We start from the raw sequence: 144179 nt of genomic DNA on the forward strand, positions 1-144179 counted from the left end.
TTGCAATTCAAATACACAAATATCTCACCCTCTCATCTCACTATTCTCTCCTCTCTCTCTGAGCACACCGGCCGCATTCACACCTCCTGCAGAACACCCACTTGCCCCTCTCCTCTGCTCTCTCTGTGATCATCGGCCAACACCCATGCCGTGCTCCCATACCAGCCTGCTCCCTGATCTCCACCAAGCAAGCCAAAACCGAATTCCCCTCCTCCTCTCCTTGCTTCACCTGCAAGCAATCGCACCTCCATACATACACACATGCAGCGGCTCAAACACACAAGCATACGCATAGCGCAGCAGCAGCAGCTCGTCGTGCGCGTCGTTCTGGCCGCCGCCGCGCCACTGCCGCTGAGCACGCAGTAGCGCCGCGCCACCTGCGTGCGCACCACCCTGGCCAGCATCCACTTCTGCTCGGCCACCGTTCAGACCGCCGACCGCTCGGTCGCGCCCCTCGGCACCGTCCTGGCACGCTGAGCAGCCCAGCCTCCGCCCGTACGCCGCACCGCGTCGCGCTGCGCCGCTGGTGTGCGCGCGTTCTCCAGCCGCCGCGTCGTCCCGCGCCCCGCCGGCCCTGCTCGCGTGCTGCCTCGGCTTCTACCGTCGTCGCCCTGCCTCCCTTGCGCCGACGCGCCACCACCGGTGAGCCTCCGGCTTCCACTCTTCTCCCTCTTCGGCGCCACCATCTCCGCCGGCGCGTGCCGCGCAGCTCCGCCGTGAGCCGTCGCCGGCGAGTTCCGCTGCCGCCTCTCCTGCTCGGCCGAGAAGCCCCGACCAGCCATCCTCCGTCCGCCTGGCCGCCGTGCTGTCCCCGCCGGCCACCGCCTCCCTCTGGCGAGCTCCGGATCCTCCTCTCTCTCCTCTCCGGCCGGCTTCTCCTCTCTCCCCGGCCGCTCCCCTTCTCCCTCCGGCGCTGCCCGCTTCCCTCCAGCGCCGCCACCGCCCCTCCCTCCGGTCTCTCTCTCTTCTCTGTGCCGCTCCGGAAAAGCCAAAGGCCCAGCCGGCCTTATCCATTGCTCAGGCCGGCGTGTCCACCGGCCACGGTCCGCGGTGGACCGCACACCCGCAGCCCACACCGGTCCACGAACCATGAACCGAGTCCATTCAAGTCCGGTCCACGGTGCACCCACCTCACAACCTCCCTCCGGTCCACAGTCCCGCGGACCGAGTTCGCGAAACAGTAGTCCTTTTTAATTTTCAGATTTATCTTTTCGGTAAATCTTCCGATAGCCATATCTCCTCCAATTCAACTCCGATTTCGGCGATTCTTTCGCCGATATTCCTCTAAAATCACAATCTATCTCCATGTCAAATCTTGTAAATTTTGGAGTTCGTTTAATTTTCTCGTTTGGTAATTATTTGTATTGCAGCGTTTAATCTAGATTTAGATCTCGTCTTTTAATAGATAAAGTTAAAGTTAAATAATTCGATAATGATGTTTAGGTTGTAATCATAATATTGTCGCATGTGATAACCTAGCTTAAGTAGGTTAATTCCATTTCTTAATAAGAATAACTAAATGTAGTTCAATTAAGTGTTTAAGAATAAATTGATATTTTATGTGATAGTTTATAGATTTAATCTTAGTTCAATTAAGGTAATAAATTAGCTCGCGTAGCCATTAAATAAATAAATATCAATCATTAGAAGATGATAGAATAATCTATTAGTAATTAATTAATTAGATTCAAAGAATAGATTAACCTAATTAATTAATTGCATGTATGCTTTTATGATAACAATAAAATATACCCTATTTAGTGTGGCAATTAAACAACACTAGGTAATTAAGGTTAGTTGCTAAACGACCATGTTTTAGTGCTATAGATTAGAGTATTTAATCTCCACACTTAAGCACATATAATTGTCTAGAGTTATACTTACGTATATATGTATACATGCTCACATACATATAGACGTAAGTATTACACATATATTTATATCTGTACACGTGCACTCACCTACGCGTAGAATTTCTAGCTGTCGTCTTTCGGCAGTTACTCTAATAAACATTCACCTAGTTAATCGTGATTTGTTCAGGTTTTCTCTTAAGTTGATAAAACAACTAGGTTAATAGCTTAGCCTAGCTTCGCTAGATTATTCCGTTATTCTCTGTGTACTAGCTTCGTGTTGCTTAGAGTTATCGATCATCTTCCGCTGGGTTTAGCTTTCCTCATTTTCTTCGTCGTTCTTCTTCTGCTTTGGTATTTCATTTGGTTTTATTATGGTGTTCATTTGCTTAGTCGTTGTGCGCTTTTTGTCGTTAATATGCGTAGAGTCGAAGTCAAGGTTCAAAGCAAGAACGCGAGGAAGGAACTGAAGGCAAGGTTCAACGATGAAGAAGAACCCCAGGAAACTCAAGAGACAAGACCAATCGTGAATTAACCCTTCAAGAAGGCATGTCCTATTTCCTTGATCATATTGAACCTATGTTTTCGAATAATATATATGATCAACTAAAATCGGACTTATTATTGCATGTGCTATATATTGCATTTTCTTTCAAACCACTTGTAATAGTTAATCCTATCAACACTGTCATGCCATACATGTCATCATCCAGAATACATATCACCCTAGGAATACCTATTGTTAAATATATTAACGATAGACGACATCTTGATATCTAGCATGCTTAGGATGGAATACATCTCCTCGGAGATGTCGTTTTTAAAACACTTCTCTTCGGAGATAAATTTACTGTTATCAATGATAACTCAATTACCATGATTCCTTGATGGTTGTGAATTCCGTGATTGTGGAAAAATACTTGATGTCATGTGGGACATGAAAGGTGATGTGTAAAAATGGGTGAAAACTGTTTTGGCGCGGGCAGGTAGAGTAGTCCTCCGGGGAGGATGCTCTTGGGGGCTTGAGTTACATGATGGTATTCATTGCCCATGAAGATGCCTAGCCCGGCCGCTTAAGGACCGAGTCTTGCGCCGTCATGCTTAGCCATCCCGTGCAACCATGCGTTCTGTATGGGCAGGACTTGATTTTCCTTCACTGGACTGAGTTGGGCATCATACCAGGAGGCTGAGAGCAACGAGCAGCCAGGGGTCTATCTATCCCGCTGTTTGGAGGTTCAGGGACCGACTTAGGCTTAAAAATGGAGGCTGGCCTTCGGAACATGCAGCTCTGGAACTTGGCGTGTCTCGTGGAAAAGCCCGGCAGGAAAGGTGTTTGGAGAGTCTCGGTATGATTCGCTCCTCCGCTTGCAACGGTTGGAGGCTGAGCATATCGTATGGGTAAAGCTGTACAACCTATGCAGAGTGTAAACCTATTCGAATAGCCGTGTCCACGGTCATGGACATGCAAAGCATTGACCTCACTTGAATAGACTCAGGGTGCGTGTGTCTTGATGCGTGAGTGTGTGGACTAGATGTCCGTGTGATGTGGTTCCTGGCGCACTCCGCCAGAAGCTGTGTGGTACTAGAGGTACACCAGATGTGATAAAAGGGACTGCGGAGTGAGGTATAGCCCCTCCCAGGACTGAAAACCCCCAGATACAACTTGTTACCCTGGTTTTGGTTTTAAAACTATTTCAACAGCTTTGCTACCAGGTCACCTTCTAATACGTTGGGGACTTGAGGTGATACTCAGTACCAACAGAAGATGCCTGCAGTTTGTTTTCAAGATCTTTGTTACATTTATTTCAAAAGGTTAATAGTAGAGAATATAACTGGATACCTGCATGAAACCTGCTTTACGCTTAAAACTATGCCGTAAAGCCTTATCCTTGAAATATCCATTATGCATCTATCAACCCCCTTGAAGTAGTATAGGACTTGTTGAGTACCTTCCGTACTCAGTCTTGTTGCTTTCAGATTATTGAGTTGGAGATCAACCTCAACCCAGATGAATTCGAAGAGAAGAAGTCTAAGGTCGTGTCCGCACCTGAGTTGCCTGTGGCATTGGGTTGCATCGTCGTTTCGCTCCGCTGCGCTGTAGGCTCTTCTGCCTGGCTGGTCTGCTGTGGATTCTTGTCCACCAGACCATATTTTCTCTTTTCAGGTATTTATTTTACTTATTTGTATTCGAAGTATGTATTTGATATCATTCTGTTGAATTCTGTGCGTATCAGCTACTTGATCCAGGGACTGATACAGGAGGCACAGGGGAACCCGGGTTCGGGGTCCTGACACTATAAGAGCCATATCATGGCATAAGAAGTCTCAAGTAGGAGATGGCAAGGTAGCCATGTTATATATGAGTGTCACGGTGAGTCTTAGTAACAGAGAGGTAGAATAGCCATATATATAAGTGTAAGAATCTTGTGTTATATTAAGGTGTTAGTAATAAAATATTGGGTTCCTTGTGTAAGAGTTGATCTTTAGAAAATGCAGCTTACCGGGAAGTGAGAAGATGGCTCTACCATTGAAAGGACCCAATGTTTCTCATGCTCTTTTGGTCATCATCCCGAGAGTCATTCATTCTAACCCCTATAATACTTGTTGTGCTCATGGAGAAGCTCAACCAAAGCCTTTTCGACTCTGGCATTCCAAGATGCTCTAGAACGGTCCACTATACGCAAAATTATATCAAATTTAGAAAGATTCAGATAGTTATTGTGACAAAAAACTTTAGTATTACCAAGCAAAAAACAAAAGCAATACATTTTGGTGAAAGTGCTCTTTTTCTATGAGCTTGCTACTTTTGGTGATGCACCCGTCTTCTGTGTACCATCACACCTTGGTGAGGGATTCTTTTTCATAAATGCAGCTTGCATCAAGTTGATCTTTGAAGAACCTCTTCCAAACATCATTGTTGTACTACTTCTGAGAATGTATTCAAATGGAAGAAAATTACAATAATTTTTTGTTATAATTATATAGGATGATAAGCATGTAAAACTTAACTTAAATTTGTACATTCAAAATAGGTGGAACTATACAATCATCCATAAATATTACATATGATTGAAAATAAAAGTGCAAAAAGATCCATGATTATTACATCTGCTTAGAAAATGAAGTGCAAATAAGGAAATACATACATCTATCATGACTGGTTACGAGTATATTCCTCCCACATCTTCAGTGCAATTATATCTGATGTGGAATTTCCATTATCTACCTAACTGCTAGGAGACATCAATCATTGTTGTAGTTGTTGTCTCCTCCGGAAAGATCAACAAATATCTCGGGAGATATGTTATTTGGTTGGTTATCCAACCACACATCATCCCCATTATGTATCCGAATAATATTGTGGAAGACTGCAGCGGCTTCTAGTATCTACACTTGGTTATCAATAAGATGTAATGTTCCTATTTTCATAATAGGTAAATGCTTCTTCAAAACTCTAATCACTCTCTCTATATGATTCCACAATACAACATGGCGATGGTTGAATAGTTCCTTATAGTTGCTTGTCGTTGGTGACCATGTCAAAACTCCTTCAAATAGTGTCATACACTATGATAAGGAGCAAGGAAAGATGGCGTGTTAGCGAAGTCAATGTCAACGAGAAAAAAAATTCCCTTGTGTACACGAAAACCTCCATGCATATCAGACCTAAGCACCCTAGCGTCAGTGGTAGACCCTTCCCAATCACAGGAGATGAAAGTAAATTTTGAGTCAAATCACAGGCCAAGATAACATTTTGGCTCAATAGGCCCCTTCTGTTCCTATAAGGAGCTTGCTTTTCTTCAGAGATAGTAATATAAATGTGGGTGCCGTCAGTAGCTCCAATGCAGTTCTGAAATAGTGAAATGTGCACATGAGTTATACAACTTTTAGGTAAAATAAATAAATAATAGCTAATATAAGATTCGAACACTACCTCAGAAAGGGTTATTACATACGGATTAAATCCTATTACAGATGGTTATAGGTTTCGTCTCTGCAAAAGTGTCTGTGATGTCGAACTTGTTACAAACGGTTTTATAATCTGCAATATACTTACACATAGATGGAATTTATAGATAATCGTTTGTATCTAGTAATAGTCACAGATAGTGTTTGTTTAAACTCATCTGTAAGTACTAAGAGACACAACTCTATGGTTAAACTCGTCTGTGAGTGCTAAGAGACACAGATGGTCTTTGGTTAAACCCGTTTGTGACTACTAAGAGTCACAGATGTATTCTTATAAAAAACTTTTTGTGTCTCCCTTTCCTCCCATAAGCAAATTTGATTCTTGGCTAGCCATGAAGCAAATTTGGTTGCCAGGAGGCAAATTTGGTTATAGGGGAAAGATTCACACAGATACACACTTTATGATTCACAAAATAAACATATTGACACATTGTTCAGAATGCCGATCACATATTGTTCAAAAAACAAAAGACATGCATTTGCATATCACAAAGGTTAGAAACATCACACATTGTTCAGAACACATAAACCTAGCTAGTGATACATCATTATTGGTTGATGCCGTATTCCAAAAGGATGAAATGATAGACATATTCGCGATGCCATCTTCCAAGAAGACGAAAAGTCATCGACAAACTTGGATCGGTCGACGTCGTCTTTCAAAAAGATGAGATGATATACATCATATCACCCTCCTACGTTTCAACAAAATATCAACCCAAGAATCATTTCCAATTAGCATATCGCAGTCATCCGGATCTAGTTGCACCTTGACAATCTCAAGCATCAGCCAGAACCAAACTGTGTTGCTGTCAAACCACCAACCATGGTTCAGCAAGACATGGGCATTCAAACCTGTATGACAGTTGACAAAAATATCTCCATTCTGATGAACAGCAATGAAGAAATTTCTATCTGGTAGAACCAAATAGAGAACATGGTTGACGGCGTAAACAGGATTGATGGAGGGGGCCTTCACAGCAGCAAAAAAGATGAACACCACCGGGCTGAAGTTGATGCCAAGCATCCTCGCCGTTGAAACCGCCATAGGGACAACCCCGTTGTGCCACCTCCTGATTGTCATGAATTGTGCTATTGCAGATCTACGACGAAAACAAGGTTGTGCATCAGTTGCATAGATTGAACCAATGAAAACTGAACAAACTCTAACTAAATTGTGAATGGAACCATATGATACTCACCTCGGTGCAGAGAAAGTGATTCAGCCCCCGCCAAGATCTCGCTTCTCCGATGCTGATGACGAGTGATGATACAGAACACTCCTCGCTTCACAATGAAACTCGCCATTTGGACATGGCAAGTAAGGAAGCATAGCACTCCTCATCGCTCTATATTGAGGGGAGACAAGGGGTTGTGTGTGTGAGAATCCAAAAGAGCCTTTGGAGACGAGCGGTCAAATTTGAAAACATTGGTGGATCTTTAAATACAAACAGGTGATTACAAAATCCGTCTAAGTGTACCGAATAGACACAGTCGGTTGATAACAAAATCCATGTATGTATACCAAATAGACACATTACAGAACACATTCTATCTTTAGAATTGCTATCTGTCCAGAATTGCTCTTCACAATTTCAACACATACATGGTATATATTTGAACCCTAGAAACATCATAGAAAAATATGCATCACACACATAAGAACATCACACAGATATATATAACACATAATAACACATTGTCTCAACGTGAAGTAGCACATTGTTCAGAACCAAAAGTAATTAGACCCCATCAGTACCACATTGTTCAGAATTTACACCATCACCAAAAGTAAATTAAACCCCATCAACAGCACATTGTACACAATCTACTTAGATCCTTTGGCTGCCTTCAAGGATGACTGGAAAATATCACAAAAATAACAACACTTGTGTTTTCGCACCCTCAAAGCATCAGCAAAAGAATTGTCTTCATAAAACACCTCCCTGTCATTCGGATCAGGCTCCATCCTATCTAACTCTTTGATGTACCAGAACCAAACAATATTGGTTCTAAATCTCTTGTATGTAAGGGATGACAGTTCATCGGAGTCTTGCGGTTCACGAAAAGATCTACATTGTGATGAACACCAGTAGTGAATCTCTATCAGGAATAAAAGACAAAAGAACGCAATTCAGAACATTAACTGGGTCTAAGGTGTCACCCTTCACAGCAGCGAAGAACATATGCTCCATAGGACCAAATCAATACCAAGCATCTAGACCGTCGAAGCAGGCATAGGAACGACCCTATCATCCCAGTGCATGATAGCATTGAAAAGTGATCCAGACATTGTATGTAGATCTGTGACGCACACAACAACATTACACACAGATTGAAGCAAACCACGAATCAAACCCTACAAGTTAACTATGTGCTACACTACACTACACACAAATCAAATCAAACCCTTACCCTACACTACACAGATTGAATCACACCGGCACTCGGAGACTAGATGTCAAATGTACCTTTGTCGAAGGGGTCGATCTCGGATGGCAACGAGGAGCGTGAGAGCGAAAGAGACGATCGGTTTCATGAGGAGAGTGAGGGAGATGAGCGGTCTCTTGAACTTATCGTCACTTTAGTGGGGGTAGTGAGACGCGAGGGGTCACATTTGAACAGTTACCTGGGTCTTTAACTATTCGTTTTCCTCAACACCGTTTGTGTCTTGTGCCCGAACACAAAGACGGTTTAGATAAAACCCATATGTGATAGTTTCACAGACGGGTTTATCTCAACACCGACTGTGTCTTGTGCTCGAACACACATACGGTTTTAGATAAAACCCTCTATGACACTTGCACATACGGGTTTTACTCAAAACCATCTGTGCGTTTGTCATATACACAGACGGATTTCTAAAAGCCGTCTTTGAGTTCTAGCACACCTAGACAGGAGGTTATGCTATAGACACGTCTTCTAATAGCCGTCTCTATGTATTTTTATTAGTGACGGGTCATAGGAAACCGTCTGTGATACTATATCTGCTATTGTTGTTTCTGTGATAGTGGAACATGTTCACCTTAAAGTAAGGGAAGAAATGTTGATTTGTCCTAATCTTCCAATGAGTTTCAATAGCAAGGGTAGGCTTCACGAACCTATAGGCTAGACCTGGGAACGCAACACAACAATTTTTCTCATGTCCTTTGAGGATTTCTTTGACGCGCTCCATGCCGGGCAGCCGAGATGTATGTTTTGATCTTTTTTTCTCTCCCTCCATTACTACCCAAAAGATATAAAGCGGGTAAATGGAAGAGCATTATCTCATCATCCTTTTCCTCCATTTTCCTAATTAGATGCTCCATTCTCGAACCCATTTTGCTACACAACAACTAATATTTATTTTCTACCTGAAATAATTTAACTAAATAGAGCAAGAAAATTATTTCAAATAGGAAAACATCAAATCAGCATGAATAAAGACCATTTGGCCTATATGTTTAATTACCACACCCTATTGAAACCTATCCTAAAAATCTGAGAACTTTGTCATTGACTTGTCAGAAAGCATCAAAACATAGCATACAGAGATATTACTTGTGCAAACTCTATTCAAGATTTAGCAAATAAAGAACTCCAAAACCAGGATGGTGTACTGTCGGTGACCTTGCGATTGAGCACCTTACTGCAATTATAAAATCTACGAGGTTTCAATTATGAAATCTATGAGGTTTCAATTTGGAACCCTCCAGAACCACTTAAACTAAGCCCGAATCAATCACTCCGATCCCTTTTTTGCCCACCAAACATCATGACTGGCAATCTTCCTTGATTGCAAGAACAACCATCTAGATAGACTTCGAATTCCCACTAACAACTTTGTTCTTCCTCTCCTTCCATATCATCAAATTTGCACCCTCAAGAAGCTATGCTGAACTTGTCTTTTGCCAAATTACATATGACAATTGTTACAATCCTAGAAAAAATGCATACAAATGTTTATCTTGTTTGTACTTGCCATCTTAAACACTGTTGCACTCGCGAATATACAGCTTATATGGCTGTTGCATTTTGAAATTACATATAGCATTTATAAAAGCACCACTAGTACATTGTCTCGGCAATTCCTTCAACGATGGACAAACATGTATTATACACATGTCAAGAGAACTTATGCCCGCAAGGTTTGATGAAGTAAATAACAGGTTATTCAAGAATTCATGTGAGCCATAAAGGGTTACCATATAGAAAGTAATTTGGAAGTATATACATACATTGGCAATATACAGAATACCGGGAAAGAATTTTTTATTAGGTTCTTCTAGTGGTGATGAACTCTTTGTTGTGGTTCGTCTTTCAATGGAAATCAAGCTGTCAGGGCTTTATCTTGGACTGGTAGTCTGGCTTGAATCATGCCACTAGGTCAACCACTATTGGTAATTTTTTTAGAAGAGTTGTGTATCTCTGTATTAAACAAAAAATCAAAACGAGTCCAATACAAAACACGGGAAAAAAAAGACACGCCACAGGAATCAGAACAAATGCTACAGCCCATGCAACAGGAAACCGCCTAGCCAAGAGAAAATTTCCAATCATATCTGATTCCCTGCAGCGCGTCTGACAAGAGCTCATTGCTTCTTCCTGATTCAGCATGCATGTCACAGCTCACAATTATTAATTGTTCTCTTATGAGATGAATTATCAAAAGGTTTGGAGCAATAAACTGTATGAGCTTTGCATCCAGCCAAGGATCAGTTGAGTTCGCCTGGAGCTGTTGCACTTTCATGTCAAAAGCATTGTTGATGTTGAGTAAGAACAACAAATGTGAAGTGCAGTGAATTACTAATCATTTCGCTTACCTGTAGAAGAAGTCAACAGAGAGGAGTTCCAGCAGTGTGAAATTCTGAATGCACGAAGTAAGAAAGTTCAGATGATCCCAGCTTGAAACAAGTGCAAATCAGACAAGCGTTGCATGTTGCTATTGGGAGCACATGGCATGGTCATCCAAGACTAGTTTAGTCAGGCTCTATAAGTGGTGGCAATGCACTTCTAGACGTGGTCTCCGTCAACTATGGCCCAGCCGCCACGGGAGGGGTCGGCGGCAAGTGGTTGCCACCATCCGTCCGTCACATGGGCAGGAAGCGGCGGCGAAAAGTGGTTGTCTACTAGTGCCTAAGTAGGTTAGCACTTTTTTTTTTTTCAGAAACAGATCCACACTTATCTATTTTTCAGAGAAAATAGACGAACGCCCTGAAAGCGAGCGCCGGAATTGATCCATCTATTCTTTTGAGCGTGGATCAAAGGCATATCGGTTCAACCGCGAATCGTGTTCATGTGACGCAGAACGGCGTGTTAGATGAACTGACGCAGAAGGGTCTTCTGTTCCTCTTTGTTTTTTTGTCCCTCTATTAAACTGTGACAATTTTATTGATTATCTATTCTATTTCAAAAGAATAGATGGTTATATAATATTTTATGGTTGTTAAACTGAGAGTCGGACGCCAAGACTTCCTGTTGTTGCCAATCAGGATATATTTCTATTCGATTGTGACAACGGCGTGTCAGACATTGCGACTGGGAACTCCCATTCCGGCGCCAGCAGTGAAGATCGAATATCCGAATAGCCTGCAGACCGTCATCTCAGCACGCTGATGTATCTATGCATACGAGCCATATGACGTGTGTACCTTTATTTATTTATTTATAGGGAGGTGTGGTTGTTTTTGACCGTACGTATATATAGATGAAAACTAATCTATACTCTTGGTTTAATTAATAGTTAATTTTATTATAACTAAATAAACTAAATATTAGAATACCACATAAATAAATTAGATATACTCTTTTATCACTCTGAATATACTTATATACTCATTCTAAGGTACTCCAATGTGAATTATATAAAAAAAATTGAAAAAAGTTCATCAATTTAATGGATTTTGATAATACCTTTATATTGTATATAAAATGTAATATACTTAAAAAATATACAAACCATCTAAAACAGTATACATACCATTTGGATAATCTTATATACTCAAATGCTCTATATACATAACTTTAATCATATGAGATATTCTCTATGTTATAATATATATATATATAGTCACGGTTTGATCCATAGTTGATTTCATTATAACTAAAATATATAATACTTTTTGATATGTATACACTAATTTATGAGATGTATATACTTCTCTATAAGTGAATTATAGACTTTTTCCTGAGATATATACTACTTTTTATTATGTATATACTTCTTTTTAAACATCTATTGAAGGAGAGTATGTATACCCAGAGTGCATATGATCCAAGCGTTCTTGCTGAAATCAGGCATAGTTGTGCGATAGCCGGGGTTGAAAAATGCGTCGGTTACCACTCGAAATGCGTGGTAACCGATCGTCTCGGTCCGGCTCGGTTTGTAATGCGACGGGTAACCAAATTTGAATTCAAAAAAATTCAAATTGATTTTGAAAAAACTCAAAAAAAATCATAAAAATTCCATAGAAACTAGATGTAATTCTAAGAGTATCTGTGCAAAGAATTTTCAAAAATCATGTCGTTTGCATCACCAAATAGCTGATCAAAGTGCGGTGGTCGGTTAAAAGGACTGAAAGGGATAAGGTTAGCCGACGTTCTAGTCGGCTCTGTGCACAGAGAACTTTCCCCACGTTTCTCTCCACAGCCAAAAGCGAAGCAACATCGCTCGGCCAGCCAAATCCACAGCACTCCGGCGAAAATCCGGTGATCGAGCGGCGATTCTCGAGCAAATAGGGTCAGTAACCGATCCCATCACAGTGGTTACCGTCCGATTTCGAAGAGCAGCGCGAACTCCCTGACATAGAGCAATTATCGATGAATCATGTTCGGTAACTGCGCTTTTCCTTACAGTTTCTCGTGTTATTCGATCGGTAATCGTGGCGAGGTGGACGGTAGTTACTTGTGCGGTCGATTCTGACGGTGTAGTGCTTGATTCGCTCGGTTATCGACCATTTACTAGCGATTTTTCATGTAATATGTTCGGTAATCACTATTAGTAGGGCAGCAGTTCGTTGTGTGGTTAATTAGGAAGATTTAGTAGTTGATTCGCTCGGTTATCGACCCTATTGCGTCGGTTACCTTATACTGGCAATTGTTGTTAATATTCGTTCAAGTTAATCGACCATTTACTAGTCATTTTTCATGTAATATGTTCGGTATTCGTTATTAGTAGGGCGGCAGTTCGTTCTGTGGTCGATTAGGACGATTTAGTGGTTGATTCGCTCGGTTATTGACCTTATTGCGTCAATTACCTTGTACTGGCAAATGTTGTTAATATTCGTTCAAGTTAATCGTTTCTTGAGATATTTATGCATGACTAGCAACATGACAACACATGTTTATTAATTTAACATGTATGGACATAATTATTAGTAGATTAACCATTGAGTTTTCTTCTTCCAACAGAGATAATACAAACTAATCGATGGCGGATAGAGATGTGGTGTGGCAGCACGGGGACAATTTGGCCCCGGGGTTTAGGTGCAATTACTGCAATACGGAAAAAAAGGCGGTGGTGCCACAAGGTTGAAAGAATATTTGGTAGGCCGCGGATCGAATGTTATACATTGTGATAGAGTGCCTCCAGATATGCGTGATTATTTCAGATGTGAGCTGGATAGGGCAAGAGATAAGAGGAAGGGAAAGGCTGAGGAGAGGTTTTGGAAGCAAGAGTCAGCAAGAGTTCAGGTAGAATTGACAAGCGATAATGAGGACATGGAAGAGGAATAGGTGCAGCGTGTCATGGCTCAGTCGAGGGATGAGGAAGAGTTTAGGAGGAGGGCAGGTGAGTCCTACGAGCATGGATGTGGTAGTGGTAATGATAAAGGAGGCACTGTGTTAAAGAGGATGCTTAAGAGAGCATCTTCAACAAGAGAGCCACCACCAAGTGTCAGAAATTACAATATTGTTGTAGCAAAAGCCCCTGTGCAGCCGAGGATTGACACCAGGTCATGGAGTGCGAAGGGAAAGAAAGCAAAGGAAGCTATTGGTTTGGCATGGTCCAAAATTTTCCACACTTCAGGCATTCCTGGTAGAAGGGCGAATGATGCATTCTTTGTTGCTGCAGTGAAAGAAACACAGAAATGGGGTGAGTGATTAATTTGTAATGAATTTATTGTTGTCATATTTTTTCTTTTTGACATATGCCCATGTGTTCTGTAACAGGCGATGGTGTACCATCTCCAACTGACTGGGATATAGATGGTAAGTATCTAGACAAGAACGAGAGTACATTGAAGAAAATATTTGATAAGTGGAAGCTAGAATGGTCAGAGTATGGTGTGACCATCATGTGTGATTCGTGGACTGGACCGACGCACATGAGTATTATTAATTTTCTCTTATATTGCAATGGTCGTATGTTTTTTCACAAGTCCGTAGATGCGACTAGCTACAATCAAGATGCAAGGTATTTGAACAAGGTACATTATTTTGCTAAGTTGGTAACATAGTATTTCAATTGTTGCATATTTATTTGGTTGATTCTTTTATCCAGGAGATAAGAGCAGTGGTCAATGATTTGGGGCCACAAAATATTGTGCAAATCGTAACTGATAACGGGTCCAACTATAAAAAGGCATGTCAAGTTCTCAAAAGGGAATATCCTGCTATCACGTGACAGCTTTGTGTGGCTCATACTGATAACGGGTCCAAACTTGTTCGAAGATCTCCGAGCCGCATTCGAGAGGATGACCGATGTTAGTACTGTCGCGAAAGCACTTATTGTGGTTGAAATATATCGGACAAAGTCTTTATCGTTCACTGGTCCGCTCGCTTCACGGATGGCTTATGACAGTAGGACTCTACCTGGTACAAATTGCGTTGACATATCTAACCGTTGCATCACTTTATCTACTTTTCCAACCCTTATATCACTTTACCTACTTGCAGTGTAATGGTGGTCTATGTTTGGTTCGTCTATACCTACACTAACAATGCTTGACTGGCGCCTAGTATCTCAGTGTGCTTCATCTAGTGGGTGTGAGAGGAACTGGAGTATATTTGCATTTATCCACACGAAAGTTCGCAACCGCTTAAGCTACAAGAAGTTTCATAAGTTGGTATATGCCAACAACAACCTAAGAATACATAACAATTTGGATGCAGGCATCAGGTCGACTATTTATGATGATCCATTTCAGCGTCTTATGGAGCTCACATTGAACGAGGAGAACAATCTGCTCCGGGACTGGATGGAGACTGGTAGATCAAATGCTGCCCCTGAGCTTGATGAGGAGGACACAGATAGTGATATACCCCTACCAATGATGCAACTTACCAAGAATTGAATGACAGCAGCTCAAAAACAGATAGCAGTGATGATGATGGTCAGGGCGGTGATGTTCCTCCATGCCCATCCTCTGTCGTCCCTCCCATGCAATTCACTGGTGAGAGTCAGTTTTGGCATGCCACATAGGACCAGGACTATGATGCCCCATCCTCACAAAGGCATATCATACAGAGTGGCCACAATGGACCACAAGATAGTGGGAGCTATTCCATCAACTATGGCATAGAGAGTAGTTCTAGATCGTATCCGTACCACTATCCTATCCCTGATGCTCAGTCAGAGCCTCCTATTCAGTGGGTCTATGAGTGGCAAGACACTGAGTTTTATGCCATATTGTAAGGACAATGGTCAACTACTTCTGCATGGACAGGGCAAACTTGGGCAGAGTTTAAGGCAGAGTTGCTATCTATACGACGGATAATGCTCATGTCCACCAAGGAGTACAATATAGCCGAATGTAATCACCCCCCAAACCGATGGTTCTAAAGTGATGAAAATTTACCTTTTGTAACTACTTTATTTCCATATCATGGTATTATACTATTTTTTTCATCTCATAGGTTGCACGTGGCGTGGATACTATGCAAACTATATTTTAAGCATCGATCATCACTTTAGTAAATACTGATGGATGTCATGTGATTGTATTTTTAGCTTTAGTACAGATAATTCAACATATATTTATTAATTTGAGGCGCTACATATGTAACGTATGCATATATTTAATGAAACAATTATATGTTCATGCTCGTATTGCTATTAGTATCTATTTATTGTCTTGAAAACTTCCAAAATATTGCAAAGGTCATGCCAAAAAATTTTCTGATTAAACACAACATAGCAAATCTCATGCCATATTTGTTACCATTTTTTCCTGATTTTTTGGTGATTTTTTGTGTTTTTTTATTTTCCTACAAAATCATTGATTACGAGTTCATCCGGTCGGTTACCACTTTAAATCGCTCAATTTTTTATCAAATTCGCTCGGTAAATTAGTCTTCGGTTATCGTGTAAACAGCTCAGTTAGTCGCCCAAACCACTCGGTAACCGGTCCGATTCGACAAAGGTATATCATACCGAGAAGCGATTTTGACAAATTTTTGACCAAATTTCAAATTTTAGCAAATAAATTTTGTACGAATTTGTGCCGGATTTCAAGTGGTTATCGCGATAACCATGCATTTTTTTACCAGCCAGGCTCAGTAACCGAGCCACAAACGGTAAGTCAAAACTTGGCGACAGCCAAATCCAGTGTCATCTTGTCATAGCCTCATAAGCAAAAAATAAAAATAGACATAATGAAAGCGTTGGAAATTCTCAGTCTTGAATGGATCACTGAGCTCATTCTAAGACTTCATTGTTTCATCAGGCAGGATATTATTCAGTTTGGGGTAGAGTAGCATTCAAAAGTAGACCAAAAGTAAGAGCCTCGGCAAAATTGACTTTGCGTCAGGCTTTTCCCCTCCCTTGCTATAGCAGAGTTCGGACAAAACAGAGGCAATCGCCTTCCAGGGTTGATTCGTCCGTCCCTCTCACCTTCGACGGCCTCACTGGTATCGAAGAAGGAAGGGAGCCTGGCCAGTGCCGTCTGACGGTGTAGGTTACTAGGTTACCTAGGTGTATCTTAGTAGTTTTGGGGTTGTTTTGACGGTTTCGTCGATTCTTTTGGTCCTCTGCCTCAACTCTGGTGAAATTGACATCTTTGACTTTCTTGGGGCTATCTGGCTGAGGACGTTAGGCTGCGTCCTTGCGATGCGACTATAGGGCGGTTTTGCTTCTCTCAACCCCTTCTTCGGTGAAGGCATCAGCGGCGTTGATTCAAGCAGGGTGCATGTGGGTTTGTGGTTTACTTTCTTTCCTGATCTCTCTGATGGTAGAGATCGTGGAAGGTCAGTTCTGGTTTGCTTTGCTGTGGAAGAGATGGAATTTTTAGGTCTCCCCATGGCTGGTTTTTGTTTCCTTGCTGGAGAGTTTATCGCCAGTGGTGGAGATATTTTCTGGGTGGCGTGCACTAGGTTATCCATGATGCATCATCGCAGATTTGTCTCTGGCTGCTACTTTTGCTCGAAGGTAGCAGCGCAAGTTCATATTCCCTATGGTGTCCAACGAAACAGCAGCCGTTGCTCCTTTAGTGGACTAGATGCGTCTTGGTTGGTCTAGGGTGTTGGATGCTGCGATGATTTCCAATGTTTCGAGGCCCTCACCAGTGCGGCAATGGAGCTGGTTTCGGTTCCGGTGAACTTCTACGGCGGTGGCAACCCAAGAGCTGTCGTCTAATGCTGTACACAACCCAAAAGGGCTTTGTTGTAATTTTTCTTTTTCCTAGGATACTTCTACAACATGGGGATGTACTGTACTTCTTTTTAAAATAAATCTATCCGTTTCGCAAAGAAAAAGTAGAACAAAAGAATTCTAATTAAGGCAGGTACTCTACATTAATTAGCTAGTTGCTGGTAAGATGGTGTACTTTTAAGCTTAGCTTCTTGGCTGGTGGGCCCAAAGATTCACAAGTGGATGCTGCAGAAGCTAGACACGTGTCCTTTGACTATATATACGGCTAACACAACGGAATGCAGAAAAGTCTGCAGCTTCACACACGACACGTGCAATCATCAATCTCCCGTACAAATTCGTATATGCCTGTGAGTTTGTGACGGAGCATGATGATATGTGTTCATCTTTTCTAACCAAAAACGATTATATGTATATCTTCATCATGATCCCTACCTCTACCGATCTCGATCGTACTTCATGGAACAACAGAGAATGAAGTGAAATGTGTGAGATGGTCCCAAATGGTCCGTTCGGCGTGAAGGATCTCGCCGTTCCTAAATTAAGCACTCTTAAGCCTTGTCTAAAGAACAGGCTAATTTGATTTGACCTTTTAACGGGCAAGCCATGGAACATTGAGTTGAGTGGGTGCTCATGCAGTTTCCCCCTCCAGGGATAAGTAGCAGGCAGCCGATGATCTAAGATCAGCAGTATGTGAATGCAGGAAAAATCAGACTGCTCGTCAGAGTTCAGCATAAAGTCTATCAGCTAGAGTCAGTGATCAAGTAAAATGACCGCCTCCAAAAAGGGTTGGATCCTGCCGGTAGTTCCGTGGCGGTCCGCGGTCGCCGGGCGATGGTCACAGCTGCTATGCTAGTAGAGCAACGACCGAGGCCGAGTCGGCTCTAGTACCGAGACCGCCACATCCACATGGTCGGAGCTCGGAGGCCAGGCAAGGCGCCGTCCTCGCGCACAACGTGCCAAAGGCGGTCGCATCGCCCGTATGTGCCGTGGCGAAGCTGCTCGCCCAATGCTACGTACGCTGCCGCCGCCCATTTCGTAGTAGTTCCAAACGCCGCCACGCTCGCCGAGGTCCCAGTTTCCTCCCGGTCGCACATCCAGCGCGCCCCCGACAACTCCAGGGCTGCCACCGAATCGAATCCCATCAGACCAATACAAACACACTGCCACGATCGCCAAGGCAAAGCTTCCACACACGCTGGCCTCCCGCTCCATAGCGATCATCGCCTCCACAACCCGTCCTCTTCCTCTCCCAGCGATCAACACCTCCACAACCGGTCATCCGACAAATCCGTCCCTAGCTGCTGTAGCCTTCCTCCTGCGTCTTCCCTCCTCCTCCTCCTCTGCGGCCGTCCTAGTCTCCGGTGGTACGCCACCCCCTACTAATTCTCACCCCAAAACCACCACTCCCGCCGACCTCCACCGCCTCCGCCACCCACCTCCAAACCCCCAATCCTAAAAGGTTGCCGGAGCATCGCCAGAGTCGGAGAAGACGGTGGCGGCACACACATCTCCATGCAAACCCACGGTTAGAAGCTCAGTTATTCTCCTCACACAAAAACATTTGAATGCTGTACATAAACTCCGCAACGAAAAATAGCAATGAAAATCTGAGCTTGAGCTCCCATCAAAACCACATCCATTAAAGCCACAGAAGACTCTCTTCTTTTTCTTCAAGACAAAAGGCAACAGCTCCGTTTTTATTGAAAGCGACACAGAATACATCCGACAGTATTAACTGGGGAAACCAGTTTAACATATAGCAACACAGACAGACAAAAGAGAAAAACTACAGGTACCCAACATCCGAAAGATTACATTCAGACGCTTTGAAGTTCTTAGCCCATAACAGCACCTTTACCGTCAATCTGTCCAGCTTCACCTTGTCCGTCGTCTTTAGAAGAAGGATGCTCCACTACAGAAGACTCTCTTCTCATTATTTCATTGCATTATTGCAGCAAAATCAACAATGTCTCTTACCCAACCGGCGGCTGTGAGCTCGGAGCATTAGCAATTTAGCATGTACTAGTAGAAGTGTCGGGCAGTTCACTTGGTGTCGAAGGCGAGGGTGATGATGCCCAAACTAAGCATGACCGTGACAAGTGTCGCGCTAAGCGTCATCATGGTGAGGAGCTCCACGACCGCCGGGTTCTGCTCGTTCACAGCTGTGGCGCTGTCGCTGCCGGCGGTGAGGACGTTCACATAGATGAGCGCCATGGCTAGGAAGAAAGTCGCCGTAGCAGCAGGTGGCAACACATGGACCGCGGCCATGCCGAACAATAGTTGAGCTTGAGCGACGCCGTCCATTGCTCCTGGTTGTAGGAACAAGAAAATATCTAGGAGACGCATCGACGCGCATAGGATGAAGAACATCACCTCCGGGAACCGCCGGTCGCCGACACCGGCGCCTCGGCCGCCACCGCCGCCGTTGTTGAGGTGGACGTAGATGAACGTGACGGCAGTGAAGAAGGTGGCGACCGCAGCCACCAGTAGCATCACTTGAGCAGCGGCGTCGAGGTCGAGCCGTGCAACTGGAGCACCGTCGATGGCATCCGGCGCCGATTGGCTGAGGAAGAAGGAGAATAATGCAGCGACGCTGATCCCGACGCACAGTCCGTTGAAGGCGATGGACGCCGAAGCTGCACGGGCCATGGTGCTTGTTTGCTTACTTGGGAGGACGGGGTGAGCTTGATCGAGAGGGGGATGGTGGTAGGGGTTTTATTGGATATTGATGCAGTTATTTTACGGGTTTGGCTGCTGAATTTCTAGGCCCAACTGATGGTCTCTGTGTTGAACTTAAACTTGTCAGTATGCGTGAAAGCTCTCTCTCTCCGATCGTACTCGGACCTTTTGGCTCTGGCACATGATATATGTAGATAAGTATAGCACATTTTCTTGAGAAAATATACCTACATCTGTATCAAACTTTTTATTTTTCTTACGAAACGGATAGCACACGAATGACGCCTCAAGATATCCTAGAGCTTTGTTGGACTCTAGTAGGAACCCAGGACGAATCCATCTCGCAATAAAGCAAGCATGCAAATGAGGAGAATATGCGCGGCAAAAAGCAGCATTGAAATCGAGCGACCAAGAGGGCAAGAAGACAAACCTGCCGCGGCCCGCACGCACGTACGGCAGCCGGGGACGCGCGGTCGGCGAATCGCTTGCGCCTCTGAGCGTACGCCATGGTAGCGATGGAGCTTGCAGACCGGCCGACGGCCGCAGAGCGGGGAGGCGAGAGGGGAAGCTGCTCGTTTGTGCCGGAGCCTACCAGGGAGCCATCGCCTCGGGCAACTAAGGTCGGTTATTTGTACTTGTGTTTCTCTTTTTTGTTGTTAGAAGTAGAAATTAGAAGTTTAAATAAACGAAATTATTGGAAACTGATTTTTAATAAGTTAGAAGACTGCTCACGAGAAAATAAACAAGCTGAAAGTAGTTTTTCTGAGAAATGGTATACCGAGAAATTAAAAATTTATTAAAAAATCAACAACTAAAATCAAACTCAGCTTTAAAAAAACAAAACTCAGTTTTTCAGGAAAAATTTAACAGCAGAAATCTTAACAATCCGATCCTAAATTATGGAGCCCTCCGGCAGGTGGGCGGAGCACCACCACTCGGCACCAGACACATCAGTGTGCGCCTGAACTGCATCACCACCTACCAGAGGGAGAAAACGAATGGCGCATGTTTCACGGGAACCCAACCGGAAATCCACTGGACCATTGCTACGCTCCATGATTGAGTGGTATACTGGTTTTGTTGCTAAACAAGATACCGAATTGGTGCAGGCAAATGCTTGCTTTGCAATTTGTGGAGAACCTCAATCCTCAAATGTACTTTCCTTTTTCTTGAAAAAGATAGCAAGATGGACGAACGTTGTCAAGGTACTTGCTACAGGATCAATCAGATTCAGATAGCGTGTACCATGAATCATATGTTACGTACGTGCTGATGGGTTGGAGAAGAAACGACCAGAATAGCACGCTAGAGGAGTTCAATCCGAGGAAATCGTCATAACGAAACGAGAAAAGAGGAATGAAGTGCGTCAGAAAGCCACTTTCAACCAACCAAACACAAGCCCAACACAGACTGCATCAACCAAAAAACGAACCAAACAACCATATTGCCGGGCCCAGGGTGATGCACCCTACCAATCATAACCATATTACCAGAGTTCGAATCTAATTTTGGAATGAATCTCAAAAAAAAAAAAAAAGCAACGAACTACCAATATGATAAATTGCCGACTGAACCAATATTGTGCCGGTCTGTGCGATCACCGGCCAGATGGTGATGGCCCTTGCTTTGTAGCAGCAGCCTTGTTGCTAAGCCCGTCAGGGTACGTAACTGTCAAGCCGAAACGTGGAAACATCGGAATCTTGTCAGGACCACAAGGATCACATAAAAAGTTGCAAATAGGATTGACGAAAGAAGAAAGGACAAAACGAACGCCACAAAAAAGGGGCAGGCCAGCTTTCTATCGTCAGGGGAACGAGTCTGGACCGAAGAGCAACTAAGAACAAATACCACGAGTACAAAAAAGATGTAATCAAATCCAATGCTAATGGAGTACTTCACTTTGGAGAAGAAATAATGCTTGCTTAGCTTGACTTAGTGGCTATGTAGAGTCTCTAAGGTAAAGAGTGAGTTTTTTGGGCATGTACTTCTACTGTAGAAGCTTAAGCCTGTTTTTAAGTACTGCAAGCTTCAAATAAGGCAGAGAAAGTGGAAAGACTAGCTAAGATTGGCCAAACGCACTCCCTCCCTGCACAGTCATTTTGCATCACTCTTTTTAGGCGTTTTCTTATAATTGTGTACAGGGAACTGGTGATGGGGACATCAAGGAGGGCCGGACGATCTTATGTATGGAGCAATCAACCAAAAACAACGTTAACATATTGTAAGCTCCTAGAGGTTGTTGCTGGATCATGCCATGCTAAGCAAACATCCGTCGGACAAAAGTAGAACTGAACCATATTCATATTCAGCTAAGTATTTTAGGCATAACAAACATTTCCTTCTCCTGGATTAGCCAATTGAGTTGGATCGATGACATTGGCAGTTGGACGTGATGTGACAAGTGTTGTACGCAAAGCTTCAGTCACTTCCGTCAAAGAAAGATGAAGCCTCGGCCATAATGATATCCGAAAGCTTTTTTCTTTTTGCATGTATCTCTTGACGCTTTGATTTCAGGGCCTCCGATTGTGACCTGAATCGTTCAACAACAAAAAAAGATTGTGTCTCGAATAAATAAATGTGGCGAGAGATTATTCATGGCTTGTAATTTCTTGCAATATCATGATGAGATGTCATTCCCGTTGAACAAATCATGGCTTACAATGTTTGTACCTTGCTACCTCCTCATCTCTTCCTGTTGTTTTGCTGCTTGCGGCGGCATCGGTACATAGAGGTTGCTTGCGGCCAGCAATCAACCAAAAGCGACGTTAACATACTGTAAGCTCCTAGAGGTTGTTGCTGGATCATGCCATGTGTTTCGCTGATTCGAAACTTCTCGCGTTTGAATTTGTATTTGAAACTGTGTATGTAATATTACGGGCGTGCCAGTATACAGAGTATACAAGAGACATGATACAATGTAATGGAATTGTAACTTTATTCATTCATATTAAATTCATAAAGTACATCTTTCGATTACAATTGTTTTACTCCTCAAACGCACACGCTATCTGACTATCTTCATGATTTAGCGATTGCTTTGTCTTGGTTCCCGTGGCCTCGTGAGGCTCTCCGGTTAATTACGCCCGTCTTCGGGCTACCTCCGATTAAGTGCGCTGGCGGTCGTCATACCGAGGTCGTCTCCGAGTCTGCAAGGCTGTAGTCACACGCAACAAAGACCAAGCAAAGTAAGCGTTAGCAATCAAAAGCAGTAAATAACGGGATCACAGTCTAGCATGAGCTTTTTGGACCGTTTTATATATCCCGGGTCATCATCGGCCACATAGGCCTCAGAATTGTGTTTTTATGAAGAGGTGGGCTAAGAGCGCGGCACGACGCGTAGCTTCGACCGAAAGCAGCAGCGAGGCCACAATCGGGAGCTCCGACGTTGTGCTTGACTCACTAACTCACTCTTCGGGCCTCGGACTTGTCCTCATCGGCCGACCGAAGGCGACGTGCCACAAAGACGAATGCCACAAAGGCGAACGCCACAAAGGCTGGGTAATAACATGTGAGCCACGAAGGCATCAGCCATAGCACCGGACATCCTTGAAAAGGATTAGGTATCTGGCAATAATTCGATACTGGGGCAACCAAAAAGAGACCCACCCTCTGCAGTTTACAACATATGATCACCAACAAGCAGCCGGCCATAACACAGAGCTGCCAGTAAAGATATCGTGCAACCAGAGACACTGACCACCATATGAAACATCCTGCCAAAGCCTTAGGCATCCGACAATAGCACAAGACCGACAACAGGACAATAATCATGTATACAGCAGCATCCGATAGCCATCGAGCCAACCAAGTATCTCAGGAGTAATATGTTTAACAAGTAACAGCAGCAGCAGTATAAGCAGCCAGGCATCAGAGAGTAATATAAGCAGCCAATAGCAGAGACAGGGCTTTGTTTAGCATTATGAATATCATAAGCATTTAGCCACTGACCTATATTAACCTAGTACCAGGATCAAGCACCACGGCATGCAAAGACAAAGCACACGCGGAAATCGGCCTCAGTTTTAACATCACAGGCCCACGGCGAGGAAGTCAGCAGCACAACAGCAAGGCACCACAGACCGACGACAACATCTCACCAGCGAAGAGCACCGCAGCATGAAGGCCGGGGACAAGCGCAGCACAGCAACCATACGTGCATAGGCAAGATGACAAACAAGATAGCAGCCGGGCTCAAAACTCGAGCACCACGGCGCTCACAGGTCATGAAACGATAGCCGGGCCTCAGTTTTAACATCACCGGCCACGGCAAAAGCACGACGGCACGAAGGCCGGGCTATCACAGAGCAGAGGGGGAGAAGAGCAACAGCACAGCCGGAGCACCGGCTACGACGGCAAGGCCGTGCATCACAGAGAAAAGTCACGGCCAGGGCTCACCTTGGGTCGACGTCATGGTGGCGATGGAGACGGATCAACAGCGCGCTCTGATCAGTTATGGGGAGCAGCAGGGCGGCACCCTTCAAGGCTTCGACAGAGCACAAAGGCGACGACGCGAGGTAGCGGCGAGGTGGCGGCGCAGAGTGGCAGGGCTCCCGCGTGCTCTCCCCAAAAAAAAAACTCCCCCCCCGGGCACCCCCTCCCTGCACCTTATATAGGCACGGCACGGGGCTCCCCTGCGAGGAGATAATCATGAAGCCCACCTCAAATCCGTTGGGATTTCCTGAGTGTTACAACCGGACTCCACGAATCCACGAGGAACCCGATTGGGGAAGAGGAGATTCCGCCCAAATCCGGTAGAGATAGGAAGGGATTCCGTTTGTTGGAGATAAAGGGGAAGGGGAGAGAGGGCGCCGGCATGGCTCGGGCGACGCGAGCGGCGCGGCCCGTGGACCAGGGGGCAAGGCGGTGAGGTGTAATAGCTCGGTGCGAGGCGGCTTGGCTGCGTGGGAGAGCGGCGTAGGCCCAAGGAGCAGGGAGGGGAAAAGGGGCGAGCCGGCTTGGCCGGCGGGACGTGGGAGCGCCAGCGTGGCTCGAGCGAGGCGGCGGCGCGCGTGAGGGAGAGAGGCGGCCGCTCGGGTGTGTGAGGAAGAGGAACAGCGCCCCGGCGCCCTAGGGCAGCCGGCGCATGAGGATAAGGTGGCCCGGGATGGGCCGGGCCGGCCTGATGAAGAAAGGAGGAGGGGGAAAGAGCCGGGCTGGGCCGGCCGAAAGAATGGGCCGGCTGAGGACCCATTTCCTTTTTTTTTTGTCTCTCTCTTTTTTTTCTTTTTTTTCTTTTCTTTTTCTTTTTCTTTTTATGTATATGAGTATGTATATTCGTATGAGGGTGCAAGTGTACGTCAAAATGGCGTCATACACCATGCTAAGCAAACATCCGTCGGACAAAAGTAGAACTGAACCATATTCATATTCAGCTAAGTATTTTAGGCATAACAAACATTTCCTTCTCGTTGATTAGCCAATTGAATTGGATCGATGACATTGGCAGTTGGACGTGATGTGACAAGTGTTGTACGCAAAGCTTCAGTCACTTCCGTCAAAGAAAGATGAAGCCTCAGCCACAATGATATCCGAAAGCTTTTTTCTTTTTGCATGTATCTCTTGACGCTTTGATTTCAGGGTCTCTGATTGTGACCTGAATCGTTCAACAACAAAAAAAGATTGTGTCTCGAATAAATAAATGTGGCGAGAGATTATTCATGGCTTGTAATTTCTTGCAATATCGTGATGAGATGTCATTCCCGCTGAACAAATCATGGCGTTACAATGTTTGTACCTTGCTACCTCCTCATCTCTTCCTGTTGTTCTGCTGCTTGCGGCGGCATCGGTACATAGAGGTTGCTTGCGGCCAGCAATCAACCAAAAGCGACGTTAACATACTGTAAGCTCCTAGAGGTTGTTGCTGGATCATGCCATGCTAAGCAAACATCCGTCGGACAAAAGTAGAACTGAACCATATTCATGTTCAGCTAGGTACTTTAGGCATAACAAACATTTCCTTCTCATGGGTTAGCCAATTCAATTGGATCGATGACATTGGCAGCACAAATACTAAGTGGTGGGCTCACACCATGTAGGACGCGATGTGACAAGTACTGTACGCAAAGCTTCAGTCACTTCCGTCAAACAAAGATATCCGAAAGATTCTTTTTTTTGTCTTTTTGTATCTCCTTGAAGCTTTGGTTTCAGAGCCTCTGATTGTGACCTGACTCGCTGAATAAACAAAGATTATGTCTCGAATAAAAAAATGTGACGAGATAGATTTCATGGCATGTAATTTCTTGCAAGGTAGTGATGAGATGTCGTTCCCGTTGAACAAATCATGGCGTTACAATATTTTCACCTTGCTACCTTCTCATCTCTTCCTACTGTTCTGCTGCGGCGGCGGCATCAGTCTTCAGCTTTTCCGTCAGCCTCGATTCTCAGACTTGCGCACGCGTAGGCCTGTTATTGGGTTGGTTTATTTGGGTTCAACGGGTTGGATTCTTGCCTGGGTTCCTTTTGGATTGGTTTATATATCAGCATCCGAAACGGGTGGAACCCATGGGTTGAAATCGGGTTGAACTCATCCCAATACTAGCTCTCGACGGTGGTTGCACCGAGGCGGAGCCTGCGGCACGCGTCACATAGCCATGACGCATCGTCCATGTACTCGTCCAGCCACGCAGCGCCACCAGGGAGGTGGAACGACACGACGAGGCCCGCGCGGGCGGCACGGAGGGACGACAGCGACATGAACGCCGCCACCGGCGACGACGACCGGTTCAGGATGTCGTGCCCCCACACGAGCGTGCACAGTGCAGCGACAATACACGCATGATAGCTTGCCTCCGCCAAATCTGCGCCTCCTCGAGCTCGCCACCACCGGGATGCAATTTTCCCACTCCAAGCCCTACAACGCCGGATTCACTTGCCCCTAATTCATCCCGTGCGGTATTGGTCTGTCTATTTATTCGCTTGTTCGATGTTGCACGTCGGTCGAGGGACGCGAGCAAGAACCGACGGGAGTCGATGGCGGTGGACAGGCCTCTCGCGTCGTCCTCGGCCTTAGCGTCGTGAAGTAGAGCGGCAGCGGTGCGTCGTCGTAGAGGAAGGCCTGGGAGGATGTCAATGCCAAGGACGACAATGAGCCCATGTCCGCCGTCGTGATGCCATCGAGTATTGTTGTGCTTTGTGAGGAATAGGTTTGAAATGGGTTTAGAAATAGGCTCAACCCGTGCTGATGGAAATGGATTGGTTTGGTTTGAGTTCAAATTGTGTGCGGGTTTGGTTGGTTTGGGTTTTGGAGGTGGAGTGACGGATTGGGTTGGATTTTACTGAAATGCTTGACTGAAATAGATTGGGATGGGTTGGCCTGGGTTTGAGGGATCCGGGTCCTCTGCCTTTACTTGTAAAGGCAGATAGGAACAGCAGGTTGTTAGGTGTGCTACAACAATCTCATCGCTTAATCGACATCAGAATAACTACCCTAAACCTGCACAAGTACGGTGAAAGTACACGACTCACATTCACGCATCTGCATGAGCTACATATATAGGAAGAGCCAAATTATCACGATTCACATTTTTATTCTAGTACGGTAATACTAGTACCGTACCGAGATAGAAATAGAACTAGTACCAGTATCTATCCTTGTAGTAGAGAGTGCAAAGCAGAGTAGTCGCCAGTCGCCGCCACGTACACGACGCCGGCGCGGGAACCTTGACAGCCACATGCGGCCGCCTCATGGAGCCGGCGCACGCACGACACAGGAATCAAGCACAGCACGGGTACTTCGCGCCTTCCGGCTCGCGCTCGGGCGGGGCATACGTGGTGACGAGGAGGCACGCGGCGAGGGCGGAGGAGACGACGGCCAAGGACGTCGCCTGCGTCAGCTTGCCGAAGCGCCGCGTGTCCGTTGCAGGCGTAGGAGCAGCGCCGCCACCGGCATTACGCGCCATGCGGGAGAAGAGGACGACAAGCACGCTGCCAACGACCGTGGCGACGGCGACGAACATGTTGGTGAAGCCGGGAAAGAGGCGCAGTGCGTCGTGGCCACCGTGCGCGATGAAAGGCATGACGAGTAGGAGGCCACCGGCGACGAGGGACAAGCCGGTGAGGTACACCGTCTGGCTCGTCGTGGCGAAGCGCTCCGTGGCGCGCTCGGCATGGGCGGCGCCGCCTTCATTATCCGTCTCGCGGATGAAACGGAGCAGAGGCATGGTGCAGGAGAGGACAGCAGCGGCGCCGATGATGAGGACGGCAACGATGGGCCTCTTCCCAGCGAAGTTGGCCAGCAGGCGGAGCGAGTCGAGGCCGCCGGACGCGACGAGGAGGCACGCGGTGACGAGGAAGGCGACGGCGAGGGACACCAACAGGGTCATCTTGGCGAAGCAGTCCGTCGCCGACGCTCCCGGTTCGCCACGGCCCGCCCCGGCTTGATGGCGCGCCTTGCGGACGAAGCGCGCCAGCAGCATGGTGCCGAGAACAGGGGAGATGACCATACCGATGACGAAGATGCAGACGGCGATGTCGAGGAGGGGACTCCGCCCCGCGATGTCGATCAGGAGGCGCAGCGCGTCGGCCCCGCCCAACGCCCCGGCGCCAAGTGCCAGGGCAATGATCCTTGGAACAAGGCTCTCCATCTCGTTTGCTCTCTCTGCCTCTCTAGTTCCCGGCTTCCTTCCCGCTGCCGGCTGCCCTGTCACTCTTCTTCCGCGCTGAAACTTTATAGGAAGCGGCACCAGCATGGATCGGATCGGTGCGCCCGCCGTACTATTTGCAGACGTGGATGTGGCATGCAACCACAAAATCGCTCACCCGTTCATCTTGTTGTCTTCCCTGCATTTCTCCACGCGGCTAGTATATCTTTGTATATTTTATTATATTATTCCTTCCATTTGATATGAACTTAAATATTCATATAATTACTTACTATGTATTACGAACCACTTGCTGGCTAGCCACTGATTCTCGAAGCTCGAAAAAGAAGAAAAAAAATCCTTGCCCGTTTTCCGCACGGGCGCGGGACTGCTCGAACGGTCGCCGGTAGTGACAGGTTTGCATACTTGTCAATTTGTCTCGCTTTCTGTGCTCTCGCGATTGCCGCCACATGACCAATGGCCGGCCGGCGCGCCAGCGCACCAGGTTGCGCCGTTGCGGTCCGTGCGGTGCGGGTGGCGGCGCGCTGCCCGCGACGGCCGAGGAGGCGTGCGTGCCTCTATTGGTACCTGGGACTGGACAGGGGTACTGCCTTTTCCACTTGACGGTTGAGTGCTTGACGGAAAAGAATAAAAAAAATGAAAATAACGGACTGATTAGTTGTCTGGTGACAGATATTTTGCTCTTAAATTTATCGAAGAATAAAAAAGAAAAAAAAACGGACTGATTAGTTGTCTAGTGACAGATATTTTACCCTTAAATTTATCAAATTTTTAATCTTTAGATGAGAATCTAAAGATGTGAATCCCTATCACCTCTACTCCTCTCGAACGTCTGACTCTCCGACATCATCTACTCCTTGTCGTCGCTTCTGCCGCTTCGCCCCGCCCCGCGTGCCGCCACCCCGCAACCTCGCTGGCGCCATCCCCGACACCAGCGCGGCCACCCACCTTCGCCGCACCTCCCTCTTCCGTCGCTGTCCCTCTCATTCTTTCTCCGAGCCGGTTGCCAATCGCCCCCGTCTCCACCACCGCCTGATCGACTCTGGCGACACCACCGTCGCTGGAGTCGCTGCCCGCGCGACCACTCCCTCGCCCCAGTCGCCACCGCAGCCCAGCCGACAGTCCACCACAACCCACGACGGGCGGTGCCCCGCCACCTGCCACCATCACCGGCCACCAACCTCCTCGGGCCTCCCTGTACCGTGGGCAGCCATGAAATCCTCACCTAAAAATCTGAACCCTAACCTAACCTCTAACTCTAAATTTGCCGAATTTTATGGAGTTCGCTAGAGTTTATGATTCGTCGGAGATAGAGGTCCAGCACGAATCACTGAGCATAATCGTGAGGTCAGTAATTCGATAGATTTTCTCTCTCTAAATTTGTCTACAGTTAAATAGTATTTTTCAAGAAAATAATCGTCGGAGGATGGTAGACGTTTGCACGAGGGGTGTTCACACTTGGTCAGTGCCTCGGTGGGGCCACCCCTTTCCTTGTCGGTCCTGATGCTTCAAGAGAGAGCGAATTTTGGGAATTCTAGATGGCACATGCGGAAGTGAGGAGAACCGACGCACAAGCAATTTTTTTTGGGTGTTGTCATCTAACTTTGCCACAATTAAAATTAGATAAAATGTAACGTTCATAAGAAACGTGATAAAAAAAAATAGTCATCACACTTATGAAAAAATTTGGCACCAACCAAAAGCAGTAAGAATCCAGAGGCTCTAACATTGGGCATGTTTGTTTCAACCGTATAGGGTGAAAAACGGTTTGTATAGTTTAAATTATAAGAAATTGGATTGTAAAAGTTGAATTGTACAATTATATAGTTCGGTGAAATTTAGATTGCTGAATTGTTATAATCTGAAGGCTAAATTGTTACGATCTAAAATTGTGATCTGAAACATTTGTTTTAGCTCATAGATTATAAATCACAATTTAATAACTGATAAGACTATTTTGTTTTAACTTACAAATTGAATCATACTTCATAATATCTAAGTTAAAACAAACAGATTCTAACACACAAAGATTCGAGTGAAGGAAGGAAAGATCATCTCGCAGTACGGACTGGCCGTCCATCATTTCAACCCTTCAAACTCAACGCTACTTATCTCAATGCGCATGCACGACGACACAGGCATCACGGCGGGGCATTCGCATATGGGATGACGAGGAGGCCCACAAGGGTGAAAAAGACGACGCCCAGGGACGTCACCTGCGGGAGACGTGGACGAGATGACCGGTGGCGACGACCGTGGCGTTGGCCACGCCACCAGCATGTTGGTAAAGCCGGGAAAGAGACGCAGTTCGTCGAGGCCACCAGGCGCGACGAAAGGAGCAGCGAGGACGCCAACGGCGACGAGCGACAAACCGGTCAGGGGTACGGTTTGCGTCCTCGTGGCGAAGCGCTCGATGACGAGTCCACGCAAGGCACGCCCGGTCGCATCGATGGCTCAAATTTTCATGACCAATACGCCGTGACAGGACCAGGCACGTCATGTCGCCCCGTTGAAAACTTGCCTGGCCGCCGCCCTCTGTTTTAGAAACGCGGTCGTCATACAGTAGTACGTACGATCTCAGTCTCTCGTAAATTAACGCACTCACGCGTATGGTTGTTACTCCTGTCTTGAGGGTGTTTAGCCCGTTATGCATGGATACGTGGACAGTGGGTCATTAGTTATGGTTGTGTCAACACTGGTGAGGTCATGTGATATAGGTTTGAGCTGTTGTGAATCATGATCACTAGGCACACTAGCTAAATATTTGTACGTTGTAACAAACATTGAAAGCAATATCATCAAGCATAAATTCAAGATACAGAGATGTGGATACGTCATTAGAGCGTCGCTAAATAAATGCGTCGGGAGCGATGCTATAGTTTGATTTCAGATAGGAGATTATCCGCTAATTTCTCTCCTATTTTTTTTTAATTATTTTTATTAGTAAAACATAGCCCATATCCGTACTCAGTAACGAGATGGGAAACTAAAAGACCTGAGTAAATAGTAAAAGTAGGTAAATTATTAAATTTTAGAGATTTTTATTAGATATAAGGAGAGTACAGGTAAGATGTAATACGAAGACTAACTCGTATTTTGTATAGTTGATATTGAGAAAAAATTAACATAAACTTTCAAATATATGTATATACACCTTTGTCCCTGTAAGTAGACCCGCTAATGCTGCCGTGCCGGTTGTACGTACCGGGCTGCAGCGAAAGTCAATGCAGACTCTATGTGAGCTGCGCGCTAGTCGGGCCTGAAATCTGAACGGCTGTTTTTCTGGCACATCCTGCTTGATGATAGTTTGTTGGAGGGATTGGTCCCTGCTGAAGCGCGTTTGTAAAAGAACCAAAAAAAAAAAACTGCCAAGGCACTCAAGCTAAAATCTGAAAAGATTACTACAAGTGCGCATGGAGCCTCAAATTTGAACCAGCTTCAACAATTCAAAGTCCAAACCGAGTCTCAAATTTGGACGAGTGTCACAATTCCAACATCCGAGGAAGAGAAAGAGCAGTCTAACAAGGTACCATCCAACGTCCACGCCACAGGTCTGGATGACCTTACAATTTCTAGTGTATAAAACGCTAGTTGATTCTCGCATTATTTATTCTCCTTCTTTTATCTCATCTAATAAAATTCTTTAAATTAAATAATTAGTAAGGTGACCTACGCTAATAACGTGACTAGCCTTGTTATAATATTTTATCACGATAATCTTTAATTTAAAATTAGTCATTTTTATTATTTATTTTATTTTATTTAGACTCTTTGTTCAGATATTTTGCTTTCCAATATGTATGAAAATCGAACCGCTAATCTTCCATATCTTTTAATTCCGAAATTACCTAATTATTAATTGTATTTTATATAGACTCTTTGATTAAATCTAGACCATTAGATGTTCATAACAATGAGAGGTCTAGAATTTTTTCTTTTTTCAAATTAACGTGTTAATTTTGTGATCTTGAGAGTGAATATGTTGGTTTATTTTTCTTCTTAAATATTAAGATAATAGATTTACCTATTTTTACCATCCACTTTTGTCGTCTAGTCTCTCCGTCTCATTCTCGGCTATAGAGATAGGACCCGTTTTACTAATAAAAATAAATGAAAAGATTATGACAAAAATTAGCAAATAATCTTTTTTATCTTATCTGAAATTAAATTACGACAGGGCTTCCAACGTATTAATTTGTGGTACTTCTATTTCACATCTTTATATCTTAAATTTTATGATTGATATTACTATATTTAATATTTATATTTTTATTATAATGTAGAGACACTTACAAGTTTTAGTTTATGCGCAAGCATGGCTTCAGTTCCCACCCCTGGGCTCTCTCACGTCACCACCATCGACCATCTATGCAGACGGGCATGTCGCCATGCCCTCGAAAGGCACAAGCGTTCACCCCAGCCACAGCTTCCACGAAACTTCCCGGTGGGCCCTCTGCTCAACGTTCCTGTCGATCCTCCGCCGTAGGCAGCTTCCAGGATATTTCTTCCTCGAGACAAAAAATTAGAGCACTTTCACGGTGGATAATAATTAATATGGACCGATTATTTTTTTTATCAGATGGTTTATATCAATCTAATGATACTTTTAAATATCTCCTGTATTATGGTAATATCTATATATATCATAAGTATCATAAATGCACTATTGAAAATAGAATAAGTGGTAAACTTATAAATAATTAGATTAAATAGGATAAAGTAGTAATCATAATTTTGAATCACTTTTTACGGATTCATACTGATTGGTTTATTATGCGCTAGGGTTCTTCATCATACTAGGGCTCTTAATTGTGCGCTGCGAAGCGGTTCATGTCGTTTCAAGTGATGGCAGAGGCGAGCCTCATGGTTGACGTCGACGACTTCGATGGGGGCATCCTTTGATGATCTCAAACTCCTTCTATTGCTCCCTCTCCTCCTCCGCCTCCTCCACCGCCACTATGCTCCCGCCCTTCTGCCCTCGTGTGGCTGCCACGCTGTGCCTCCGCTCGGCCCGTGCGGTCTCCATCGCCTACGCCGCGTCCTTCTACGGTGGCGACGTCTGCGGCCAGCGACGTCTGCGGCCAGCGACGCTGACAACGAGGAGGTCGGTGACGAGGGGGGCTCCGTCGCGGGGTTCAGCGTCAGGCTGGGACTCGGCGGTGGTGGGCTCGGGATGTAGGCCGCGGAGGCGGTGCTGGCGCTGGAGGAGCACGCGAGATGCCACCCTGCCCGCTGGGGCTGCCAGTACGAGACCACGGTGGTGCTCCGCCCTAACATGTCCGAGGATGAGCTCCTCGTCCTCATCCAGCGCTACTGTGACGCTCATTTTTCTCCTCCCCTCTGATCTCTCTCTGTCGTGTGGGCCGCTCCATCATCCTCAACCTCCCACCCTGCTCCCGCTCGCCCACTCTGCTCGAAACCACCACCACAATTTCCCCCGTCTCCACAAACGCCTACCTCCCAAGCGTCTATAAAACCCAAATCAAAGAATTGGCCGGGCCTCCCTCTGCCTCACCACGCCAAGCCCCCAAGTTTCATTGAATTTCCCCACCAAAGAGTTTATGCGCCTTTGCCGAACCTTCATTGCAATCCTCCACTGTCGCCAAGTCTCTCCGCGCAATCTCGACGCCATCTGAGCTTGCGACGGTATTCGCCGGCAATATCTCGTCGCCATCCGTCGCTTCTTGCTGAGTTTCCATCACCGCATCAAGCTCTCATCACCGCTGAACTTTCATCGAGATGCATCATCGTCGTCGAGCTTCTCCGAGTTGTCCTGAAGCCCGGCGATACGTTAAACGAGCTCACCGCGGCCCCAGGATCTCGTTTTGCCGCTCGCTGTCAACTCCTGAGCTGCGCAGTACTATTTTCCCCTTCTTTGGTGATCTTCTGTCATCCCTGAGCCACTGTTGTCGTCGATCCCAGCCGGAGCCCAAGTGAGCCCCCCCCACCATCCGATCATAGATGAACGAGCACGATTAGATCTGGGCATACCCCTTTGTGAGCCACTAGAAAGCCACCACGTATCACATAATCCTAGTCAGCACACATAGTCCACATCAGCACCACGTGCCTTCCATGTGTCGGTCCACGTCGGCATGTGTCGGAGGATTAACTCCAGTCGCAGGGATCCCGAGAGATCCTTTTTTAGAGAGATTCGGCCAGGGGGATGATCCTGAATACGTTCGTTGGAGAAATAAATGGGAATGAATGCAACGGCCGGTGGGGGGGGGGGTGATGACCTAGTGCAAGAAGAAGTAAATGCACCAGAATTTAGACAGGTTCGGGCCACACTGGGGCGTAATACCCTACTCCTGTATGGATACTATAACTGTCCTGAGGAAGTCCCTCAAGGATGTTGCTGGTTACAAGGATGTTGGTCTATCTAAGAGCTTGGGGCTCCTTGTTCTTCGGCTGGGACTGGGCTCAGCCTTCCTCACAGTGTTCTCTTGCGCTGTGTTCTTGTCTATTCGTTTTTGTATCCTATCCTTTGTTATCATCTATGCTCTTTTTTTGTGTCTCTTTTCCCTTGGTCTTTCCTTTTGTGTCGCCGGCTGCTTTAAGTACCCGCCGGCCGCAACATGCCCCGAACGGAAGGAAGGGGCACGAGTTCCAAGACACCATAAATGGAAAGGGCGTCATCATTTCCTCTGGGCGAAGTGACCGGGGGTGGAAAATGCGTTGCACGCTCGGTCATCCGTCACAATAAATGCCCTACCAACGGGCGCCGTGGAGAGGGCCCACTGGGCAGCCGCAGAGTAGCTCGGCGTGCCCGCCCTGTCTTGTTCCCCTGCCACAGCAGCGCGGCAGACGGAACACCTTGGTCCTTACGACGTTATCTGAGACAGGCCGGATGGCACGGGACGGGACCTGTGCAATTAATAACCCCATGCCTCTCTGCCAGAACATGGCAGGAACTGACGCTGAGCGCGGCGGGAGCAGTTGGAGGTGACAGGCCACACACGCTCATTAAATGCGGCCTCGGGCCTTTGACTGGTTGACACCTCATCGGTGGGCCCCTCGGGGGCCTTTCTGGGTCGTCGGGGTACCGAGTGCTCGGGGGTACCGATCACCTCCCTGAGCACTCTCTCCCGAGAATGCCTTTCCTTGTCCTCGGGGTACCGAGTGCTCGGGGGTACTGTTCACCTCCCCGAGCACTCTCTCCCGAGCACTCTTGTACGGGTCCTCGGGGAACCGAGTGCTCGGGGGCTGCTGCACGCAGCCCCGAGCACTCTCTCCTGAGCACCCTTGTACGCATCCTCGGGGAACCGAGTGCTCGGGGGCTGCCGCACGCAGCCCGAGCACTCTCTCTCGGAACTTAGCTCTCCGGGTCGTCGGGGGACTAGGGTGCTCGGGGGTGACCGTACACCTCCCCGAGCACTTTCTTCCTGGTACTTGGATTCCGTGGATCATCGGGGAACTGGGGTACTCGGGAGCCACCGACTGTGGCCCCGAGTGCCTTCTCCCGTGACTTGATCTTTTCTCATCCTACAGGAGAGACCCCGCGGGATGGCGCCATGTGGCGGATGGCTGGCCTGGCCTCGGGATTCGGGGACCCCCGGTTCCTGATACACCGACAGTAGCCCCCGAGCTCGTTGGTAGGCAATGGCCCAGAGACTGCGGATGGGCCCTTCGTCGCAAACGAGGCCGAAGCCAGCGCGGACGCCATGTGGCGAGCTTTCAAAAGGTGGTCCCTTCGGTCCGGGCCTTCGGTACGGCCTAACGGGGAGCCGAATGGACGCGCGTCCACACAACTCCCGAAGGGTATGACAACGGGACGGGCGGTGCGTGATGACGGAGCTGGCGGCACGCGCGGCAGCCGCGCAAATCGAGGAAAATACGCCGGGCAACCGCTGACACCGTACGACCTGTGGGAGACTCGCCTGGCGGTTGCGTCGATCGAGGAAACTGTCCCGCTGAGTGTGCTGTGGCAGGAGACGTTTGAATTCCCTAGGGTATAAAAGGAGGAGGGGAGCGAACCGCCCTCCTCTTTACGCCATCTCGTGATCCAGCCCCTGCTTTCCTTGTGCTCTTGAGCCCTTAGACTCTCCCTAGGCGATCAGAGCACCTCCCCTTCTCCACTGTCCAGATTATCTCCCGCCCCGATGAAATGCCGAGAGCAGGAGGAAGCCGCCGCGATAGGACTCCCGACGGCGTGCTGCCGGAGTCTCGCCTGTCGAACGAATAGGCGGCGGGGAAGATTCGGAAGTTGTTGGTCCCCGAGGGCCAGCAGGGGGCCCTGTTGGTGACGCCGGCGAGCTTCCCGCCGGCGAAGACCCACCCGGGGCGCATCGTCCTCTTCACCTCTTTTGTGGCGACCGGGCTGGTGCCGCCATTCTCCACGTTCTTCCTTCAAATCCTCAACACCTACAGGATCCAACTGGTGCACCTGAGCCCCAACTCGGTCGTCATCCTGGCGGTCTTCGCCCACTTCTACGAGATTTTCGTGGGGGTGCCGCCATCGGTGACACTATTCTAGCATTTCTTCGCGCTGCGATCTGCCAGGAAGAAGAGGGGTTTCTCCACCGCGGACGTCGCGGGCTGCTGCAGCTTCCGGCTGCGGGACGGCCTGGTGGAGCGATACATCCCCCAGGTGCTGCGAAGCAAGTGGGAGGAATGACGGCGTGATTGGTTCTACATCGACGTCGACCCCTATGACCGTCTTACCCTGCCGGAGGTGGCGGCGGAGCCCCAGAAGGCGACCTGGGAGGTACCGCCGCCGACGAACGCGCGGCTGGAGCAGGTCTTGGAGCGCATCGGGTTTCTGTGCGACACCGGGCTCACCTCGGTGATGGTGGTGGCGGACTTCCTGCGCCGCCGCTTGGCACCCCTGCGGGAGCGGGCCCAGCCTTGCTGGCTCTACACCAGACCTGAGGACATCACCCGGACCCAGATCGGCGGGGACTGGGACCTGGGCACGCCGGAGTTGAGGGGCATGCTCCGGGTGGTGACCGGGGTGGATGAGCTGAGCCGGGCGGAGCTCCCATGGAAAGAGATGGCGCTCTGCGCCAATCCTGAGCGGGTGGCGATCCAGGCAAAGCTGCCGGAGTTCGATGCCCAGGGGTTGGTTGACCGGCCGAGGCGCCGGAGTCCCGAGACCACCGAGATCCCTGGGGTGGATGAGGCGGCCGGCGAGGAGGCCGCAAGTGGTCCGGCGAAGGCTGGTGGCCCAGGCGCCACTAGCGGCGAGCCGCAGACCAGCAGTAGGGCTGCTGCGGGCAGCAGCCGCCGCACTGGAGGAGGAGGCACCGTCGGCAGCGGGGCGGCGACGGCGCCGGAGGACCGGGGGAAGCGCCCCCGGCTCTTTATTCCTGTGCCGGAGTCCCCGCCGTCGCCGTTGCCAGGCGAGGGGGGAAGCCGGGATGGCCAGTCGTCCAGCGCGGGGCCGTCGGCGGGTGTGGCATCTGCGGTTCTGGAACCGCACTTTGGTCTGCTTGGGCCCGATTCGGCGCTCGGAGACCAAGCGGCGGCCCCGTAGAACCCCCGGCAGAAGAGAAGGAGGGAGGACTCCGGGCCAACGCCATCGAGCCCGGAGTTCAGGATTCCGGCAGCAAGGTGGCAGTACCGAAGACCCACAACCACGTAAGTTTCGTCCTCCATTCTTTCTTGGGCGTGCTTTGCCCGGACTAAGTTCCAAATTTTGATCTCATTCTTCTTCTACAGGCCGCCTACGTGCGCTGCCGAGAGCCAGGGGCGGCCGGAGGCGCCGAGGCCGACGCCAGCCCCCTAGCCGAGCGCGCCCGAGCCGAGTGCACAGGCGGAGCAAGGGCTGGCAAGCGCGGCGGCGGAGCCGTGGCCAGTGGACGCAGCGGCGGAGCTGGGGCCGGTGGACACGGCGGCCGAGACGGGGCCGGCGGATGCGGCAGCCGAGACAGAGACGCAGCCGCCGCCCGAGCGTCCGGCGTCGTCCAAGCCCGCCCCAAGCGTGCCGAGCGCGGGGCGGGTGACCGTGTGGCAGTTTTTGGGGACCCCGAGCCCCCCGGGGGAGGCTCGCAGGGGACCCAGCGCTCAGCCGCCGCCCAGCCAACCCGCCGAACCTCTCCTAATCGTGCTTGGGAGCACCCGGGAGGTGATCGGGTGGTTGGAGGTGGCCGTAGCGGAGGAGATGGCGCAGCGAGAGGCAGAGCGCTCCGCTCTAGCCTCGGAAAGAGCGCAGCTCACCGTGGCTTGGCGGGTTTTTGACTCCCGCCTTGCCGCGGCGCGCGCTGCCAACGAGGACGAGCAGTGCGCCATGGAGGAGGGCCGAAAGGCCTTGGAGGAGGCCCGCGCGGAGGTCGCGCGGGAGCGGAAGGCTCTGGAGGACACCCGCGCTGAGGTCACGCGGGAGCGGGAAGACGCCGCCCGCCTGGCCGAGGCATCGTGGCAGCAGGCTGCCGAGGCCCTTTCCAGGGAGAGGCAGGCGCAGGAGCGGGAGGAGGCGGTGGTGAACTGCGAGAGGGCAGCAGAGGCCTTCCAGGCCGACCTAGCTTGCTAGAAAGGCGAAGTCGACCGGACCCGCGCCGAGCTCTAGTACTGGGCGGAGGAACTCCAGCACGTCGAGGGGGAGTTCCAACACCGGGAGGAGGACGTCGCGATCCGGGAGACCGACGCTGAGATAACGGCGGCGGACTTGGGCGCCCGGGAGGATCTGCTGGCCCACCGGGAGGCGGAGGCTGCCGAGGCGGTGGTGGCCGCTGCTGCTAGGGAGGAGCGGATCACCAAATCCGAGGCGGAGCTGGCCGCCCGCAAGCAGTCCCTGTCCGTCCTGGCGGGGTAGGTGAAGCTGGCCGCGGGCCAGGCACCCGGCGCTGGCTCTGCTGGTGCGGAAGGGGGCCAGGGGCTCGAGGAGCGGCTGCGGATCGCGAAGGAGGAGCTCGAGGCCGCCTCGGTCGAACGGGCCAACCTGCAGCTGATGCTAGAGGACACCCTCCGGCGAATGCAGCGGTCCGTGATGGAGGCCGGACTCGGGCAACTTCTCGTGGAAAAGAAGGGGGGAGGCCTTGGCCGGCACGCCCTAGGCTTCCAGAAGGTCTGCGAGCGCCTCGAGGCGCTACCCTGGGCCATCCAGGAACTCACCGCCTGGGAGGGGCGTGGCTTGGCCCAAGCAGTGGCCGAACACGTCCTGGCTTGCTACTGGAGCCGAGACCCGAACTTCCCGCTGGAGCCAGCTCAGGAAGGGGTGGTTGAAGCCGAGGAGGAGGCCGCCCGAGAGGCGGTTCGGAGCACTGCCGTTGCGGTGGCGGCCGATTTCAAGCGGGAGGTGCCGCCGCCCCCAGTCCCGAGGAGCGACAATGAAGGCTCCGACTCCGACTCCGACTAGGCTTTTGTAGTAGTTTTTTCTTCTTCTTTTCTTTTTGACTTGATGTAAATATGGGAGTGATCCCTCAGAACAGCTATCCTTTTTGTGAATATAATGGAAGCCTTTCTTTGGGGTCGCAACTCCAGTATTCTTCTGAGTGCTTAGTGTAGTTTCTGCTATTTTCACTTGATGCCCCGAGGAGTACTCAGTCGGACCGACCCCAACCTTTCCTTCCCTGAGAACAAAGTCGCCCCGACCGTCCTTCTCGGTGCGTTCAGCCCCCGAGCCCTCGTGAGTCCGCAACGGCTAAGTCAAAAGACAAAGGCACGAACTTCCTTGCTCGGGAGATAGATCGATCCAACACGGACCACGCCATGACCGGTGAACACTTTTCCACCTTGCGACCACTCAGTCAGCAGACTGGAGACACGCGCGGGTGGGAATGCGACCAAAAGTCCCCATGGTTCGGTGGTGCCTGGGCTTAGGATGGACCGGACCGAGCACCAACAGCCCGCCCCTGAGGCCTAGGCTCCAGACTACTTGAGCGGCTCGAGCGATAGGATTACCCAGGGCGCCCAGGGACTCGGTAGTGGTCGGGGCCCTAAAAGCGGACCAAACACCACGACCACCATGAAAGACTTCGGTCGGACATTATCGCACGTACGGTACACTTTTCTACGGACCGTTCTGTCGTTCTAGGAAAAAGTGGACACGCGGTAGGGTTTTGTGCCCGAGGAGACCATCTGACCGGGCAGATTAGAATACGAGGGCCCCCGAGGACGACTCGGGAACAAAATATTATTGAATATAAATTCGTCTGAATTTATCCACTCACCGGACAGCAATCAGCCTTTTGGCCAACCGATCCAGGAGGGGCATGCGCTCTGAGCTCGGGGTGCCCGGGACTTGGTTCCCAAGGCCGGGGCGCCCGAGCACCAGGGGGCGCGTGAGGAGCCCGGGGTCGAGCGATCAACCACTCACGCTTGAGTGGTAGGACCACCCAAGGACCCTTGGGGCCGAGCAGCGACCTGGGCACTGAGGCCCTCGCGGTCGAGCTGCTTTTGCTTTTGATTGTCGATCTGTGACTTGAGAAAAAATGGAGAAATTCTTTGCTTGGTGCGCTCTGTTAGTGTGGTACTCACTATAGACTGCTCTCGTTTTCGACCCGAGACCTCTCGAATACGCAGATCGGCGGACAAGAGCAGACAGAGGCATAACCCAGAGGTCCTATGGTTCGGTGATGCCCGGGTATGACAGACCAGACCGAGCACCGATAGCCCGCCCCTGGGGCCTAGGCTTCGGACTACTCGAGCGGCTCGAGCGATAAGATCACCCGAGAACCCCAGGGACTCGGTAGTGCCCGGGAGCCTGCCACGACACCGAACACCACAGCCTACCACAATAGACGTAAGCCAGCGGCAACTACCCGCACGCATACCGATCGGGATTCTTTTATCAGCGGGAAAAAAGAGAGAGCGAACTTTTCTCGCACAATCGAGCATCTCACCAGACAGATTAAACATTTAGAATCCAGAAAAACGAAATTGACATATGATTGCACATTGATACACATACTGTATTGACAATTTTTTTACAAGGTTGGGTGACTTACCTAGTTAGTGGTAGCCCCCGGTCAACTTGAGCGGGGGGGGGGGGGGGGGAATCTCCCGGCCTGGTTGACCTGAGCCGCGAGCATGGCCATCTACGGGTAGAACTTGCGCAGGTTCTCGATGTTCCACGGGTTGGGGAGCGGTTGCCCGTCTTCTGCAGCCAGCCGGAAGGAGCCTTCTCGCGGGACACCAATCACGGTAAAGGGGCCTTCCCACATAGGGGACAACTTATTCCTTCCTTCGCGCGACTGGACGCGTCGGAGCACTAGATCCCCCACCTCGAGAGATCGGGCCCGGACGTGGCGCTGATGGTAGCGCCGCAGGCTTTGTTGGTAGCGGGCTGCTCGGACGGTGGCACGCCGTCGGCGCTCCTCCAAGTAGTCGACGTCGTCGCGCCTCTGCTGCTCCTGTTCGCCTTCAGAGTAGGCATGCACCCGAGGGGAGCCTAGAGTGAGCTCGGAGGGGAGGACCACCTCAGCGCCGTACACGAGGAAGAAAGGAGTCTCCCCAGTAGCGCGACTTGGCGTGGTCTGGTTGGCCCATAGCACGGCAGGCAGCTCGTCGACCCACCCCTTTCTGTGCTTTGCGAGCACGTCGTAGGTCCGGGTTTTTAGCCCCTTCAGTATCTCCGCGTTGGCGCGCTCGACCTGCCCATTGCTCCGAGGATGAGCGACGGAGGCGAAGCAGAGCTTGATGCCGAGATGTTCGTAGTAGTCCCCGAACAGGGCACTTGTGAACTGAGTGCCGTTGTCGGTGATGATCCGGTTCGGGACACCAAAGCGACTGGTGATGTCGTGGATGAACTGGAGCGCTGTGTTCTTGGTCACCTTGATGACCGGGACCGCCTCCGGCCAGTTGGTGAACTTGTCGATGGCGACATAGAGGTACTCATAGCCCCCGATTGCTCAGGGGAATGGACCAAGAATGTCCAGCCCCCAGACCGCGAAAGGCCATGACAGGGGGATGGTGTGAAGAGCCTGAGCTGGCTGGTGAATCTGCTTTGCATGAAACTGGCACGCTCTGCAGCGCCGAACCAGCTCGGAAGCATCCTGGAGAGCTGTAGGCCAGTAGAAACCTTGCCGGAAGGCCTTCCCGACCAGCGTGCGGAACGATGCATGGCCACCGCACTCGCCCTCGTGGATCTCAGCGAGAAGCTCGCCGCCTTCTGCCCGGGTGATGCATTTCAGGAGAATGCCGCCTGCGCCACGCCGGTAGAGATCCCCATCTACTATGGCATAGCGTTTGGACTGCCGAGCAACTCTTTCGGCAGACGCGTCATCCCCGGGGAGCAACTTTTCCTTCAAGTACCCTCAGATGTCGTCCATCCACGAGGCATCTTGTGAACTTTCAGCAAGCGCAGCGCACTCGCCGGACGGCGGCAACCTGACGGGGCTTCCCACTGAGGGCGCCGCCGGGGTCCCTTGAATTGAGTTCGAGGTTTCCTCTTCGCCCTGTTCGGCAGGCAGGACGGAAGGCCGTGTGAGTCTTTCTTCAAAGACTCCGGTAGGGACGCGCGCACGAGAGGAGGCTAGGCGGGAGAGGTCGTCGGCCAGAGCGTTGTCGCGGTGAGGGATGTACCGCAACTCCAGGCCGTCGAAGCGCTTCTCCAGCTTCCTGACTGCCGCCACGTACGCCGCCATTTGAGGATCCGTGCACTGGTACTCTTTGGATACCTGGTTGACCACCAGCTGGGAATCTTCCTTGACCAGGAGGCGATGAATCCCGAGGCCCACCGCGGCTCGGAGGCCAGCGATGAGACCTTCATATTCCGCCATGTTGTTGGATGCACGGAACTGCTGCTGCACGACGTACCGAAGTTCTTCACCCATTGGGGAGGTGAGAACCACTCTGGCCCCCGCGCCTTTCAGCGAGAGGGAACCGTCGAAATGCATGATCTAGTACCCGGGCGCATTGTGCCCAGGATATGCAGAGATCTCTTCTGGGACGACCTCAGGGACGGGCGTCCACTCTGCCACGAAGTCAGAGAGTGCCTGGCTTTTGATCGCCTGGCGACTGACAAAGTGCAGGTCAAACTCCGCCAGCTCCACCGCCCATTTGACTACACGCCCAGTGCCTTCTCGGTTCCGGAGGATGGGCCCCAGTGGGTACGTGGTAACCACCAAGACCTTGTGCGCTTGGAAGTAGTGGCGCAGCTTCCGGGAAGCGATGAGCACGGCGTAGAGCAGCTTCTGAGCCTGGGGGTACCTTGTTTTGGCCTTCCGGAGGACTTCACTGATGAAGTACACCGGTCGCTGTACCCGGCGGGCCCGGACCGCGGCCTCACCCGAGGGGCTGTTACAGCCCCCAGGCTTGGCGACGTGGTCGGGGTTGACCGGGTGCTCGGGCTCTACTCCCTGGTCGGGAGGAGCCGAGTGCTCGGGCTCGACCCCCTGCTCGGGAGGAGCCGAGTGCTAAGGCTCGACCCCCTGCTCGGGGGGAGCCGCGAGGACGGGGGAGTGCCCGGGGGCGGCCGGGAGCTGGGACCCAGCACCTGGCCCCGCGCACTCGTCGCGCTCCACCACCAGCACCATGCTTACGACCTGAGGAGTGGCCAATACGTAGAGTAGCAGTGGCTCGCCTTCGGACGGAGCCACCAGCACGGGTGGTGAGGTGAGATACTTCTTCAGATCGCGGAAGACCTACTCGGCCTCCGGCGTCCAGTTGAAACGACCGGTCTTCTTCAGAAGTTTGAAGAGGGGGAGCCCCCGCTCCCCAAGTTTGGAGATGAAGCACCCGAGGGCCACCATGCAGCCGGTGAGACGCTGAACCTCCTTGAGTCGAGCTGGGGGTCGCATCTGTTCGATGGCCCGGATCTTCTCTGGATTGGCCTCGATCCCTCGGTTGGAAACCAAGAAACCGAGGAGCTTGCCCGTAGGTACCCCAAAGACACACTTCTCGGGGTTGAGCTTCAGGCGGGTAGTGCAGAGACTATTGAAAGTCTCAGCAAGGTCTTCGAGCAGGGTGGCGCGGTCTCGGGATTTGACCATGAGATCATCGATGTAGGCCTCGACGTTGCGGCCAACCTGCGAATAAAGGGTGATACGAATAGCGCGCTGGAAAGAAGACCCAGCGTTGTGCAAACCAAAAGGCATCGACATATAGCAATAAGTCCCCACCGGGGTGGTGAAAGCAGTTTTTTCTTCATCCTCTACGGCCATGAAACCAGAGTTTGCATCTAAAAAACACAAAAGATCACATCCCGCGGTTGCATCTACGATCTGATCTATGCGGGGCAAAGGAAAAGGATCTTTAGGGCAAGCCTTGTTTAGATCGGTGTAGTCCACGCACATGCGGAGCTTGCCGTTGGCCTTCGGGACGATAACTGGGTTCGCCAGCCACTCGGGGTGGAGGACTTCTCGGATAAATCCGGCGTCAAGGAGCTTGCCGACTTGCTCCCGGATGAATTCCTGGTGCTCAGGCGCCTGCCGCCGGACCTTCTGCTTCACCGGGCGTGCGTCCGGACGCACAGCCAAGTGGTGCTCGATCACCTCCCTAGGGATCCCGGGCATGTCAGATGGCTGCCATGCAAACATGTCAGCGTTAGCCCGGAGGAAGGTGATGAGCGCGCTTTCCTATTTACCGTCCAGGTCACCGCCGATTCGGATGACCTGGGAGGCGTCTTCGCCCACCACGACCTCCTTTGTAGGAACGGAGGCGTCGGCGGCGAGTCGGGGTTTGGATGAAGAGGGTCCCGGGCCCCCTGGACAGCCTTCGACCTCGGCCTAAGCTGAGACCAAGGCCAGGTATGACTGCTCGGCGCAGGAGACGGCACCGCCGGAGTCGGCGGTCACGGAGATGGGGCCTGCTGGGCCCGACATCTTGACCGTGAGATACGCATAGTGCGCAGCCATCATGAACTTAGCGAGCGCCGGACGCCTGAGGATGGTGTTGTAGGGGAGGGGGAGCTCCACGACTTCGAAGAGCACGTTCTCCGTGCGGAAGTTATCCCAACTCTCGAAGGTCACGGGCAGCTCGACCTGCCCGAGGGGCAGGGAGTGCCCGGGTGTCACCCCACAGAACGGAAGCGATGGCTTTAGGCGCCTGGAGGGCACCTGCAGCTTCTCGAAGGCCTCCTTGGAGAGCAGGTTGAGGCCTGCGCCCCCGTCGATCAGCACCCTACCGACCCTTACATTGCAGATGGTGGGGGACACTACCAAGGGTAGTCGCCCCACGCCTGCAGTACTGGCAGGGTGATCGGCTATACTGAACGTGATCGGGGCATCCGACCATCTCAGGGGCCTGGTGGCCTCCTCGCTAGGGGTTGCCGAGCATACCTCGCGCCGCATGGTCTTGATGCCGCGCCGTGAGGATGGCGTATAGGCGCCTCCGTCGATGAAGGCGACGGTGTGCTCGGGCTCCTGGAAGCCGAGCTCTGTGTTGCTGGGGGTGGCCTCAGCGTCGCCTCCCTCGCGGGACTCGTTGCGCTCCCTTTGGCGCTGTTCGACGAGGCCCTTGACCGTACGGCACTCTGTGAGGTCATGCCATCTGGTCTGGTGGATTGTTCACCATTTGCCTGGCTCGGGCCCCGCAGGAGGGGGGGCCCTTGCTGGAGCGGGAGCCCGGGTGGGGGCCAGAGCCCTTGCGGGAGCCGGAGCCCTCGCGGGAGCCGGAGCCCTAGGAGGGGCCCGGGTCGGGGCTCTTGCGGGCGCATGCCGTCTGTCGGCGGCCGCCTGGTGTTCTTGCCGGCGGTCGGGCTCTTGGGCCGGCCTATGGGCAGGGCCCTGGGTCAGCTTGACGGGGACAGCCTCGCGCCTCCTTCTCTTTTTCTTTTCCCGTCTGTCGGAGCGGGAAGAACTTGGTTGATCGACGGCGGGGCGCTCGGGGCGCGGAGCGTGCCAAGCCCGCGCCTCCGCCGCCTTGGCGCACTTGTCGGCCAGCGCGAAAAGTTGCACAGTGGTCTCGATCTCGTGCGTACCTAGCTTCTTGAGCATCCGATCGTCGTGGATGCCCTGCCGGAAAGCAACGATAACAGCGTGAGGGGTTATCCGCGGGATAGTGTTGCGGACCTGGCTGAAACGCTAAATAAAGCGCTGCAGCGTCTCCCCCTCCTGCTGCTTGATGGCGTGGAGGTCGCACTCCAATCCAGGGCGCGTGAACGTGCCCTGAAAATTAGCCACGAACTGGTGGCAAAGATCATCCCAGGAGCTAATAGGCCCTGGGGGTAAGTTCATGAGCCAAGAACGGGCAGAGCCCCTCAAGGCCACATGGAAATAATTAGCCATCACCTTTTCGCTGCCCCCGGCCGCTTGGACGGCCGTAGTGTATATCTGAAGGAACTCAACGGGGTCGATGGACCCGTCGTACTTCTCCGGTAGCTCGGGGCGGAACTTGGAGGGCCATTTGACCCGGCGGAGCTCGCTAGTGAAGGCACGGCAGCCGGTGCCGTACCCTGTGGCGCGGGTGGCGTTCCTGGGCGGTGAATGCCGGCGAGCCGGGGAGCCCTGGCGATCAAAGGCCGGCAAAGATGTCACGGCCCAGAGTTTCTAAACATGTAATTAAGTGCTAATGGGCATCATTAGCATCATTTGTTTTGAACAGTATAGACGTGCAATGTGGATTAAACCGAATTTGGTTAAACCAGGTTTAACTGATGCGTTGTAAAGCATCTCCCAAAACTTCTATGGAACATAGGGCTGGTGATAATTTTAGAAATTAGTACATGCCAGGAGAATAATATAAATGAATTTTCCCAAATTTTTGGAAAATATTTAGAAGGCATAAAAATTATCACAAGTTGGAAAAGATAGCATCTTTGAATAATTTTTATTCAAAATTGGCTCAAGCATTCTGGGTCAAACAAGTTCAAATGGGTTCCTTATGAATTTTAGTTTCAAACAAAATTTGTTTTACCAATTTTGGACCTTGGGAAGGCATTCAAATGGATGGCTAAAGTAGTGGGGATATTTTGCCGGCCGGTTACTGTTCATCGGGCCCGCTTGTCACCCCCCCCTCCGGTTTCTCTGCTCTCTCTGCCGTCCCCTCTCACAGAGCAAGCGGCGGCCGCCCTTGTTAAATTTGGTGGCCAGGCCACGTCGCCGAAAAACCAGGACACGGCACCGTGTCCTTATCCTCCCCTCCCTGCCCTCTGCTTTCCTTTCTCTCTCTGCTCCTCGTCTTGCGCGGCCGGCAAGCAGAGTGCAGAGCCCACACACACGCACTGGCCGCCGGCCAAGTCACCGCACCACCGACGGCCTCCACCGAGCCCGGGCCAGGAGAAGCGCAGAGGAGGGTCGCCAAAGCTCTTCCCCACCGTTTCCCCTCCTTTCTCGGCGTTTCCCGCGCGGATTGAGCTCGGCCGAGTCTTCTCCCTCAACGCCGGCAGCCTCCTCTCCGCCCCTCTCCATCGCCCCACTATTCTACAGCCTTACCGGCCCAACCCGCTGCACGGTGAGCTTCCCCATGCTCCTGTACACCTTATGCGTGCGCCGTCTTCCCTCCGTCCCGTCACCGGCGCGGTGGTCCGCGATGGTCGAACCGCCGCCGCCTCCCCGCGCATGCCGCCAGCCGTGCCGCCGTCGAGCTCGTCGGGCGAGAAGCACGCCGTTAGGTCCACGCGCTCACGTAGAACGCGTAGGTGTGCTCGGCCGGGCTTATTACGCCGCCATCTAGCCGCCGGCGGTCTAAACCGAGCCGCCGCCGTGCCCGTTCCGCTGTGCGCCGCCGCTCGCCACGCTCCGGCTATCGCCGGTGTCAACGTGTGCCCCCACTGAGTCCACGTGCCTCCCCTAGTGGTGTTGCTGCCCTCCCCGGCTACCGGCGTGGCGTCGCTCGCCGCTGGCGGGCACGGCCCGAGCCGCCGGCCGTCTCAGCGCCTTTGGCGCCTGGCTGTTTTGACCCGGGGTCAAACAGCCGGCCCCACTGGTCAGTCCCTGGGTTAGCCGGCCCGGGGTAGAAAAAGGTTTTAGGGATTTTAATATTCGGTAAATGGAATTTTGAATTGTTTTCCAATGTATAAATTTTAATATCCTAGGAGCCTAGTGGTGTCGTCGGGGTCTAATTATAGTTTGCTATGCTTAGTGGTACTTAGGCTTTCCGGTAGAAGTCGACGACGGCGTCCACCGTTGTCACGAGCCTAGGGCTTATTGCTTGTTCACACTTGTGGTTGTGTTGATGATGAATCGGTTTGGTGAGTGGTGAGTTGAGACGAGGTGTGGGCGGTGTTAGGGGTGTCATCTGCTCACGAGGAGTCCTCAGGTAGTTCGGGGAGGGAACCCAGACACCGTAGACCTCTTGCACCTGTTAAGCACCGACCGTCGGTGTAGTCGGCTTTAGCACTTACCTTACTCACCACATACTGATATAATGGTAGGCGAGCTGAGTACCTTCGCAGACGTGGTCATGTGGGCCTCGTCATAGACGGTGTGAGTCCGGTTTGAGTACGGGCTTTTAGCGGTATTCGTTTGCTCAGGGAGTAGTTCTAATACCGCCGCGCCGAGCTATGGTTGATCCACATGGTTAGGCCTGATTGGGAAAGGTTGTCACAGGTACCCCCTTGTGTGCATCTTAGCGGGTGGCACAAGCCGTATGGTCCCTGTGTCGTGTGGGTCCAGGAGTATCCCCCTGCAGGGTGTATAATCAGTTCGAGCTGCCGCGCTCTCGGTCATGAGCATTGCTATCGCTTATCTCCACCGAGCGACCATGTTTTGGTCGTAGAGTTTCGAGGTGGGTTGTGGCACGGTTGGTTTAGGTGGTTTGGTCGGTATGTGGTCGGTGGTTTGGTGGTAATGGCTTACTCTTATACACTTGTTGTTTATACATCTGTTCTGATCAGTTGGTTGGCAGGGTTTGAGTTGGTGGTTGGTTAAGTTAGTTGCTTACACCTAGAGTCTAGGTTGCTTACTGCTTAATGAACTTAAACATGTCTTAACCCTTGCTACAGCTTTAAATGCATGATCCTTGGAGTCGAGAATATATATACTCATACTGTGTAAGACTTGCTAGTACCTTCGTACTAAGGGTACTGCCCTTAAGTTTCAAGTTCACAGGTTGGCGAGGAAGAGGCAGTGTTCGGCTACTTTGTGCCTGCCGATCAGGGTGGCGGGCAGGAGTAGCACCTTCTACTCCGAACTCTGGCTCTTTTGGTATGGAGCCTAAGGGCATATGGCTCCATACTCTTTTGTTGTATAGGTTTATCTTCCGCTGCGTAGTTGTTGTTGTTCCTCTTTTGTTGTAAATTGTGGAAGCAGTTGCATGTTTAAGTATCGTAATAAAGCTTAATTACTTGCTCTATATTAAACTGTGTTGTGATATTTGAGTTGGAAGGCATGTGTTCCGATCCTGGGCACAAAACACATGCCGGGACTACCGGAATGGTATTCTGGTTAATCGTCGAGGTTGTGATTATGAATAATGATCCTCCTGATGATTAATTAGAATACTATTTGGACGGTTCCTCACAGCTTGGTATCAGAGCTCGGTTTAATTTAGTAGCCTAAACCTAATTAGTGCGTTGTTTAGTAAGTCGACAACTCCACCTAAACAACCCACAATTTATGTTTATGCCTCTGCATGTTTAATATGTATTAAACTGCTATCATTTATGCCCCTAAGTTAAAATGCGTATTATGAGTGGCGTTTATATGCCTTATACCACATTGTTTCGCTTTCGACCCTGCATTGATTCATGTTGAGCATTGCATCTCCGGCTTTGCATCGTCGGAAGGTAAGGTACGATGCTCGGTGGCGGTTAATCACCGAGGGCTCAGCCGGATGCGAGGCAGGGGCCCGGCATGTCCCGTACGGCGATCCGTACGGGAAGTGAATACGCTAGCGATAGCGTATGAACATCCACCATGCGATGGGAGACATGGTCGTCTACTCGTGTGGCGATTACACGAGGTGTCCCGTAGGGTCTACGGGAAGTGAATACGTCGTAATTGACGTATGGATTGTCGCTTGTACGGCATGTGGTACAAGGGCCGTTTGCGCTCTTACCCTTTCTAGCGTGAAGGGTACATTCTGGATGTTATAAACTGCCTGTGATTTTGATGCTTGCAGGTGCGGTTCTTATTTTGAGAAAGAAGCGGTAGCTAGGTTCGAGCATGCATCATTTCATGGCATTCATGCATGCATTCATATTTATACATGTATTACGGGATTCTAACAATATATCCGGCGAATGCATGGTGCTAAGTCAGAGTTTAACGTTTCCCCTTTTGTTTTACGTTTCAGAATGGTTGTCACTCGACGTGGTGGGGAAGTTCCGGAGGGTTCTGGTCAGAACAACCCTCCTCCACCGCCGACCATGGCGGATGTGCTCATGCAAATCGAGCAGAACCGCCAAGCGAATCACGTTCTCCTTCAGACGAACCAAGCGCTTCTGGAGGCTCTCGTGCGCAACACGGCTCCTCATGGAGGAGGTGGTGCCGTGCGCCGAGACGACTTCTCGGACTTCTTGCGGACTCAGCTGCTGGTCTTCTCGCTAGCTGAGGATCCCCTGGATGCCGATCACTGGCTCTGGACGATCGAGCAGAAGCTCATCCTTCTTCGCTGTGAGGATCACGAGAAGGCGCTCTTCGCCGCACATCAGCTTCAGGGCCCGGCGGGTGCGTGGTGGTCCGGCTTTCTGGCCATGCACCCCGCCGATCACCGCGTGTCGTGGGCGGAGTTCCGTGAGGCCTTCCGCTCGTTCCACATCCCGAGTGGCCTCATGGAGGCTAAGAGGCGGGAGTTTGAGGACCTCAAGCAAGAAGGTCGGGCGGTGATGGAGTACGTGCAGGTGTTCAACCACCTTGCACAATACGCCACAGAGGAGGTCAGCACGGATGCGCGCAAGCAGCACCGCTTCGTGAATGGCCTGAACTCGAAGATGCAGGACCGGTTGTCCGTGCATAAGTTCACCGACTTCAATGAATTGGTGAGCACGTCGATCACAGTGGAGCTCAAGTATAAGAGCCACCAGGAGGAGAAGAGGCGGAAGAGGGGTTCCTCGCCTTCCGTGGGCGGGAGCTTGCAGTGCGCCCGCACTGAGAGTCAGCCTGCACAGTCTCAGGTGCCGTCGGCTGGCTACCCACGACCGATGTGGTTTGTACCACGACCGGAGTTCTCCGCTCCACAGGGGCAGGCTGCACGACCAGCCGGCTCCCAAGTGAGCGTGACCGGTGGCTCAGGTGGTCCGTGGTTCAACTGCGGCCGCGTCGGCCATTTCTCGAGGGAGTGCCTGTATCCGAGGCCGGCAGCCGCGGTGAGTGCCCCGCGACCACCGCCGGCTCAGTCAGCACCGCAGTCTTCGCAGGCGACTCACGTTCCCAAGCGTGGTCGAGCTCGCCACACTACCGCCGACGAGGTTCAGGAGGGTGACACCGTCCTGATGGGTACGTTGGACATGAGTTTCAACTCTGACATCTTTTCTGCAGTGGTTCTGTTTAATTCAGGGGCCTCTCACTCCTTTATATCTTCGGATTATGTTTGGAAAAGTGGGTTGAGAGTTAGTGCTACCCACACACCGTATCTTATAGACGCCCCGGGGGCCAAAGTTCTAATCAACCAGTGTGTGAATAAAGCGGCGATAGTTGTCAACGAAGTGCCCTTCTTTGTCAATCTGTTAGTGATGAACTCGAAGGGAATTGATGTTATTTTGGGAATGAATTGGCTCTCCAAGAACAAGGCCGCGCTGGACTGTGCTCGGCGGCCCGTCACCCTTAATGGTCTGTCAGGTACTTGAGTCCAGTTGAAGCTAGAGGGTGTCAAATCCTGCCTGTTCGCCATAAAGGCTGTCCCCACCAGAATTATGAAGACCATTCCTGTGGTGTGGGAATTTTCGGATGTCTTTCCGGATGAGTTGCCTGGAATGTCGCCTGGCAGGGCAGTGGAGTTCTCCATTGATCTCGTGCCCGGTGCGGCCCCGGTTTCGAAGAAGATGTACAAGATGTCGCCAGTTGAGCTAGTTGAGCTGAAGAAGCAGATTCAGGAGCTGCTGGCGAAGGGTTTCATTCATCCGAGTTCCTCACCTTGGGGATGCTCGGCTCTATTCGTGAAGAAGAAAGATGACACTCTCCGGATGTGTGTTGATTACCGTCCGCTGAATGCAGTCACGGTGAAGAATGTGTATCCACTTCCTAGGATTGACATCTTGTTTGATCAGTTGACTGGAGCCCGAGTCTTCTCAAAGATAGACTTGAGACTGGGCTATCATCAGATCAAGGTTCGACCGGAGGATATTCCAAAGACGGCGTTCTCGACTCGCTATGGCTTATATGAGTTCACCGTTATGTCTTTTGGGTTGACGAATGCGCCGACTTTCTTTATGTATTTGATGAACTCGGTATTCATGGAGGAGTTGGACCGGTTTGTCGTGGTCTTCATCGACGACATCCTCATATACTCCAAGTCGGAGGGAGAGCATATGGAGCACCTCCATATTATTCTTGGCAGACTCCGTGAGCATCAGCTATACGCTAAGTTCAGCAAGTGTGAGTTCTGGCTCAAGGAGGTGGCCTTTCTGGGACATGTCCTATCAGAGAACGGGGTAGCAGTGGATCCGAGCAAGGTGCAAGATGTTCTCGACTGGGTTCAGCCCCAAAATGTCAGTGAGATCCGGAGTTTTCTCGAACTTGCGGGCTATTACCGCCGATTCATCGAGAACTTCTCCAAGGTTGCAAAACCAATGACAGAGTTGTTGAAGCAGGGCAGCGTGTTCAAGTGGTCAGATGCATGTGAGTCCGCATTCCAGACTTTGAAGAAGCTGCTCACGACCGCTCCAGTGCTTGCTCAGCCTGATGTGACCCGAGGGTTTGATGTGTTTTGCGACGCGTCCGGCATCGGTCTCAGCTGTGTTTTGATGCAGGAGGGCCGAGTCGTTGCATATGCATCTCGTCAGTTGAAGCGTCATGAGGAGAATTATCCGACGCATGATCTTGAACTTGCAGCTGTCGTGCACGCTCTGAAGATGTGGCGCCACTACTTGATGGGAAACTTGTGCCGTATCTACACGGATCACAAGAGCCTGAAGTACATCTTCACGCAGGCGGATTTGAACATGAGGCAGCGCAGATGGCTTGAGTTGATCAAAGACTACAAGCTAGAGGTTCACTACCATCCTGGCAAGGCGAATGTGGTCGCCGATACTTTGAGTCGAAAGGCTCATTGTCACTGTCTTGTAGCCTCACCGATGGATTCCACGTTGTGTGATGATTTCCGGTGTCTTGGGCTTGATATGGTGCCGGATGGTTTTATTGCCAATCTCGAAATCAAGTCCACGCTCATTGATGAGATTAAGGCTGCACAGAGGGATGATAAGGGTATGGCCCGAATTCGAGAGAAGAGGAAGATCGGGCAGGCCTTGTGCTTTACTGAGGATGATCAAGGCATTATTTGGTTTGGGAACCGTCTAGTGGTTCCGAGGGTCGAGGTGCTGAGGAAGAAGATCCTTGATGAGGCTCATGATTCGTTGCTGTCCATTCACCCTGGAAGTACGAAGATGTATCAGGATTTGAAACCCCGTTTCTGGTGGACTCGCATGAAGCGGGAGATTGCTAGGTATGTGTCTGAGTGCGACGTCTGCCGAAGGGTGAAGGCTGAACACATCAAGCCTGCCGGCACACTCCAGCCTTTGCCCATTCCATCTTGGAAGTGGGAGAAAGTTGGGATGGATTTCATTACCGTCTTACCGAAGACTTCCAGTGGGTATGACTCCATTTGGGTCATCGTGGACCGGTTGACAAAGTCCGCGCACTTCCTTCCTGTCAAGACCACTTACTCTGCTAAGCAGTATGCGGAATTGTACCTCACTAGAATTGTTTGCCTCCATGGAGTGACGAAGAAGATCATTTTTGATCGGGGTACACAGTTTACTTCTCATTTCTGGAGAAATTTCCAGAAGGCTATGGAGACCGAGTTGTTCCACAGCACGGCGTATCACCTACAGACGGATGGTCAGACGGAGAGGGTAAATCAGATTCTCGAAGATATGCTCCGTGCTTGTGTGCTCACTTATGGGAAGAAGTGGGACATATGCCTGCCATTCGTGGAATTTTAGTATAACAACAGTTTCCAGGCTAGTATTGCGATGGCGCCGTTCGAGGCCCTTTATGGTCGGAGGTGCCGTACGCCGCTGAATTGGTTCGAATCCGGTGAGCGGGCTTTTCTGGGTCCGAATTTGGTCAAGGAGGCAGAAGATTATGTCCAGAATATCCGCAAGAGTATTCTCACGGCCCAGTCGAGGCAGAAGAGCTATGCAGATCGACGTCGCCGAGAGCTAACCTTTGAGGTGGGGGATCACGTGTACCTGAAAGTCTCGCCTCTCAAAGGCGTTCATCGATTCCAAGTCCGAGGCAAGTTGGCGCCTCGGTATGTTGGACCGTTTCAGATCCTAGCTCGGCGTGGAGAGGTTGCATATCAATTGGAGTTGCCGCTGTCCCTCTCCGTAGTACATAATGTGTTCCATGTCTCATAACTCAAGAAGTGTCTCCGAGTCCCAACCGATGTCGTTGATGTCGTGCTCGAGGAATTGCAACCGGACTTGACATATTGTGAGAAGCCGATGCGAGTCTTGGATGAAGCGGAGCGCAAAACACGGCGGAGTTCAATCAAATTCTTGAAGGTTCAGTGGAGTAACCACTCCGAGTCCGAAGCGACTTGGGAGCGGAAAGATCAGCTTCGTTCCGAGTATCCTGAGTTCTTTGAGAATTTGTAATGCCAATGTAATATAGCGTATTTGGAATCTCTCGCATGTATGTGTTCATCTCTATGATTGAATAAAAATCTGCGTTGGATCCCATCTCTTGCGTCATGATGTCAAGTCATCACAGCGTGCTCATTGTCCCCTCTAAGGCTCGTACCGAATCTCGGGACGAGATTCTTTTTAGGGGGGGAGGTTTGTCACGGCCCAGAGTTTCTAAACATGTAATTAAGTGCTAATGGGCATCATTAGCATCATTTGTTTTTGTTTTGAGCAGTATAGACATGCAATGTGGATTAAACCGAATTTGGTTAAACCAGGTTTAACTGATGCGTTGTAAAGCATCTCCCAAAACTTCTATGGAACATAGGGCTGGTGATAATTTAAGAAATTAGTAGATGCCAGGAGAAGAATATAAATGAATTTTCCCAAATTTTTGGGAAATATTTAGAAGGCATAAAAATTATCACAAGTTGGAAAAGATAGCATCTTTGAACAATTTTTATTCAAAATTGGCTCAAGCATTCTGGGTCAAACAAGTTCAAATGGGTGCCTTATGAATTTTAGTTTCAAACAAAATTTGTTTTACCAATTTTGGACCTTGGGAAGGCATTCAAATGGATGGCTAAAGTAGTGGGGATATTTTGTCGGCTGGTTACTGTTCATCGGGCCCGCTTGTCACCCCCCCTCCGGTTTCTCTGCTCTCTCTGCCGTCCCCTCTCACAGAGCAAGCGGTGGCCGCCCTTGTTGACTTCGGTGGCCAGGCCACGTCACCGGAAAACCAGGACACGGCACCGTGTCCTTATCCTCCCCTCCCTGCCCTCTGCTTTCCTTTCTCTCTCTGCTCCTCCTCTTGCGCGGCCGGCAAGCAGAGCGCAGAGCCCACACACACGCACTGGCCGCCGGCCAAGTCACCGCACCACCGACGGCCTCCACCGAGCCCAGGCCAGGAGAAGCGCAGAGGAGGGTCGCCAAAGCTCTTCCCCACAGTTTCCCCTCCTTTCCCGGCGTTTCCCTCGCGGATTGAGCTCGGCCGAGTCTTCTCCCTCAACGCCGGTAGCCTCCTCTCCGCCCCTCTCCGTCGCCCCGCTATTCTACAACCTCACCGGCCCAACCCGCTGCACGGTGAGCTTCCCCATGCTCCTGTACACCTTATGCGTGCGCCGTCTTCCCTCTGTCCCGTCGCCGGCGCGGTGGTCCGCGATGGTCGAACCGCCGCCGCCTCCCCGCGCATGCCGCCAGCCTTGCCGCCGTCGAGCTCGTCAGCCGGGAAGCACGCCGTTAGGTCCACGCGCTCGCGTAGAACGCGTAGGTGTGCTCGGCCGAGCTTATTACACCGCCATCTAGCCGGCGGCGGTCTAAACCGAGCTGCCGCCGTGCCCGTTCCGCTGTGCGCCGCCGCTCGCCGCGCTCCGGCTATCGCCGGCATCAACGTGTGCCCCCACTGAGTCCACGTGCCTCCCCTGGTGGTGTTGCTGCCCTCCCCGGCTACCGGTGTGGCGCCGCTCGCCGGCGGCGGGCACGACCCGAGCCGCCGGCCGTCTCAGCGCCTTTGGCGCCTGGCTGTTTTGACCCGGGGTCAAACAGCCGGCCCCACTGGTCAGTCCCTGGGTTAGCCGGCCCGGGGTAGAAAAAGGTTTTAGGGATTTTAATATTCGGTAAATGGAATTTTGAATTGTTTTCCAATGTATAAATTCGGCTGAAACATTGTAAAATGCATAAGAAATTATGTAGAGCACCAAAATTCATGAAACCAATTTTGTTGGCTTTATAATGACATGGTCTATCCATTAAAAATACCAGTGGCCATTAAATGTGTGCTGTGAATTATTGAATTAATGAAATATGTCTAGGATTTGATAATTCATAGTTAAAGTTTGGTATTTCCAAAATTGATGAATCCAATTTTGTTATTCTTGTTTTAATACCCCCTATTCAGCAAAAATAATCACCCACATGTTAGATGTTGTTACAATTCTATATAGGGTTCAGCTTAATTAATCCTAGAAGTGTTCAAACGTTTAACAGTAATCCCACTTAAGAAAAATCTTCGATGCTTTAGAACTCATGCCCTGACGATTTGCACTGTTATCGCATTCTATGGAGCATCCTTCATTTCATAACATTCATATTCATTACATTGCACGCGTTATTCTTTTAGGGAACTTCGACCCGGCGAGCGAGGCGAACGAGGCTGTCCCCGGAGGTTCCCGCAGTGGTGATCGTGACTCGGGTAGTGTCGGGCAGCAGTCAGGGCAGCAAGGCAAGCATCTATCATATTGCACCATGTCAATTCGAAATCTAATATGTTATCTACGCTTATGTATACATTGCATGTGTCGGGTACCGAGTTGGTTAGAACCTATGCTGATGCATTATCCCATTTCGGTCATGTGTCATGTGTTGTTCCTAGGAGCCTAGTGGTGTCGTCGAGGTCTAATTATAGTTCGCTATGCTTAGTGGTACTTAGGCTTTCCGGTAGAAGTCGACGACGGCATCCACCGTTGTCGCGAGCCTAGGGCTTATTGCTTGTTCACACTTGTGGTTGTGTTGATGATGAGTCGGTTTGGTGAGTGATGAGTTGAGACGAGGTGTGGGCGGTGTTAGGGGCGTCATCTGCTCACGAGGAGTCCTCAGGCAGTTCGGGGAGGGAACCCGGACACCGTAGACCGCTCGCACCGGTTAAGCACCGACCGTCGGTGTAGTCGGCTTTAGCACTTACCATACTCACCACATGCTGATATAATGGTAGGCGAGCTGATTACCTTCGCAGACGTGGTCATGTGGGCCTCGTCATAGACAGTGTGAGTCCGGTTTGGGTCCGGGCTTTTAGTGGTATTCGTTTGCTCAGGGAGTAGTTCTAATACCGCCGCGCCGAGCTATGGTTGATCCATATGGTTGGGCCTGGTTGGGAAAGGTTGTCACGGGTACCCCCTTGTGTGCATCTTAGCGGGTGGCACAAGCCGTATGGTCCCTGTGTCATGTGGGTCCAGGAGTATCCCCCTGCAGGGTGTATAATCAGTTCGAGCTGCCGCGCTCTCGGTCATGAGCATTGCTATCGCTTATCTCCACCGAGCGACCATATTTTGGTCGTAGAGTTTCGAGGTGGGTTGTGGCACGGTTGGTTTAGGTGGTTTGGTCGGTATGTGGTCGGTGGTTTGGTGGTAATGATTTACTCTTATACACTTGTTGTTTATACATCTGTTCTGATCAGTTGGTTGGCAGGGTTTGAGTTGGTGGTTGGTTAAGTCAGTTGCTTACACCTAGAGTCTAGGTTGCTTACCGCTTAATGAACTTAAACATGTCTTAATCCTTGCTACAGCTTTAAATGCATGATCCTTGGAGTCGAGAATATATATACTCATACTGTGTAAGACTTGCTAGTACCTTCGTACTAAGGGTACTGCCCTTAAGTTTCAGGTTCACAGGTTGGCGAGGAAGAGGCAGTGTTCGGCTACTTTGTGCCTGCCGATCAGGGTGGCGGGCAGGAGTAGCACCTTCTACTCTGAACTCTGGCGCTTTTGGTATGGAGCCTAAGGGCATATGGCTCCATACTCTTTTGTTGTATAGGTTTATCTTCCGCTGCGTAGTTGTTGTTGTTCCTCTTTTGTTGTAAATTGTGGAAGCAGTTGCATGTTTAAGTATCGTAATACAGCTTAATTACTTGCTCTATATTAAACTGTGTTGTGATATTTGAGTTGGAAGGCATGTGTTCCGATCCTGGGCACAAAACACATGCCGGGACTACCGGAATGGTATTCTGGTTAGTCGTCGAGGTTGTGATTATGAATAATGATCCTCCTGATGATTAATTAGAATACTATTTGGACGGTTTCTCACAAAAGAGGAAGCCTGGTCCTCAGCTTCGGCCTCCTGCCGGGTCTCCCGCTGGCGCTCGAGAGTGACACGCGCGTCTTCGAGGCCCATCCGCTCGTTGAGACGCAAGCGGAGGTCCTGGGCTCCGGACGCGGCCAGGGAGCGGCGCTCCGCCTGGAGGCCCCCCGGCCAGTGCGAACGTCACCCGACGATGGGTCAGTTCTGGCGGCGCCACGCTGGGTGGTGGCGCGAGAACTCTCGGCCAGTACCTGCCGGCGGGCAGTGCTGACCAGGGCAGCGACTTCCTGGAGCCAGCGGCCCTCCGGGGTTTCCGCCATCGCCTGGACAGGCGGATGCCTGAGGAGAGCGTGCGCCGCAAGCAGCGCGCTCCCGGGGCTGGCCTCGCCGAAAGCGAGCCTACGCCGGAGAGGCGCCCGGCGCTGTCCAGATGCGGACCTGGCGGTAGGAGTTTCGACCACCGGCTGGGGGTCGGATGTTGCACCGGCGACGGCGGCGGCGGCCCTGCTAGGCCCAACGCCCAGGTCCCGTTGGGAGGGGAACGCCGCGCGTGCAGATCGCGGCTGCTGCTGGGACGCAGCAGTAGCTGGGGCCTCCTGTGCGAGGGGCTGCATTTCTCCGCTGGAACTGGAGTCGGAACGCTGGAGGCGTTGACCACCGGCCATTTTTTCTGCGGAAGAAAACAAACAAACAGATTCAGGGATGCTTCCCCCCTACCTGGCGCGCCAGCTCTCGGAGGATTATCTCCAGTCGCAGGGATCCCGAGAGACCCCCTTTTAGATATTCGACCGGGGGATGATCCTGAATACGTTCGTTGGAGAAATAAATGGGAATGAATACAACGGCCGGTGGTGGGGGTGATGACCTAGTGCAAGAAGAAATAAATGCACCGGAATTTAGACAGGTTCGGGCCGCACGGGGGCGTAATACCCTACTCCTGTATGGATACTATAACTGTCCCGAGGAAGTCCCTCAAGGATGTTGCTGGTTACAAGGATGTTGGTCTATCTAAGAGCTTGGGGCTACTTATTCTTTGGCTGGGACTGGGCTCAGCCTTCCTCACAGTGTTCTCTTGCGCTGTGTTCTTGTCTATTCGTTTTTGTATCTTATCCTTCGTTATCAGCTATGCTCTTTTTCTGTGTCTCTTTTCCCTTGGTCTTTCCTTTTGTGTCGCCGGCTGCTTTAAGTACCCGCCGGCCGTGACATGCCTCGAACGGAAGGAAGGGGCATGAGTTCTGAGACACCATAAATGGAAAGAGGGTCATCATTTCCTCTAGGCGAAGTGACCAGGGGTGGAAAATGCGTTGCACGCCCGGTCATCCGTCATAATAAATGTCCTGGCAACGGGCGCCGTGGAGAGGGCCCACCGGGCAGCCGCAGAGCAGCCCGGCGTGCCCGCCCTGTCTTGTTCCCCTGCCACAGCAGCGCGGTAGACAGAACACCTTGGTCCTTACGACGTTATCTGAGACAGGCCGGATGGCACGGGACGGGACCCGTGCAATTAATAACCCCACGCCTCTCTGCCAGAACATAGCAGGAACTGACGCTGAGCACGGCGGGAGCAGTTGGAGGTGACAGACCACACACGCTCATTAAATGGGGCCTCGGGCCTTTGACTGGTTGACACCTCATCGGTGGGCCCCTCGGGGGCCTTTCTGGGTCGTCAGGGTACCGAGTGCTCGGGGGTACCGTTCACCTCCCCGAGCACTCTCTCCAGAGAATGCCTTTCCTTGTCCTCGGGGTACCGAGTGCTCGGGGTACTGTTCACCTCCCCGAGCACTCTCTCCCGAGCACTCTTGTACGGGTCCTCGGCGAACCAAGTGCTCGGGGGCTGCCGCACGCAGCCCCGAGCACTCTCTCCTGAGCACCCTTGTACGGATCCTCGGGGAACCGAGTGCTCGGGGGCTGCCGCACGCAGCCCCGAGCACTCTCTCCCGGAACTTAGCTCTCCGGATCGTCGGGGGACTAGGGTGCTCGGGGGTGACCGTACACCTCCCCGAGCACTTTCTTTCCGGTACTTGGATTCCGTGGATCATCGGGGAACTGGGGTACTCGGGAGCCACCGACTGTGGCCCCGAGCGCCTTCTCCCGTGACTTGATCTTTTCTCATCCTACAGGAGAGACCCCGCGGGATGGCACCATGTGGCAGGTGGCTGGCCTGGCCTCGGGATTCGGGGACCCCCGGTTCCTGATACACCGACAGCATGCCACGTGGACGTTTTTGTCCTACGTGGCAAACCACGTCACCCTCCCGAGCCACGTCAGCGTGCTCACATCATAATTATGTTTTCTAATTAATTCTTTTAAATATGTAACTTTGCATTTAGCCCACCTAAACTTTTCTATTTTCAAAAAAGACCCTGTCAACACTGTTTATTTTACATTTAGACCCTTAAAGTTTTATTTATTTGCATATACGTCGCTAAACTTTTACAAATAAGCCCCTAGACTTTTCTATTTTTACCAAATAGCCCCTGTATTTTTACAAAAAGACCCCTATAACTTCAAACCGTTATAACTTTTTCATACAAGCTCTGTTTTAGACGATTCTTACGCTCACGCGATCGTAGTAACGAGTACTTTCTGTCAGTAAACTTTTTATAGTGCTTTGTTGCTGTTTGATATAGTATTCTTTGTGTTTTCTTTGTGTTGTTTGTCAATAGTTCCCGCGATTAGTTGATAATGTTCTGGAACAGTTCAAGGATATCCAAGATCAAGACTTCTGTGACTTTGAATAGCTCTTTGGAAAAGGCAAGTATCCTTGAACATCTTACACCTATTTTAGGATTTTATGCTAGTTGTTTATTCCTTCATGCATGCTTATCTAAATTGGAACCTATGAACAGGGTTTACTAGCATTTGTATGATTATCCTTGTCATCGTTGAATAAGTCATGGGAAATAAATGGTAGATACGCTAGTTGTTGCCATAATTGGTGTCGAGGGTAAATCCCTGACGGTGATTCCGGGTTATGCTGGACAGTGGGCGCGTGGATGGTGTTTCAGGAACCGGGTGTGTGTGTTCGGTGAACTAGGAACACAAGGAGTTATACAAGTTTGGGCCTCCCAGAGGATAATAGCCCTACGTCATGTGTGTTATGAAGGATCTCAGTTGATTACAGACGATGTTCTCGCTAGTTCCTAGACCATCTTTTCTTCCCTTAGGAACGAGTTCCTCGTCCCTTTATATAGTAGGGAGGCAGAGAACTTACATGTGAGTCCAAACAGAAGACCTTTGCTCATCCTAATATCTAATCCAAACCATCATTACGGAGGACCAGACATGCCCACTTGCTCTGAGGGCACCATGCATTTTATTGACGTGCGTCGCCGTGCTGGCCTGGAAAGTTCCGCCCTGCAACATTTAATGCTATGGGACAGGACAAGGTCCTTTTGCGCTGACCCCATCCACTTGCCTAGTCGGGCTACTGATGGTGTCCCATCCGCCATGCGCCGTCGTGCCGGCCTACAAAGTTCTACCCCGTAGCATTTAATGCAATGGGACGGGACAATGCCTTTCTGCGCCGACCCCATCCACATGCCTGGTTGGGCTGTTGACAACGTTCCATCCGCCATGTGCCACCGCACCGACCTACAAAGTTTTACCCCACAACATTTAATACTACGGGACGTGACAATGCCTTTCTGCACTGACCCCGTCCACGTGCCTAGTTGGGCTGCTGACAACGTCCCATCCGCCGTGCGCCACCGTGCCGTCCTACAAAGTTCTACCACACAGCATTTAATGCTATGAGATGGGATAATGCCCAACTACATCATCCATGAATTCTTCCTCTGGTGCTGGCGTGGGGAAAGAAAACACTTGAGTGGATATTAGCAACTGCGCTCTAGACAGGTTGCGTCAAATCTGGCCCTACGACCAGTGGGGCTAGTCACGGGTGTATGCGATGGTATAGGGAGGCTGATCATGCGGGCGTTAGACTGGTCGCTGTGGTTGCACCCTGGTCGTACAATCGACCAGGCCTTGGGGAGTATGCTCCTCTAGTTGTTAGGTCCCCTGCGGAGCCTGTTAGCCAGGTAGCCCTTTACTTAATACACTGATAGTAGCCCCCAAGCCTCCCCATGACCGTGGTTCGACCTGGTTGTGCCACTTGGGTCCCGGACAAACGTAGTCCGCCCAGGGAGTGGTCGTTTGATGTCGTCACTTCCCAAAGCTCGACTCTGAAATTCGTGACATGTGGGGAGGCTTAAGTGTCCTGAGAGAGAAAACAAAGGGGGGGGGGGGACGAGAGGAGAGACATTGATTGCCGTTGGACCTGAAGGACTCTTGGCTCCATCAGCGCACCTCCTCGGGTTTTGAGTGTTTTAAATGCCGCGCTAGTTTGGGTGCCGCTGTGGGTTTTTAAAAGATGAGTGTTTGATGGCCTTCCGATCCACCCCCTTGCCTTCCCTCCTCCCTTCAGGGCTTGTAGTGACTAGAGCCCATTCGTCTCTATCCTGTCTCGTGCTCCACTCCGTAGTGTAGGCAGACCCTTAGGCCATGGCGTACTCCCTTCTGTCATCGCCGGAGGGGTCGATGATCTTGGATGACTCAGCGGAGGTGGAGTCGCCTCTGCCTTCGGATCTGCCTGCTAAGGCATTTCCGGTGGCGTCTTTCGTTGTGGATGCGCTTGCGAGGTTGGGGTCGGTGCTTGCAAGACCAGAGCCAGCGACCATCAAGCTTCCACTGTTCCAAAGGAGGCCACCTTCTGCTGACCCTTCTTGCTCTCTCACCCGAGTAGATCCCTCGGCCGAGGTCATTGATATTTCCGATGATGAGGAGTGAATCGATTGGGACCTTCTGGAGAAAGAGATCAATGAAGAGGAAGAGTTGGAGATGAAGAGGAAGAGAGGTTTTTAGGGTGCACCAGGGTCGGTCATCAGCTCCAGCAGAGCCTTTGCCTCGGCCTCCCTCACAGGCCCTTATGTAGGTCGTCGCCCGATCTCTGGAGCGATGAGCTGCCGTTCCAGGGAGGAGTATAAGAGGTTTCTTGACTCATTCAGAGATAGGTAGAGGTGAGAGTATGGCAGACTCTTTCTATCAACTTTGCGTTTGTTACTTGAGCCAGGGAGGATAGAGCAGGCATGTACCAGGATAGTTGGTCCGATTGGATGTAACTAGTCAGCTTGTAACCCTTCCTTTTTATGATGGAAAATGTTAAGGTTTCATGACTCCCGTCTTTGTCCCATCCCGATTGCTAGTTAGGTTCTTGGGGCCTAGAACAGATCATAGCTCAACAAGCCCGTCGGTGGCGACTAGCGCTCAGCCCAAGTGAGGGTGTGTGGCCTTGTGTTTGTTGCTTTCGGCCGTTCGTGCCCCTGTTATCATACATGATGGGGCTCTATACTGTTTTGGGGTGCCTTGTTGTTTGGCGGATCCCATAATGGCTGTTAAGTGTGGTCGCATGTTGTGGTCCAAGAATTAACCTATCGGGAGCCTATTGCTGGTCGAGGAGTCCTTCAAAACAGGGAGTTAGGTTTTTTGAATCTTAGAACTTACAGGTTGTATTCCACGCTCGTCCGGAATGCCCTGCAAAAATAGAGAAACATGCTCGTTTTCAAGCGACCCTACACATAGAACTTGCGCAACAGGATGATGTTTCAGGAGTTGTGTAATTCCTGGCCATCCTCCATGGCTAACCTGATTGTACTAGGCCGGGTGACATTGACCACCTTGTAGGGCCCTTCCCACTTGGGGGAGAGTTTGTTCTGACCTACCATATTCTGAATTTACCTAAGGACGAGGTCACCTACAACCAGTGTTCTTTCTCGTACCATCCAATCATGGTAGCGTCTAAGGCTCTACTGATATCGGGCAGCTCGAATTAGAGCACGATCGCGGAACTCTTTGATCAGGTTTATGTCATCCTCTCGTCGCACCACCTGGTCATCGTCCGAGTAGTTGCTGACTCGAGGCAACTGGACGACGATTTTTGAGGGGGGCATGGCCTCCGCGCCAAAGACTAAGAAGAAAGGGGTTTCGGCCGTAGCCTGGCTGGGGGTCGTCTGGAGCGACCAGAGTACTGTGGGGAGTTCGTTCGCCCAATGCCTTGAATAGCTTTTAAGCTGGTCAAAGACCCAGGTTTTGATCCCTTATAGTACCGTCATATTCGCCCTTTCGACCTACCCGTTGCTTTGTAATGAAGGATGCTTGTCTTTATGTGGATTTTTTCTGTGCTTGGGCAGTGAGCAGCTTCGGAGTGCTTGTAATGCCTAGGGAGGATCATGTCAACCCGCTCGCTAGCTATGTCCCAGCACTAAGGATGACCTTTAGCTCGACAAGCCATTCGGTGGTGACTGGTGCTTGACCGAGCTAGGGATTGTGGCATTGTGGTCGTCAATCCTCAGGTGCCTTCCCCCTAGGTGCGCGCGAGCAGTCAATTTTGGATCTTGTCCCATCTACATGAGAGAGTGGTCTAAACAGACCAATCTGCAAGAAAACAAATCACATATCCTAATAGTTCTAGTCCCCAACTGTTTGGTCGGCGGAAGAAACAGCCGACCAGGAGGTCAAGTTCTCGAAACGGAAATGCTTACAATTTGGTGGGAGATCACGTTTGTCCTTGAAGTCCTGCAACACAGAATTTTTTTTCTTAAGCTTTAAATACTTACAAGTTATGTTCCACGCTCGTCCAGTAGGCCTTGCAAAATAGACAAATAGGCTCATCGCCAAGCAGCCTTATACACAAAACTGACACTTCGTGAGTTGTGTAATTTGCGTCCGACCACCCTGGAAAATCTAACCACGTGAGGCTGGGACACTGAAGGTCGCCAATGACCTGCGTTTAGTCTTGCGCTTGGTGGTCGCGGCCGCTCCTATGGCCCTGTTAGGACATGGCTGCTCGAGCCATAGAGCACGCTCACAAAACTCTTCGCTCGAGTTTTCATCTTGTCCTCGCCACGCCATTTGGTCGGGCCTATTTGGCTGGCCATTCGAGACGACCAACGTGTGACTACTGACTGGCGAATCGGGTTTCGTTGTCCGTATTTATGCTACTTGGACTGCCAAGCCGCACTACCAGTGCTTGTATGGACCTTAATTGCTGTTGTGGCGGTGATCTCCCTAAGGGGCTCGTTTTTTATCCACTTCGTGAACTTGTCGATTGCCATGCGTAGGAACCTAAAACTGCCAGAGGCTTTAGGGAACGGTCCCACGATGTCGAGCCCCCGGATAGCGAAAGGTCAAGAGAGTGGTATGGTTTGCAGTGCTTGGGCTGGTAGGTTGTTATTTTGGCCGTGGTACTGGCACGACTAGCACCGTTTCACCTGTTCGCAAACATCCTGGAGGGCGGTGTGAGGTTCGACCTCCACGTTTGCCTCCGAGGATGTTAGGGAATGTTGTCCTCCCTCCATCCTGAGCGATGTATTTCAGTAAAGAGTCATTGCTCTCTTGGTGGTAGAGGTGTCCTTCTACCAAGGAGGATTCCCGCGGTCTACTCGCGTGACCCTTTCTGCTGACATATCGTCGTCAGGGGCTGCTTGATTCTGAAGGTAGTCCAAGATCTGATCCATCCAGACCGTACCCAAATCAAGCAGGGTGACCACATGATGACCACCCGAGGTCGACGGTGCTGAGGGAGGCGTTGCCTCCAAAGGTGTTACCCCTGTTGTTCGTTTCCTAGCGGAGCTTCCCTTCTACGTTGGCCCGAGACCGCGGAAGGTGGTCGTGTGAATCTTTTTTCAAAGACTCCAACCGGGGCGAGTTCGCAAGAAGAGGCCAGACGGACCAGCCCATCAGCCAAGGAAGTAGTCCTTACGAGGGACGTGCGGGACTTCCTAGTCGATGGAGTGTCGCTCTAGCTTTCTCACTTCGGAGTGGTATGTCGCCATCATCTGGTCCGAGCATTGAAAACCCCTTGGTATCAGGGTTACACCTAGTAGCGAGTCCCTCATCGCTAGTAAGCATTCCCCCCCCTGCACAGGTGATTCTCGTGTTCCAGTTAAGAGGTCCTCATACTCCGCTACGCATTTAATAATTGGAAAAACATAATTGAACCATGTACCAGATAGGGAAAGGTGATGTGCTCGTTTGTGGTCGGGGAAGTGGTCGTTACTGATGTCAGGGGTGTAAAGTGTAGACACTTCTGTTCGTCCTCGTGTTGAACCTGCTCGAAGAAACAACATATCCGATTAGTTTTTGAGTACTCTTTTACCTAATCGGTTCATATCTGGTCGATGGTTTCAGTTTGCGCCACAGGGTTGGGTGTTAGCTGTCTCGACGCGATGAGCACTCTTCCGGGTGGGGTTGTCGTTGATGAGGCTGGTTCCCCGGGACTTGCGGTCTGTGAGCCCCCGTCAGTACCGAGAACATGGATACCTATGCTGCTCCGTGTAGGGGCTCGTCGGGATGGTGTTGGGGATGCGGGGGTTGTCTTGAAGCACGTGCCTGACTGGCGCTAGACTGGTTTCCCTTTGGGCGTAAAGCCCGGGGTTCATCACTAGCGTTTGAGGCGTTTGGGCCTTCAGTGCCTCCCGCTTTATGGTCCGTCATATAGACCTCGCGTTGGGTCTCGGAGCTCTCAGACTCCAGCTCGGTGTCCCATGCCTGGAGCACTCCGGGTTCATCCGGGTGGTACCCTATGACGAACACCTCACGGCGGCCGAGGTCCTCGAAACGGGACTCAGCGGTTGCCGTGGATTTGGCCATGGGTGGCCTGGTCAAGTTTTTTCAAACTTGCTGAAATGACAAAACGTGCCCCCCTATCTGGCGTGCCAAATGTTGAGGGTAAATCCCTGACAGTGATTCGGGGGTATGCTGGATAGTGAGCACGTGGACGGTGTTTCAGGAACCGGGTGTGTGTGTTCGGTGAACTAAGGGACACAAGGAGGATAATAGTCATATGTCCTGTGTGTTTTATGAAGGATCTCAGTTGCAGACGATGTTCTCGCTAGTTCTCAGACCCTCTTTTCTTCCCTTAGGAACGAGATCCTTGTCCCTTTATATAGTAGGGAGGAGGAGAACTTACATGTGGGTTCAAACAGAAGATCTCTGCTCATCCTAATATATAATCCAAACCATCATTATGGAGGACCAGGCATGCCCACTTGCTCTGAGGGAACCATACATCTGGTCGCTGTGGTCGCACCCTGGTCGTATGATTGGCCAGACCTCAGGGTATATGCTCATCTAGTTGTTAGGTCCACTGCAGAGTCCGTTAGCCAGGGTACCCTTTTACTTAATACACTGACAGTTGGGTTATGAGTTAAACTTGACTAATGGGTATGCAACATGAATCGGGAATGGTAATCTTTTGTAGTAACATAGAACATAGAGATTCTGAGCATGAGGTGATATGATGATGGTGCAGCTATGCACAGGTGCGGGTATGCACTGTGGGCTAGTGGTAGTACCTGTTTGGGATCCTAAGGACCGGTTCTTGAAGCCTGTAAGCTGGCTGAACAACACAACCACGAGACTTATATGGGTATGGTCTGACCAATTAATTAGCCACCCCTCTGATTCTGTAGGCACTAGTGGACTATTGAGTGACACAAGAGGGGGCCTCTGCAGTGATGGAATCACTGTTAACGATGAAATTTTAGTGGGTGCTTACGAGTCAGTAGGAGCTTTGTAAGGGCCTTGTAGTGATCTCCTGGCAGCACAGCATAGGAAATGTGCAAGTGCTTGATCAACATGACAGTATGGAGACTATCACTTGGTAATGCGGGTGATAAAATCACGACTCGTGAGTAAAGTGTGCAAACTCTGCATAGTATAAAACTGATCGATCAGTCGTGCTCATGATCAAGAGCGGCTTGAACTTCTTCTTGATTAGTTGGGATCGAGGATCTTGGATAGTTGGTTTTGGTAGTCGTGTGGTGGTAACCCGATAAGTTGGTAGCGGATATGGAATATCTGGTGAGTTTGGTAGTCGGATGGAATCCGATGAGTTATTCTTGTGAAGTCAGTGTCGTCACACATAGTAAATAGGACTGCTATACCTTTTTGGGTCCTAGGTTAGGATGACATAGTTGCAGTAATCATGAGTCAAGTCTTTCTTGTCTCAAGTTTTTTCAAACTTGCTGAAATGACAAAACGCGCCCCCCTATCTGGCGTGCCAAATGTTGAGGGTAAATCCCTGACAGTGATTCCGGGGTATGCTGGATAGTGAGCACATGGACGGTGTTTCAGGAACCGGGTGTGTGTGTTCAGTGAACTAGGGGACACAAGGAGGATAATAGCTATACGTCATGTGTGTTTTATGAAGGATCTCAGTTGCAGACGATGTTCTCGCTAGTTCCCAGACCCTCTTTTCTTCCCTTAGGAACGAGGTTCTTGTCCCTTTATATAGTAGGGAGGAGGAGAACTTACATGTGGGTCCAAACAGAAGATCTCTGCTCATCCTAATATATAATCCAAACCATCATGATGGAGGACCAGGCGTGCCCACTTGCTCTGAGGGAACCATACATCTGGTCGCTGTGGTCGCACCCTGGTCGTATGATTGGCCAGACCTCAGGGTATATGCTCATCTAGTTGTTAGGTCCACTGCGGAGTCCGTTAGCCAGGGTACCCTTTTACTTAATACACTGACAGTTGGGTTATGAGTTAAACTTGACTAATGGGTATGCAACATGAATCGGGAATGGTAATCTTTTGTAGTAACATAGAACATAGAGATTCTGAGCATGAGGTGATATGATGATGGTGCAGCTATGCACAGGTGCGGGTATGCACTGTGGGCTAGTGGTAGTACCTGTTTGGGATCCTAAGGACCGGTTCTTGAAGCCTGTAAGCTGGCTGAACAGCACAACCACGAGACTTATATGGGTATGGTCTGACCAATTAATTAGCCACCCCTCTGATTCTGTAGGCACTAGTGGACTATTGAGTGACACAAGAGGGGACCTCTGTAGTGATGGAATCACTGTTAACGATGAAATTTTAGTGGGTGCTTACGGGTCAGCAAGAGCTTTGTAAGGGCCTTGTAGTGATCTCCTGGTAGCACAGCATAGGAAATGTGCAAGTGCTTGATCAACACGACAGTATGGAGACTGTCACTTGGTAATGCGGGTGGTGAAATCATGACTCGTGAGTAAAGTGTGCAAACTCTGCATAGTATAAAACTGATCGATCAGTTGTGCTCATGATCAAGAGCGGCTTGAACTTCTTCTTGATTAGCTGGGATCGAGGATCTTGGATAGTTGGTTTTGGTAGTCGTGTGGTGGTAACCCGATAAGTTGGTAGCGGATATGGAATATCTGGTGAGTTTGGTAGTCGGATGGAATCCGATGAGTTATTCTTGTGAAGTCAGTGTCGTCACACATAGTAAATAGGACTGCTATACCTTTTTGGGTCCTAGGTTAGGATGACACAGTTGCAGTAATCATGAGTCAAATCTTTCTTGTCTCAAGCCCTCGTGTCATGCTTTCCCACACTTGCGGAGTACGATATGTATTTATACTTGCTATTTCTAATAATAAATGCTGCTCAGTTTGAGAAGACTACACAGAGATCAAGGAAGCTAAAGACTACAATGAAGATGGAGCGTCCTAAGTCGCGTTGCCCCCAGTCAATTGCCTATGGTGTGCCCTGAAGTCTCATTGGAGTGTTCTCGTGTTCTTCCGCTGCTGTTCAAAATTCTGGTATTTATTTCAATAAAGTTATTTTGTTCGAGATAAAACTATATATCACTTATAATGTTACCATATGTATGATAAAATCGATCCTAACATACATGTGGATCGAATAGGTGTATCTTCTCGTATATTTTTTAAAAGAATAATTAAGTGTATTTCACATGAATTCCTAGAAAGCTAGCTTGTCGGAGGGTTAGCTCCTATCGCAGGGATCCTGAGGGACCCCTTTTTAGAGATTCGGCCGGGGGGATGATTCTGAATAAGTTTGCTGGAGAAATAAATGGATGTAAATGCGATGGCAGGTGGGGTGGAATGATCTAATGCAGAAAAGAGTAAATGCGTTGGGGGGTTTTTAGACAGGTTCGGGTCGCACTACGCGTAACACCCTACTCCTGTGTGGATGCTATAAATGTCTTGAGAATGTCTCTCAGGAATGTGCTAGTTACAAGAATGTCTGTCTATCCTGGAGCCTGGGGCTCCTTGTTCTTCGGTTTCTATGCTCGTACAAAGGTGTTATTCGATCTGTGTGTGCCTGTTGGCTCTGGGTGCGCTTGTCTGAGGGTTCGAGCGTTGCCCTCCAATTAACTCACCCTTCAGCCTCCTCAGACTTCAGACCTCTTTTTGTCCGTGCTGCCGGTCGCTTTAAATACCCGCCGGCGGTAGCGTGCCCCGAATGGGAGGGCACGAGTTCCAAGGTGCCATAAATGGAAAAGGTGTCATCATAGCCTCTGTGGGAAGTGACGGGGGTTGAAAACGCGCCCCACACCTGGTCTTCAGTCGTCATGATGGCGCTGGCAACGGGCACCGTGGAGAGGGCCCACCGGGCAGCCGCAGAGCGGCCCGGCGTGCCCGCCCGGTATTGTTCGCCTGTCACAGCAGCACGGCAGACGGAATACCTCGGGTCTCGCGATGCTATCCCGAGGCACGCCGGATGGCACGGGATGGGACCCGTGCATTAAATGTCCCCATGCCCTTCTGCCAGAATATGATAGGAACTGACACCGAGCATGGCGGGAGCAGTTGGAGGTGACAGGCCACGCGCGGTCTTAAATGCGGCCTCGGGCCTTTCACTGGCTGACATCTCATCGCTGGGCCCCTGTGGGAGCCACTGACGGGGGGCTTCCTGGGTCGTCGGGGAACCGAGTGCTCGGGGGTCACTGTTCACCTCCCCGAGCACTCTCTCCCGAGAATGCCCTTTCTTGGTCCTTGGGGAACTGAGTGCTCCGGGGCCACTGTTCATGGCCCGAGCACTCTCTCCCGGACTTGACTGTACGGAACTTTGGGGAACCGAGTGCTCGGGGGCCGCTGCTCGCAGCCCCGAGCACTCTCTCTCGGAACTACCTTCCTTGAGTCCTCGGGGTACTCGGGTGCCCGGGGGGCTACTGCTCGCAGCCCTGGGCACACCTCTTCCGGTACTCGGTTCTCCTGGTCGTCGGGGGACTTGGGTGCTCGGAGGTCACTATTCCCCTCCCCAAGCACTTTCTCCCTGGTTACTTTAGTCTTCGCAGATCATCGGGGAAACCGGGTACTCGAGGACCACTGACCGTGACCCCGAGCGCCCTCTCCCGGGACTTAGTCTTTTTTACCTCGTGAAGGTGACCCCGCGGGATGACGTCTCGTGGCGGATTGCTAGCTTGACCTCGGGATTTGAAGACCCCTGGTTCCTGATTCACAGACATAGCTGGTTATGGTGCCTGCCTGAAAAATCTTATCGTTTGCCGGTATGAGCGTATGATACTAGACCAGTTCGTTCAAAAATGTCTTCCTTTTGCTCATGCGACAAACAGTATCGCTGCCTATGAGTTAGATGATCTATCGATTGGTAGCGAAAATGCAATGCTTATACTCTCCCAACAGAATGATACAGCACCAAAGGTCTGTAAGAGCATTGGCAGCAATGGTACCGTAGCACACTGCGACATTACACAAGCTATCAAAATGACGATGATCCTCAATAATCTTGCCATGTGAGTCTATCAATTGTGTGCGAAACTCCTACATTAGCGTGCACAAGTAACGAACGATTAACAAAGAACTTGATTTTGTTCTATACCTATGCAAGTCTAAAATGCCATTCGATCCTCAAGTGAACCACCCATTCTCTTGTATTATCTCTTGTATTATGGTATTATCTATATATATCATAAGTATCATAAATGTACTATTGAAAATATAATAAGTGATAAATTTATAAATAATTAGATTTAAATAGGATAAAGTAGTAATTATAATTTTGAATCACTTTTTACGGATTGATATTGATTGGCCTAAGGAACTAGACTAGACACTCAAACAACCCGTGTGAACGCTCGCACGGGCTAGGTATATACATTTTTTAGTTGATAGCGTTTATGATTATTCTAATATTTTACTATTTCAATTTAAACTATGACAAATAATAGGTATCTAATATACTTCTTGCCTGCTTACAAGTTGCTGAATTAGGTCAAGTTTTAACGTGTAATGTTTTATGTATCTGCACTATTCCTCCATTATAATCCACTATAACTTGGTATCGCCAAAATGTCTTTCACCCATTTCTTTTTTTTTTCACGTTACCGAGGCAATTCTGGATTTATCATAAAATATTGTTCGAGTATATCCTTATTCCCAATTTCAAGGAGTTCTTAATAAACACGAATTTTTTACATGCTCTTCATATGCACGGTTTATCTGAACTATTTATTTGTATTAAGATTTTTGTTAGAGAGTTAGTCAGAAAGAATCACAAGGTAAATGAGAAGAAACAATGGATGTATAAATAAGGGAGAGGGATGGTGGCTGAGAGTACATCATTAGTTTTCTGTTTCTCTGATTAATGTCGGGATTTTTTCACAGTACGTTATTAGTACAGGCAAACATGTGAACGGTGCGAGTCTCAGGTCCGAAGGCAGTGTGATTCATCATATGCCAGCCAGATGCGTCGCCGGCCCGAACAGTAGATACGCGTGCGTGGCCTCCGCCCGGGAACAGGTGGCCTTTCGGCAGGGGTTGTCCAGGTCATCGTTGGCTCGTGGCCACTTGTGTTGAGCATCTTTTTCTCCCTCGAAAATTCGACGTGAACGGAGCACAACGTACAACGTCCGCGTATAACGCACCGAAAGACTGGACCGTGGAGCGCGTCGAAAATTTTGGGTCCGGTTGGCTCAAGAGAGCAAAATTTAGCTAATGTGATTACGCTGAAGAAAACTACATCCTAGTAGTATCATGGACACGTCGTCCACCGCTGGATCGCTCTCCCTCTCAATATGCTCTTCTAGGACCGGACTCTAGAAAGCTGCTATCAAAATCGGGATAAGGGCGTGGTCTAAGCTAGCAGGGTCCTGGGTAAATTGGCAGCGCGGTAACAGTAAAATTGAGCATTACATAAGGGCGTCTCGTTCGCCTCGCTTGCCTTGCCTCAGCCCTCTGCTTCTCTCCGTCTTTTGCTCTCCCCTGCTCCAAACAACGGCGAACGGCCAAAGGCAAGCGGTTCGACGAAGAGAGCAGATCAATCGAGCTCGAGGTAATCTCGCCATCTTCTCCAGCCTCACTTCTCCCGACATCTTTGCTCTGCTCTAACCGTGACAGCTTGGGACGCGGGCTTGCTTCTCTTCTCTGTTTCTACTGTGACAGCTTGGTACCGGTGACTCTGCTCTTGTCCCGAGGCCGAGGGCCGGTACCTACCAGATGGTTTCCCTCGCCGACGCCGCCAAGCTCGCCCTCACCGTCACGCTCGGCATCTCCTGCATCCTCAAGCCGATCCTTGATTTCCTCGATGGGATCTCCCCGCAGAGGCCCATCCTCGACGTGGCCGTCGCCGTCGTGCTGGTCACCCTGCCGGCGGCCTACCTCATGGGGGTAATCCTCGTGTACCTCCACGTCATCCCGCCGGCGGCCGTGCCCCCGGGAGCTTCGAGGCAGCTCGCTACTCTGGCTTGCACCGCGGCGTCCGCATTGCTTGTAGCGCTTGCCGTCCCGCTCGTCGCCTTCCTGTTCCTGGCTGGCTCGCCGCCGGGCGGCGATCAGTGAGGTGAGGGCATACGCATCAGCAAGCCAGACAAAATAATCGTACTACCGACATGCTTGGTGGTTCCTCCTAGGTAACGGCACACGTGTGGTGTCTCATTGACATGTGAGCTAATTCTTTCGAGGTAACGACACACGTGACGTCTTACTGATATGTGAGCTAATTTCTTCAAAATAACATATATAATTTAATTAAGGAGTTAGCTTACCTGTCAGCGGACGCATGACATAGGATCTCTTCGTGGGGAGCTCCTGCTTGCCTCGGTAATTAAGAAAGGAGTAAACTAACTGCTCGTGACCTGAGGCTGTGAGCTAATCCTGCTGGGTAATCGTCGCCGTGCTGTACACGATGAGCACGCTGTAGAATTACCCTTTCAGTCTCCGTCACTGTTGTTCTGCTGCTGGTGTTGTAAACTGTGTATGTTGCCTGATGTAATTTTTTGTTTACCTTCTCACTCGATTGAACGTGCCTGTTGATACTTGGAAAATTTTGGTTATGCATGTATTGCTTTTACAGTGTTTGTTGAATTTCCCCCTCTTGATAACCATGAGTTCCCTATTTATCTCCAAACAAATAATTGTGCATTTTCCACTGTCTAAGGTGGGACTTGGTAAACAGAGCAAGCGAGAGAAATAATATATATTGTCCTAAAAAGGAAACAAAAGAAAACCACTACAAGCAACGCAAACCATTGGCTATTTCAGTCAGGCGTCGACCAGTCCGGTCCAAATCTTCGGCGTGGAACGGTGATAATACGAACAATATTAGGCTCTAACCACCACTAGGAGGAGCCTTAATGCAGAAGAAACGTAAAATAACTAAAACAAATTATGAAGAGACTAAAACAGCGATGTATTTAATCTGATCAGGATTTCAATTTTATTTTACAATTTTTTTCGTTCACCGATGAATAGACTGAAATTCGTGAAATTTTACCGAAATTTCGGTCATTTTTGCCCTCGGCTCTGTGGGGCCTACATGTCAGTGAAAAAAAATTCCAAAATTAGATATTTCGTTCTTCTTTAAAATTCAAAAAATTCGATAAAATTTTAATCTAGAATATGATTGCTGCTGCTTTAGAATGGGAGGCTGTAACTAGTTGGTTGTGTGTTCTCCAGCAACATGGAAGAGGAAAGGGAGTTTTTTTTAGATGAGAAAATAAAGGCCAGACAAGGGAGTAGTGGTCAGACTAGCAATGCAGTGTACCTTTAGTCTGACTTCCTTGTTTCGCAAGCAATATGGAAAATACCAGGAAGTTAATCTGCAACTTGTATGGTATATTGACGTAAGTCCTGTTGCAGGGTTGATGCCCACTGATCAAATCAGGGATAAACCCCCCAAACCCCTTGTATTTTCCCTCCAACCAAGCAAACCGTGGTTAAAGTGCAGAATGTTTTAGCATGTTTACTTGTATTTTGTATTCTCACGAAAATTATCATTTCCATTTCAACTGAATATTTAAACCACGCTTATAATAAATCCAAAATCACATATCCGATGCACCAAAAAGCTAAATCTTCTATGGAACGGGCACAGTAGGGACTTGTTTGGCTAGAGTTTTTACACTAGTTCTCAGAGTGTAATCAATGAGAGATCAGTAAAAAAGTTAGTTTGCAGTTTTTAGCTTTCAGGTTGATTTCATTAGAGTGATTCCATGAATTAAACTAGATATTGGGAGTTAAAAAATCAGCTACCTCTGATTCACTTCGCTTACAGAATCACTTACTCTATGAATTTATCTTATAGAATCATTTTCAACCATAAAATTACTTTTCCTAAAAAATCACTTCCTCCAAAAAAAAATTAAATCAATAGAAACTCTACCAAACAGACTCTAGATTTAATAGCTACACCAGTCGATCCAACCGTATGGTAGGTAGTATGCACAAAGAGGTTTTGTGTTGAACTCAAGAAACATTGATCACCCAATTAGTTAGCTCAACGGCTCGGGCAATTTTCTCATATGAACTTAGCTCCAACGTTTGAAACTTGGCGCATAGAATTAAGGGAGTGGATTCGGTCCAACTGGTCCTGGTCTAATGTTTGTTCATCATGCACAAGTCTGTTTTTTTTTTTTTTTGTCAAACCAACGGTTCAGTCCGGTTCTTTTAAACTCGGTTCGTGGTTGGCAAAAATGTGAGCCCCATTGTTTCGTACCAATTACAGATTTACTCATAAAAACTTACTTAAATACCAACGCTCTTATTCAAGCGGGGGGGGGGGGGGGGGGGAGTGGAAGAATAGAGCGATTGAGTTGAGTCACCACCTAGAGCCTTTGTTGCCGCTCCTTTTCTCATTTTCAACACACCACAATGGAAATACACCTTATATCGTTCGGGGCCGCTTGTTGCTTCCACCAAAGTTCAACAACTACCGGTAGATAATTATTGGTGTATCGCGTATCCTATATTTGCTATCATCACCTCTCTTATACTCGAGCAAGTGCACATCAAGTTAGTAGCGACCTTTTTTTACAAGTGATGCAGATGATAAACATGGGCAATGAACCATAGTCGTAGTGGATGAACACATGCAACAAAACTACAAGAAGGGTGTGAGCATATCCACATATCTAAGTATGTCACCACCCCTAGTAGTGGAGGACTAGAGGTTAGGGTTTAGGATAATGGAGATGATGTTATATATTGAGTGAAGGAGCGGTCTCAGCCCATCGGGTGGTGGTAGAGGTCCAACGGAGGAGCGAGAGGTGGGGGTGGACATCAGGTGGTAAAGGAGGTCCAATGGAGGAGCGGTTGGACTATCCGGCGCCAATAGTCGAAGGTCTCACCCGGTGTAGCAAAAATAGATTTATTAGGCTATGATTGTGATTTTGGTGATTAATGATAATATAATTATTGGGACTAATATGTTTATCAAGTATATGCTTTAGTAGGTCTCATGGATGCAACAAAAGAGAAGTCACCGAAGCCGGAATAAAGAGAGGAATGAATTAGACTTGTTCCATAAATTTTGATGAGATCAGATGGAATGGATTTCTGTGTAATCTTGTAGAGCTCTTTACAAGCTTTTCATAGAGCCAAAGATCATCAAAATCGGAGTTCGAAGCAAAAAGTTATGCCTAAAATATATAACGTTGTTCTGCTAAAATTTGCCTGACCGGATAGTCCGGTGCTCACAAAAATTAGTCTGGTGCTACATAGGATAATCCGGTGAGTATAATGAAAAATAGTCCATTGTTCACAGAAAATTCGAAGCGGAATCTTTTGCCTCACCGGATGATCTAGTGTTCACAAAATAAACACACTGGACTATTATTTTAAGAGAGCTCCAAAATGAAGATATGCACGTAGGATAGTCTGATGCATTTGTACAATATTTAATAAGTTATCACAGGATAATTTGGTGTTCACAGATGAGTCTGAGTGGGTTTCAACGGCTAGTTTTTTCTGCTATACTCACCGGATGATTCGGTGTTCATAAAATAAACACACCGTACTATTATTTCTAGAGAGCATCAAAATGAACATATGCACATAGGATAATTCGATATATTTATCCGGTGTTCAGTGAGTCATCACAGGATAATCCGGTGTTCACAGAGGCTTGAGTGGGGTTCCAACGGCTAGTTTGTGAGAGTGTACTCACTGGATGATCTGGTGTTAGTACTACTGTTCTCACCGGATCATCCGGTGTTACCAGCTTTTTAGAGTCGTTGGGTTAACGGCTAGTACGCGAGTTTGAGGCTATAAATACCCCTCCATTCAGTCATTTGAGTGTGCTGAATTTTAGAGAAGTTCATATACACCTGAGAAGACATCCAAACCACCAAAGTGCTTAAAGTGATCATCCAATGAAGCACAAGATTAGTTAGTGATTAGTGTTTATAGGCCTAGAGAGTGAGTTGCTAGGTGATTGCTGTCTAGAGAGTGGATCAAGGAATGATCCCACAATATACCTTTTGGTATGCCGGCACCTTGAAGTCTTAGTGCCTCGTTGGCAAGTCTGTTGACCCTCCGACTTGGTGTGAAACGGCAGCAAGGCAATTGTGAAGGGACGCGGAGGCCCTTGCCTTTGTGGCTCAAGCTTCGAAGTGATCACAACGGCGAGGAACCGGAAGAGAGGCTAGTGGTGAGACTTTACCTTGGTGGCTTGGTGACTCATCTGGGTGGAAGCCTTATCTTTGTGACTTGGTGACTCAAAGGCCGTGACTGGATGTCGATTGGGAGTATATCTTTTATGGAGCTCCAACGTGGACTAGGGGTGACATTCATGCCATCGATACCATGAAAAAAAATCCTTGTGCCGAGTTTACTCTCTCTATTTTATTTACGTTTCCGTATTTACTTACTTACAATTTACCTTCTTAGATTGGTTGTAATCGCTTTGATCAATAGAGTAGATACATTAGATAAAGTTAGAGCATATTTAAATAAAAATTGATATAGATTTATCTTGTGTTGTTTTTGAAACCGAAATAACTTTAAATGTTATAATTCACCCCCTCTTAGGATGTCACCGATCCTTTCAGTCGGGGTTGACACTGGCAAGGTTGTAGAGGCGGCCTGAGGGATGATCGGATTGGGAGTCTAGGGTTTTGAGAGGTAAAGGCATATGTGCTAAGGAATTAAAAGGTGTGGGGTAGATTTTAATCCAATCGGAGGCGAATGGTGGTTGCAATCTTACAAGAAATCGGCAAGACATGGTTATTGAAAAAGGAAGAAATAATACGCTAGCAGAAGAGTGCAAAATCGATAACGTTCAGAACAAAGTGAAAATAGTCATGTGTTACGTACCAGAAACCTTATGTACCGCAGCCTTCAACCCTTCTTTCCCTCGACTCAAGATTCATCCAGGCCAGAGCCTCCAACACCAGTCTCGGCATCCCACCTCCATCGATCCCTAGGCCTACCGTATATCCAGAACACATGCGAGACGTTCCCTTGGCATGTCCTCTGTCCATCACAGCCGGCGTCCAGAAGAGTCACGTTTGTCCCTCCTCTCTGAACGATGACACCTCCTTCCCAATATCATCGGTGCACCTGTTCCTGCGTTCCATCCAATCCAGAATCCCCAATGCCAATCTTGATCTTTGCATTTGGCACCCCTCACATGCTGTAGATGACTTAATTAACCGTGCAGATATCAAACTATGTCCCTCGCGCACCAGCTCGCTTCGTCTGAACTCCGGCGATCACCAATCCAACACCACAACTGTAACCTGAACTCTGAGCACTGCAGGTTCCGCGATGAACAGTGGCGAGAGGTCATCGCTGTGAACTTGCTGAAGGTCGTCGGAGCCTGAAATTTCACGAGGACTCGAACATTGTGTGCAGCATGTATTTATAGTATATAAGCCCACGAAATGGTCAATGAATCGACGTGGCTGCGTGAAAAACGAGCCGGTCGGAATGGGAGAAAGTCGAGCTTTTGATAATGTGGTTGCCAACCTAGCGAAGTGTTTCTTTTCCTTGATGCTGTCTCCACGGTCAGAAATCATCGAAGAAATTTCCAGGCAGCCCGGTCCAATTATCCTGTGAAGAAATTTCCTGCAACTTGACGGCAAAATTTTCGTTCATAAATTCTAAATCTTGCTTTCGATGACGTAAGGAGGTACGTAGCAGTAGCTAAGTTGCAGTGCTTTTTTGCACTCGAGATTGAACCGATTGCTCTGGATGGTTTCTGAATTATTTTTTTTTAACATGGCTTTCCATTCACACGGCGCTGGAACAGCTCTTTTTAGACTACAAGGTACATGGATGATATGGCATCGTCAGCGGCTTTGTACGTCCTTTTGGATCTCAGGAGACTTCGTAGGGTTTTAAAATGTTGATTTTGTCAGTCCTGAAAATCCTTCTGGGATATCTAAAGAACAAAAATTTTCTTTTTAAACAATCAGACACCTAGCGTGATTCCATCCGTGCCTGCGTGCTACAGGCTTGGAGCCCCACGTAGGATAGTATCGATCAGCGAGGTGAACAATTTAGCTAGAGTTGGAATGTCCACAGAAAGGTCCTTCGTGTTGCATGACGTTGTCTTCTCTCGTGTGGAATTCAAAGTATGGTTTGCTCTGCAGCCGATAGTTCCCTTGTCGCACGCGGCGAATCTCATCAAACAAAACGTGCCGACGTGGAGCGCGGACCGATTAGTAGGCGATTACTGTTTGGTACAGAGGATAAATCATTCATTATCCATTACACTGTTTGATTCATGGGCAGACCCAGCCCAAAAATCCAGCGGGCCTGTTAGCTACAGTAACGCTGAGTTAAAAAAACATCTACAATTCACTAAACTAAAAAATGAGTGGGACCAGTGTTCCCGCTCCTATAACATTGAGTCCGCCCCTGCTTTGATTGTATATTTATACAAGACAAATGAATGGAAGTTATCTTTGAGGAGACACCCATCTCCAACAGACAACGATAACGGCAAAGAGCAGTTAGTAAATTGGTTAACCATAACACTTCTCATTGATCAATTTTATCATCTGTATATAACGTAATAAAAACTCCTCCAAAAACCTATGAGAAAAATATAAGGAGAAGAATAATCTTAATATGTTATTAGAAAACTCCTTAAAAACCTAATGGGAGAAATATTGTAAGAAAATAATATGACATATATGAATGCTTGCTTTGATATTGTTTCGTTAAAAATCTTATATGAGAAACTATTATGAAAAACTTATAAAAGAAAATAGTACAATATTTATGATCCGATGATTATTAACAAATCATAATTTATGAGTTTAGTCCCTCTAAATCTTGCAAATCTCAAAATCATCTCGTACAAAATCTATGAACATACTTCTATAATGTAAATATTAATTTCTCCACTTTTCTGTAATTTGTGAGGATAAAATAATTTTGGAGCAACGTGTTTGTGATATTGCTATTTATATAACATGTTTGCATTTAAGCTATAAAAGCAGCATTATCTTCATAGATAGTTATAGAAGATTCTGATAAACATATTTGTATGATCCTTGAATGTGATTAATTATTATGCGAAGCCATATACATTTACCTGATGCTTCGTTGAAAATAATTATTTCAGAATAATTAGTGAAAGTAACCACTAAAGTTTGGTTTGATGACTTCCATGAGAAAGTTGTACCGTCATATAAGAAGACAAATCCAGTTTGTGATCTAGCATTATGAGAATCAAATAAATAGTTAGCATCGGTATATTCCACTAGGGTCATATCCTAATTTTTCTGATAAAATAAAACAAGGTTTATTGTACCATTGAGATAACTAAGAATCTACTTAACGCTAACCAAATGTCTTTTTGTTGGGGCAGAACTATATCTAGCCAGCAAGTTGACTACAAACGCAATATCAGGTTTGGTGCAATTTAGAAGATACATAAGTGCTCCAATGATACTGAGATATAGAACTTCAACTCTAAGTATCTCTTCATCATCATCCAAAGGTTTGAATGGATATTTATCCATATCAACGGATCAAATGATCATAGGTTTTTTAATAGATATGATTTATCCATATTGAAATTTTTGTAATATTTTCTCAATATATGCATACTAGTGTATCAGTATTCTTGAGGGGAAGTGCTCAAGTTGTAAAGCTAATTATAATTTGGTTTTATCCAAAATTTTCTTCTCAATTTCCGTCATAAGATGATTGCTTGTTATTTAATGTCTTATTTATTCTGATGATAATAAGATCATCAACATATACTAACATCATGATAAATCCAGCTGAGGATTTTTTTATGAATACACATGAGAAATCATTATTATTTGAGTGACCCTTTTATTAAAAAAGACTCATTTAGTCGGTTGTACCACATACTAATTGTAACGGTGAAGTTGTATGATATGCAACTGGTTGAATTTGAATAAAATCTATGGCATGTAATACATCATGACCCCAACAAGATGTTTGTAAATTATAATTTTGTAGGAGTAATCATGCAATTAATTTAACTCTCCCGATAAGAGATTCAGTTAGACTATTTTGAGTATGGACCTAAGGTATTGAATGCTCTAGAGTGATATCTAGATCCATACAATAATCATTGAATGTCTGTGAAGTAAATTCCACGGTATCATCCATCCGAATGGATGATCGTGTGTTCTGGATAAGTTCCTCTTAATTTAATAATTTGAGCAATTAATTTAGCAAAAATATGGTTTCTTGTGGATAAGAGACACATATGTGACCATCTTGTAATGCATCAACGAGCACCATAAAGTACCTAAATAATCCAAATAATGATTGAATAGTACCACGTATATCTCTTGAATGCATTCAAGGAAATTGAGTTACTTATATTTAATTTTGAGGTAAGGGGGTCTCAAAATTAATTTCTCTATGACATATGCGGTGAATATAAAATCCGATGAGTTTGAAATTTTTGTAACATTAATATTGTGACCAACAAGATTACTAATGATTTTTCTCATCATACTTACACTGGGATGACTAAGACGATAATTTCAATCTTGATTTTATCAAGATTTAAAAACAATATTTTAAACACAACATGTGATATAGGTTTGATATTTGTATAATACAATCCAGATGATAAGGAAAGAATTATCTCAATCACTTGCTTGTTATATCCGTTGGATTTGATGAGAAATAAATATTCATCACCATTCTCAATTTAAGTTTCCATGTAAACACCATTTAAACATATATCTTTATTACTGAGGAGAGTACGAGTAGAATCGAGACACAAGAGTATATCATTGATCACTTTGTGTGTATCCATATGGAAAATAATTATGACTAGACCTAAACTCACAATTAATACATTGTGACCAACAATGGTCATAACATTTTCATATTTCTCTGCAAGAGTATGTAAATATTTTATCTCTCATAATATTATATTAATAGTATAGCTATCCACTAGATAAATTTATTACTCTATCCGATTGTTATCCGCAAAAATTCTATATATAAAAGAAAAAATCCAGTATAAATTTAAATCATATATAGAATTCATCCAGCGGCAGCTCAGTGCTGATATTATTAGGTGAGAATTTAATTGCAAAATTAATCTCCTGCACCTGGCAGCTCTGATGGGACATTCCGTGGCCCCGCTCGTTGGTTATTTAATACTCCCTCTGGTTGCAAATGTAGATATTTTAGCCTACTCAACTATTCTCTAAATATAAGTCATTCTCGAACTTCTATGTATTTTTTCTCTTTTGTTTCCGTCTTACCTTTGTTTAATAAATGCTATCACCCTCACAAATGAATGAGTTATCTTTTCCAATGCAGAATAAATAAAGGACAACAAGGTTATTTGATCTACTTTTTTAATCCTTGTGTACAAGTCTAAAACGACCTATATTTGTAATCGGAGGGAGTAACAGATTACCCGGGCCCACCGAATGTTCATTTAATATGGCCATTTACCGGGTCGGTGCATTTAAATTTTAAACATTGTTATTTCCCAGGCCCACCAGAAGGATATTTAATATTTTTTTGTTTTGTATTTGTTGGAAATGGTCTTAGATTCTTGGTTTAAAAGAAAACAAAATTTAGATTCTTTTACGTATAAATGGGAATTTCTTTTTCTTGATAGTTATAGAATTTCACTCTCGAATACTTGCAATTCAAATTATATATATATATAATATTTTCAAAAATATATATCTATTTGAAAAAAATTGTAAATATAGGCTATCGTCGCCGGTTTAATAGACGAGACCTTTGTGACTGCGACATCAACAGACCCACCTAAAGGGTCTCACCCGTTAAATGAACGAGATCTTTTGAGTATTTAATCCGGCCACACCAGTTCTACCGACGTCAACCGCTCATTTCACACTAACACAGCCGAGAGGAGAGGAGGGGAGATAAGGGGAGGGGAGGGGAGAGGAGAGGGGGAAATTGTGCGTGAAGCTCTACCGGAGAAAAGAGGTATATTTTTTATCTAATTGTTTTACAAACTCGGTAGGATAGCCACTAGTGTTTAGTTTTGATATAGGTTAGATGCTAGATCTAGAATTTTTTTTACAAACCTTATACGATAGTCACTAGACGTAGGTTAGAATGTAGATCTAGTTTTAGAATTTTAGTGTTAGATATAGTTTAGTGATTATATCCTTTTTATATGTATTTTGTAGCAATTAGATGTAGTATTTACACATATGTTAGGTAATAGATGTATGATTTGGATATAGTGTAGTCATAACTGATTTGATAGACGTATGGTTTAGAGGTGTTTGATATAGCGATCCAGAAATATTTTGTTGCAATATAGTTTACATGTTGGACTATATTTGTAATTAAATTTTCATTGTAGATGTAATTTTATATAATTAATTTTGTTCTGTTGTAATAATATTAGTGTTTTTGTCGATAATTGTTAGGTATGTTAGATATATGACAGTTTATGATTTTTTATGGGGATAGTGAAATATTATATGGTTTGGAAGAGGTGGTACTGTCCATATTTCACTCAATGAACAAGGGTATCTTGAGACCTATGTACAAAAGTGTCAAGCATTTGTACCCCTAGTTGATGTAGGGTTTCAAAATAGATCTCGAGGTTCAAGAGATGACCATTAGTATTATAGGGAACTGAGAAAGATATGATGTGTACTTGGAGCTGTACCTGCTCTAAGAAGATTCGGTGTGGAAGAGATACCTACAGTATGTTATACACAGAGGTTGACCTCCTATGTTGCTTGTGCAATAGAAGAATAAGAAGGCAGTAGGGGAGATGCAGGTTCGGGGATAGCGGAGGAGGAGGGTGATGAGAAAGAGTATGAGGATGATATCGATCTGGATGGTGCATATTCATCAGAGTCTCTTCTCTAATTGAACAGATGGAGCGGGATGATCTTTTGGCTGATGAATCCTCTGAGTATGACATCTCGGATGATGAGGACAATGCTCCTATTCCCGTGGACTGGAACAATCCCAACTTCAACAATTTGTGGTGAATTAGAGGAATCAGGTGGCTTGAGAGTATACACAGAATGAGGTGACACAGGGTACTAGGTATCCTACTGGTTAGGCCATGAATGATGCAATGATTCAATGGGCGATATCTCTTCAACGATAATTTTATGTTGTGAAGTCAAGCAAGAAGGAATATAATATCAAGTGCGCGAAGGTGGGTTGGCCGTGGTGGGTTCATGGCTTTAAGGAGAAGTGAGTTGACTATTGGGATGTGTCGATTGTAGTCGACGACACTTGCATGATGGATGAACTTGAGCTCAGCCACAGGAACATCACCTTAGCCTCTGCTGCCAATATGATGTACGTCCAGATTCTGAAAAATATGAACTACAAACCAGGGTCCATAATCAGGAAAATTGAGAAGGAGTACAAGTACATTATCTGCTACAACAAGGCATGAAGGGTGAAGAGGAAGGAAATTGAGATGATGTTCAGGATCTACGAAACGGCATATGACAATCTGCCACATTTGTTGCAGACCATTACTCGAAGAAATCTGGGGACATATTACGACATTGATAAGTACTCATTATTGTCCAAACTTGGCAAGTACATCCTGTTGTGATCTTTTTTCGCATAGGAGCATGTATCAAAACTTTCAAGCATTGTCGGCCTATCCTATGCATCGACAACACTTTTCTTACCGATAAGTACATGGGACAGATCCTGACTACTATTGGGGTTGATGAGAACAACCAAGTTCTACTGTTGGTATTTGCATTTATGGAGAGTGATAACAACATCAGTTGGTATTGGTTCCTGTACTATATGAGGATGATAATTGTTGGTCATTGGTCGAACGTGTGCCATACATGACTGGCATGTTGGGATGCTCACGGTAATTAAGGATCTACAAAATTGAATAGACGATAGCTTGATTGGACCTGTGTGGCCAGATCTGCAGAGTAGGTGGTGCATGAGACATTTGGGTGCAAACTTCTTCCGTCAATTTAAGAAAAAGAACCCCATAAACATGTTCAAGAGACTAGAATCAACAGTGAAGTTTGATGCTCTTTGGAAGACACTAGATAAGCTGACGAAAAAGCGAACACATGAGCATGCAGGGAGGCTCATGAGCGGACCAAAGGACGAACCAATACCTCTTGAGTACCTGCCAATAGACAATAAAGCTGGCATCACGTGGAGGTCTGGATCATCTATTAGGTCATTTAGCAAGTGGATTGAGAATGAGCCGAAGTAGAAGTGGGCTCTTCTCTACAACACAAACAAGGCTAGGTATGTTATTAAGACTACAAATTTAGCAGAGGTTTACAACTAGGTGATGAAAGGTGTGAGGGGGTTATCGATGGTGGGGATTATAGAGTTTATACTTCAAATGACCTGCAAGTATTTCAGGGACCGCTATACAGTAGTGCACACAACGCTGAATGATGCTCATTTGATTTATGGGAATAAGATGACTAAGTACATGGAAGATAAGGTAGAGAAGGCAAAGATGCACCGGGTGAAGATCATGGGAACTGCACAACACATATACGAAATTCTATGCAGGGATAAAGGAAGGAGAGGGGGCAAGTGTGAGAGAGTTATCTACGAATGCACCATCTTCAATGACAGGTGTGCTTGCACCTGCTACAAGCTAATGCTATTGCATAAGTCATACTTCCATGTGATTGCCGCATGTGTTGTGACGGGTAAGAGGACTCAAAGGTACGTCATCGAGTACTTCAAGAAGGAAGCTCTGTTCGACACCTGAAACTATAAGTTCTACGATTTTGAGATTTATGATTCTTTTATGAAGGAACCTAGGCCCAATTGTGTATTCATCCGTAATCCCGAAAAGATGAAGCAGAAGAAAGGATGACCTAGGACTACGAGGCTCTGTAATGACATGGATGAAGAAGAAGCTAGGTGTCGCATGAAATTATGCAGCAAGTGCAACAGAATAGGACACACTTATAAGAAATGCACCGTTGGTGTCCCAAGTGTGAACCCTGCAGAAGCAGGTCCTTCCGGGTTTGGTGAAAATGGAAGACGTCCTTAGGGTCATCGGTCGTCGGCTCATTGAGACCAATTAATGTTGTAATTCGTGGTGTGATGGATATTCATGTGCACAACATTGTACTTTACTGTTTTAGTACTGAGATTGTCACTATGTGCGAGGTTGTAATGTGTTATGTTGTGATTTGTTCATATATTTATGTACAATTTGAACAATCTATTATGTCATGTTATATATTAGATGTTAACTTGTTCAGTTCCTATAAATCTTACTCTATATTTGTTTTGTATTTACAAATGTAAATAACTTATAAACTTGCAGGTATGGCGCACCTAGAGCTGCTTGACCCTCAGCTCGACGTTAGGCACCGTTCGTACCGCACTGCAGTACAGGATGAGGAGCTCCTGGAAATATTGCCGGATGAGCTCATGAGGATTGACGAGCGTTGGATCCCGAGGTTTGTCCATTTTAAATTTAACATTTCATACCAATTTTTATCGGTATTCATGTCTAACTGTATTATGTTTGCAGGTTGCATGTTGCCAGTCTACTTCTGCTATGCCGGCTGGTGGAAGTGGATGCGTTGGCGGGGGCCTCGTCCCTAAGAGAAGATGTAACATGTAGGCAGCTATGTCATTTTTAGTTTCATGGTGTTATGTTATTGTCTTTCTTCATGCTAATACATTATTGTTACTGTCATAATAGCTTTCATGTACCGTATTTTTGTTTTTGTGATTCTATTTGGAACATTGACTTGTACAACGACCATTCCATAACAATCATAATAAACATGTCAACCGAATGAACGATGGCATATACGATACCCCTAGTGGTGTATCGGCGCTTCACCTAACTTGTCTTAGGGAATGAAAAATAGTACACATCAAATATGAAATCAAATCCTCTACTGACAGCTAGAACACATCGATATTATTCCCAGTTGTTCCTCCGACTCACCATGCAAGGAGGGATATAGCATCTTCTGATGTTTCTGGCTATCTTGGCGCAATTGTTCATGTAGTTCCTCGATGATGACGTGAAGGTGATGGATGTATCCTTAAATGTGTGGTTCTATCCACGGGTCAATCCAGTATTGGAACCTACAATCATCCGTTTGGAAAAAGTGATAGATGGGATAAGTAAATGATGTTGATATAATAGGAAAGAAAGTTTCAAATGTAGACAACGAAAGAATCGATGGTCTACGTCACCGAAATGATCATAAACTTGGACTACATCAGCATCTCCATGACGACATGACGGCCAAAAAGAGAAGGAAGAGCATTGTGGTTTCCGTAGTAATCTCTACCACAGACGTCTAAATAGAGGTGTGGAGGTGGTGGATCGATGGGGCCATCGGGAGGATGAGGATATGCTATTGTCTCGATTCAATTCAAGGTCAAGAGATGTGTGAGTAAAGAATCGATTAAGTTTTGTTTATATACAAGAAGTCCCAGTGGTAGTGGATAGATGTGGGAGCACTGAAAAGCCTATTGCCTGGACTACACAGGCCTATTAGGGGTAACACTGAAAAGTCTATTCACTAGATTGTACCGGCCTATTAGGGGTACCACCGATAACTGTATAGTTTCTGAAACCTACTCTACATTAAGATGAAAACCAGAGTTAGGGGCCAGGATAGGAGTGTCATCCGGTCAAATAATTAAACGTTGGCTTGCAACTTTCCACATCAAAACGTTCGCATTACGAACCCTACAACTACTACATTTGGGATTCATTGCTTTTAGTCATACTAAATTGACAACACCCTTATAAACTGCAACAACGATAGTACAATACACGTAGCATATAGAACATGAATGCCTTACGTGGAATACATTGACGGTAACAAACTCAATGGTCTGCACTAGTTGAACCACCCTTCCCGCGAGAGGCAACAATAACTTCTTCCTGAACTTTTACATAATGAAATGATCATACCAAATAATAGTTTTTATAGGGAATCTCTGTCAAACATCAATGCCACAACTTTTCTCTCTTTCACAATGAATCCCATGCTCCAACTCCCAGTGATGCCCATGCACTAGCTCCCAACTACCATAAATAACCTCACCCTCAACCATTGATAGACCACTCCTTCCTTAGCTCAACTGCAATGTCTACCTCAGCACCACCAAGCCCATCCAAGAAATATTGGGAGATTTTCATCCCTTAAAGGGTCGAACCGCTGATGTGCTTCTATTGCGACCCTTGTAAGCTTCGCAGGTCTCAGAATATCTCCTACACTTATGACAGACGCTTCTTCATATGTGCCAACTACCAGTACGACCCGTCTCGACATGTATCGTACGAGTATCCACCGATATAACGACATATATCACTCCTGTGATATTTTCCATACGATTTCATGCACTGTCTTACTAATCACCCCTCTTGTTTCATTCTCTATTCTCCTCCACCTATCTATGACTTCATGGAATGGCTGGATATGGAGCAAACTAAGGACTAGAAGCAGCGAGTCGACATGAGCATGCGGTGGAGGAGGCAAGCTTACGAACGCCGGGACGAGCAACAGTAGGAGGAACTACGGCTTAAGCGTTAGGAGGAGTAGTGCATGAGGAAGGTAGCGAAGGAGCGTGCTGCGGCTGAGGCATGCAAAGCAAAGAGGGAAAGGAAACAGGAGATGCCCTATCGCACTAAGGCGAAGAGCCCCGATGCCCTGCGAAAGGGCAAATATCCTAGGTGCACTCAGTAGAGAACATCTATTGTAACCCGGTCTATTTTCATTCCCTACCCTAATGCATTTTAGGTTTAGCAGAGGCACGCTATTAGGTTAGTCTTTACACGTACCATATATGCCAATGTTTGTTGCCGTCATCTTTTTATGGTTAGAGTCTATTCGTGCAGCGACGATAAACCCTATGTCACATGTAATATTTATCAGCATATATAACCTCTGTGATGGGTTATATAATAATTGTGTTTTACAACTACTATTGTTCAACAAATTAGATTTTGTATCCTCCTAACATTACTTCACTAAAAAAATTAACCCACACACTTTTACATCAACTAAATAAAGAAATATCGACAAAATAACATGAAACCAAAATTAAGGATATAATGAACCACTCTGTGGTGCCGTTTGGATAACTATTTATACAACTAGTATTTTTCGTCAAATGAATGTGTAATATTTTTTAAATTACCATATACGAAAGTTATATTAGAAAAAACAATTATACATATGCCTATTCTATTGAATATTAATAAAGATGTTGCGAATTCACCAAGTTCTTGCCCGTTCAACGAGCGAGACCAAGTTCTCGCCTGTTCAGCGGGCAAGACCAAGTTCTCATCTACTGAACGAGCGAGATGTTCCTCTCTCTGATTATTAAATTCACTAAGCGCATGGTCTACAGGGCAAGATGTTCCTCTCTCCAATTATTAAATTCACTGAGCGCATGGCCTACAAGTTCTCACTCATTCAATGGGCGAGATCTTATTCTCGCCCGTTGAACGGGCGACGGTAGCCTACATATGCAATTTTTATCGAACGGGCATGTATTTTGAAATTATTAAAAAATTCCTTGCAGTTTCCGAAGCAACACGAGGGAAATTCATCTAGTTTGCTTCGAAGCCCGCACCAAAACCTGCTTTGATCACATGTGTTGTCGCCGCGCAGCCTACTCGCCTGCCCAGGCTAAGCCGGTGGATTGCAAGTCAGCCATTGTCACATGTCAATCTGGCTAAGCGTGTTGAGGTCATTCTTATGCATCGTGTGGGCATCCTCTCCGAGTCTGTGCCAATCTCTGAGGCAAGGAAGGCCTACGATGAACTCTTCAATAGTGAATTACATAGGCACCAACTGGCGGCAGTCAAAGAGCTCTTCCCGTCTCTCGGTAAGACCCCTTCTGTTGCAAGTCTGTCGACTATTTAACGACCATGATTTCTACGCTTGGCCGCAATTTGTGGTGTTGTCTTTGCTTAGATGGATCAAAGCTTTATCCTTTTGTGGAATGTGCGGGCTCTGATGTGGTCCGTCTCCTCGTCGAGGACTTTAGAGCTTCCATTGTGTGCCTTCAAGAGACTAAGCTCGATGTGTTCTCTTACGACGTCGTTCTCTCGATGCTTGGGTCTAATTTTAGAGATTTCATGTATTTGCCGGCTACTCACACTCGCGGTGGGCATGCTGATCTCTTGTCGCTCGAATGTTGCTTCCTTGTCCGACGTGAACATTTGTTGTTTCGCAATCACAGCCAAGGTCATCCCCATCTTCGGAGATCAACCTTGGTGGCTCACCTCGGTTTATGGTCCTCAGGAGGACAATGAGAAGGTGCTCTTCCTGGAGGAGCTGCAAGCCATCAGGGACGCTAGCACAGGCCCTTGGCTCATTGTGGGCGACTTCAACTTGATTTTGGATTTGACGGACAAGAATAATGTGCACATCAATCGACGCTGCATGGCGTGTTTTCACCGGGTTGTCGATGACCTTGAACTTCGGGACTTGTATCTGCACGGTCGCTCCTACACCTGGAGTAATGAGCGCGCTAATCTGATGCTCGTCAAAGTTGATCATGCTTTGGCCACTTTGGATTGGGAGGAGCTCTTCCCCTACTCCTTCCTGCAAGGGCTTTCGTCCGACATCTCGGATCACTGCCCCCTCTTGCTCCAATGTAACACGCCTTTCTTTACCGAGCCAAGATTCCACTTTGAACTCTTTTGGCTGAGGTTCGATGACTTCCTCGAGGACGTCGTGCGGGGTTGGCACTGTCCAGACTCTATCCGTGACCCCTTTTGCCGTCTTGACTACCTTCTTCATAACTCAGCAAGAGAGCTTCAGAGTTGGGCGACAAAGAAGATTGGTAATGTCAACATTCAACTTCTCCTAGCCAAGGAGGTGATCATGATGCTCGATCGTGCGCAGGAAGGCCGATCGCTCCCTACGGAAGAATTCGAACTCCACGGGTAGCTCAAGTGCCTCAGCCTTGGCCTCTCTTCTCTGGAACATACCATGGCTCGGCAGAGGTCTAGGATCACGTAGCTGAGGGAAAGCGACGCAAATACTCGCTTCTTTCACCTACATGCTTGCTACAAGAGACGAAAGAACCACATCGTCTGCCTGCGATATGGTGACCATTAAGTCTTCGGCCATGAGGAGAAAGCACTCGTCCTCCAGAGTTATTTTGAGCAGCTTTTGAGTGAGGACGTGGATAGGTCCACGATTAATTTGGACTCGTTGGGGGTCTCTCCACAGGATCTCTCTGACCTTGAGGCACCTTTTACCGAGGACTAAGTCTGGAGTGTAATCCGCGAAATGTCACCGGATAAGGCCCCTGGGCCTGACGGGTTCAGCGATGCATTCTATCAATCTGCATGGCCGGTCATCAAGGTGGATGTCATCAAGGCACTCGACGCCTTCTTTGCTCAAAACGATCGACACTTCCACTACTTGAATGGTGCACTCTTATCCCTGCTTCCCAAAAGGCCGGACGCTGCTTCTCCAAAGCACTTCCATCCGATTAGCCTGCTTCACAGTTTTCCGAAGCTCATCTCGATGTTGTTGGAAAATCGTCTCGCGCACCACCTAGGCAACATCATTCTCTTCAACCAAAGTGCGTCTATTAAGCGTCGATCGATTCAAGATAAATTCATGTTCATTTAGCGATTTGTGAGGTTGCTCACTTCTCGGAATATTCCTAAATTATTGCTTAAGCTTGACATCTCAAAGGCGTTTGACACCGTGGCGTGGGCTTTCGTGCTGGAGGTCCTGCACGTGTGGGGATTTGGGCAGCGTTGGAGGAACTCTATCGCGATCTTGCTATCTTCTTCTTTCACGCGCGTCTTGCTCAATGGTCAACCCAGTCCAGCCATCCGTCACCGACACAGCCTGCGCCAGTGCAACCCGCTGTCTCCCCTTCTTTTCATCTTGGTAATGGACGTCCCCAGTTGACTTTTTGCCAAAGCTAGCACTAATGGCCTCCTCCAACCTATCGGTCACCCGGTGATTCAACACCCATGCAGCTTGTATGCGGATGACGTGATCCTTTTCGCCTCGCCGATGCACCATGAAGCCTCGGTGATCAAGTCAATTCTAGATATCTTTGGAACTGCTTCCGATCTTAGGATAAATTTGGATAAATGCTCTATTACTCCAATCTTTGGTTGTGAGGCAACCCTACAAGGAGTTCACGACATCTTCCGATGCCAAATTGTGAATTTCCCGATCAAATATCTCGGCCTTCCATTGTCCAACAGGAAACTTCCGGGATCACAGCTTCGCCCGCTAGTGGAGAGCCTCGCCGCCAAGCTTTCGCCTTGGAAGGGGCCGTTGTTGCAGAAGAGTGGGCGTCTTATTCTGGTGAAGTCCTTCCTCTGGTCCATGCCAATCTAAACCATCATGGTGGCACAACTACCCACCTGGTTGATCGAGGACATCGACGCTATGCATCGCAAATTCCTTTAGTCAGGGACCAATGCGTCGGTGCGGGGCAAATGTGCGGTCACGTGGGGAGCAGTCTGCAGGCCTTTGAGGTTTGGCGGCCTCGACATTCTCGATCTCAAGCTCGCTGGTTATGCACTGCGTCTCTGTTGGCTATGGCTGCAGAAAGTAGATCGGAAACGCGCTTGGTCTCCGTTGCAACTGCACGTAAAGCCGGAGGTTCATGCTCTCTTCAACGCCTCCATCTACATGCACCTTGGCAGTGGCAATCGTGCCCTCTTCTGGTTGGATAATTGGCTTGGTCGGAAATCAATCCAAGCCCTTGCTCATGCGCTATGCGAGTTGGTCACCACCTACGTTGTTTGAACTCAAACGGTCGCGCAAGCTCTTCATGACCAGTAGTGGATTCAGGACATCCAAGGGGCGCTATCACATCAAGCTTTGGTGGAATACATCTTGCTCTGGTCGCACCTCTCGAAAGTCCACTTGGACGAGCAAAAGGATGACGCCTATGTTTGGCAATGGACCGTGGACGGGAGCTACTCAGCACGATCGACCTACAATATTCTTCACCAAGGTGTTGTTCTATTCCAAGGCGCTGAAAGGATTTGGAAGACATGGGCACCTCTAAAGGTTAAGTTCTTAATTTGACTCGCATCTTGATAGCGCATTTGGACGACGGACAGGCGTCTGAAACACAGTCTCAATGTACATTCCTCTTACTAGCTTTGTGATCAGAACCTTGAGACTACGGATCACATCTTGGTCGAGTGCTCCTTCACCAAGTCCATCTGGTGGCAGTCTCTCTCTTGGGCTCCAAGGATCATTGTTACAAGATTGGTGAACTCACGTCACCTCCCTACAGCCGGCAGCGATACAAAAAGGCACCAACTCTATCATCATGCTTGTTGCTCGGCACCTGTGGAAGGAGCGCAACGCCAAACTCTTCAATCGTCAAAAGTCAACAGTGACGCAGGTTATCGGGCGGATCAAAATGGACACGGACCTTTGGATCGCAGCAGGCGCATGTCAATTAGGTCGTTTATTTTGCAGGTAATCCATTTTGTTTTGCGGCTTCTATTGCCGCAAAGCAGGTCTGTCCCCCCACGTCGTGTATGTATTCAAACTATTTCTCCCTCTTAATACAATAATACACAGTCCTCCTACGTATTCGTGAAAAAAAAATAGACTACAGATGAACATCAGAGTATTTACATTGTGTCTCTATATCCTAACCTCCTATGTACTCTAAAACAATGGAACTTCAAGACACTGCTCGCGTTGAAAACAATGAACAATGGATACGGTGGAACCTACTCGCGATATACCGGATGGTCAATGCTTAAACAACTGCTCCTACAGTGATGCAGTATTCCCTTTAAGATTGAAGAACCCATAAGGTATTAACAAACTTCGTATGCTTGAAAACTCCTAGGTATTGCTTGCATTACCATATCAGTTACCCTCCACAATAAGAGAAGTCAGTTCATTTTCCTGTTGACTTCTCAATCTTGACAATATTGGGAGGCTCCTTTTAATTCTCTCAGGTAGGAACCTGGAAAATTTAGGAAACAAAATTCTTTTTAGCTACCAACTATTTTCTGAGTAGTGCATAACTCGAAAGATTACTGTAAAAAAAAAGACAGGAGGAACATATGGTTGTGAAAATGAAATCTGCAGATTGCAACTTACAAGTCAATTCTTTCTGAAATAGCTCTGCGCACGGAAGAGTTCAGCCCATAAGCAATGGAATTAAAAAGTCCCTAGAAATAACGGGGAACATCAGAATATTCACGGGAAAAAATGAGAAGTTAAACGATGGAATATAGGAGAATTTTCAAAAAACACTTTATGCATAACCTTATAGCCCATAGGGAAACAAATGGACAAAAAAAATTCAAGTAAATTACACTTCATGAAGACTCCATAAGTCATACATGCACTCGTTTCAATAAGGGGCCAGATTCAATGGTGCTAGATTTAATCCTAAGGGTAACGAAGGATAGCAGTCACAAATCTATTCCATGCACTCGTTTCAATAAGGGGTCAGAACTCCAGCCCTTCCAATTGGAGTTAGTTACCCATGGGGACAGAAGAAAAAATGGAGCCATGCAGAGGCCTCTTACTCAAGCCCCCTTCTGATATATTATGCATATGTTAGTAGATTTAGTTTCTCTAGAAAAAAATACAAGTTTGCAGCGTGGTACTTCAGTAACATCTAGGATTGAATACAAAAGCATTAAGAGACTCACCATAAGTCCAGCGAACCCAACATCAAGAAAGGAGAGCCAAAATATCTTGTGGCCTGGATTGGCAAAGTCATAAAGACGATTGATAGTTGCAAAAGCCCATGAACCAATCAAAATTAGAGGGTAATAACCCCACCGATTAAATGCCTGCAAAATATGGTAAGTTAATTAATCATGTATCCGCTCAAATTATATTTATCCGGCTGTCCTTGCACCAGACAATGTACAGTGATATGGAGCTAATGTAGGACACAAAGGAAACAGGATACGAAATGTGGAATTCACTCCACAACATTTTCATCAGAATAACAAACATCATAATGTTCTCAGTTTATTTCCAATCCAAGATGTTTAAAAATTAATAGGAGCAAGTTAGCTATTTTCTGAAGTAAACGACATCAGTAACAATAAAGCAGTGCAATAGGAAAGGAAAATATCTCTGGCAGAAGCACTGAAGCAGAAACAATGACAAATGTTTGTAGAGAATTCGGTACCTTCTTGTCAGCCCTAATGTCAGATTGATTTGATCGATCGCTTATGCCAACAGCCATCTACATAAAATTCCATGAGCTTATCAAACTTCAGAACATACAGGCAAAAATAGCATAATATGCCAAAGAGTTCCAATGAAGGCCTTGGTAAATGGTAACCCTCAATATACAAGAACTGTTGACCGAAAGTATTCTTACCCGTGTTGCATTGTTCAGCATGCGGTTTACTTCATAGTATGTAAACCCATTGTAAAGAATGGCACCCCAAAGTGGAAGATAAAAGGATATCAAGTGTAGGATCTGCAAGTAAGGACATTTCAGCATTTTAATGAAAAATTTGCTAATATGCTGATGAGGTTGGTATTTCAGTTTATATTCATTGTCTAGCTGAGGACTATAATGTTTCGTAGTCCAAGCAAGATATGTTGGAAATTCCATCTAAACAGTACTTATCCCCTAGGTACATTTTGGTTTGAAACCCTTGAAAGTAGGTGTTGACAACATTCAAAGCAGTAGCATATAGGTAGATCATTAGCAAAATTTGGATTGTCTGAACATCATGGATGAGCTATGAAGGATTAGAACGTAGATGAGCCTCTGCGACAGTTGTCTGTAACCAAATGTGCCAAACTTCACTCGTAAATGATACAACATACACTACTGTAACACTCGGTGAAGTAACACATACTACTAACAGTTGTGCAATAATCTTTGGGACAACTCATAAAGCAAACAAAAGATCACATGCCTTTGCCAAGCTTCCCTGCTGGATCCAGCACCAGGTACCTGGCCTTCCATAGTCACTTCCTATTGAACGTAACACAGTGGTAGCTAGTGAAGTTCCTGCAGAGACAATTTTTTTAAAAAAAAACTTTAAAATCTTTTCAACTGAACTGGAAATCTAACATATGACTTCCATAATAGGTCAATATAATAATAGTCTACTGCTAAAAATGGAGGACTATATAATAATAATCTACTGCTAAAAATGGAGGATATATGCAGACATAAGAGAGAAATGCTACATATTGGTCCCAAAAATGGATGTATGTGGCCACGCTGACTATACTACTAAAAGAAACCATATACGTGAAATATGCAGCTAAAGGCAAAAATAACGAAAATGAAGAACCGTTTGAGCATACTGATCTGCAACAAAATATCCAGGGGTTGGGAACTCAAATAGGAAACAAGATCTGTAGCCTGAGATACTAAACATAGTTACAAATACATCAAGTCATCAGCTATAGACATGAGTACAGTTTAATGGACAAGAAAATTAATTTGAACTTGTATGCTTCGCTTCTTACAAGGCAGAGAAGGCAGATAATAGCAATGGGAAAAAACCGGCAAAATAAGTACATGCATCACATCTAAATAAATTTTTTAGGCATATAACAACCTATGTGTTAGCAAACAGATACAGCACAATGCATCAAATATAGCTATATAGTGTGGACCATTTTAGTTTTTGTCAAGCACATTGCCTCACACAGATGATGCAGATACAAAATTGTCAGTATTTTTTCCGAAATAAGGTCTCCCGCGAAAAGAGTTTTCCAACTTGTCCAATACTTGCTTAATTTGGAACGCATAATTTCCAAAAAGTAAGAAGTGTTCAAGAGTTTGCATACCCCACACATACAAGTGGAAAATGGATCCAAATTCTTCAACATCAGTTTTGTGTTTGACAACAGTGCGATGAAGAGTGAATGCTATCGTGGTTGTCCATAGAAAAGAAGCCACACAGAAGAAATGGGCACTGTAGTCATGTGCAAAGCAGTAAAATGCATTTGATGGGCCCCTGCAATATAAAAAAAATGCCATGGTTACTAAAGTATTTTACCACAAGAACATAACCTAACTGAGCAGTCAGATGTATAGAGAAATGGAAGAGAACAGTCTGGTTTGTTCTTCTTAAACAAAAACAATTATATTTTTTGCATAGATTCCTCGCATTTATATTTCTTAAAAAGCAGAATGCAAAAGTAAATTAACAGTATGGATAATGAGTATTATAGATTCTGGATAAGTTATTTGTTGCAGACTGTCAATAGCAAAAGTAAATTAACAGTGAGAAAGAAATAAAGCCAGGAAGTAATTATGTGAAGCTGAGGTATAATTTATTCATATAACACAGATGGCAACATACCCCATTATAGTGAATAAGCTGCAAAACATATCCTGCAATTCAAATCAAAGTTGTCAGAAAACATAAAATAGCTAGAGCAATCATAAGATAAGAATGAACAAACCTAGCTTCAGCTAATGCTTTCACCAGTGTCAGCTAAGCAAATGTACTATCATTTTTTTTTCTAAGAAAGCAAACTAGTGTCACCGGAAGTGATGATTGGCGAACTAGGCTTGATATGTAGTGCTCATCATGCCCATTGGTTTCAAGATTCAACAAACCAGTAAGGGGGAATGCAATCTCCGTGAAAATGAAAAAGTAAATATTATGGATACCATCTGCTTCCATAATTAAGAATTCACTATGAATTGTCTCTATGAAAAATATCCTCACATTTAGCTCTACCGAGTTGGAGGTGGAGCACCCCATGTGCCGATGCAACAGATCAGCTCAGATGACCTTGAACATCATACCGTAACGACTGGAATTAGAATGTTTTTTTCAAACAAAATCCAAGTGCAAGACATGTACAGTTCTGTGCCATGACTAACATGTAAACTATCATACAATCATGCAAGAGGTGCTCACTTCCAGAAATAACCCGCATCGGTGAAGATTGGCGAGCGTGTGCACATTTCTGAATATCCAGATCCCTACTGTACTGCCAGGCACCAGATTCTCGAGAATTACTTCAACTCATACGCATAAAATTAAAGCAGCCTTGTGCTAAACTAACAACATAAACCACTAAATGCGAACTATTAACAGGTAAATTAGCAAAACACAGCGCACAGATCGCACCACATGCTCCTTATTCCAAACAGCAACCGCGGCAGATCGCACAATTTAGCAACTCAAACCCAAAATCCCGAACCTAGAGCACCAAGATCCGAGCCCGCTCACCGAGACGGCGAGGTAGAAGATGAGCTTGAAGGAGAACTTGCGGAGCTCCCGGAAGAGAAGGTAGCAGAGCACGATGAAGGAGGAGCCCGCCAGCGAGAGCGCCGCCGCCGCGGCGCCCACGGCGTCGAGGACGTCGCGGTCCCGCAGGACCTGGCTCGCCGCCGCCGGGGCCATCGCCGTCGCCGGCGATCTCTGCGGTAGGAGTCGTTGGTTGATGGGCTGGATTGGATTGAGAACTCGAGACCCTGCTGCCTTCGCCGCGAAGCTAGCGCGTTATTTGGGCTTGGTTGCTGGTTGCTCTTATGGGCTGGAACCGTGTGCGTTATGGGCTTCTATATACGGGCCAACTCTACCATACCACGTGGAATTTTTTACATTTTGACATTTTTTAAAAACATTTTCTATGAATGGACTCCTGCTAAAATAAATTTTGAAATTAGATCTTTTTGCACAGAAACTTAACATTTGGCATCGTGGTTTAAGGGGATAAGATCATATGAGTTTGTTGGAGAACAACATTTACTTCAATTTTAAGAGATTTGCTAGTTCTGAATAGCTTGAGATTATGCTTATCTCTCAATCAATTTTTTTATGTTGCAATAGGCATTAGTGTATGTTGCAGTAGTTATTTTTGTATGATGCAATATATCTTCATGTTTTTTATATGCTGCAATAGGTATTGTTGTATGTTTCAATAGGTAATTTTATATATTGCAATAGTTCTTCTTATTTGTTACAATAGTTATTTATGTTTGTTGTAATTTCTTTGTTTTTGTTGAGAGAAACAGATATATATTCTTATATGTTCCAATAAGTTTTTTTTTATTGTAGCTGTTCTTTATAGATGTTGCAGTAGCAAAAAAAAAATTGTGACTAAGAGATAAGCACAATCTTAGTCACTTGACAAGGAGACAAATCCCAATTTTAAATGTGAGGCATATAGGACGGGATGAGAAAAAGGAAGAATGATTCACCACAAAGAATTTATAGTAACGTATATAATAAATTAAATAGTTTGCCACAATGAAACTCAGCTATAGTACACGGGATTTTGAAACATTTGTTCAGGTTACATGCGTGGAATATGAAAATGAAATTTAGTAAAAATTATTTATTTTTATTATATGAGACTGTTCAGAGCCCTTACAGTTAGTTCACCACATTCGGAGTAGAAAGTAGCCCACAACTACCACACCTGCATGGAACTTTTGCAGCATAAGCTCATAACAAACGACACCACATTGCTTAGTCTACTTGCAAAAACTTAATCTCTGAAGCCTAGAGTAAGCGTCTACGGCCTCGCAGCTCTTCTCCTCTATCTCCAGATATTCAGGAAACGCACAACTTTGTATTAGCATTCTTCTGATCACATCTTATCAGTTCACAATGCATTGTCACATCCCTGAACTATACATCACACTACTACAGAACTAGTCATAAGTGTCGGCTCATCAGTGTCGGTTCAGCTAAAACCGACACTGGTAAGGTATCAGTACCGGTTTGTAGGAAAATCAAGCAACCAACTATTCATTCAAACAAAAATCAGTACTGATAAGTAGTATCAGTGCCGGTTAGTATTAAAAACCGATTTTTAATACTAACTGGTACTGATACTACTCCCAGATCTAAATTTTGATTTCACTGCCGTTTTGGCTCACGAATCTCCTGATCGCGTCCACCGATCTCTCTCCCTTATCTCTTCGCTCTCAGCCAGCTCTCTCTATTATCTCTCTCGCTCTCCTTCGGCTCTCACCATTCTCTCTCTCGCCCTCCCCACCGGCCTCCTCCCCTCGCGACTCCCCACCGGCCTTCTCCTTCTCCTTCAGTTGTTCCCTCCCTTATCTCTTCAACTCCACCGATTTACCGGCCTTCCCACCGTCTAGAGCAGCACGTCGTTGCCCTATCTATCCCCATTTCCATCTCAACTAGAGCAAGACAACCAACTATGACTGATCTGAGCCCTCTCTCTCGTCCAGATCTACCGTATTGGGACCTCTAGGTGCTCCTTTGCAGGCTCCGTCCACTCCCATCTTCTCTCTTGCGGCCAAACCAGATAGAGCAGTTCGTCTTTGCCATGGCCAACCACATTGAGCTCGAGTCCACTCCCAAATCCTTGGAGCATGATGAGTTACTTATCGATTCCATCTGTCCAGATGTTTCCATTGAGCCAGTACATCATCTTGACCCTTCTTCATTAGTTCCCTCGACAAAACACATTGTGCCCATCATTTCTTCCCCGTCGGTCTCTGCTGACCGCCACTAAGAAGCTCGGCACTGACGGCATGCTTCAGCGCTACTCTGCCCAATATGCGGCTGAGTTCGAGCGGGAGCGTGGGTAAGCAGGAGCGGCAGCCTGTGGCCGAGCGGGAGCGGTGGCCAAGTGGGATGTGCTATGCATGTGCTATGGCGACGACCTTTAAGCTGCCGCATTTGCAGGTGTGCCGGTAGTGTCCGACGGGAGCGGTATCCGAGCCGGCTCATTTTGAAAACGGCAACTGTGTCAGGTGCACACCTGGCACTGAGTGTTGAATAAAAAGTGCCGATTTAAAAATCAATAGTGAAACTGTTTTTTAATCAGCACTGCGCTTTTGCAGTAGTGTCAACTCCAGCGTTCTTCTGATCCGGAGCATGCGTTACGGATGGGCTGCAACAGGCCGGAGTGGCCCACCCGGCTGGAAGCTAGTCGATGTACATGAGCCGTTCACCACTAGAGAGCAATCATCGAAGAATACAACTTGGAACAGACTCTCTTCTTTCTCCGGTCTTCTTCCTCCCCGAGCTCTCCTGATCCTATTCCCTTACTGCTACTTTTCCTTCCACTCCTCTGCTCTCCCTATCTATGGCTCCAATCCTGCCCTAGCCTCCCTCTCCTCTTCACTGCACCTTCATTGAACCTGTAGACTTGAATACTTATGTGACATTTGCAATTGAACTCTCGGTTGAGTGGATTTGAGTCTTTGTGTGTGATTTGATCGCTTGATTCACAGAGGAATATGACATTGTGCGATGAAAAGGTTCCTTTATTTCTTATTCTCCGTGGTCATTTCTTCTTTTCCGACTCTTGGAAATTTTGGCTGATGGCAGGCTCTAGCTGGCCGTTGACCGAAGGTTGTCATCTTGCATACTTCTTAACGAATTGACAGATCATCTAATCAATGACGAGATCAGAAATCATTCAGATTAGTATATCTTCCGTCTGACAACTGACAAGTACGTCGTGATGAAGCTTGGAATCAGTTTTAGTTTCTTCTCAAGCATTATGTAGTTTATCGAGGGAAAAATGAATAAATAAATAAAGAGTTTATCTTAGAAGTCATCAGTCCTCAGCCCAGCTTGTTTCAATCATGCATGCGTATGCAGTCGGTTCTTAAAATTTCTCCGCGCTTACACTCTCATACAATAAATCTAGGTAAAGTCTAATTTTTGAGTGTGCGGACGGAAACGGCAACCATCTGATCGGGACTTCCTTCTATCTGCGTTCCTGGTCACTCTGTGACTATTCCTATTCCCATTCTCCACTGCCCTCTCTCTTATACACCTCTCTCCCCTAATCTCCTCTCATCCTCTCTCCTTTCTCAATTAGAGGTGAATCTGCTTCCTCTCACGGCTAATTAGAGGTGCTACGAGCGAGCGGGTGGGTCCGCATGCTCTGGTGCTCCGCTCGCCTCCACACTCGCTGAAACGAGATATGATCTGGAGTGATCGGTGGCAGCAATGATGAGATGTGTCGCCTAGTGGGTGATCTTGCTTGTGGTGGCTGGCTTTATTGGCGACCATGGCAACCGCCTACCAGCGTTAATGTCGCGGCCCGATGACTGGTTCACATTGGTTCCTACTGAGTTCCGTGCAGACAATAGCAATGGAGGTGGCAGTAGGGGTGCACGGCTGTGCGGGGATGCTTCTCCCTTCCCCGTCGGTCTCTCCCTCACACATGTGTCATCTCTCCCTCCCTCGCCACTGCGGGCCATGGCCCCTCCCCATCGAATCTAAGCAACCACCCGCCAGATCTATCGAGGTGAGGTCGGTTGGGAGCTCGCTGAGGTCGGTTAAAAGCAATGCTTAAGCTCAGATGCTAAGTAGCTAATAACAGAGAAGTGTGGCGAGCCTTCCAACCAGTTTTTTATCTTAAAGAAGCTCGTATGCTATATGACTATAGCATGTACCGTGGATTTTTTAGTCGCGTCCATATGACCTCGTTGATGGTCGCATCTTATTCCACGTTGATTTGACAAAACCGTCTTATCCTTTTTCTTTTAGGCGAACGAAACCATTTACCCGTCATATAATACCTGCACTGATTAACTTTTATGACCCTTTAGCACTCCATAGGTCATCACCCTTCCAGAGAAAGAAACGACTCGTCTTAGAACAGCATCATCGTAATAAACCAACCATAAACTGAATATTATCTCGTAACTAAACTGAGACTTGCACTGGCATCCAGTACGCGTAGCCGTACAGAGTAGTATAATTAGAACACACCAGCAAGCAAAGCTTGACGCCGAAAGCTAGCTGCTACCCCATACTTAGCTTCTTCCAATGGCAACTTAACAAGAAGCTAAATCGAGAGAAAGGAGAGACCCAGAGATCAGTCTCCATATATATACTTCCTACTAGCTAGTCAGTTCATGTGGTAGATGTGGAGGCAGCAAGGAGATCAGCCATGCTGTTCCGCCTGCCGCAGCGGAGGGCGGCGCCGGGAGCGCAGCCGAGCTGCGGCCGGAGGAAGAGGATGGCGGTGGTGAAGCTCGGCGGTAGCGGTGGTGGTCGCGGAGGGAGGACGAGGAAGAGGCTTTTTGGGGCGCTGCGGCTGCGGCTTCGGGTGCGGTGGCTCGCGGCGATGTACCAGCGCGCGCTGCGGCGGCTGCGCGCGTGCTACGCGCAGGCCCTGCGCGACCTCATCGAGGGCACCGCGCGCCTGTCGGCGTCGACTGCGCCCACGCCGCCTCGTTCGGGCCCATCGCCACCGTCGGGTTCTGAAATCCGATCGACCAGTACCGGCCGGCCGGTCGGTGATCGTGCATGGCTAATTGCTTGATTAAATGCGGCAGTGCTGGTGCAATAATCCGTGTGGCGAGACCACAGTGATTGCGTGCGCATGTACATAAAACATGTATCGCTGCGTGGAAGCTTATTACGACGGCTTTCGATTTGTGATTTTAATTTTCGTTCTTCATTCGGCCTCTATATGGCTTTGATGTACACCTCTCTTGTTAACATGAAACAGCTGTTGAGGTGGTAAAGCTATCTCGCGTATCAGGATCTTCACATCTTTGTAACGTATATCTACTTCATTGCAGCCTTGTAGGCTTGTACAGAAACGGGAGCTAGAACTGGGCAGTTTCTTTTTTTTTATTAAATTTCACCGAAAGTTTGCAAATTTTGAAGGAAAATGAAATATCTAATTCTGAAATTTTTGTCACTGGTATGTAAGAACTCATATAGTAGAGGATAAAAAATGAGCGAAATTTCGACGAATTTCAGTCTTTTTGCTAATAAAAAAAATAAAATTGAAATCCCTGATTCTGCTCTGCCTCCAAGACAAAACATCAATACAATGGAGATGTCAAAGCATGAAAAGCACGGTAGTCTTGCAATTCTGGACCTAACCTGAGCACCGGATCGACCATACCAGCAGAATCACAAGCATTTCTCAGCAATGCTGCAATTGCAAATCACGAGAGATAGAGACGACGGAACTTACACTGTGCGCGTCTTTCTTTCTTTTTACTTCGGAGCGCAGGACGCCCAGATGGCCCAGTTCGATTGCTCATATTTTCATTTTCCCGCACTTCCTTACTTTTTTTTCTCTTTTCTATTAGTTTTCTTTTTCTCCTCTCAAAAAACAATACTCTCCTTTTTTCTGGCCCTTTTTATCAATTTCCCTCCTATATTCCTATTTTCAGTCTGCTACATGTACAAGAGAAATTATTAACGAAACTAAAACAAACGCTCTGTTATGTACCAATATTGTTCATAAACCCACCTTTATTTGTCACAACCGTTTGCTTCGTTAGGTTGACGCAAAATTGATCTCCCATATTTCGCTCATAAATCCCACACTACTCTTTTCCCTCGTTGACAAGTGTGATCCACTCTATATGACAATTGGCAGGTGGGTTCTGCTCAAATAAAAGAAGATAAAGATTTAGAAAGGAGATTGTGACATGTGGTGTCAGCAATATATAAAAAGCTTATTATTGTAGCAAGGTGGAAGGGAGGAAGAGAACTTAGATGAGAGATTACGGGGCTGTTTGATTGCTGGTCACTATTTGTTATAATTAAAGTTAGGTTTGTCATAACTATTTAGGTAAGTGTTTAGTTTTCTACTAAAGTTAGACTTTTCATAGTTTTTTAGGCACTTAGAAGCACTCTTGCCGCACTTTTTTTCGTTAAAGTGTGGTGCTCTTTTTCGCCGCCTTAGCTACGGCGCACGTCAATAGAGCTGAAGAAAATTCCCGTGAAAACCGCTACACACGTGAACTGAGAAGAAAAAATCCCACGAAATTGACTATTTCATCGGTCTTCCGCATCCTTGTCTCAACACCTCCCCCATGGCGAAGAACTCTTCTCCATCTTCTCACTGGTCTTGAGAAAGTGTCCTCGCTGCAGGCATCCCTTGCAAGGTAATGAACCATCTCCACCGAAGTAGTCTCTAGCATCTTCTCCCTCTTCTCACCCCACTTCATCTCATATATATGCAGATATACAATGAGGAGATAAGCTTCCCCAAACTACAAAAGAACATGTGGCATGGCTACAAACCAAACATTCTCATTTTGCCACAAAGTTAGTCAAGTCACAAATGTAGCTACGTCTAGTGTTAGGCATGGCAAATTTAGTAACCAACCAAATAGATCCTATGTTTTGGCTACGACGACAAGATGAGTGGAGGATTTTGAATGAACAAGTGTGAGTTTTCAGCTGTAAATTTTATGGTGTGATACAGGCGTACTCACATGAGTGCGTGAGTTTCATAATGGTGTGTGCACTTTAAAAAAATAAACGCTACACAATGAGGAGATAAGCTTTTTGAAGCAGGGGTTATATGCAACTGACTCACTTCACATTGCAATTTTTCTCTCTCTCTCTCTCGAGATGTTCATTCCTAGTGTTTGGATGAGAACAACGCAGATCAAAACTACCGGAACATAATTGGAATCCCCATGCTTTCAGATTTTCAACATGTAGCCCAGAAAAAGGAAGGAAATACGAGAAGGAAAAGGGAGAAAAGATAAGTGAGGCAATCCCTAACACCCTGCGTTTTAGCATTTAGAGATAACCAAATCTCACTCTAAATTTGAACTTTTACAATTAATGTCAAACTACAACAAATATATTTATTTTTGAGCCATGTATCTCAAAACTCACCTAAAATTCAAGGCTTTCAAAATTCAAAACAAGCATTTAAATTGGCCATATTCATTTCTCTTGGCAGCGTTCTGGCATTGTTCCGACGAGCCACCGGCAGTGCAGGTCCCACCGAGAAGTTCACCACCACCTACATGTCAACAACCAGTATATCTTGTGGAAGTCCGGCCTCGTCCGGCAAGATTCCGGTGAAGTGCCGCCGTAAGAAGGCTGGCAACAGCTGCACTATCCCCCCCCCCCTCGACGTGCTGACTTGTGCACCGCATGGCTACCACGTTGGCGTGACTGCTAACGCGGCACGTACTGATCGACGACAGCACGTCTTGGTTAGCAGGTTGGCCATAGGCTCGGTCCACTTTGGGCCGGTCTTATGGACCGAGGCCACAATTTATAGCCCATGGTGGGCTGGAATCTGTTCAATAGGCCAATCTAATCTTTCACCAATGGCATTTAATCCATTTTGACCCAATTAAACATAAGGCCCAATCAAGTCCAATTAACCGAGCCCAAACCACGTTGACCAGCCCTTCCTCGACCTATCCCATGTTGACCTAATCAACACTTACCAGTCAACTTTGATGTTGACTTTGACTAATCAGGGGAACTTGCAAGTTAGTCACATCTTTCATTGACCCAGTCAACTCATGACCGTTGACCCATCCCCACATGTCAGTCATCCATATTTTCTTAATTTTCTAGAATTAAATTAAATCTAGGAGGAATATTCCAAGAATATCCTCTCCTCTTCAATTTCTTGATTTAAATTCTCGATCGATATTTTGGAACCCGTATTTCACCGTTTCAACTCTGATTTTAGCGATTCTTTTGCCTTAATTCATATAAATTCATGATCTATCTCATTGTCCTAGTTTGGTAGTTATTAGGGTTCATTTGGATTTCCTTTTGGTGTTAATTTGGTTCTTTTTCTAGTTTAGGTTCGCTTTATCACTATTAATTGTGCTTGTAGAAGAAGAGTTTACAGACGAACCTGAAGACTCGGACTACCAGGAAAGACAAGAGGACCTTGAGGAAGGCAAGTCCTAATTCATTGACTATGCTGGTCCTAAGTTTCATAATTTAAAACATCGAATTAAAATATGGTATACTCATGCATCCTTTATATTAGTTTTACTTCAAATATTTGTGGTAGTAATGACCTATCTTATTGTGCCATACCTTGAGTACTTGTTTACAATCATAGCCCTACTTTACCTCGATCATAGTTATAATAATATTTGCTGATGACTTGTCAACCAATATGTTTAGGATGGTCACTTCTATTTTCAAAGATGATCACACATGATCAATATTTATTTTCAAAATTTTTGCAAGTGTGTGTAATGAGGGCGTTGTGCTTAAGGACGTGTGTTTGGGAAAGGTGGTATGGTGTTGGGAAAACTATGAAAATCTGTTTTTCTAAGGGTGTGTAAGGTAGTCCTTGGGGGACGGTGGCTTTTGGGAGCAAGCCTACCTTTGTACTATTCATTTCTATTGAAGATGCTTGCGCTGGTCATGTAAGGGCTGAATTATTATGTCGTTATGCTAAGCCACTCTTGTGCAACCACATATCTCTGATTATAGTAAAAGGCTTAGATCACATTTTTTTGACCTAACCGGAGAACCACCTAGAGGGTTGAGAGCAACAGTAGACCGGAGAAAACTCAAGCAACCTATGTGTTGCTTGAGAGAGCAACAAGAGACCAGGAGAATACTTAGGCGACCTATGTGGTGCTTGAGGTTCGGTTGGAGGCTATAATGAGATGAAATGAAATAAAATTCGTGAGCCCTTAGGGCGTTCCATAGGTGGGAATCTGGTGGAAAAGGTTATTGTCGAGACTCGTTGTGTCCTCTTCACCACTTACAATGGTTGGAGGTTGAGCATATCGTATGGGATAAATTGTACACCTCTATAAGTGTTAATATATTTGAATAGCTGTGTCCATGATTATAGACATGCAAAATTTGGCCACAGCTTGGTTAGACTTGGAGTATGAGTAATCCTTGATGGTTGAGTGTGTAGGCCATGTGTCCGTATTTTGGTGAATGATAGCTGCGAGCTGTAGTCTTGTTGGTACCATGTGTGCACTAGCTTTTAAGATGATAACTGCGGAAAATGGAATAGCTTCTCCCAAGACAAAAAAACTTTTATTTATGACTAAAAAGTTCAAGTTGTTAGTTATACGCTTTTAACCGGATACCACACTTAATCATCTGCATAAAAGCTTGCTTTATGCTCAAAGCTATGCCTTATAGCCAAAATCCTTGTTAACTCCTTCATCTATTAAGATCATGTTTGACAGAGCTCTAGCTCCAAGATCTATACATGATTTAGAGTTTATAGGATAAAATAAAGTGGTTTAAATATCTATTTTCAGTCCAAAATAAGAATAAGATGCTCAACTAAAGATCCTTAATCTATCCATAGCTCCAGCTCTAAGAATTTATTAAGCTAAGGATGACCAACTCCAAGAATTCTTTAAGTTAGGTATTACTAGCTCCAAAAGTTCATGGAACTAAAATTGTGGGTACACTGTTGTATGGGTAAGTCATCTTGTTTCCAATTTAGTCTAAAAATAAAGACTTAAACCACTTATCTTAACCTATAAACTCAAGATTTGATATGGAGCTAGAGCCCTGCCATACATGGCCTAACTTCTTGGATAGTATTAGGACTTGTTGAGTATCTTATGTATCCACTCTTACTTGCTGATTAGATGAGTAGCCAACGTACGACCTCACTCAAGTTAGAGATGATGAGTGGCAGACTAAGGTTGCGTGCGCACCTAAGTTATTTGTGGCATTAGGCCATTATCTTAGTTTCGTTGTTGTTTGTTTTGTTCGGTCGTGAATGTAATACATCTTATATATTAAGACCTATGTATTAATAGACCTTTATACTATAATCCTAATCAAAATATAATTATGATATTATTCTATCTCTACTATACAAAACAACAGTTTCCTCGACCTTCATCTCACCTCCCCTTCCCCACCCCACCTAATAAAAACCAGACAAACTCCCGCATAATGAAAAAAAGGGTCTCCCCAACTGGCTCTCCCTCCCTCTCCGAGAGTTTAGGGTGTCGATCCTGTGCAGCGATTGTGTAGCGGGAAATGGTTGTTTATGGAAGCTATGTATATTTTATTTGTTTGCATATTGGTCGATTCTCTATCTTATCAAGTAGTTGTTACTTTACTTGCCCATGCAAGAAAACAAATGCATTGAGAGCCATGGACTATGGTCTGCAGATTTTTTAATAATATTATTTTATTAAAAAATTATAAAAAAAACTAAATTCACAAAATTATAAGAATAGGTACCGTCGGTAAGCAGAATACCAACTAGGGACATGTCGGTACGCGGAGTGCCGACTAGGGACTCGTCAGCACTCCACGTGTCGACATCCTACGTGGTAGTGGGCCTAGGGACTTGTCAGCTGGTGGGCCTGGTGAAACGGGGGTGTCACGTAGGCTTTTGGTGGACTGAGGGGCCCTATCGTCACTCGGAGTGCTGATAGGTGCCACATCATGGCCTGTCGGCATACCGAGTGCCAACATGTACCATGTTAGGCTTGTTGTAACTTCACGTGCCGACAGACCTTTATTTATTCCCCAACTGCCGATTGCTCTTCCCATGCGCGACCCATTTAGCAAAGACGTTGTGAGCTCAAGCGCGAGGTCGTGGGCGGCTATGGCGGTGACGTGCGGCATGCATAGTGGGCGAGCCAAGTGGCGAGTAATGATGCGTGGTGGGTTGGTGACCACTGGGGCAGTGGCGAGCGGCAACGACCACCGGTGAGTTTTTTATTGCTTTTCTTTAGAAATAGTTAGAAAATAGGAATAGTTAGAAAAATTAGAAATACTTAGAAAAACAGTAGGAAATAGTTTGAAATTAAGAATAGTTAGAAAAATTAGAAAAATAGTAGGAAGTAGGTATAAATTAGGAATTTTTAGAAAAATTAGAAATAGAAAAATAGTAGGAAAATTGTGAGAAATTATGAATAGTTAGAAAAAATAGAAATACTTAGAAAAACAGTAGGAAAATTGTTAGAAAATATTAGAGAAATCTAGAGGTAGAGTAGATTGCGAAACTAGAATATTTAGACAATGTATGTAGTTAAAATAATATTTACAATAGTTAGATAATCTAGAATAGTTTGAAGTTGAATTGTTATGAATATGTAGCAGAAATATTCCTTAGATGTAGGATATGCAGAATAGAAATGGAGTATTTTTTCTGGCTGTATTACATTTAGAATGGTATAGTGTCAACAGAAAGGGTATAGTAGCATTGATATTTGATGGTTATATATAATACAAGTGTTGCGGTTGAATAGATTTTGTTTTCGTAGATGTTGTATGGTCATTACAATTATTTAAACTGACGGAGTATATTATGATTGTTGAATCAAGGATGTCGACCGTAGTGGGGTTTAGGGTTTTTACGGTACTGAATATATCATGCATTGTGACAGTGGGGAATTTGAGTAACTTATAGTATGTGGACACATAATTGAATAGTCCGGGAATTTGAGGCAGGCCCAAGTGTTAGGTTGGCTGTATAATCTGCTGCAAGTTATTTTGGCAAATCAGCGACTGACGGTGAAGGTTCTGATTCCTAGACGTCATGAAACCGGGTGACAGTGGAAGCTCTGAGAGCTTACATGTTCCAAGCAATGACAGCAATTTGTGTCACTGGGGTTGAGACAGGGTTTTTTTCCACTGCATCCTTGTAGAAACGAGCGATCTTGGTTCAACATAAGCCGGCCCTAGCACCGTAGAAGCTGATCATGAAAATGTTGTCGATAAGGAGGATTAGGAGAGTGGTTTTGGAGGTTCCCTTGAGGACTAGTGCACCGGTTGAGGTAGAGACGATAAGAGGAGAACCTAACAACTGGTAAGATAATCAGGCTGCGATGCTTGCTGATCAGGGGGAGTGGGATAAGGCACTTGTGGACCAGATGGAGGCATATGATGATGGGTTCCGCACATTTGTGGACTCAGCTGTTGAAATTCCGGGGGAATGAATGAATTTTGCATTGGAGAATTTGATGGTGAACGATGGAAACAAGTCATCATGGGAGTATGATTCCATTGTGGTGACTAAATTGTAGATGCTTCATGACAAGGTTCATCTGCAACATGCAGTGAAGAGATGGTGTTTCTCAGAAAAGAGAGAGTTCAATGTGGTTATTTCCAATCCTCGAACATACGACGTGAAATGTTTAGCTGAAGGTTGCACGTGACGAGTTATGGCTTCTTGCCGAGGTGTGAGACTGTATGGATAGCATCCATTGTTGAGCTGCATACTTGCAACTTGAGCCGACCTCTACACGCGCACAGGAACATGACCACTGATTTTGTTGCAAATGAGATGTACCTAGAGATTATGAAGAAGACTAGTATGCTCCCGTTTGGAATTATGCATGCTATTGACAACAGATTTGGGTACTAAATTTCATAAGACATGGCTTGAAGAGCGAAACAAAAGGTGTTAGAGAAGAGGTTTGACACATATAAGGACTCATACCATAGCATACCTTCATTGCTAGAGGTTATTCAGGGGAGGAACCTAGATAACTCCATTGCTACTCATGATTTTATCAATTAGGATGGAGATCGAGTCCTTCCGCGGGCATTCTGATCATTCGGATGTATGATCGAGGCATTCCGATATTGCCGGTCAGTGATGTGCATGGACAGGATATTCCTCACAGACAAATACATGGGGTAGATACTCATAGCTATCGGAGTAGATGGTGAGAACCAGGTTGTGCCTTTGGCTTTTGCATTCATCGAACACGAGTCTACATATAGTTGGATGCAGTTCCTGTAGTGGGTTAAGAGATGTGTTGTTGGTAATAGGCCGAACGTGTGTGTCCTCCATGATCACCATGCAGGCTTGTTGAATGCTATCAACACATTGCAGAGTAGTGCGGGCAGGGTATTGCCGTGGCCAGATTTGTATAACCGTTGGTGTTTGCGCTATCTTGGAGCAAACTTCTACAAACAATTCAGAAGCAAGAGGTTGATGAATATTTTAAGAAGTTGTGCAAATAGAATCAAAGGAAGAAGTTTGGTGCTCTGTGGGAAGAGCTGGATAGACTAACTGGTAGGCACATGGAAGAAGTTTTGAAGAAGCCAGTTGTACTAAGGGAGGAGGAGTCCGAGGGCTTAGCCTTTACTACTTGAGCAGCTCAGTGTGACGAGGAGGAGGAATGATATGGACACTACTGAGGGAGCACGAGCCCATAAGGAGTGCCTGATATGCGGAGATCCGCATTCGAGGAGGTAGTGCGATCAGTATCCGGTGGACACTCTGATGTCAGTCGAGCAAGTTAGGCATGTCCTGTTCGTAAGCCGAAAAGAAGAAAAAACCCTTCAAACGAGACTCAGATTTGAAGCACGGTGAGACTGTTGCGATGTTGTATTACTAATTAGATGGTGCCCTAAGTTTTTAATATTCATCAGACTATGTGTTGAACTCTTGTAATATTGGCATATCATTGTATTATGTAATACTCGGACAGCCTGAGTATGTATTGTAATATTTGGACTATGTTGCATTTCATTACTATATGCTTGTCACATTCATTATGTTATGCAATAGAATATTTTTTGCTTCTAGGTATGGAGCTCATCGACCCAAAAATGGATGCGACGCATCGAACACACTTGGAGTGCACCGAGCGGTACCCCACCTTGCGTCTACGTACTCCAAACCACTTCTAGAGGCTTGACCAGCGTTGGATCCTAAGGTAATAAGTTCGTTCATTGTATGTTTGGTGTTGTAAATCTCTCGATATTTTACTCTCAATCTTTATTTTTCGTAGGTCGAGGGCCTCGAGTCTCCTTCCGGTGGCGCGTCTCCTCGACCTGACTAGGGACCGGACCCCTGGATCCACCTTGACCAGGCACTACTAACTGCACTTGTCGATTGCTAGAGGCCGGAGACACACTCTTTTCACCTGCCCATAGGTAAGATGATTGCCACGCTGCATGATGTCTCCATGCTACTTGGTTTGCCCTTAGTGGGGCCTGCAGTGTAGGGTCTGACTTGCACGCCGGATGGAGGGACGAGCTGCTGGCTAGGTTTGACTGAGTTATCCCTAAGGATCAGTAGCTAGAGCAGGTGGACTTCATCTCGAAGCACGGTCTGTCAAAGGCCTGGCTCGAGCAGTTCCAGGTGGACCGCCTCATAGCAAAGTCAGAGGACTAAAGAGTATGATGGCACCTAGAGGCATACTTGATGTGGTTTTTTGGGTGGGTCCTCTTCACCAGCACGCACCACAACATGGTCGCAAGCGGTTCGTCTTCTTCGCGTAGTAGCGCAGACATGATTCGTCTTCTTCCCTCAGTACAGTTGGGGTTCCACGATCCTAGTGCAGACATATCGGGCATTGTACGAGGCATGCTGCAGAAGCAGTGTCTCCGCGTCGATCACAGGTTGTCTGTTGCTCCTGAACCTGTGTTCGTACGAGCACTTCAACATAGGGCGCCTGCAGCTAAGGTCATACGATGAGTATGATAGTTCTTTCTACTTCCTCGACGAGTTCGGCCTGCAAGACGCATTGGACGGCCCTATGATGGGTTCGCTCTGGTGCAAGCACGATGTAACTAATACAAGTTAACACATTTATTCAAGTACCGTTCTTTCATTACGCTTATATGTCTGGTACTTTACTTTTTCATGTAGACGAGATGTGCGACGACAACGACAATCGCTTAGTACCCTCAGTTCGTTGTCGTATTCGACTAGTTGTAGACATACAAGGTGCGGTGGACATCGTACAACCACGAGATGGTCATGATTCATGCGCCTCTTGGCCTCTCTAACATGTGCCACAAGGACCAGATTCTTTGGCTTACGAGGCAGTGGCTGGTCTTCAATGTTATGGTCGAGCCGTACTACCCGGACAAAGTGTACAAGCAGTTCAGGTATCACCAGCACTTTCCCCTGGAGCGTTGACCGACGGACATCACTCACGTGTAAGTATTTATTGTTACAAGTGCTTTACTAATCATGTTTTCAATTCCGTAATCGTAACTTTGTCTTGCAGGATGACGAGGAAGCGTCAGGGCATCGTGTACAATGGAACCTGGATGGCAAAGACATAGTTGTGGGTGGAGCAGTGGGCGGATGCAGCTGCAGACCTCCATGTCCCTAACGGCCCTTATGACCCGTTGACGAAGGACACATATTTGTGTTGGTTCCATGCGGCGACGCAAGTTAGATGCATCCCAGTGCCTCCGGAGTCACCGCAACATGAGTCAGAGATCACTGACACTTTCGCTATGGAGCCGGTAGTGGCGTACCACGCCATGGTATGTGAGTCTTGTTATATTCTACTGACTTGCACTCTTAGATTAAATGTGTTCTCTCGTGCATTGCAGTCGGACACGTGCAGGGATGTCAGCACGAAGCTACTAGACTTTGTGGGCCCCTGGGAGTCGGTCAGTCTGCGTCAGCTCGCACGTCGTTGCCTCAATGGGTTTCGACATGGTTCGTGCTAGGGGTTACCAAACGACGTCGAGCCTAGCACGCACAAGAGGTCTTCGACACGCGCTCAGGCTATGGCACCACACTTCGACACGGAACCAGCATCATCGTCTCAGACACCACTAGTGCGCTACATGCCAAATCTTGGTTTCCACGCGAATGCTACAATTCCAGGTGTCACGTCCCGAAATCCATAATTGTGTGTTTTAATCCTAAAACATGCAATTTCAGCTTCATGTTCCAGTTTGGGATCACTGGAGCACTTCACTTTGAGTCAATGAGGTGGGAGAAGGAAAAACTAAGAGAAATAAAGGAGCTGGAAGCAAGTCTGGACTTTCCTCTAGGTAAATAGGGCCCACTTGGGTGGAAAATATCTCTCTATAAGTGGGCAACCGCTCTCTCTCCCCTCAAACTTGCCCATACGTACTCCTCACCCACTCCACCAGATAAGGCTTTTTGAGGAAGCAAGTTGGAGTTGGTTGTCTCTCACTCTCTCTCTTAGGCTCCCTTTTTCCCCTTTTGGATCCCTACCTCTGGGAGCAAGATCAAGGTACGTATGTGGTACTCACGAGACCACCAGCTCAAGGACTACTCGTCCATCCAATTCATTTTCAGTTTCCCCAAAGGAATTCAAGCTGGTTCTGAACTTGTTTGGTGTTCTTTGGGAGAAGCAAGGAAGCAGCAGTTTTTCCTCTCTTCTCCAAGCCATTTTCCGTCGTTTCCTCCTTCAACTGGCGGTCACCAACCTCAGCAAAGGACCTTGGGTGAGTCTGCTAGGCTCCCATGGCAAGTATGCTCATTTTTGGTTGGATAGATCTTGAATCTGGAACTAGGGTTGCAAAGTTCTTAAAGTTCTGCAGTCTGGGAACAAATGAGGATTTATGTGGATTTGAGTTAGGAATCATGTTGCTAGGTGGTTGAGCAAAGTCTAGACTCTGTACACCCTTCTAGCCATTTTTATTTTTGATTTAGAGAGACTCCCAGGTTAGTTTAGCCCAGTTTTTCCCTTCGTAATGGCTGCTGTTCTGGAGCTGCACGAGGCTGATTTACTGTAGCGCCGAGTACTGTTCACCAGATCACCCCGGTACTGTTCACCGAGCCCCCCTGATACTGTTCACCCGACGACCCCCGGGTACTGTTCACCCGAGCACGGTTCACCCCGAGCACTCCCGAGCACCCCGGGTACTGTTCACCCGACGACCCCCGGGTACTGTTCACCCGAGCACGAGCACATTCACCCCGAGCACAACCGAGCACCCCGGGTACTGTTCACCCGACAACCCCGGGTACTGTTCACCCGAGCACGAGCGCAGTCACCCCGAGCACTCCCGAGCACCCCGGGTACTGTTCACCCGAGCACCCCGAGCGCAGTCACCCCGAGCACTCCCGAGCACCCCGGGTACTGTTCACCCGACGACCCCTGGTACTGTTCACCCGAGCACCCGAGCGCAGTCACCCCGAGCACTCCCGAGCACCCGGGTACTGTTCACCCGACGACCCCCGGGTACTGTTCACCCGAGCACGGTTCACCCCGAGCACTCCCGAGCACCCCGGGTACTGTTCACCCGACGACCCCCGGGTACTGTTCACCCGAGCACGAGCACATTCACCCCGAGCACAACCGAGCACCCCGGGTACTGTTCACCCGACAACCCCGGGTACCCGTGAGTACTGTTCATCCCGGGCACCCCGAGCGGTTTATCAGGCTTTCCTGATAGCTGATAGCTTGTAAAATTCGTAGTTAATTCGTAGGAACTCCAAACTTTTTGAGACCACTTGGAAAATTCTGGTTTGGACAGTGCGATCTTGGAATAATGTTGTCATGTATTGTGGAGCATATTTTTCTTACATGATCGCATTTCATACATGCTCATTACATTGCACGCGTTGCTCTCTGTAGTGAACGCCGATCCGTCGATCCCGGAGGCCGTGGGCGATCGTGAGGCGTCCCACCTTTCTGATTCAGGGCAGCAAGGCAAGCATCGTTCATATTGCACCGTGTCTACTTGAAATTTTAATATGTTATCTACGCTTATGTATACATTGCATGTGTCGGGTACTGAGTTGGGTAGAACCTATGCCGATGCATTATCCCATTTCGGTCACGTGTCATGTGTTGTTCCTAGGAGCCTAGTGGTGTCATCGAGGTCTAATTTTAGTTCGCTATGCTTAGTGGTACTTAGGCTTTCCGGTAGAAGTCGACGACGGCGTCCACCGTTGTCGCGAGCCTAGGACTTATTACTTGTTCACACTTATGGTTGTGTTGATGATGAGTCGGTTTGGTGAGTGGTGAGTTGAGACGAGGTGTGGGCGGTGTTAGGGGTGTCATCTGCTCACGAGGAGTCCTCAGGCAGTTCGGGGAGGGAACCCGGACACCGTAGACCGCTTGCACCGGTTAAGCACCGATCATCGGTGTAGTCGGCTTTAGCACATACCTTACTCACCACATGCTGATATAATGGTAGGCGAGCTGATTACCTTCGCAGACGTGGTCATGTGGGCCTCGTCATAGACGGTGTGAGTCCGGTTTGAGTCCGGGCTTTTAGCGGTATTAGTTTGCTCGGGGAGTAGTTCTAATACCGCCTCGCCGGGCTATGGTTGATCCACATGGTTGGGCCTGGTTGGGAAAGGTTGTCACGGGTACCCCCTTGTGCGCATCTTAGCGGGTGGCACAAGCCGTATGGTCCCTGTGTCGTGTGGGTCCAGGAGTATCCCCCTGCAGGGTGTATAATCAGTTCGAGCTGCCGCGCTCTCGGTCATGAGCATCGCTATCGCTTATCTCCACCGAGCGACCATATTTTGGTCGTAGAGTTTCGATGTGGGTTGTGGCATGGTTGGATTGGGGTGGTTTGGTCGGTATGTGGTTGGTGGTTTGGTGGGAATGGTTTGCTTTTATACACTTGTTGTTATATATCTGTTTTGATCAGTTGGTTGGCAGGGTTTGAGTCGGTGGTTGGTTAAGTCAGTTGCTTACACCTAGAGTCTAGGTTGCTTACCGCTTAATGAACTTAAACATGTCTTAATCCTTGCTACAGCTTTAAATGCATGATCCTTGGAGTCGAGAATATATATACTCATACTGTGTAAGACTTGCTAGTACCTTCGTACTAAGGGTGCTGCCCTTAAGTTGCTTTCAGGTTCGCAGGTCGGCGAAGAAGAGGCAGTGTTCGGCTACTTTGTGCCTGCCGATCAGGGTGGCGGGCAGGAGTAGCACCTTCTACTCCGAACTCTGGCGCTTTTGGTATGGAGCCTAAGGGCATACGGCTCCATACTCTTTTGTTGTATAGGTTTTTCTTCCGCTGCATAGTAGTAGTTGTTGTTCCTCTTTTGTTGTAAATTGTGGAAGCAGTTGCTTGTTTAACAATGGTAATCCAGTTTAATTATTTGCTCTCTATTAAACTGTGTTGTGATATTTGAGTTGGAAGGCATGTGTTCCGATCCTGGGCACAAAACACGTGCCGGGACTACCGGAATGGTATTCTGGTTAATCGTCGAGGTTGTGATTATGAATAATGATCCTCCTGATGATTAATTAGAATACTATTTGGACGGTTCCTCACAGCTTGGTATCAGAGCCTGGTTTAATTTAGTAGCCTAAACATAATTAGTGCGTTGTTTAGTAAGTCGACAACTTCACCTAAACAACCCATAGTTTATGTTTATGCCTCTTCATGTTTAATATGTATTAAACTGCTATCGTTTATGCCCCTAAGTTAAAATTCGTATTATGAGTGACGTCTATATGTCTTATACCACATTGTTTTGCTTTCGACCCTGCATTGATTCATGTTGAGCATTGCATCTTCGGCTTTGCATCGTCGGAAGGTAAGGTACGACGCTCGGTGGCGGTTAATCACCGAGGGCTCAGCCGGATGCGAGGCAGGGGCCCGGCATGTTCCGTACGGTGATCCGTACGGGAAGTGAATACGCTAGCAATAGCGTATGAACATCCACCATGCGATGGGAGACATGGTCGTCTACTCGTGTGGCGTTTACACGAGATGTCCCGTAGGGTCTACGGGAAGTGAATACGTCGTTGTCGACGTATGGATTGTCGCTTGTACGGCATGTGGTACAAGGGCCGTTCGCGCTCTTACTCTTTCTAGCGCGAAGGGTACGTTCTGGATGTTATAAACTGCCTGTGATTTTGATGCTTGCAGGTGCGGTTCTTATTTTGAGAAAGAAGCGGTAGCTAGGTTCGAGCATGCATCATTTCATGGCATTCATGCATGCATTCATGTTTGTTCATGTATTACGGGATTCTAACAATATATCCGGCGAATGCTTTGTGCTGAGCCGGAATTTGACGTTTCCCCCTTTTATTTTGCATTTCAAGAATGGTTGTCACTCGGCGTAGTGGAGAGGTTCCGGAGGGTTCCGGTCAGAACAACCCTCCTCCACCGCCGACCATGGCGGATGTGCTCATGCAAATCGAGCAGAACCGCCAAGCGAATCACGCTCTCCTCCAGACGAACCAAGCGCTCCTGGAGGCTCTCGTGCGCAACGCGGCTCCTCATGGAGGAGGTGGGGCCGTGCGCCGAGATGACTTCTCGGACTTTTTGCGGACTCAGCCGCCGGTCTTCTCGCGAGCTGAGGATCCTCTCGATGCTGATCATTGGCTCCGGACGATTGAGCAGAAGCTCGCCCTTCTTCGTTGTGAGGATCACGAGAAGGCGCTCTTCGCCGCCCATCAGCTTCAGGGCCCGGCGGGTGCGTGGTGGTCCGGCTTTCTGGCCATGCACCCCGCCGATCACCGCGTGTCATGGGCGGAGTTTCGCGAGGCCTTCCGCTCGTTTCACATACCGAGTGGCCTCATGGAGGCTAAGAGGCGGGAGTTTGAGGACCTCAAGCAAGGAGGTCGTGCGGTGATGGAGTACGTGCAGGTGTTCAACCACCTTGCACAATATGCTACCGAGGAGGTCAGCACGGATGCGCGCAAGCAGCGCCGCTTTGTGAATGGCCTGAACTCGAAGATGCAGGACCGGTTGTCCGCGCATAAGTTCGCCGACTTCAACGAGTTGGTGAGCACGTCGATCACAGTGGAGCTCAAGTATAAGAGCCACCAAGAGGAGAAGAGGCGGAAGAGGGGTTCCTCGTCTTCTGTGGGTGGGAGCTCGCAGCGCACCCGCACTGAGAGTCAGCCTCCACAGTTTCAGGTGCCGTCGGCTGGATACCCACGACCGATGTGGTTTGTACCACGTCCTGCGTTCTCCGCCCCACAAGGGCAGGCTGCACGACCCGCCGGCTCCCAAGTGAGCGTGACCGGTGGCTCAGGCGGTCCGTGCTTCAACTGCGGCCGTGTCGGCCATTTCTCGAGGGAGTGCCCGTATCCGAGGCCAGGAGCCGCGCTGAGTGCCCCGCGACCACCGCCGGCTCAGTCAGCACCGCAGTCTTCGCAGGCGACTCACGTTCCCAAGCGTGGTCGAGCTCGCCACACTACCGCCGACGAGGTTCAGGAGGGTGACACCGTCCTAATGGGTACGTTGGATATGAGTTTCAACTCTGACATCTTTTCTGCAGTGGTTTTGTTTGATTCAGGAGCCTCTCACTCCTTTATATCTTCGGGTTATGTTTGGAAAAGTGGGTTGAGAGTCAGTGCTACCCACACACCGTACCTTATAGACGCCCCAGGGGCCAAAGTTTTAATCAACCAGTGTGTGAATAAAGCGGCGGTAATTGTCAACGGAGTTCCCTTCTTTGTCAATCTGTTAGTGATGAACTCGAAGGGAATTGATATTATTCTGGGGATGAATTGGCTCTCCAAGAACAAGGCTGTGTTGGACTGTGCTCGGCGGACCGTCACCCTCAATGGTCTGTCAGGTACTCGGGTCCAGTTAAAGCTAGAGGATGTCAAGTCCTGCCTGTTCGCCGTAAAGGCTGTCCCCACCAGGATTATGGAGACCATTCCTGTGGTGTGGGAATTTCCGGATGTCTTTCCTGATGAGTTGCCTGGAATGCCGCCTGGTAGGGCAGTGGAGTTCTCTATTGATCTCGTGCCCGGTGCGGCCCCGGTTTCGAAGAAGATGTATAAGATGTCGCCAGTTGAGCTAGTTGAGCTGAAGAAGCAGATCCAGGAGCTGCTGGCGAAGGGTTTCATTCGTCCTAGTTCCTCACCTTGGGGATGCTCGGCTCTATTCGTGAAGAAGAAGGACGACACTCTCCGGATGTGTGTTGATTACCGTCCGCTGAATGCAGTCACTGTGAAGAATGTGTATCCGCTTCCTAGGATTGACATCTTGTTTGATCAGTTGACTGGAGCCCGAGTCTTCTCAAAGATTGACTTGAGGCTGGGCTATCACCAGATCAAGGTCCGACCAGAGGATATTCCAAAGACAGCATTCTCTACTAGATACGGCTTGTATGAGTTCACCGTTATGTCGTTTGGCTTGACTAATGCGCCGGCTTTCTTTATGTACCTCATGAACTCGGTATTCATGGAGGAGTTGGACAAGTTTGTCATTGTTTTCATCGACGACATTCTGATATACTCCAAGACTGTACAAGAGCACATTGGGCACCTCCGTATTGTTCTGGGCAGGCTCCGAGAGCATCAGTTGTATGCCAAGTTCAGTAAGTGTGAGTTCTGGCTCAGGGAGGTGGCTTTTCTGGGACATGTTCTATCAGAGGACGGAGTGGCAGTTGACCCGAGCAAGGTGCAGGATGTGCTCGACTGGGTTCAGCCCCAGAATGTCAGTGAGATCCGGAGTTTTCTTGGACTTGCAGGCTATTACCGTCGTTTCATCGAGAACTTCTCCAAGGTTGCGAAGCCGATGACTCAGTTGTTGAAGCAAGGCAGCGTGTTTGAGTGGTCAGATGCCTGTGAGTCTGCCTTCCAGACATTGAAGAAGCTGCTCACGACCGCTCCAGTGCTTGCTCAACCTGATGTGACCAGAGGATTTGATGTGTATTGCGACGCGTCCGGCATCGGTCTCGGCTGTGTTTTGATGCAGGAGGACCGAGTCGTTGCATATGCATCCCGACAGCTGAAGCGTCACGAGGAGAACTATCCGACACATGATCTTGAACTTGCAGCTGTCGTGCACGCCCTGAAGATGTGGCGCCATTACTTGATGGGCAACTTGTGCCGTATCTACACGGATCACAAGAGCCTGAAGTACATCTTCACGCAGTCAGATTTGAACATGAGGCAGCGCAGGTGGCTTGAGTTGATCAAAGACTATGAGCTGGAGGTTCACTACCATCCTGGCAAGGCGAATGTGGTCGCCGATGCTTTGAGTCGAAGGGCTCATTGTCACTGTCTTATAGCCTCGCCGATGGATTCCACGTTATGTGATGATTTCCGGCGTCTTGGGCTTGATATGGTGCCGGATGGTTTTATTGCCAATCTCGAAATCAAGTCCACGCTCATTGATGAGATTAAGGCTGCACAGAGGGATGATAAGGGTATGGCCCGAATTCGAGAGAAGAGGAAGATCGGGCAGGCCTTGTGCTTTACTGAGGATGATCAAGGCGTTATCTGGTTTGGGAACCGTCTAGTGGTTCCGAGGGTCGAGGCGCTGAGGAAGAAGATCCTTGACGAGGCTCATGATTCGTTGCTGGCCATTCACCCTGGCAGTACGAAGATGTATCAGGATTTGAAACCCCGTTTCTGGTGGACTCGCATGAAGCGGGAGATTGCTAGGTATGTGTCTGAGTGCGACGTCTGCCGAAGGGTGAAGGCTGAACACATCAAGCCTGCCGGCACACTCCAGCCTTTGCCCATTCCATCTTGGAAGTGGGAAGAAGTTGGGATGGATTTCATCACCGGCTTACCGAAGACTTCGAGTGGGTATGACTCTATTTGGGTCATCGTGGACCGGTTGACAAAGTCCGCGCATTTCCTTCCTGTCAGGACCACGTATTCTGCTAAGCAGTATGCGGAGTTGTACCTCACTAGAATTGTTTGTCTCCATGGAGTGCCGAAGAAGATCGTTTCTGATCGGGGTACCCAGTTTACTTCTCATTTCTGGAGAAGTTTCCAGGAGGCTATGGAAACCGAATTGTTCCACAGCACGGCGTATCACCCGCAGACGGATGGTCAGACGGAGAGGGTAAATCAGATTCTCGAAGATATGCTCCGTGCTTGTGTGCTCACTTATGGGAAGAAGTGGGACATATGCCTGCCGTTCGCGGAATTTTCGTATAACAACAGTTTCCAGGCTAGTATTGGGATGGCGCCATTCGAGGCCCTTTATGGTCGGAGGTGCCGTACGCCGCTGAATTGGTCTGAATCCGGTGAGCGGGCTTTTCTGGGTCCGGATTTGGTCAAGGAGGCGGAAGACCATGTCCAGAATATCCGCAGGAGTATTCTCACGGCCCAGTCTAGGCAGAAGAGCTATGCGGATCGACGTCGCCGAGAGCTCACATTTGAGGTGGGGGATCACGTGTACCTGAAGGTCTCACCTCTCAAAGGCGTTCGTCGATTCCAAGTCCGAGGCAAATTGGCGCCTCGGTATGTTGGCCCATTTCAGATTCTTGCTCGGCGTGGGGAGGTCGCGTACCAGTTGGACTTGCCTCCGTCTCTCTCCGCCGTACACAATGTGTTCCATGTGTCACAATTGAAGAAGTGTCTCCGAGTCCCGACGGAAGTCGTTGATATTGCACCCCAAGAGTTGCAACCGGATTTGACATATTGTGAGCGACCAATTTGTATCTTGGATGAAGCCGAGCGCAAGACACGGCGCCATTCTATCAAATTCCTGAAAGTCCAATGGAGCCACCATACAGAAGCCGAAGCGACATGGGAGCGGGAAGATAAGCTCCGCTCCGAGTATCCTGAGTTCTTTGAGGACTTGTGAAAGATGTCGTAATATGGCATATTTGGAATCTCTCACATGAGTGTGCTCATCGTTCTCTCCCCGACTCATACTGAATCTCGGGACGAGATTCTTTTTAGGGGGGGAGGTTTGTCACGTCCCGAAATCCATAATTGTGTGTTTTAATCCTAAAACATGCAATTTCAGCTTCATGTTCCAGTTTGGGATCACTGGAGCACTTCACTTTGAGTCAATGAGGTGGGAGAAGGAAAAACTAAGAGAAATAAAGGAGCTGGAAGCAAGTCTGGACTTTCCTCTAGGTAAATAGGGCCCACTTGGGTGGAAAATATCTCTCTATAAGTGGGCAACCGCTCTCTCTCCCCTCAAACTTGCCCATACGTACTCCTCACCCACTCCACCAGATAAGGCTTTTTGAGGAAGCAAGTTGGAGTTGGTTGTCTCTCACTCTCTCTCTTAGGCTCCCTTTTTCCCCTTTTGGATCCCTACCTCTGGGAGCAAGATCAAGGTACGTATGTGGTACTCACGAGACCACCAGCTCAAGGACTACTCGTCCATCCAATTCATTTTCAGTTTCCCCGAAGGAATTCGAGCTGGTTCTGAACTTGTTTGGTGTTCTTTGGGAGAAGCAAGGAAGCAGCAGTTTTTCCTCTCTTCTCCAAGCCATTTTCCGTCGTTTCCTCCTTCAACTGGCGGTCACCAACCTCAGCAAAGGACCTTGGGTGAGTCTGCTAGGCTCCCATGGCAAGTATGCTCATTTTTGGTTGGATAGATCTTGAATCTGGAACTAGGGTTGCAAAGTTCTTAAAGTTCTGCAGTCTGGGAACAAATGAGGATTTATGTGGATTTGAGTTAGGAATCATGTTGCTAGGTGGTTGAGCAAAGTCTAGACTCTGTACACCCTTCTAGCCATTTTTACTTTTGATTTAGAGAGACTCCCAGGTTAGTTTAGCCCAGTTTTTCCCTTCGTAATGGCTGCTGTTCTGGAGCTGCACGAGGCTGATTTACTGTAGCGCCGAGTACTGTTCACCAGATCACCCCGGTACTGTTCACCGAGCACCCCTGATACTGTTCACCCGACGACCCCCGGGTACTGTTCACCCGAGCACGGTTCACCCCCAGCACTCCCGAGCACCCCGGGTACTGTTCACCCGACGACCCCCGGGTACTGTTCACCCGAGCACGAGCACATTCACCCCGAGCACAACCGAGCACCCCGGGTACTGTTCACCCGACAACCCCGGGTACTGTTCACCCGAGCACGAGCGCAGTCACCCCGAGCACTCCCGAGCACCCCGGGTACTGTTCACCCGAGCACCCCGAGCGCAGTCACCCCGAGCACTCCCGAGCACCCCGGGTACTGTTCACCCGACGACCCCTGGTACTGTTCACCCGAGCACCCGAGCGCAGTCACCCCGAGCACTCCCGAGCACCCGGGTACTGTTCACCCGACGACCCCCGGGTACTGTTCACCCGAGCACGGTTCACCCCGAGCACTCCCGAGCACCCCGGGTACTGTTCACCCGACGACCCCCGGGTACTGTTCACCCGAGCACGAGCACATTCACCCCGAGCACAACCGAGCACCCCGGGTACTGTTCACCCGACAACCCCGGGTACCCGTGAGTACTGTTCATCCCGGGCACCCCGAGCGGTTTATCAGGCTTTCCTGATAGCTGATAGCTTGTAAAATTCGTAGTTAATTCGTAGGAACTCCAAACTTTTTGAGACCACTTGGAAAATTCTGGTTTGGACAGTGCGATCTTGGAATAATGTTGTCATGTATTGTGGAGCATATTTTTCTTACATGATCGCATTTCATACATGCTCATTACATTGCACGCGTTGCTCTCTGTAGTGAACGCCGATCCGTCGATCCCGGAGGCCGTGGGCGATCGTGAGGCGTCCCACCTTTCTGATTCAGGGCAGCAAGGCAAGCATCGTTCATATTGCACCGTGTCTACTTGAAATTTTAATATGTTATCTACGCTTATGTATACATTGCATGTGTCGGGTACTGAGTTGGGTAGAACCTATGCCGATGCATTATCCCATTTCGGTCACGTGTCATGTGTTGTTCCTAGGAGCCTAGTGGTGTCATCGAGGTCTAATTTTAGTTCGCTATGCTTAGTGGTACTTAGGCTTTCCGGTAGAAGTCGACGACGGCGTCCACCGTTGTCGCGAGCCTAGGACTTATTACTTGTTCACACTTATGGTTGTGTTGATGATGAGTCGGTTTGGTGAGTGGTGAGTTGAGACGAGGTGTGGGCGGTGTTAGGGGTGTCATCTGCTCACGAGGAGTCCTCAGGCAGTTCGGGGAGGGAACCCGGACACCGTAGACCGCTTGCACCGGTTAAGCACCGATCATCGGTGTAGTCGGCTTTAGCACATACCTTACTCACCACATGCTGATATAATGGTAGGCGAGCTGATTACCTTCGCAGACGTGGTCATGTGGGCCTCGTCATAGACGGTGTGAGTCCGGTTTGAGTCCGGGCTTTTAGCGGTATTAGTTTGCTCGGGGAGTAGTTCTAATACCGCCTCGCCGGGCTATGGTTGATCCACATGGTTGGGCCTGGTTGGGAAAGGTTGTCACGGGTACCCCCTTGTGCGCATCTTAGCGGGTGGCACAAGCCGTATGGTCCCTGTGTCGTGTGGGTCCAGGAGTATCCCCCTGCAGGGTGTATAATCAGTTCGAGCTGCCGCGCTCTCGGTCATGAGCATCGCTATCGCTTATCTCCACCGAGCGACCATATTTTGGTCGTAGAGTTTCGATGTGGGTTGTGGCATGGTTGGATTGGGGTGGTTTGGTCGGTATGTGGTTGGTGGTTTGGTGGGAATGGTTTGCTTTTATACACTTGTTGTTATATATCTGTTTTGATCAGTTGGTTGGCAGGGTTTGAGTCGGTGGTTGGTTAAGTCAGTTGCTTACACCTAGAGTCTAGGTTGCTTACCGCTTAATGAACTTAAACATGTCTTAATCCTTGCTACAGCTTTAAATGCATGATCCTTGGAGTCGAGAATATATATACTCATACTGTGTAAGACTTGCTAGTACCTTCGTACTAAGGGTGCTGCCCTTAAGTTGCTTTCAGGTTCGCAGGTCGGCGAAGAAGAGGCAGTGTTCGGCTACTTTGTGCCTGCCGATCAGGGTGGCGGGCAGGAGTAGCACCTTCTACTCCGAACTCTGGCGCTTTTGGTATGGAGCCTAAGGGCATACGGCTCCATACTCTTTTGTTGTATAGGTTTTTCTTCCGCTGCATAGTAGTAGTTGTTGTTCCTCTTTTGTTGTAAATTGTGGAAGCAGTTGCTTGTTTAACAATGGTAATCCAGTTTAATTATTTGCTCTCTATTAAACTGTGTTGTGATATTTGAGTTGGAAGGCATGTGTTCCGATCCTGGGCACAAAACACGTGCCGGGACTACCGGAATGGTATTCTGGTTAATCGTCGAGGTTGTGATTATGAATAATGATCCTCCTGATGATTAATTAGAATACTATTTGGACGGTTCCTCACAGCTTGGTATCAGAGCCTGGTTTAATTTAGTAGCCTAAACATAATTAGTGTGTTGTTTAGTAAGTCGACAACTTCACCTAAACAACCCATAGTTTATGTTTATGCCTCTTCATGTTTAATATGTATTAAACTGCTATCGTTTATGCCCCTAAGTTAAAATTCGTATTATGAGTGACGTCTATATGTCTTATACCACATTGTTTTGCTTTCGACCCTGCATTGATTCATGTTGAGCATTGCATCTTCGGCTTTGCATCGTCGGAAGGTAAGGTACGACGCTCGGTGGCGGTTAATCACCGAGGGCTCAGCCGGATGCGAGGCAGGGGCCCGGCATGTTCCGTACGGTGATCCGTACGGGAAGTGAATACGCTAGCAATAGCGTATGAACATCCACCATGCGATGGGAGACATGGTCGTCTACTCGTGTGGCGTTTACACGAGATGTCCCGTAGGGTCTACGGGAAGTGAATACGTCGTTGTCGACGTATGGATTGTCGCTTGTACGGCATGTGGTACAAGGGCCGTTCGCGCTCTTACTCTTTCTAGCGCGAAGGGTACGTTCTGGATGTTATAAACTGCCTGTGATTTTGATGCTTGCAGGTGCGGTTCTTATTTTGAGAAAGAAGCGGTAGCTAGGTTCGAGCATGCATCATTTCATGGCATTCATGCATGCATTCATGTTTGTTCATGTATTACGGGATTCTAACAATATATCCGGCGAATGCTTTGTGCTGAGCCGGAATTTGACGTTTCCCCCTTTTATTTTGCATTTCAAGAATGGTTGTCACTCGGCGTAGTGGAGAGGTTCCGGAGGGTTCCGGTCAGAACAACCCTCCTCCACCGCCGACCATGGCGGATGTGCTCATGCAAATCGAGCAGAACCGCCAAGCGAATCACGCTCTCCTCCAGACGAACCAAGCGCTCCTGGAGGCTCTCGTGCGCAACGCGGCTCCTCATGGAGGAGGTGGGGCCGTGCGCCGAGATGACTTCTCGGACTTTTTGCGGACTCAGCCGCCGGTCTTCTCGCGAGCTGAGGATCCTCTCGATGCTGATCATTGGCTCCGGACGATTGAGCAGAAGCTCGCCCTTCTTCGTTGTGAGGATCACGAGAAGGCGCTCTTCGCCGCCCATCAGCTTCAGGGCCCGGCGGGTGCGTGGTGGTCCGGCTTTCTGGCCATGCACCCCGCCGATCACCGCGTGTCATGGGCGGAGTTTCGCGAGGCCTTCCGCTCGTTTCACATACCGAGTGGCCTCATGGAGGCTAAGAGGCGGGAGTTTGAGGACCTCAAGCAAGGAGGTCGTGCGGTGATGGAGTACGTGCAGGTGTTCAACCACCTTGCACAATATGCTACCGAGGAGGTCAGCACGGATGCGCGCAAGCAGCGCCGCTTTGTGAATGGCCTGAACTCGAAGATGCAGGACCGGTTGTCCGCGCATAAGTTCGCCGACTTCAACGAGTTGGTGAGCACGTCGATCACAGTGGAGCTCAAGTATAAGAGCCACCAAGAGGAGAAGAGGCGGAAGAGGGGTTCCTCGTCTTCTGTGGGTGGGAGCTCGCAGCGCACCCGCACTGAGAGTCAGCCTCCACAGTTTCAGGTGCCGTCGGCTGGATACCCACGACCGATGTGGTTTGTACCACGTCCTGCGTTCTCCGCCCCACAAGGGCAGGCTGCACGACCCGCCGGCTCCCAAGTGAGCGTGACCGGTGGCTCAGGCGGTCCGTGCTTCAACTGCGGCCGTGTCGGCCATTTCTCGAGGGAGTGCCCGTATCCGAGGCCAGGAGCCGCGCTGAGTGCCCCGCGACCACCGCCGGCTCAGTCAGCACCGCAGTCTTCGCAGGCGACTCACGTTCCCAAGCGTGGTCGAGCTCGCCACACTACCGCCGACGAGGTTCAGGAGGGTGACACCGTCCTAATGGGTACGTTGGATATGAGTTTCAACTCTGACATCTTTTCTGCAGTGGTTTTGTTTGATTCAGGAGCCTCTCACTCCTTTATATCTTCGGGTTATGTTTGGAAAAGTGGGTTGAGAGTCAGTGCTACCCACACACCGTACCTTATAGACGCCCCAGGGGCCAAAGTTTTAATCAACCAGTGTGTGAATAAAGCGGCGGTAATTGTCAACGGAGTTCCCTTCTTTGTCAATCTGTTAGTGATGAACTCGAAGGGAATTGATATTATTCTGGGGATGAATTGGCTCTCCAAGAACAAGGCTGTGTTGGACTGTGCTCGGCGGACCGTCACCCTCAATGGTCTGTCAGGTACTCGGGTCCAGTTAAAGCTAGAGGATGTCAAGTCCTGCCTGTTCGCCGTAAAGGCTGTCCCCACCAGGATTATGGAGACCATTCCTGTGGTGTGGGAATTTCCGGATGTCTTTCCTGATGAGTTGCCTGGAATGCCGCCTGGTAGGGCAGTGGAGTTCTCTATTGATCTCGTGCCCGGTGCGGCCCCGGTTTCGAAGAAGATGTATAAGATGTCGCCAGTTGAGCTAGTTGAGCTGAAGAAGCAGATCCAGGAGCTGCTGGCGAAGGGTTTCATTCGTCCTAGTTCCTCACCTTGGGGATGCTCGGCTCTATTCGTGAAGAAGAAGGACGACACTCTCCGGATGTGTGTTGATTACCGTCCGCTGAATGCAGTCACTGTGAAGAATGTGTATCCGCTTCCTAGGATTGACATCTTGTTTGATCAGTTGACTGGAGCCCGAGTCTTCTCAAAGATTGACTTGAGGCTGGGCTATCACCAGATCAAGGTCCGACCAGAGGATATTCCAAAGACAGCATTCTCTACTAGATACGGCTTGTATGAGTTCACCGTTATGTCGTTTGGCTTGACTAATGCGCCGGCTTTTTTTATGTACCTCATGAACTCGGTATTCATGGAGGAGTTGGACAAGTTTGTCATTGTTTTCATCGACGACATTCTGATATACTCCAAGACTGTACAAGAGCACATTGGGCACCTCCGTATTGTTCTGGGCAGGCTCCGAGAGCATCAGTTGTATGCCAAGTTCAGTAAGTGTGAGTTCTGGCTCAGGGAGGTGGCTTTTCTGGGACATGTTCTATCAGAGGACGGAGTGGCAGTTGACCCGAGCAAGGTGCAGGATGTGCTCGACTGGGTTCAGCCCCAGAATGTCAGTGAGATCCGGAGTTTTCTTGGACTTGCAGGCTATTACCGTCGTTTCATCGAGAACTTCTCCAAGGTTGCGAAGCCGATGACTCAGTTGTTGAAGCAAGGCAGCGTGTTTGAGTGGTCAGATGCCTGTGAGTCTGCCTTCCAGACATTGAAGAAGCTGCTCACGACCGCTCCAGTGCTTGCTCAACCTGATGTGACCAGAGGATTTGATGTGTATTGCGACGCGTCCGGCATCGGTCTCGGCTGTGTTTTGATGCAGGAGGACCGAGTCGTTGCATATGCATCCCGACAGCTGAAGCGTCACGAGGAGAACTATCCGACACATGATCTTGAACTTGCAGCTGTCGTGCACGCCCTGAAGATGTGGCGCCATTACTTGATGGGCAACTTGTGCCGTATCTACACGGATCACAAGAGCCTGAAGTACATCTTCACGCAGTCAGATTTGAACATGAGGCAGCGCAGGTGGCTTGAGTTGATCAAAGACTATGAGCTGGAGGTTCACTACCATCCTGGCAAGGCGAATGTGGTCGCCGATGCTTTGAGTCGAAGGGCTCATTGTCACTGTCTTATAGCCTCGCCGATGGATTCCACGTTATGTGATGATTTCCGGCGTCTTGGGCTTGATATGGTGCCGGATGGTTTTATTGCCAATCTCGAAATCAAGTCCACGCTCATTGATGAGATTAAGGCTGCACAGAGGGATGATAAGGGTATGGCCCGAATTCGAGAGAAGAGGAAGATCGGGCAGGCCTTGTGCTTTACTGAGGATGATCAAGGCGTTATCTGGTTTGGGAACCGTCTAGTGGTTCCGAGGGTCGAGGCGCTGAGGAAGAAGATCCTTGACGAGGCTCATGATTCGTTGCTGGCCATTCACCCTGGCAGTACGAAGATGTATCAGGATTTGAAACCCCGTTTCTGGTGGACTCGCATGAAGCGGGAGATTGCTAGGTATGTGTCTGAGTGCGACGTCTGCCGAAGGGTGAAGGCTGAACACATCAAGCCTGCCGGCACACTCCAGCCTTTGCCCATTCCATCTTGGAAGTGGGAAGAAGTTGGGATGGATTTCATCACCGGCTTACCGAAGACTTCGAGTGGGTATGACTCTATTTGGGTCATCGTGGACCGGTTGACAAAGTCCGCGCATTTCCTTCCTGTCAGGACCACGTATTCTGCTAAGCAGTATGCGGAGTTGTACCTCACTAGAATTGTTTGTCTCCATGGAGTGCCGAAGAAGATCGTTTCTGATCGGGGTACCCAGTTTACTTCTCATTTCTGGAGAAGTTTCCAGGAGGCTATGGAAACCGAATTGTTCCACAGCACGGCGTATCACCCGCAGACGGATGGTCAGACGGAGAGGGTAAATCAGATTCTCGAAGATATGCTCCGTGCTTGTGTGCTCACTTATGGGAAGAAGTGGGACATATGCCTGCCGTTCGCGGAATTTTCGTATAACAACAGTTTCCAGGCTAGTATTGGGATGGCGCCATTCGAGGCCCTTTATGGTCGGAGGTGCCGTACGCCGCTGAATTGGTCTGAATCCGGTGAGCGGGCTTTTCTGGGTCCGGATTTGGTCAAGGAGGCGGAAGACCATGTCCAGAATATCCGCAGGAGTATTCTCACGGCCCAGTCTAGGCAGAAGAGCTATGCGGATCGACGTCGCCGAGAGCTCACATTTGAGGTGGGGGATCACGTGTACCTGAAGGTCTCACCTCTCAAAGGCGTTCGTCGATTCCAAGTCCGAGGCAAATTGGCGCCTCGGTATGTTGGCCCATTTCAGATTCTTGCTCGGCGTGGGGAGGTCGCGTACCAGTTGGACTTGCCTCCGTCTCTCTCCGCCGTACACAATGTGTTCCATGTGTCACAATTGAAGAAGTGTCTCCGAGTCCCGACGGAAGTCGTTGATATTGCACCCCAAGAGTTGCAACCGGATTTGACATATTGTGAGCGACCAATTTGTATCTTGGATGAAGCCGAGCGCAAGACACGGCGCCATTCTATCAAATTCCTGAAAGTCCAATGGAGCCACCATACAGAAGCCGAAGCGACATGGGAGCGGGAAGATAAGCTCCGCTCCGAGTATCCTGAGTTCTTTGAGGACTTGTGAAAGATGTCGTAATATGGCATATTTGGAATCTCTCACATGAGTGTGCTCATCGTTCTCTCCCCGACTCATACTGAATCTCGGGACGAGATTCTTTTTAGGGGGGGAGGTTTGTCACGTCCCGAAATCCATAATTGTGTGTTTTAATCCTAAAACATGCAATTTCAGCTTCATGTTCCAGTTTGGGATCACTGGAGCACTTCACTTTGAGTCAATGAGGTGGGAGAAGGAAAAACTAAGAGAAATAAAGGAGCTGGAAGCAAGTCTGGACTTTCCTCTAGGTAAATAGGGCCCACTTGGGTGGAAAATATCTCTCTATAAGTGGGCAACCGCTCTCTCTCCCCTCAAACTTGCCCATACGTACTCCTCACCCACTCCACCAGATAAGGCTTTTTGAGGAAGCAAGTTGGAGTTGGTTGTCTCTCACTCTCTCTCTTAGGCTCCCTTTTTCCCCTTTTGGATCCCTACCTCTGGGAGCAAGATCAAGGTACGTATGTGGTACTCACGAGACCACCAGCTCAAGGACTACTCGTCCATCCAATTCATTTTCAGTTTCCCCGAAGGAATTCGAGCTGGTTCTGAACTTGTTTGGTGTTCTTTGGGAGAAGCAAGGAAGCAGCAGTTTTTCCTCTCTTCTCCAAGCCATTTTCCGTCGTTTCCTCCTTCAACTGGCGGTCACCAACCTCAGCAAAGGACCTTGGGTGAGTCTGCTAGGCTCCCATGGCAAGTATGCTCATTTTTGGTTGGATAGATCTTGAATCTGGAACTAGGGTTGCAAAGTTCTTAAAGTTCTGCAGTCTGGGAACAAATGAGGATTTATGTGGATTTGAGTTAGGAATCATGTTGCTAGGTGGTTGAGCAAAGTCTAGACTCTGTACACCCTTCTAGCCATTTTTACTTTTGATTTAGAGAGACTCCCAGGTTAGTTTAGCCCAGTTTTTCCCTTCGTAATGGCTGCTGTTCTGGAGCTGCACGAGGCTGATTTTACTGTAGCGCCGAGTACTGTTCACCAGAGCACCCCGGTACTGTTCACCGAGCACCCCTGATACTGTTCACCCGACGACCCCCGGGGGTACTGTTCACCCGAGCACGGTTCACCCCGAGCACTCCCGAGCACCCCGGGTACTGTTCACCCGACGACCCCCGGGTACTGTTCACCCGAGCACGAGCACATTCACCCCGAGCACAACCGAGCACCCCGGGTACTGTTCACCCGACAACCCCGGGTACTGTTCACCCGAGCACGAGCGCAGTCACCCCGAGCACTCCCGAGCACCCCCGGGTACTGTTCACCCGAGCACCCCGAGCGCAGTCACCCCGAGCACTCCCGAGCACCCCGGGTACTGTTCACCCGACGACCCCTGGTACTGTTCACCCGAGCACCCGAGCGCAGTCACCCCGAGCACTCCCGAGCACCCGGGTACTGTTCACCCGACGACCCCCGGGTACTGTTCACCCGAGCACGGTTCACCCCGAGCACCCCGGGTACTGTTCACCCGACGACCCCCGGGTACTGTTCACCGAGCACGAGCACATTCACCCCGAGCACAACCGAGCACCCCGGGTACTGTTCACCCGACAACCCCGGGTACCCGTGAGTACTGTTCATCCCGGGCACCCCGAGCGGTTTATCAGGCTTTCCTGATAGCTGATAGCTTGTAAAATTCGTAGTTAATTCGTAGGAACTCCAAACTTTTTGAGACCACTTGGAAAATTCTGGTTTGGACAGTGCGATCTTGGAATAATGTTGTCATGTATTGTGGAGCATATTTTTCTTACATGATCGCATTTCATACATGCTCATTACATTGCACGCGTTGCTCTCTGTAGTGAACGCCGATCCGTCGATCCCGGAGGCCGTGGGCGATCGTGAGGCGTCCCACCTTTCTGATTCAGGGCAGCAAGGCAAGCATCGTTCATATTGCACCGTGTCTACTTGAAATTTTAATATGTTATCTACGCTTATGTATACATTGCATGTGTCGGGTACTGAGTTGGGTAGAACCTATGCCGATGCATTATCCCATTTCGGTCACGTGTCATGTGTTGTTCCTAGGAGCCTAGTGGTGTCATCGAGGTCTAATTTTAGTTCGCTATGCTTAGTGGTACTTAGGCTTTCCGGTAGAAGTCGACGACGGCGTCCACCGTTGTCGCGAGCCTAGGACTTATTACTTGTTCACACTTATGGTTGTGTTGATGATGAGTCGGTTTGGTGAGTGGTGAGTTGAGACGAGGTGTGGGCGGTGTTAGGGGTGTCATCTGCTCACGAGGAGTCCTCAGGCAGTTCGGGGAGGGAACCCGGACACCGTAGACCGCTTGCACCGGTTAAGCACCGATCATCGGTGTAGTCGGCTTTAGCACATACCTTACTCACCACATGCTGATATAATGGTAGGCGAGCTGATTACCTTCGCAGACGTGGTCATGTGGGCCTCGTCATAGACGGTGTGAGTCCGGTTTGAGTCCGGGCTTTTAGCGGTATTAGTTTGCTCGGGGAGTAGTTCTAATACCGCCTCGCCGGGCTATGGTTGATCCACATGGTTGGGCCTGGTTGGGAAAGGTTGTCACGGGTACCCCCTTGTGCGCATCTTAGCGGGTGGCACAAGCCGTATGGTCCATGTGTCGTGTGGGTCCAGGAGTATCCCCCTGCAGGGTGTATAATCAGTTCGAGCTGCCGCGCTCTCGGTCATGAGCATCGCTATCGCTTATCTCCACCGAGCGACCATATTTTGGTCGTAGAGTTTCGATGTGGGTTGTGGCATGGTTGGATTGGGGTGGTTTGGTCGGTATGTGGTTGGTGGTTTGGTGGGAATGGTTTGCTTTTATACACTTGTTGTTATATATCTGTTTTGATCAGTTGGTTGGCAGGGTTTGAGTCGGTGGTTGGTTAAGTCAGTTGCTTACACCTAGAGTCTAGGTTGCTTACCGCTTAATGAACTTAAACATGTCTTAATCCTTGCTACAGCTTTAAATGCATGATCCTTGGAGTCGAGAATATATATACTCATACTGTGTAAGACTTGCTAGTACCTTCGTACTAAGGGTGCTGCCCTTAAGTTGCTTTCAGGTTCGCAGGTCGGCGAAGAAGAGGCAGTGTTCGGCTACTTTGTGCCTGCCGATCAGGGTGGCGGGCAGGAGTAGCACCTTCTACTCCGAACTCTGGCGCTTTTGGTATGGAGCCTAAGGGCATACGGCTCCATACTCTTTTGTTGTATAGGTTTTTCTTCCGCTGCATAGTAGTAGTTGTTGTTCCTCTTTTGTTGTAAATTGTGGAAGCAGTTGCTTGTTTAACAATGGTAATCCAGTTTAATTATTTGCTCTCTATTAAACTGTGTTGTGATATTTGAGTTGGAAGGCATGTGTTCCGATCCTGGGCACAAAACACGTGCCGGGACTACCGGAATGGTATTCTGGTTAATCGTCGAGGTTGTGATTATGAATAATGATCCTCCTGATGATTAATTAGAATACTATTTGGACGGTTCCTCACACCAGGTCCATCACTCTCAATTTGATCACTTGGAATTGCACCTTACAATTTAATTACTATGTGATGCATGACACTAGACATGGTGGTACCATGCAGTAGTTCTAGGCTCCTTCAATAATGCATCCGGATTCGGCTCGACGCACTCCCTACCGAACGACTGATTTGCTGTTACACCCAACGAGGAGAGCCCGTCACAGACAGCAGGGGCACCTCTACTGACGGAGCTGTCCCAGGCCGACCCTAGCACCCCTGCAGACATGTTTATTTATTTTTTCTATTATGTGGTTGTCATGTCATGTAGGATGTTTATGTCACAACTATGTTATCAACCATATTGTTATACATGCGTTCTCATTCCATCCCAAAGCATAGCATTGTGCAATCGTATCCGCTTTCAAACTGTATGAGCGTGTCGTCCTATCAGACAATAAATCGTTCACTTGCAACTTTCCAAATAAAAACCCTTCGCATTACAAACCCTACTACTATTACGTGTACAACTAGAATACAACGTTACATGACAGGGTACTATTTATTTAATTATAAACAACATGGTACAATAAAATATAACATAACGCCATGTCAACACATCGGAATACATTGTTTCTAGTCATACTGACTTAGAATAAACTGTGAAGACTTTTCTCACTCCTAGCATCCCCTATCACCATAGTACGCCGGTGGTGGTGGTGGAGGAGGAGGAGGAGGAGGAAACTTTTTGTGAGATGGGCAGGAGCACCAGGGATCGAGGCATACGGTAGGATCATCAATGTGGATACTCAGCTCATCCTCCTCTAGAGGGGTTGGAATAGCATCAACCTCACGTTGCAGGTTGAAGATACGGTCTTGCAGGTGATGGATGTACTCCTAGATGTTCTATTCAATGGGAGGATCAACCCATCTCATATAGTGACAGCTCTCTTCATCGTCTGACTCCTGCAAATATATAGAAATTAAAGAATAAAATGTCATACAATACGATACTGAACTTGTTGGCACTCTCACCCTTCCAAGAGGACATCAGAAGAATTGGTGGCCTCCGTTAATGCTACCATCATGCATCTAAACAACGCAATTGTATCTATAGGAGCACTTTGGCCAATCCTCTTTCGGGGTGGTCATAAGTCCTCAGATGATGGGGTGGTTGAAACTCACTCTTCCCCTGTAAAGGGAAGTTCTCGAGTGGCTCATCGTACGTACTAGGACCAAAGGAATCCGGCCATATCATTAGTGCCCTCCCAGTGCTAGTAGACCCTCTAGTTCTCCCTCTCCCACCTGTAGCAATCATTGTTTCGTTGTGCCTACGGTTCGAACTATGCAAGCCCTTTTATAGATACGCTACCATAAATTAATTATGCTAACATTACTGTTAAGCCTTACGTACAATGTTTATCGTAATGTTTAACCCTAATCTAATGATTTAAGATATAGCCTTTTCAGACGTAGGCTTTCAAAACTAGCCTTTTCTGAAGTAGCATTTTCAGACGTAGTATTTTCAGAAGTAGCCTTTTTAGATGTAACATTTTTAGACATAGGCTTTTCAGACGTAGGCTTTTCAAATGTAGCCTTTTCAAAAGTAGCTTTTTTAGACTTAGGTTTTCAAGCGAAATCTCCATGGACTCGCTCTATGAACCAGCACTGATTTTCTGTATAAATAGCAGCCCATGAGGCAACTTCTCCAAACAAATCAAAGTCTTCTCCTCTTACCAAAATGACCTCTGATCCTCACCCGAAGAAGTCAATGCCGGATCTTTTGCCTGTTGGGGGTCGAAGTTCCAATGTGCTGGTGTGGAGACATGTGCAGGGTTCAGAAGTCCAACGACTTCTCAGACACCTACGGTAGGAACTTCTTCATGTGCTCCAACTACTAGTATGACCCACCAGAGGGCAGCATCTGTGGTGGCTACCGTAGTCAGGTAGTTACATATTGCAGAACTAAAACAAAACTATCCGTCGTTTACCACTTACGAATTTTTCCTTCTTTGCTACTGCCCGCCACCACTATGCGACTTCATACAGTAGATCGATACTGAGTAGAATAAAGCAGATGTGGTCCTCTGCACACCCAACACCGGGCGGCATGGAGACAATTCCATGAAATAAAGCTGACGAGAGGAGAGAAACGACCTGCAACGCCTATAGGAGGAAGAACAGAAGAGGAGAGAGGAGTAGAATGTGAGGAATCGTCCAAACAGTATTCTAACTAATCATTAGGTCGATCATTTGTTTAATCACGACTTCAACGATTAAGCAGAATACTGCTCCGGTAGTCCTGGCACGTGTTTTGTGCCCAAGATTGAAACACATGCCTTACCAACATAACACATCACAACAAAGCTTAATAAGGAGCAAGTAATTAAAGTTATATTACAAGTCTTAAGTCATGCAACCATTTACATCAATTTACAACAAAAGAAGCAACTAAGGAGCAGAAGATTAAACCTATTAACAACAAAAGAGAGCGGCGCCACATGCCCTTAGGCACCGCCCGCCTCAAAAGCTTCGCCAACAGAGTAGGATGAACTACTCTTGCCTGTCGTCATCGCCGACGGGCACAAAGTAGCCAAACACCGCCTCTTCCTCACCAATAATACCTGAAAGAGTAGCGTGAGTACGAAAGTACTCGCAAGACTTAATCCATATAGTGCACGTATAAATAGCCCAACTCCAATGATTATGCATTGAGCCATTAACAAGGAAAAACCACAAGGTTAAGTAAATTATATGCGACCGCAATATAGACATCTATGTGTGAGCATTCTAAATTTAACCAAACTATCATCAACCCTGTAACCAATCACCTGCACATGTATGAAACTGAAACAATAGCAAACATAACTATAGAACGGAACCATCTCAACCAACTCCCACATATCCAACCACAATCCACAACTCATGACTCTACGACCGATGCGGATGGACAGAAGCATACTCATGACTGAGAGCGTGTCATTTTGAAATATTTTTACACCCTGCAAGGGATACTCCTGGACCCACACGACTCAAGGACCATACGGCTCACGTGTCCGCACAGGCCCACGCAAGGGGGTACTTGTGTCAACCTTTCCCAGTAAGTCCCAACCATTTGGATTGTATATCGCTCGGCGCGAAGGTATCTAGAACTACTCCCGGAGCAAACTAGATACCTCTACAAGTCTACCCGCTCACACCGTCGATGTTCAGGCCCAAATGATCATAATTACAGAGGTATTCGGCTCATCTTACCATTATATCGGCATGTGGTGAGTATGGTAAGTGCTAAAGCCAACGACACCGATGGACGATGCTTAAACGATGTAAAGTGGTCTACGGTGTCCGAGTTCCCTTCCCGAACTGTCCCGGGGACTCATCCTGAGCAGAAAACACCCATAACACTGCCCACATCTCATCTCATACTCACCACTCATCCAACCATCTTAACATTATCATGTAGTTGTGAACAACAATTAAGTAGCCCTAGGCTCGCGAACAACGGCATCACCGTCGCTCGACTTCTACCAAGAACCTATGTATTACTAAGTATGTCGAAAAAACCCTTAAACTAGACATCAACAATATTATTGAGGCGACAAGGATAAGGATAATCAACAATTCAAGGTAGAGGATATGCAATTTAATATAGGTTCTGCCCATTTTTCCCGGCATCGACTCGGTAAACATGCAAACATACATAGGTATAATTTATCAAATTTTGACTTCATTCAATTTAACACAAGGGTTCAATATGCTTATATGCTTACCTTGCTGCTCTGTCGGTTGCCTGAAGCTACCCACACACAACTCACAGAAGTAGGGTGCCTCGGTGTCTCCCTCGCTCGCTTGAACCGTCGGTGCAACATTCTCTAAACAAAAGAAGAAGGCATAGCATAAACAAACAAATGACGGAAAAGTGCACATATGATGCAGGCTCAAGATATACTAGAGCGCCGAGGTTCAAAAATATTTGCAAAAGACCACCAATGGACTAGGGTTTTGAAGTTTGAAACCCCAGATAAGCTAACCTAAGTGTACCTTGCTTCAACAGGCTGGCGGTCAGACTAGCCTTGGGGTGACGGTCAGACTGCCGGTTTGAAGTAGGTTTTGACCTCTAGAGATCTTATCGAAGTTGAGTTAGCGGTCAAACTGCCCACCAATGGTCAGATCGGCCCTAGTGGCAGTCTGACTTTGAATCTAGTGGCTAACTGATCCTTTCCACCGACCTACTGGCGATCAGACTAGCTTGAGCTACAGTCAGACCGCCAGACCCCAGCAGCGACGTGCGCCACCTACGCTCCCGGCTACAGAGCCTCCACCTCGTCCTCTCCGCGGCCCAAGAACGTGCGCCCAGGGCGCGTGGCGAGGCTCTCGTTAGCTCCCTGCGCCGCCTGCGCAGCCTCGCCAGCGATGCCGACAACCTGCTCGACGAAACGCTCTACTACCAGATCCACCGCCGGCTCCATCCGGACCAGGCTAGTGACGCCTCTTCTTCTTCCTCCTCCTCCATCTCAGCTGTCCAATCAGTGGTCTCCAGGTTTCGCTGTGCCAAGAGGGCACGCCTTGGTGGAGATGACGATGCCGCCGGTAGAATTCAAGAAATCTTGGAGCAAATGTGTGAGGCTGGGGATGATGTCCGTGAGGCAATCAAGATGGAAAAGTTGGATGTTTTTGCTGATTTGGGACACCGGAATTTTTCTGTGCATCCCCGGGGGCAGACAACAGCTTACTTCACGGAGCCAAAGGTGTTTGGGAGGGACACTGTGAAGGGGCGCATTGTGGGGATGCTGACGAGCAAGGAGACTTGCGGGGTAAACTTGTCGGTCCTTCCAATTGTGGGTAACGGTGGTGTCGGAAAAACTACTTTAGCACAGCTTCTGTATAATGATGCAATAATGCAAGATCACTTCAGCAGACGGATATGGATCTCGGTGTCTGTTGACTTCGATGAAGTAAGACTCACACGCGAGATGCTGGACTGTCTGTCTAATGGCGTGAGCAAGCATGATGAAATTACCAACCTGAATAAGCTCCAAGAGATCCTTGAGGAGAGCATAAAGTCAAAGCGGCTGCTACTTGTTTTGGATGATATGTGGGAAGACAATGATAAGAGCCGGTGGGACAAGCTTTTAGCACCCCTTAGATGTAGTTCTTTGAAGGGCAGTGCGATCTTGGTCACAACAAGAAATCACTCTGTGGTGAAAATGATTGCTACAATGGACCCCATCCATTTGGATGGCTTGGAAGATGATGACTTTTGGGTTCTGTTCAAATCATGTGTATTTGGTGATGAAAAATATGAAGGACATCGGAATTTGCAGATTATCGGGCAGGGAATAGCCAAAAAGTTGAAGGGATACCCCTTAGCAGCAAAAAGTGTTGGTGCGCTTTTGAAAAGAAACCTTGATGGTGGACATTGGATGGGAATATTGCAAAGTGATGAATGGAAGCTGCAGCAGGGGCCAGATGATATCATCCCAGCACTGAAACTTAGTTATGTACACTTGCCTTTCCATCTTCAAAGGTGTTTTTCTTATTGTGCATTATTTCCTAAGGGTCACAGATTTGATGCCTTGGACTTAGTTCGCATTTGGATATCGCAAGGTATGGTTTCTTCTGGAAATGGGAGAATGGAGGAGACTGGGCGTCAATATTTGAATGATTTGGTGGATCGGGGATTTTTTCAAAGAAGCGCTTATTACTCTATGCATGATCTAATGCATGACCTAGCACAGATAGTTTCATCAGGTGAATGTCATATGGTCGACAGTTTTGATTCAAGAAATGGAACATGTTATCCAACTATTCAACATTTATCTATCAATACAAGATTTGCTTATAAGTGGAACACAGATGCCCGGAATTTTTTCCCAAATGATAACTTTCAGAGGAAGCTGGTTTACATCGGGGAAGCAGTGCAAACAAGGAATTTGAGCACATTAATGCTATTTGGAAAGTATGATGCTGGATTTTCTGAAACTTTTTCTCATGTATTCAAAGAGGTGCAACATCTTCGTGTTTTGAGGTTACCCACACTAACTTACAGCATAGACTTTCTCCTCAGAAACTTCAGCAAGTTGATCCATCTGCGCTATCTTGAACTAATATCCAGTGGTCCTGGTGAGCCATTGCCAGAGGTTATATGTCAACTTTATCATCTACAGGTCCTTGATGTAGAGTATTGGGTGCACCTTCCTACTTTACCACGAGGCATGAATAACCTTGTCAACTTGAGGCATTTTGTTGCTCGAGGTGAATTGCATGCAATGATTGCCGGAGTTGGTAGACTAAAGTTTCTCCAGGAGTTAAAGGTATTCCGAGTTGGAAAGACTACTGACTTTGAGATAGGACAGTTAAATGGGTTAAGAGAATTGGGGGGTTCACTTGCAATTTACAATCTGGAAAATGTGGGAAGCAAGGAGGAGTCTCATAATGCTGGATTAAGGGACAAAAGGTACCGACAGGATTTGCTTCTGTCATGGTCTAATAACCGGTTTGCGGTGAGATCTTTAATTGAGACTGAGGTGCTTGAGGGCCTTCATCCACATTCCAGTCTCAAGCATCTTCATATAACAGGCTATGGAGGTATTTCTTCCCCCACATGGTTAAGTTCCAATCTTCCTCTCATCAGCTTAGAGTCTATCAGTCTTGATAATTGCACAAAATGGGAGATCCTTCCTCCACTTGGACACTATCCACTCCTTAAAACACTGCATTTGATTCAGTTGCCTGCATCAAGAGAAGTACCTACAGTATCCTATAACTATTGGACTGGATCTGAAAAGCAGGTCTTCTTTCCATGTCTCGAAGAACTTGTAGTTAGGGATTGCCCTGAACTTAGGGCATTTCCGTTGCCACACTGTTCTTCTGAAGATGAATGCTTTCAGTCATTTGGTTGTCTCCATCACGCTACAATCTACAACTGTCCCCAGCTAATGAATTTGCCACCGTTTGGTCAGGTGAAGTCTCTATCCAAAATATCCATTGAGGGAGTAGGATCATTTCCTCACATCAGATTATTCATGAAAGCGTTGTATATCAAGGGATGTGTCGGCCCACGTACCTTGGATGAGATATTACTATTGACTGAGTGCAGTCTGAGTGTTCTTGAGAAATTGACGATTGAGAGCTGCCTGGATCTTGCACATTTGCCATGTGAAAGTTTTAGCAAATTGGTCTCTTTAGAGATGCTGGTAATTGTGGACTGCCCAAGGCTTTCCTTACTTTTGTATTCATATAACCAAGATGAAGGCAAGTGTTATTTCCCATTATTGCTCAAGAAGCTTGTAATCCAAGCATGTGGCATCACAGGGAAGCAGTTATCACACTTATTGTCACAACTGCACCTTCTGGTTTGCTTGACAATTGTGAAGTGCCCAAAAATATCATCCTTGGCAGTTGGTGGTCAGATAACTGGGACTGTCGACTCCTCAACATCTGACTACCATCAGTGGTCAACTGATGGCTTATTGCAGATCCCATCTGGTACATTAAATCGACTTCACTATTTGTGCATAGATGACTTCCTGGATCTGGTTCTCCTATGCAAAGATGGTTTTCTTGGATTTATCTCACTCAAAATATTACGGATAACAGGATGCCCACAGCTTATCCTAACCATGATGACTGAAAAAGAAGGATCCAACCAGAGCTGTCCTCTCATACCACCGTCAGTACAAGAC

At 47.8% G+C, this 144179-nt stretch overlaps 4 protein-coding genes across 7 annotated transcripts; 1 reads left to right on the forward strand and 3 right to left on the reverse strand.

Annotated features, from left to right (window-relative positions):
* Positions 1-19057: 19057 nt before the first annotated feature.
* On the reverse strand, positions 19058-20658 carry LOC133925816 (uncharacterized). Its single transcript, XM_062371565.1, has one exon. It carries the CDS (start codon positions 20035-20037, stop codon positions 19432-19434), a length of 606 nt encoding a protein of 201 aa, XP_062227549.1. The 5' UTR covers positions 20038-20658; the 3' UTR covers positions 19058-19431.
* A 6855-nt stretch (positions 20659-27513) lies between these two features.
* Positions 27514-80716, reverse strand: LOC133926486 (uncharacterized). 2 transcript variants are annotated; one of them, XR_009911111.1, is made up of 3 exons: positions 80001-80716; positions 79347-79851; positions 73725-74565 (listed from the first exon to the last, which is right to left on the reverse strand). XR_009911111.1 is itself a non-coding variant. In XM_062372454.1 (2 exons), exon 2 carries the CDS (start codon positions 28752-28754, stop codon positions 27780-27782), a length of 975 nt encoding a protein of 324 aa, XP_062228438.1. In that variant the 5' UTR covers positions 28755-29280; positions 79347-79473; the 3' UTR covers positions 27514-27779. The 2 variants fall into 2 exon arrangements, 1 of the variants encoding a protein (XP_062228438.1); XM_062372454.1 differs by lacking the exons at positions 73725-74565; positions 80001-80716 and adding an exon at positions 27514-29280 and having other exon boundaries at positions 79347-79473.
* Positions 80717-94903: 14187 nt separating this feature from the next.
* Positions 94904-99906, reverse strand: LOC133926487 (G-protein coupled receptor 1-like). Of its 3 annotated transcripts, XM_062372458.1 has the most exons (10): positions 99322-99595; positions 99127-99192; positions 98755-98786; positions 98237-98406; positions 97351-97445; positions 96801-96902; positions 96606-96662; positions 96115-96258; positions 95555-95625; positions 94904-95417 (listed from the first exon to the last, which is right to left on the reverse strand). In XM_062372458.1, exons 2-10 carry the CDS (start codon positions 99160-99162, stop codon positions 95318-95320), a joined length of 807 nt encoding a protein of 268 aa, XP_062228442.1. In that variant the 5' UTR covers positions 99163-99192; positions 99322-99595; the 3' UTR covers positions 94904-95317. The 3 variants fall into 3 exon arrangements, with proteins under 3 accessions (XP_062228442.1, XP_062228439.1, XP_062228440.1); XM_062372455.1 differs by lacking the exons at positions 99127-99192; positions 99322-99595 and adding an exon at positions 99637-99906; XM_062372456.1 differs by having other exon boundaries at positions 99127-99595.
* A 41060-nt stretch (positions 99907-140966) lies between these two features.
* LOC133926488 (disease resistance protein RGA2-like) lies at positions 140967-143611 on the forward strand. Its single transcript, XM_062372459.1, has 2 exons — positions 140967-143082; positions 143457-143611. Exons 1-2 carry the CDS (start codon positions 141111-141113, stop codon positions 143483-143485), a joined length of 2001 nt encoding a protein of 666 aa, XP_062228443.1. The 5' UTR covers positions 140967-141110; the 3' UTR covers positions 143486-143611.
* Positions 143612-144179: the final 568 nt, after the last annotated feature.

Source organism: Phragmites australis, chromosome 8 (genome assembly GCF_958298935.1).
Source record: "Phragmites australis chromosome 8, lpPhrAust1.1, whole genome shotgun sequence".
NCBI lineage: Eukaryota > Viridiplantae > Streptophyta > Magnoliopsida > Poales > Poaceae > Phragmites > Phragmites australis.

What these genes read in the sequence shown, in the direction of transcription:
- LOC133926486 (XM_062372454.1), bottom strand. Translation starts at nt 28,754, where the DNA reads ATGCTGGTGCCGCTTCCTATAAAGTTTCAGCGCGGAAGAAGAGTGACA.
- LOC133925816 (XM_062371565.1), bottom strand. Translation starts at nt 20,037, where the DNA reads ATGGCCCGTGCAGCTTCGGCGTCCATCGCCTTCAACGGACTGTGCGTC.
- LOC133926488 (XM_062372459.1), top strand. Translation starts at nt 141,111, where the DNA reads ATGTGTGAGGCTGGGGATGATGTCCGTGAGGCAATCAAGATGGAAAAG. An exon ending in TCATATAACAGGCTATGGAG is followed by an intron (nt 143,083 to 143,456) that starts GTATTTCTTCCC and finishes CCGTTTGGTCAG; the next exon opens with GTGAAGTCTCTATCCAAAAT.
- LOC133926487 (XM_062372455.1), bottom strand. Translation starts at nt 99,810, where the DNA reads ATGGCCCCGGCGGCGGCGAGCCAGGTCCTGCGGGACCGCGACGTCCTC. An exon ending in AGCAGGGAAGCTTGGCAAAG is followed by an intron (nt 96,903 to 97,350) that starts GCATGTGATCTT and finishes CCTTACTTGCAG; the next exon opens with ATCCTACACTTGATATCCTT. An exon ending in ACATTAGGGCTGACAAGAAG is followed by an intron (nt 96,259 to 96,605) that starts GTACCGAATTCT and finishes CATATTTTGCAG; the next exon opens with GCATTTAATCGGTGGGGTTA.